The sequence below is a fragment of the Hypanus sabinus genome, chromosome 7 (assembly GCF_030144855.1).
Source record: "Hypanus sabinus isolate sHypSab1 chromosome 7, sHypSab1.hap1, whole genome shotgun sequence".
Taxonomy (NCBI): Eukaryota; Metazoa; Chordata; class Chondrichthyes; order Myliobatiformes; family Dasyatidae; genus Hypanus; species Hypanus sabinus.
This window is the reverse complement of record NC_082712.1, coordinates 88,468,173-88,612,351: the sequence shown is the minus strand read 5'-3', so window position 1 is coordinate 88,612,351 and position 144,179 is coordinate 88,468,173.

The window sequence follows — 144,179 nt, the reverse complement described above, 5'->3', positions numbered from 1 at the left end:
CACTAACCGGTGCCTCTCAGTCCCTCTCTCTCTGGTGATACCTGTACACAGACGAGTGTCTCTCAGTCCCTCTCTCTCAGAGATTATCTGTACACTGACCGGTGTCTCTCAGTCCCTCTCTCTCAGGGGATATCTGTACACTGACCGGTGTCTCACAGTCCCTCTCTCTCAAGGGATATCTGTGCACTGACCGGTGTCTCTCAGTCCCTCTTTCTCAGGGATTATCTGTACACTGACCTGTGTCTCTCAGTCCCTCTATCTCAGGGAATACCTGTACACAGACTAGTGTCTCTCAGTCCCTCTCTCTCAGGGCATTTCTGTACACTGACCTGTGTCTCTCAGTCCCTCTCTCTCAGGGGGATATCTGTACACCTACCAGTGTCTCTCAGTCCCTCTCTCTCAGGGGATATCTGTACACTGACCGGTGTCTCTCAGTTCCTCTCTCTCAGGGGATATCGGTACACTGACCGGTGTCTCTCTGTCCCTCTCTCTCAGGGCATATCTGTACACTGACCGGTGTCTCTCAGTCCCTCTCTCTCAGGGGATATCTGTACACTGATCGGTGTCTCTCAGTTCCTCTCTCTCAGGGGATATCGGTACACTGACCGGTGTCTCTCAGTCCATCTCCCTCAGTGGGATATCTGTACACTGACCGGTGTCTCTCAGTCCCACTCTCTCAGGGGATACCTGTATACAGACTAGTGTCTCTCAGTCCCACACTCTCAGGATATCTGATCACTGCCCGGTTTCTCTCAGACCCTCTCTCTAGGGGATATCTGTACACTGACCGGTGTCTCTCAGTCCCTCTCTCTCAGGGGATGTCTGTACACTGACCGGTGTCTCTCAGTCCCTCTCTCTCAGAGCAGTTCTGTACACTGACCAGTGTCTCTCAGGAGATATCTGTACACTGACCGGTGTGTCTCAGTCCCTCTCTCTCAGGGCATTTCGGTACACTGACAGGTGTCTCTCAGTCCATCTCTGTCAAGCGATGTCTGTACATTGACCTGTATCTCTCAATCCCTCTCTCTCAGGGGATATCTGTACACTGACCGGTGTCTCTCAGTCCCTCTCTCTCAGGGATTATCTGTACACTGACCGGTGTCTCTCAGTCACTCTCTCTCAGGGGATATCTGTACACTGACCGGTGTCTCACAGTCCCTCTCTCTCAAGGGATATCTGTGCACTGACCGGTGTCTCTCAGTCCCTCTCTCTCAAAGGATATTTGTACACTGACCGGTGTCTCTCAGTCCCTGTCTCTCAGGGGATATCTGTTCACTGACTGGTGTCTCTCAGTCCCTCTCTCTCAGGATATCTGTACACTGACTGGTGTCTCTCAGTCCCTCTCTCTCAGGGGATATCTGTACACTGACCTGTGTCTCTCAGTCCCTCTCTCTCAGGGGATATCTGTACACTGACCGGTGTCTCTCAGTCCCTCTCTTTCAGGGATTATCTTACACTAACCGGTGTCTCTCAATCCCTCTCTCTCTGGTGATACCTGTACACAGACGAGTGTCTCTCAGTCCCTCTCTCTCAGGGATTATCTGTACACTGATCGGTGTCTCTCAGTCCCTCTCTCTCAGGGGATATCTGTACACTGACCGGTGTCTCACAGTCCCTCTCTCTCAAGGGATATCTGTGCACTGACCGGTGTCTCTCAGTCCCTCTCTCTCAGGGATTATCTGTACACTGACCTGTGTCTCTCAGTCCCTCTATCTCAGGGAATACCTGTACACAGACTAGTGTCTCTCAGTCCCTCTCTCTCAGGGCATTTCTGTACACTGACCTGTGTCTCTCAGTCCCTCTCTCTCAGGGGGATATCTGTACACTGACCAGTGTCTCACAGTCCCTCTCCCTCAGGGGATATCTGTACACTGACCGGTGTCTCTCAGTTCCTCTCTCTCAGGGGATATCGGTACACTGACCGGTGTCTCTCAGTCCCTCTCACTCAGGGCATATCTGTACACTGACCGGTGTCTCTCAGTCCTCTCTCTCAGGGGATATCTGTACACTGATCGGTGTCTCTCAGTTCCTCTCTCTCAGGGGATATCGGTACACTGACTGGTGTCTCTCAGTCCATCTCCCTCAGTGGGATATCTGTACACTGACCGGTGTCTCTCAGTCCCACTCTCTCAGCTGATACCTGTATACAGACTAGTGTCTCTCAGTCCCACACTCTCAGGATATCTGTACACTGACCGGTGTCTCTCAGTCCCTCTCTCTCAGGGGATATCGGTACACTGACTGGTGTCTCTCAGTCCCAATCGCTCAGGGGATATCTGTACACTTACCGGTGTCTCTCAGTCTTTCTCCCTCAGGAGGATATCTGTACACTGACCGGTGTCTCTCAAACCCTCTCTCTCAGGGGATATCGGTACACCGACCGGTGTCTCTCAGTCTCTCGCTCTCTGGGGATATCTGTACACTGACTGGTGTCTCTCAGTCCCTCTCTCTCAGGGCATTTCTGTACACTGACCGGAGTCTCTCAGTCACTCTCTCTCAGGGGGATATCTGTACACTGACCGGTGTCACTCAGTTCCTCTCTCAGTGGGATATCTGTACACTGACCGGTGTCTCTCAGACCCTCTCTCTCAGGGGAAATCTGTACACTGACTGGTGTCTCTCAGTCCCTCTGTTTCAGGGGATACCTGTACACAGACCAGTGCCTCAGTCCCTCTCTCTCAGGATATCTGAACACTGACCGGTGTCTCTCTGTCCCTCTCTCTCAGGAGATGTCTGTACACTGACCGGTGTGTCTCAGTCCCTCTCTCTCAGGGCATTTCGGTACACTGACAGGTGTCTCTCAGTCCATCTATGTCAAGGGATGTCTGTACATTGACCTGTATCTCTCAATCCCTCTCTCTCAGGGTATATCTGTACACAGTCCGGTGTCTCACTGTCCCTCTCTCTCAGGGGGATATCTGTACACTAATCGGTGTCTCTCAGTCCCTCTCACTCAGGGGATATCTGTACATTGACCGGTGTCTCTCAGTTCCTCTCCCTCATGGGATATCTGTTCCCTGACCGGTGTCTCTCCGTCCCTCTCAGGGCATTTCCGTACACTGACAGGTGTCTCTCAGTCCCTCTCTGTCAAGGGTTGTCTGTACACTGACCGTGTTTCTCAGGTGATATCTGTACAATGACCGGTGTGTCTCAGACCCTCTCCCTTAGGGGATATCTGTACACTGACCGGTGTTTCTCTGTCCCTCTCTGTCAGGATATCTGAACACTGACCTGTATCTCTCAGTCCCTCTCTGTCAGGACAGTTCTGTACACTGACTGGTGGCTCTCAGTCCCTCTCTATCAGGGAAAATCTAGACACTGACCGGTGTCTCTCAGTTCCGCTCTCTCTCAGGGCATTTCAGTACACTGACTGGTGTCTCTCAGTCCCTCTCTATCAGAGGATGTCTGTACCCTGACCGTGTCTCTCACGGGATATCTGTACACTGACCGGTGTCTCTCAGTCCCACTCTCTCAGGGGATATCTGTACAGTGACCGGTGTCTCACAGTCCCTCTCTCTCAGTGGGATTTCTGTACACAGATCGGTGTCTCTCAGTCCCTCTCTCTCAGGGGGATATCTGCACACTGACCGGTGTCTCTCAGTCCCTCTCTCTCAGAATATCTGTACTCTGACCTGTGTATCTCAATCCCTCTCTCGCAGGGCATTTCTGTACACTGACCGGTGTCTCTCAGACCCTCTCTCTCAGGGGTTATCTGTACACTGACCGGTGTCTCTCAGTCCCTCTCTCTCAGGGGATATCTGTACATTGACCAGTCTCTCTCTGTCCCTCTCTCTTAGGATATCTGTACACTGACTGGTGTCTCTCAGTCCATCTCCCTTAGGGGATATCTGTACACTAACCGGTGTCTCACTGTCCCTCTCTCTCAGGGGATATCTGTGCACTAAACGGTGTCTGTCAGTCCCTCTCTCTCAGGGCATATCTGTACACCGACTGGTGTCTCTCAGTCCCTCTCTTTCGTGGGGATATCTGTTCATTGACCTGTGTCTCTCAGGGGATATCTGTACACTGCCCGGTATCTCTCAGTCCCTTTCTCTCAGGGGATATCTGTACACTGACCAGTTTCTCTCAGTCCCTCTCTCTCAGGGGGAATTCTTCACACTGACCGGTGTCTCTCAGTCCATCTCCCTCAAGGGATATCTTTACACTGACCGGTGTCACTCAGACCCTCTCTCTCAGGATATCAGTACACTGACCTGTGTATCTCAGTCCCTCTCTCTCTCAGGGCATTTCTGTACACTGAACGGAGTCTGTCAGTCCCTCTCTCTCCGGAGATACCTGTATACAGACCACAGTCTCTCAGTCCCTCTCTCTGATGGCAGTTCTGTACACTGACCGGTGTGTCTCAGTCCCTCTCTCTCAGGGCATTTCGGTACACTGACAAGTGTCTCTCAGTCCCTCTCTGTCAAGGGATGTCTGTAAACTGACCGTGTTTCTCAGGTGATATCTGTACACTGACCAGTGTGTCTCAGACCCTCTCCCTTAGGGGATATCTGTACACTGACCGGTGTCTCTCTGTCCCTCTCTGTCAGGGGATATCTGTACACAGTCCGGTGTCTCTATGTCCCTCTCTCTCAGGGGGATATATGTACACTGACCGGTGTCTGTCAGTCCCTCTCTCTCAGGGGATATCTGTGCACTGAACGGTGTCTCTCAGTCCCTCTCTCTCAGGGCATATCTGTACACCGACTGGTGTCTCTCAGTCCCTCTCTTTCGTGGGGATATCTGTTCATTGACCTGTCTCTCTCAGGGGATATCAGTACACTGACCGGTGACTCTCAGACCCTTTCTCTCAGGGGATATCGGTATACTGAATGGAGTCTCTCAGTCCCACTCTCTCAGGGGAAATCTGTGCACTAAACGGTGTCTCTCAGTCCCTCTCTCTCAGGGCGTATCTGTACACTTACAGGTGTCACTCAGACACTCTCTCTCAGGGCATATCTGTACACTGACCAGTTTCTCTCAGTCCCTCTCTCTCAGGGGATATCTGTACACTGACCGGTGTCCCTCAGTTCCTCTCCCTCAGAATATATCTGTACACTGACCGGTGTCGCTCAATCCCTCTCACTCAGGGGGATATCTGTACACTGACCAGTTTCTCTCAGTCCCTCTCTCTCAGGGGGATATCTGTACAGTTACCGGTGTCTCTCAGTCCCTCTCTCTCAGGGGATATCTGTACACTGACCGGTGTCTCTCAGTTCCTCTCCCTCAGGATATATCTGTACACAGACCGGTGTCTCTCAGTCCCTCTCCCTCAGGATATATCTGTACACTGATCGGTGTCTCTCAGTCCCTCTATCTCAGAGGATATCTGTACACTGACCGGTGTCTCTCAGTCCCTCTCTCTCTCAGGGGGATTTCTGTACACCGACCGGTGTCTCTCAGTCCATCTCCCTTAGGGGATATCTGTACACTGACCGTTGTCTCTCAGTCCCTGTCTCTCAGAGGGATTTCTGTACACTGATCGGTGTCTCTCAGTCCCTCTCTCTCAGGTGATATCTGTACACTGACAAGTGTCTCTCAGTCCCTGTCGCTCAGGGTGATATCTTTACACGGACAAGTGTCTCTCAGTCCCTCTCTCTCAGGGGATATCTGTACACTGACCGGTGTCTCGCAGGGAATATCTGTACACTGACAACTGTCTCTCAGTCCCTCTCTCTCAGAGTATATCTGTACACTGACCGGTGTCTCTCAGTCCCTCTCTCTCAGGGAATATCTGTACACTGACCAGTGGCTCTCAGTCCTCCGCTCTCAGGGGGTTTTCTGTACACTGACCAGTGTCACTCTGTCCCTCTCTCTCCGGGAATATCTGTGCATTGACCGGTGTCTCTCAGTCCCTCTCTCTCAGGGGGATATCTGTACAGTTACCGGTGTCTCTCAGTCCCTCTCTCTCAGGGGATATCTGTACACTGACCGGTGTCTCTCTGTCCCTCTCTCTCAGGGGGATATCTATACACTGACCGGTGTCTCTCTGTCCCTCTCTCTCAGGGGATATCTGTACACTGACCGGTGTCTCTCTGTCCCTCTCTCTCAGGGGGATATCTATACACTGACCGGTGTCTCTCTGTCCCTCTCTCTCAGGGGATATCTGTACACTGACCGGTGTCTCTCTGTCCCTCTCTCTCAGGGGGATATCTATACACTGACCGGTGTCTCTCTGTCCCTCTCTGTCAAGGGATGTCTGTACACAGACCTGTATCTCTCAGTCCCTCTCTCTCATGGGATATCTGTACACTGACCGGTGTCTCTCAGTCCCTCTCTCTCCGGGGGATATCTGTACACTGACCGGTGTCTCTCAGTCCCTATCTCTCAGGGGATATCTCTACGCATTCCGGTGCCTCTCTGTCCGTCTCTCTCAGGGGGATAACTGTTCACTAATCGGTGTCTCTCAGTCCCTCTCACTCAGGGGATATCTGTACACTGACCGTTGTCTCTCAGTCCCTCTCTCTCAGGGCATTTCTGTACACTGACCAGTGACTCTCAGTCCCTCTCTCTCAGGGGGAATTCTGTATACTGACCGGTGTCTCTCAGTACATCTCCCTCAGGGGGATATCTGTACACAGACCGGTGTCACTCAGACCCTCTCTCTCAGGGGTTATCTGTACACTGAATGGTGTCTCTCAGTCCATCTCCCTTTTGGGATATCTGTACACTGACCTGTGTCTCTCTGTCCCTCTCTGTCAGGGGATGTCTGTTCCCTGACCTGTATCTCTCAGTCCCTCTCTCTCATGGGATATCTGACACTGACAACTGTATCTCAGTCCCTCTCTGTCAAGGGATGTCTGTACACTGACCGTGTTTATCAGGTGATATCTGTACACTGACCAGTGTGTCTCAGACCCTCTCCCTTAGGGGATATCTGTACACTGACCGGTGTCTCTCTGTCCCTCTCTGTCAGGGGATATCTGTACACAGTCCGGTGTCGCTCTGTCCCTCTCTCTCAGGGGGATATCTGTACACTAATCGGTGTCTCTCAGTCCCTCTCTCTCAGGGGATATCTGCACACTGACCGGTGTCTCTCAGTCCCTCTCTCTCAGGGGGATATATGTACACTGACCGGTTTCTGTCAGTCCCTCTCTCTCAGGGGATATCTGTGCACTGAACGGTGTCTCTCAGTCCCTCTCTCTCAGGGCATATCTGTACACCGACTGGTGTCTCTCAGTCCCTCTCTTTCGTGGGGATATCTGTTCATTGACCTGTGTCTCTCAGGGGATATCAGTACACTGACCGGTGACTCTCAGACCCTTTCTCTCAGGGGATATCGGTACACTGAATGGAGACTCAGTCCCACTCTCTCATGGGATATCTGTACACTGACCGGTGTCTCTCAGTCCCTCTCTCTCAGGGGATACCTGTACACAGACCGGTGTCTCTCAGTCCCTCTCTCTCAAAGGATATCTGTACACTGATCGGTGGCTCTCAGTCCCTCACTCTTCGGGCGATATCTGTGCAGTGACCGGTGTCTCTCAGTTCCACTCTCTTAGGGAATATCTGTACACACACCAGTGTCTCTCAGTTCCTCTCCCTCAGGATATATCTATACACTGACCGGTGTCTTTCAGTTCCTCTCTCTTAGGGAATATCTGTACACACACCGGTGTACCTCAGTCCCTCTCTCACAGGGGATATCTGTACACTGACCAGTGTCTCTCAGTTCCTCTCCCTCAGGATATATCTGTACACTGACCGGTGTCTCTCAGTCCCTCTCTCTCAGGGGATATCTGTACACTGACCGGTGTCTCTCAGTCCCTCTCTCTCAGGGGATATCTGTACACTGACCGGTGTCTCTCAGTTCCTCTCCCTCAGGGGGATATCTGTACACTGACCGGTGTCTCTCAGTTCCTCTCCCTCAGGGGGATATCTGTACACTGACCGGTGTCTCTCAGTTCCTCTCTCTCAGGGGATATCGGTACACTGACCGGTGTCTCTCAGTCCCTCTCACTCAGGGCATATCTGTACACTGACCGGTGTCTCTCAGTCCTCTCTCTCAGGGGATATCTGTACACTGATCGGTGTCTCTCAGTTCCTCTCTCTCAGGGGATATCGGTACACTGACTGGTGTCTCTCAGTCCATCTCCCTCAGTGGGATATCTGTACACTGACCGGTGTCTCTCAGTCCCACTCTCTCAGCTGATACCTGTATACAGACTAGTGTCTCTCAGTCCCACACTCTCAGGATATCTGTACACTGACCGGTGTCTCTCAGTCCCTCTCTCTCAGGGGATATCGGTACACTGACTGGTGTCTCTCAGTCCCAATCGCTCAGGGGATATCTGTACACTTACCGGTGTCTCTCAGTCTTTCTCCCTCAGGAGGATATCTGTACACTGACCGGTGTCTCTCAAACCCTCTCTCTCAGGGGATATCGGTACACCGACCGGTGTCTCTCAGTCTCTCGCTCTCTGGGGATATCTGTACACTGACTGGTGTCTCTCAGTCCCTCTCTCTCAGGGCATTTCTGTACACTGACCGGAGTCTCTCAGTCACTCTCTCTCAGGGGGATATCTGTACACTGACCGGTGTCACTCAGTTCCTCTCTCAGTGGGATATCTGTACACTGACCGGTGTCTCTCAGACCCTCTCTCTCAGGGGAAATCTGTACACTGACTGGTGTCTCTCAGTCCCTCTGTTTCAGGGGATACCTGTACACAGACCAGTGCCTCAGTCCCTCTCTCTCAGGATATCTGAACACTGACCGGTGTCTCTCTGTCCCTCTCTCTCAGGAGATGTCTGTACACTGACCGGTGTGTCTCAGTCCCTCTCTCTCAGGGCATTTCGGTACACTGACAGGTGTCTCTCAGTCCATCTATGTCAAGGGATGTCTGTACATTGACCTGTATCTCTCAATCCCTCTCTCTCAGGGTATATCTGTACACAGTCCGGTGTCTCACTGTCCCTCTCTCTCAGGGGGATATCTGTACACTAATCGGTGTCTCTCAGTCCCTCTCACTCAGGGGATATCTGTACATTGACCGGTGTCTCTCAGTTCCTCTCCCTCATGGGATATCTGTTCCCTGACCGGTGTCTCTCCGTCCCTCTCAGGGCATTTCCGTACACTGACAGGTGTCTCTCAGTCCCTCTCTGTCAAGGGCTGTCTGTACACTGACCGTGTTTCTCAGGTGATATCTGTACAATGACCGGTGTGTCTCAGACCCTCTCCCTTAGGGGATATCTGTACACTGACCGGTGTTTCTCTGTCCCTCTCTGTCAGGATATCTGAACACTGACCTGTATCTCTCAGTCCCTCTCTGTCAGGACAGTTCTGTACACTGACTGGTGGCTCTCAGTCCCTCTCTATCAGGGAAAATCTAGACACTGACCGGTGTCTCTCAGTTCCGCTCTCTCTCAGGGCATTTCAGTACACTGACTGGTGTCTCTCAGTCCCTCTCTATCAGAGGATGTCTGTACCCTGACCGTGTCTCTCACGGGATATCTGTACACTGACCGGTGTCTCTCAGTCCCACTCTCTCAGGGGATATCTGTACAGTGACCGGTGTCTCACAGTCCCTCTCTCTCAGTGGGATTTCTGTACACAGATCGGTGTCTCTCAGTCCCTCTCTCTCAGGGGGATATCTGCACACTGACCGGTGTCTCTCAGTCCCTCTCTCTCAGAATATCTGTACTCTGACCTGTGTATCTCAATCCCTCTCTCGCAGGGCATTTCTGTACACTGACCGGTGTCTCTCAGACCCTCTCTCTCAGGGGTTATCTGTACACTGACCGGTGTCTCTCAGTCCCTCTCTCTCAGGGGATATCTGTACATTGACCAGTCTCTCTCTGTCCCTCTCTCTTAGGATATCTGTACACTGACTGGTGTCTCTCAGTCCATCTCCCTTAGGGGATATCTGTACACTAACCGGTGTCTCACTGTCCCTCTCTCTCAGGGGATATCTGTGCACTAAACGGTGTCTGTCAGTCCCTCTCTCTCAGGGCATATCTGTACACCGACTGGTGTCTCTCAGTCCCTCTCTTTCGTGGGGATATCTGTTCATTGACCTGTGTCTCTCAGGGGATATCTGTACACTGCCCGGTATCTCTCAGTCCCTTTCTCTCAGGGGATATCTGTACACTGACCAGTTTCTCTCAGTCCCTCTCTCTCAGGGGGAATTCTTCACACTGACCGGTGTCTCTCAGTCCATCTCCCTCAAGGGATATCTTTACACTGACCGGTGTCACTCAGACCCTCTCTCTCAGGATATCAGTACACTGACCTGTGTATCTCAGTCCCTCTCTCTCTCAGGGCATTTCTGTACACTGAACGGAGTCTGTCAGTCCCTCTCTCTCCGGAGATACCTGTATACAGACCACAGTCTCTCAGTCCCTCTCTCTGATGGCAGTTCTGTACACTGACCGGTGTGTCTCAGTCCCTCTCTCACAGGGCATTTCGGTACACTGACAAGTGTCTCTCAGTCCCTCTCTGTCAAGGGATGTCTGTAAACTGACCGTGTTTCTCAGGTGATATCTGTACACTGACCAGTGTGTCTCAGACCCTCTCCCTTAGGGGATATCTGTACACTGACCGGTGTCTCTCTGTCCCTCTCTGTCAGGGGATATCTGTACACAGTCCGGTGTCTCTATGTCCCTCTCTCTCAGGGGGATATATGTACACTGACCGGTGTCTGTCAGTCCCTCTCTCTCAGGGGATATCTGTGCACTGAACGGTGTCTCTCAGTCCCTCTCTCTCAGGGCATATCTGTACACCGACTGGTGTCTCTCAGTCCCTCTCTTTCGTGGGGATATCTGTTCATTGACCTGTCTCTCTCAGGGGATATCAGTACACTGACCGGTGACTCTCAGACCCTTTCTCTCAGGGGATATCGGTATACTGAATGGAGTCTCTCAGTCCCACTCTCTCAGGGGAAATCTGTGCACTAAACGGTGTCTCTCAGTCCCTCTCTCTCAGGGCGTATCTGTACACTTACAGGTGTCACTCAGACACTCTCTCTCAGGGCATATCTGTACACTGACCAGTTTCTCTCAGTCCCTCTCTCTCAGGGGATATCTGTACACTGACCGGTGTCCCTCAGTTCCTCTCCCTCAGAATATATCTGTACACTGACCGGTGTCGCTCAGTCCCTCTCACTCAGGGGGATATCTGTACACTGACCAGTTTCTCTCAGTCCCTCTCTCTCAGGGGGATATCTGTACAGTTACCGGTGTCTCTCAGTCCCTCTCTCTCAGGGGATATCTGTACACTGACCGGTGTCTCTCAGTTCCTCTCCCTCAGGATCTATCTGTACACAGACCGGTGTCTCTCAGTCCCTCTCCCTCAGGATATATCTGTACACTGATCGGTGTCTCTCAGTCCCTCTATCTCAGAGGATATCTGTACACTGACCGGTGTCTCTCAGTCCCTCTCTCTCTCAGGGGGATTTCTGTACACCGACCGGTGTCTCTCAGTCCATCTCCCTTAGGGGATATCTGTACACTGACCGTTGTCTCTCAGTCCCTGTCTCTCAGAGGGATTTCTGTACACTGATCGGTGTCTCTCAGTCCCTCTCTCTCAGGTGATATCTGTACACTGACAAGTGTCTCTCAGTCCCTGTCGCTCAGGGTGATATCTTTACACGGACAAGTGTCTCTCAGTCCCTCTCTCTCAGGGGATATCTGTACACTGACCGGTGTCTCGCAGGGAATATCTGTACACTGACTGGTGTCTCTCAGTCCCTGTCTCTCAGGGTGATATCTTTACACTGACAACTGTCTCTCAGTCCCTCTCTCTCAGAGTATATCTGTACACTGACCGGTGTCTCTCAGTCCCTCTCTCTCAGGGAATATCTGTACACTGACCAGTGGCTCTCAGTCCTCCGCTCTCAGGGGGTTTTCTGTACACTGACCAGTGTCACTCTGTCCCTCTCTCTCCGGGAATATCTGTGCATTGACCGGTGTCTCTCAGTCCCTCTCTCTCAGGGGGATATCTGTACAGTTACCGGTGTCTCTCAGTCCCTCTCTCTCAGGGGATATCTGTACACTGACCGGTGTCTCTCTGTCCCTCTCTCTCAGGGGGATATCTATACACTGACCGGTGTCTCTCTGTCCCTCTCTCTCAGGGGATATCTGTACACTGACCGGTGTCTCTCTGTCCCTCTCTCTCAGGGGGATATCTATACACTGACCGGTGTCTCTCTGTCCCTCTCTCTCAGGGGATATCTGTACACTGACCGGTGTCTCTCTGTCCCTCTCTCTCAGGGGGATATCTATACACTGACCGGTGTCTCTCTGTCCCTCTCTGTCAAGGGATGTCTGTACACAGACCTGTATCTCTCAGTCCCTCTCTCTCATGGGATATCTGTACACTGACCGGTGTCTCTCAGTCCCTCTCTCTCCGGGGGATATCTGTACACTGACCGGTGTCTCTCAGTCCCTCTCTCTCAGGGGATATCTGTACGCATTCCGGTGCCTCTCTGTCCGTCTCTCTCAGGGGGATAACTGTTCACTAATCGGTGTCTCTCAGTCCCTCTCACTCAGGGGATATCTGTACACTGACCGTTGTCTCTCAGTCCCTCTCTCTCAGGGCATTTCTGTACACTGACCAGTGACTCTCAGTCCCTCTCTCTCAGGGGGAATTCTGTATACTGACCGGTGTCTCTCAGTACATCTCCCTCAGGGGGATATCTGTACACAGACCGGTGTCACTCAGACCCTCTCTCTCAGGGGTTATCTGTACACTGAATGGTGTCTCTCAGTCCATCTCCCTTTTGGGATATCTGTACACTGACCTGTGTCTCTCTGTCCCTCTCTGTCAGGGGATGTCTGTTCCCTGACCTGTATCTCTCAGTCCCTCTCTCTCATGGGATATCTGACACTGACAACTGTATCTCAGTCCCTCTCTGTCAAGGGATGTCTGTACACTGACCGTGTTTATCAGGTGATATCTGTACACTGACCAGTGTGTCTCAGACCCTCTCCCTTAGGGGATATCTGTACACTGACCGGTGTCTCTCTGTCCCTCTCTGTCAGGGGATATCTGTACACAGTCCGGTGTCGCTCTGTCCCTCTCTCTCAGGGGGATATCTGTACACTAATCGGTGTCTCTCAGTCCCTCTCTCTCAGGGGATATCTGCACACTGACCGGTGTCTCTCAGTCCCTCTCTCTCAGGGGGATATATGTACACTGACCGGTTTCTGTCAGTCCCTCTCTCTCAGGGGATATCTGTGCACTGAACGGTGTCTCTCAGTCCCTCTCTCTCAGGGCATATCTGTACACCGACTGGTGTCTCTCAGTCCCTCTCTTTCGTGGGGATATCTGTTCATTGACCTGTGTCTCTCAGGGGATATCAGTACACTGACCGGTGACTCTCAGACCCTTTCTCTCAGGGGATATCGGTACACTGAATGGAGACTCAGTCCCACTCTCTCATGGGATATCTGTACACTGACCGGTGTCTCTCAGTCCCTCTCTCTCAGGGGATACCTGTACACAGACCGGTGTCTCTCAGTCCCTCTCTCTCAAAGGATATCTGTACACTGATCGGTGGCTCTCAGTCCCTCACTCTTCGGGCGATATCTGTGCAGTGACCGGTGTCTCTCAGTTCCACTCTCTTAGGGAATATCTGTACACACACCAGTGTCTCTCAGTTCCTCTCCCTCAGGATATATCTATACACTGACCGGTGTCTCTCAGTCCCTCTCTCACAGGGGATATCTGTACACTGACCAGTGTCTCTCAGTTCCTCTCCCTCAGGATATATCTGTACACTGACCGGTGTCTCTCAGTCCCTCTCTCTCAGGGGATATCTGTACACTGACCGGTGTCTCTCAGTTCCTCTCCCTCAGGATATATCTGTACACTGACCGGTGTCTCTCAGTCCCTCTCTCTCAGGGGATATCTGTACACTGACCGGTGTCTCTCAGTTCCTCTCCCTCAGGGGGATATCTGTACACTGACCGGTGTCTCTCAGTTCCTCTCCCTCAGGGGGATATCTGTACACTGACCGGTGTCTCTCAGTCCCTCTCTCTCAGGGGATATCTGTACACTGACCGGTGTCTCTCAGTTCCTCTCCCTCAGGATATATCTGTACACTGACCAGTGTCTCTCTGTCCCTCTCTCTTAGGATATCTATACACTGACCGGTGTCTCTCAGTCCCTCTGTCTCAGGGGATATCTGCACACTGACCGTTGTCTCTCAGTCCCTCTCTCTCAGTGGGATTTCTGTACACTGATCGGTGTCTCTCAGTCCCTCTCTCTCAGGGGATACCTGTACACTGACAAGTGTCTCTTTGTCCCTGTCGCTCAGGGTGATATCTTTACACGGACAAGTGTCTCTCAGTACATCTCTCTCAGGGGATATCTGTACACTGACCAGTGGCTCTCAGTCCCTGTCTCTCAGGGTGATATCTTTACACTGACAACTGTCTCTCAGTCCCTCTCTCTCAGAGTATATCTGTACACTGACCGGTGTCTCTCAGTCCCTCTCTCTCAGGGAATATCTGTACACTGACCAGTGGCTCTCAGTCCTCCTCTCTCAGGGGGTTTTCTGTACACTGACCAGTGTCACTCTGTCCCTCTCTCTCCGGGAATATCTGTGCACTGACCGGTATCTCTCAGTCCCTCTCTCTCAGGGGGATATCTGTACAGTTACCGGTGTCTCTCAGTCCCTCTCTCTCAGGGGATATCTGTACACTGACCGGTGTCTCTCTGTCTCTCTCTCTCAGGGGGATATCTATACACTGACCGGTGTCTCTCTGTCCCTCTCTCTCAGGGGATATCTGTACACTGACCGTTGTCTCTCTGTCCCTCTCTCTCAGGGGGATATCTATACACTGACCGGTGTCTCTCACCCCCTCTCAATCAGGGGGATATCTGTACCCTGACCGGTGTCTCTCAGTCCCTCTCACTCAGGGGGATATCTGTACACAGACCGTTGTCTCTCTGTCCCTCTCTCTCAGGGGGATATCTATACACTGACCGGTGTCTCTCAGTCCCTCTCAATCAGGGGGATATATGTACACTGACCGGTGTCTCTCAGTCCCTCTCTCTCAGGGGATATCTGTGCACTAAACGGTGTCTCTCAGTCCCTAGCTCTCAGGGCATATCTGTACACCGACTGGTGTCTCTCAATCCCTCTCTTTCATGGGGATATCTGTTCATTGACCTGTGACTCTCAGGGGATATCTGTACACTGACCGGTATCTCTCAGTCCCCCTCTTTCAGGGGATATCGTTACACTGACCGGTGTCTCTCAGTCCCTCTCACTCAGGGGGATATCTGTGCACTAAATGGTGTCTCTCAGTCCCTCTCTCTCAGGGCATATCTATACACCGACTGGTGTCTCTCAATCCCTCTCTTTCGTGGGGATATCTGTTCATTGACCTGTGTCTCTCAGGGGATATATGTACACTAACCGGTGTCTCTCAGTCCCTCTCTCTCAGGGGATATCTGTACACTGACCAGTTTCTGTCAGTCCCTCTCTCTCAGGGGGAATTCTGTACACTATCCGGTGTCTCTCAGTTCCTCTCCCTCAGGATATATCTGTACACTGACCGGTGTCTCTCAGTCCCTCTCTCTCAGGGAATATCTGTACACTGACCAGTGGCTCTCAGTCCTCCTCTCTCAGGGGGTTTTCTGTACACTGACCAGTGTCACTCTGTCCCTCTCTCTCCGGGAATATCTGTGCATTGACCGGTGTCTCTCAGTCCCTCTCTCTCAGGGGATATCTGTACACTGACCGGTGTCTCTCTGTCCCTCTCTCTCAGGGGGATATCTATACACTGACCGGTGTCTCTCTGTCCCTCTCTCTCAGGGGATATCTGTACACTGACCTGTGTCTCTCTGTCCCTCTCTCTCAGGGGGATATCTATACACTGACCGGTGTCTCTCTGTCCCTCTCTCTCAGGGGATATCTGTACACTGACCGGTGTCTCTCAGTCGATCACTCTCAGGGGATACGTGTGAAAAGACCAGTGTCTCTCAGTCCCTCTCTATTTGGATATCTGTACACTGACCTGTGTCTCTCAGTCCAACTCCCTCTGGGGGATATCTGTACACTGACCGGTGTCTCTCAGTCGATCACTCTCAGGGGATACGTGTGAAAAGACCAGTGTCTCTCAGTCCCTCTCTATTTGGATATCTGTACACTGACCTGTGTCTCTCAGTCCAACTCCCTCTGGGGGATATCTGTACACTTACAGGTGTCACTCAGACACTCTCTCTCAGGGCATATCTGTACACTGACCGGTGTCTCTCAGTCCCCCTCTTTCAGGGGATATCGTTACACTGACCGGTGTCTCTCAGTCCCTCTCACTCAGGGGGATATCTGTACACTGACCGGTGTCTCTCAGTCCCTCTCTCTCAGGGGATATCTGTACACATTCCGGTGCCTCTCTGTCCGTCTCTCTCAGGGGGATAACTGTTCACTAATCGGTGTCTGTCAGTCCCTCTCTCTCAGGGCATATCTCTACACCGACTGGTGTCTCTGAGTCCCTCTCTTTCGTGGGGATATCTGTTCATTGACCTGTGTCTCTCAGGGGATATCAGTACACTGACCGGTGACTCTCAGACCCTTTCTCTCAGGGGATATCGGTACACTGAATGGAATCTCTCAGTCCCACTCTCTCAGGGGATATCTGTACACAGACCAGTGTCTCTCAGTCCCTCTCTCTCAGGATATCTGAACACTGACCAGTGTCTCTCAGTCCCTCTCTCTCAGGGCATTTCTGTACACTGACCAGTGACTCTCAGTCCCTCTCTCTCAGGGGGAATTCTGTATACTGACCGGTGTCTCTCAGTACATCTCCCTCAGGGGGATATCTGTACACAGACCGGTGTCACTCAGACCCTCTCTCTCAGGGGATATCCGTATACTGACCGGTGTCTCTCAGTCCCTCTCTCTCAGGGGATATCGGTACACTGAATGGAATCTCTCAGTCCCACTCTCTCAAGGGATATCTGTACACTGACAAGTGTCTCTCAGTCCCTCTCTCTCAGGATATCTGAACACTGACCAGTGACTCTCAGTCCCTCTCTCTCAGGGCATTTCTGTACACTGACCAGTGACTCTCAGTCCCTCTCTCTCAGGGGGAATTCTGTATACTGACCGGTGTCTCTCAGTACATCTCCCTCCGGGGGATATCTGTACACAGACCGGTGTCACTCAGACCCTCTCTCTCAGGGGTTATCTGTACACTGAATGGTGTCTCTCAGTCCATCTCCCTTAGGGGATATCTGTACACTGACCTGTGTCTCTCTGTCCCTCTCTGTCAGGGGATGTCTGTTCCCTGACCTGTATCTCTCAGTCCCTCTCTCTCATGGGATATCTGACACTGACAAGTGTATCTCAGTCCCTCTCTGTCAAGGGATGTCTGTACACTGACCGTGTTTATCAGGGGATATCTGTACACTGACCAGTGTCACTCTGTCCCTCTCTCTCCGGGAATATCTGTGCACTGACCGGTATCTCTCAGTCCCTCTCTCTCAGGGGGATATCTGTACAGTTACCAGTGTCTCTCAGTCCCTCTCTCTCAGGGGATATCTGTACACTGACCGGTGTCTCTCTGTCTCTCTCTCTCAGGGGGATATCTATACACTGACCGGTGTCTCTCTGTCCCTCTCTCTCAGGGGATATCTGTACACTGACCGGTGTCTCTCTGTCCCTCTCACTCAGGGGGATATCTATACACTGACTGGTGTCTCTCTGTCCCTCTCTGTCAAGGGATGTCTGTACACAGACCTGTATCTCTCAGTCCCTCTCTCTCATGGGATATCTGTACACTGACCGGTGTCTCTCAGTCCAACTCCCTCTGGGGGATATCTGTACACTTACAGGTGTCACTCAGACACTCTCTCTCAGGGCATATTTGTACACTGACCGGTGTCTCTCAGTCCCCCTCTTTCAGGGGATATCGTTACACTGACCAGTGTCTCTCAGTCCCTCTCAATCAGGGGATATCTGTACCCTGACCGGTGTCTCTCAGTCCCTCTCACTCAGGGGGATATCTGTACACTGACCGGTGTCTCTCAGTCCCTCTCTCTCAGGGGATATCTGTGCACTAAACGGTGTCTCTCAGTCCCTAGCTCTAAGGGCATATCTGTACACCGACTGGTGTCTCTCAATCCCTCTCTTTCATGGGGATATCTGTTCATTGACCTGTGTCTCTCAGGGGATATCTGTACACTGACCGGTATCTCTCAGTCCCCCTCTTTCAGGGGATATCGTTACACTGACCGGTGTCTCTCAGTCCCTCTCACTCAGGGGGATATCTGTGCACTAAATGGTGTCTCTCAGTCCCTCTCTCTCAGGGCATATCTATACACCGACTGGTGTCTCTCAATCCCTCTCTTTCGTGGGGATATCTGTTCATTGACCTGTGTCTCTCAGGGGATATATGTACACTAACCGGTGTCTCTCAGTCCCTCTCTCTCAGGGGATATCTGTACACTGACCAGTTTCTCTCAGTCCCTCTCTCTCAGGGGGAATTCTGTACACTATCCAGTGTCTCTCAGTTCCTCTCCCTCAGGATATATCTGTAGACTGACCGGTGTCTCTCAGTCCCTCTCTCTCAGGGGATATCTGTACACTGACCGGTGTCTCTCAGTTCCTCTCCCTCAGGATATAACTGTACACAGACCGGTGTCTCTCAGTCCCTCTCTCTCAGGGGATATCTGTACACTAATCGGTGTCTCACAGTCCCTCTCTCTCAGGGGATATCTGCACACTGACCGGTGTCTCTCAGTCCCTCTCACTCAGGGGGATATCTGTACACTGACCAGTGTCTCTCAGTCCCTCTCTCTCAGGGGATATCTGTGCACTAAACGGTGTCTCTCAGTCCCTCTCTCTCAGGGCATATCTGTACACCGACTGGTGTCTCTCAATCCCTCTGTTTCGTGGGGATATCTGTTCATTGACCTGTGTCTCTCAGGGGATATCTGTACACTAACCGGTGTCTCTCAGTCCCTCTCTCTCAGGGGATATGTGTACACTGACCAGTTTCTCTCAGACCCTCTCTCTCAGGGGGAATTCTGTACACTAACCGGTGTCTCTCATTTCCTCTCCCTCAGGATATATCTGTAGACTGACCGGTGTCTCTCAGTCCCTCTCTCTCATGGGATATCTGTACACTGACCGGTGTCTCTCAGTTCCTCTCCCTCAGGATGTATCTGTACACTGACCGGTGTCTGTCAGTCCCTCTCTCTCAGGGGATATCTGTACACTGACCGGTGTCTCTCAGTCCCTCTCTCTCAGGGGATATCTGTGCACTGAACGGTGTCTCTCAGTCCCTCTCTCTCAGGGCATATCTGTACACCGACTGGTGTCTCTCAGTCCCTCTCTTTCGTGGGGATATCTGTTCATTGACCTGTGTCTCTCAGGGGATATCAGTACACTGACCGGTGACTCTCAGACCCTTTCTCTCAGGGGATATCGGTACACTGAATGGAAACTCAGTCCCACTCTCTCATGGGATATCTGTACACTGACCGGTGTCTCTCAGTCCCTCTCTCTCAGGGGATATCTGTACACTGATCGGTGGCTCTCAGTCCCTCACTCTTCGCGCGATATCTGTGCAGTGACCGGTGTCTCTCAGTTCCACACTCTTAGGGAATATCTGTACACACACCGGTGTCTCTCAGTTCCTCTCCCTCAGGATATATCTATACACTGACCGGTGTCTCTCAGTTCCTCTCTCTTAGGGAATATCTGTACACACACCGGTGTACCTCAGTCCCTCTCTCTCAGGGGATATCTGTACACTGACCGGTGTCTCTCAGTCCCTCTCTCTCAGGGGATATCTGTTCACTGACCGGTGTCTGTCAGTCCCTCTCTCTCAGGGGATATCTGTACACTGACCGGTGTCTCTCAGTAACTCTCCCTCAGGATATATCTGTACACTGACCGGTGTCTCTCAGTCCCTCTCTCTCTCAGGGGGATTTCTGTACACCGACCGGTGTCTCTCAGTCCATCTCCCTTAGGGGATATCTGTACACCGACCGGTGTCTCTCTGTCCCCCTCTGTCAAGGGATGTCTGTACACTGACCGGTGTCTCTCAGTCTCTCTCTCTCAGGGAGATTTCTGTACACTGACCGGTGTCTCTCATTCACTCTCACTCAGGGGATATCTGTAAAGTGACCAGTGTCTCTCTGTCCCTCTCTCTTAGGATATCTATACACTGACCGGTGTCTCTCAGTCCCTCTGTCTCAGGGGATATCTGTACACTGACCGTTGTCTCTCAGTCCCTCTCTCTCAGTGGGATTTCTGTACACTGATCGGTGTCTCTCAGACCCTCTCTCTCAGGGGATATCTGTACACTGACAAGTGTCTCTTTGTCCCTGTCGCTCAGGGTGATATCTTTACACGGACAAGTGTCTCTCAGTACCTCTCTCTCAGGGGATATCAGTACACTGACCGGTGACTCTCAGACCCTTTCTCTCAGGGGATATCGGTACACTGAATGGAAACTCAGTCCCACTGTCTCATGGGATATCTGTACACTGACCGGTGTCTCTCAGTCCCTCTCTCTCAGGGGATACCTGTACACTGACCGGTGTCTCTCAGTCCCTCTCTCTCAAAGGATATCTGTACACTGATCGGTGGCTCTCAGTCCCTCACTCTTCGCGCGATATCTGTGCAGTGACCGGATTCTCTCAGTTCCACACTCTTAGGGAATATCTGTACACACACCGGTGTCTCTCAGTTCCTCTCCCTCAGGATATATCTATACACTGACCGGTGTCTCTCAGTTCCTCTCTCTTAGGGAATATCTGTACACACACCGTTGTACCTCAGTCCCTCTCTCTCAGGGGATATCTGTACACTGACCGGTGTCTGTCAGTCCCTCTCTCTCAGGGGATATCTGTACACTGACAGGTGTCTCTCAGTAACTCTCCCTCAGGATATATCTGTACACTGACCGGTGTCTCTCATTCACTCTCACTCAGGGGATATCTGTAAAGTGACCAGAGTCTCTCTGCCCCTCTCTCTTAGGATATCTATTCACTGACCGGTGTCTCTCAGTCCCTCTGTCTCAGGGGATATCTGTACACTGACCGTTGTCTCTCAGTCCCTCTCTCTCAGTGGGATTTCTGTACACTGATCGGTGTCTCTCAGTCCCTCTCTCTCAGGGGATATCTGTACACTGACAAGTGTCTCTTTGTCCCTGTCGCTCAGGGTGATATCTTTACACGGACAAGTGTCTCTCAGTACCTCTCTCTCAGGGGATATCTGTACACTGACCGGTGTCTCGCTGGGAATATCTGTACACTGACTGGTGTCTCTCAGTCCCTGTCTCTCAGGGTGATATCTTTACACTGACAACTGTCTCTCAGTCCCTCTCTCTCAGGGAATATCTGTACACTGACCAGTGGCTCTCAGCCCTCCTCTCTCAGGGGGTTTTCTGTACACTGACCAGTGTCACTCTGTCCCTCTCTCTCCGGGAATATCTGTGCACTGACCGGTATCTCTCAGTCCCTCTCTCTCAGGGGGATATCTGTACAGTTACCGGTGTCTCTCAGTCCCTCTCTCTCAGGGGATATCTGTACACTGACCGGTGTCTCTCTGTCCCTCTCTCTCAGGGGGATATCTATACACTGACCGGTGTCTCTCTGTCCCTCTCTCCCAGGGGATATCTGTACACTGACCAGTGTCTCTCTGTCCCTCTCTCTCAGGGGGATATCTATACACTGACTGGTGTCTCTCTGTCCCTCTCTGTCAAGGGATGTCTGTACACAGACCTGTATCTCTCAGTCCCTCTCTCTCATGGGATATCTGTACACTGACCGGTGTCTCTCAGTCCAACTCCCTCTGGGGGATATCTGTACACTGACCGGTGTCTCTCAGTCCCTCTCTCTCAGGGGATATCTGTGCACTAAACGGTGTCTCTCAGTCCCTCTCTCTCAGGGCATATCTGTACACCGACTGGTGTCTCTCAATCCCTCTCTTTCGTGGGGATATCTGTTCATTGACCTGTGTCTCTCAGGGGATATCTGTACACTGACTGGTATCTCTCAGTCCCCCTCTTTCAGGGGATATCGTTACACTGACCGGTGTCTCTCAGTCCCTCTCACTCAGGGGGATATCTGTGCACTAAACGGTGTCTCTCAGTCCCTCTCTCTCAGGGCATAACTATACACCGACTGGTGTCTCTCAATCCCTCTCTTTCGTGGGGATATCTGTTCATTGACCTGTGTCTCTCAGCGGATATATGTACACTAACCGGTGTCTCTCAGTCCCTCTCTCTCAGGGGATATCTGTACACTGACCAGTTTCTCTCAGTCCCTCTCTCTCAGGGGGAATTCTGTACACTAACCGGTGTCTCTCAGTTCCTCTCCCTCAGGATATATCTGTAGACTGACCGGTGTCTCTCAGTCCCTCTCTCTCAGGGGATATCTGTACACTGACCGGTGTCTCTCAGTTCCTCTCCCTCAGGATATATCTGTACACAGACCGGTGTCTCTCAGTCCCTCTCTCTCAGGGGATATCTGTACACTAATTAGTGTCTCACAGTCCCTCTCTCTCAGGGGATATCTGCACACTGACCGGTGTCTCTCAGTCCCTCTCACTCAGGGGGATATCTGTACACTGACCGGTGTCTGTCAGTCCCTCTCTCTCAGGATATATCTGTACACTGACCGGTGTCTCTCAGTTCCTCTCCCTCAGGATATATCTGTACACTGATCGGTGTCTCTCAGTCCCTCTCTCTCACAGGATATCTGTACACTGACCGGTGTCTCTCAGTCCCTCTCTCTCTCAGGGGGATTTCTGTACACCGACCGGTGTCTCTCAGTACATCTCCCTTAGGGGATATCTGTACACCGACCGGTGTCTCTCTGTCCCCCTCTGTCAGGGGATGTCTGTACCCTGACCTGTATCTCTCAGTCCCTCTCTCTCATGGGATATCTGACACTGACAATTGTCTCTCAGTCCCTCTCTGTCAAGGGATGTCTGTACACTGACCGTGTTTATCAGGTGATATCTGTGCACTGACCAGTGTGTCTCAGACCCTCTCCCTTAGGGGATATCTGTACACTGACCGGTGTCTCTCTGTCCCTCTCTTTCAGGGGATATCTGTACATAGTCCGGTGCCTCTCTGTCCATATCTCTCAGGGGGATGACTGTTCACTAATCGGTGTCTCTCAGTCCCTCTCTCTCAGGGCATATCTGTACACCGACTGGTGTCTCTCAGTCCCTCTCTTTCGTGGGGATATCTGTTCATTGACCTGTGTCTCTCAGGGGATATCAGTACACTGACCGGTGACTCTCAGACCCTTTCTCTCAGGGGATATCGGTACACTGAATGGAGACTCAGTCCCACTCTCTCTTGGGATATCTGTACACTGACCGGTGTCTCTCAGTCCCTCTCTCTCAGGGGATACCTGTACACTGACCGGTGTCTCTCAGTCCCTCTCTCTCAAAGGATATCTGTACATTGATCGGTGGCTCTCAGTCCCTCACTCTTCGGGCGATATCTATACACTGACCGGTGTCTCTCAGTTCCTCTCTCTTAGGGAATATCTGTACACACACCGGTGTCCCTCAGTCCCTCTCTCTCAGGGGATATCTGTACACTGACCAGTGTCTCTCAGTTCCTCTCCCTCAGGATATATCTGTACACTGACCGGTGTCTCTCAGTTCCTCTCCCTCAGGATATATCTGTACACTGACCGGTGTCTGTCAGTCCCTCTCTCTCAGGGGATATCTGTACACTGACCGGTGTCTCTCAGTTCCTCTCCCTCAGGATATATCTGTACACTGATCGGTGTCTCTCAGTCCCTCTCTCTCAGAGGATATCTGTACACTGACCGGTGTCTCTCAGTCCCTCTCTCTCTCAGGGGGATTTCTTTACACCGACCGGTGTCTCTCAGTCCATCTCCCTTAGGGGATATCTGTACACCGACCGGTGTCTCTCTGTCCCCCTCTGTCAGGGGATGTCTGTACACTGACCGGTGTCTCTCAGTCTCTCTCTCTCCGGGGGATTTCTGTACACTGACCGGTGTCTCTCATTCACTCTCACTCAGGGGATATCTGTAAAGTGACCAGTGTCTCTCTGTCCCCCTCTCTTAGGATATCTATACACTGACTGGTGTCTCTCAGTCCCTCTGTCTCAGGGGATATCTGTACACTGACCGTTGTCTCTCAGTCCCTCTCTCTCAGTGGGATTTCTGTACACTGATCGGTGTCTCTCAGTCCGTCTCGCTCAGGGGATATCTGTACACTGACAAGTGTCTCTCAGTACCTCTCTCTCAGGGGATATCTGTACACTGACCGGTGTCTCGCCGGGAATATCTGTACACTGACCGTTGTCTCTCAGTCCCTCTCTCTCAGAGTATATCTGTACACTGACCGGTGTCTCTCAGTCCCTCTCTCTCAGGGAATATCTGTACACTGACCAGTGGCTCTCAGTCCTCCGCTCTCAGGGGGTTTTCTGTACACTGACCAGTGTCACTCTGTCCCTCTCTCTCCGGGAATATCTGTGCACTGACCGGTGTCTCTCAGTCCCTCTCTCTCAGGGGGATATCTGTACAGTTACCGGTGTCTCTCAGTCCCTCTCTCTCAGGGGGATATCTATACACTGACCGGTGTCTCTCTGTCCCTCTCTCTCAGGGGATATCTGTACACTGACCGGTGTCTCTCTGTCCCTCTCTCTCAGGGGGATATCTATACACTGACTGGTGTCTCTCTGTCCCTCTCTGTCAAGGGATGTCTGTACACAGACCTGTATCTCTCAGTCCCTCTCTCTCATGGGATATCTGTACACTGACAGGTGTCTCTCAGTCGATCTCTCTCAGGGGATTCCTGTGCAAAGACCAGTGTCTCTCAGTCCCTCTCTATTTGGATATCTGTTCACTGACCGGTGTCTCTCAGTCCAACTCCCTCTGGGGGATATCTGTACACTTACAGGTGTCACTCAGACACTCTCTCTCAGGGCATATCTGTACACTGACCGGTGTCTCTCAGTCCCCCTCTTTCAGGGGATATCGTTACACTGACCGGTGTCTCTCAGTCCCTCTCACTCAGGGGGATATCTGTACACTGACCGGTGTCTCTCAGTCCCTCTCACTCAGGGGGATATCTGTACTCTGACCAGTGTCTCTCAGTTCCTCTCCCTCAGGATATATCTGTACACTGACCGGTGTCTGTCAGTCCCTCTCTCTCAGGGGATATCTGTACACTGACCGGTGTCTCTCAGTTCCTCTCCCTCAGGATATATCTGGACACTGATCGGTGTCTCTCAGTCCCTCTCTCTCTCAGGGGGATTTCTGTACACCGACCGGTGTCTCTCAGTCTATCTCCTTTAGGGGATATCTGTACACCGACCGGTGTCTCTCTGTCCCCCTCTGTCAGGGGATGTCTGTACACTGACCGGTGTCTCTCAGTCTCTCTCTCTCAGGGGGAGATCTGTACACTGACCGGTGTCTCTCATTCACTCTCATTCAGGGGATATCTGTAAAGTGACCAGTGTCTCTCTGTCCCTCTCTCTTAGGATATCTATACACTGACCGGTGTCTCTCAGTCCCTCTGTTTCAGGGGATATCTGTACACTGACCGTTGTCTCTCAGTCCCTCTCTCTCAGTGGGATTTCAGTACACTGATCGGTGTCTCTCAGTCCCTCTCGCTCAGGGGATACCTTTACACTGACCGGTGTCTCTCAGTCCCTCTCTCTCAAAGGATATCTGTACACTGATCGGTGGCTCTCAGTCCCTCACTCTTCGGGCGATATCTATACACTGACCGGTGTCTCTCAGTTCCTCTCTCTTAGGGAATATCTGTACACACACCGGTGTCCCTCAGTCCCTCTCTCTCAGGGAATATCTGTACACTGACCGGTGTCTCTCAGTTCCTCTCTCTTAGGGAATATCTGTACACACACCGGTGTCTCTCAGTTCCTCTCCCTCAGGATATATCTGTACACTGACCGGTGTCTCTCAGTCCCTCTCTCTCAGGGGATATCTGTACACTGACCGGTGTCTCTCAGTTCCTCTCCCTCAGGATATATCTGTACACTGACCGGTGTCTGTCAGTCCCTCTCTCTCAGGGGATATCTGTACACTGACCGGTGTCTCTCAGTTCCTCTCCCTCAGGATATATCTGTACACTGATCGGTGTCTCTCAGTCCCTCTCTCTCAGAGGATATCTGTACACTGACCGGTGTCTCTCAGTCCCTCTCTCTCTCAGGGGGATTTCTGTACACCGACCGGTGTCTCTCAGTCCATCTCCCTTAGGGGATATCTGTACACCGACCGGTGTCTCTCTGTCCCTCTCTCTTAGGATATCTATACACTGACCGGTGTCTCTCAGTCCCTCTCTCTCAGTGGGATTTCTGTACACTGATCGGTGTCTCTCAGTCCCTCTGGCTCAGGGGATATCTGTACACTGACAAGTGTCTCTTTGTCCCTGTGGCTCAGGGTGATATCTTTACACGGACAAGTGTCTCTCAGTACCTCTCTCTCAGGGGATATCTGTACACTGACCGGTGTCTGGCCGGGAATATCTGTACACTGACTGGTGTCTCTCAGTCCCTGTCTCTCAGGGAATATCTGTACACTGACCAGTGGCTCTCAGTCCTCCTCTCTCAGGGGTTTTTCTGTACACTGACCAGTGTCACTCTGTCCCTCTCTCTCCGGGAATGTCTGTACACTGACCAGTCTCTCTCAGTCCCTCTGTCTCAGGGGATATCTGTACACTGACCGGTGTCTCTCAGTTCCTCTCCATCAGGATATATCTGTACACTGACTGGTGTCTGTCAGTCCCTCTCTCTCAGGGGATATCTGTGCACTAAACGGTGTCTCTCAGTCCCTATCTCTCAGGGCATATCTGTACACCGACTGGTGTCTCTCAGTCCCGCTCTTTCGTGGGGATATCTGTTCATTGACCTGTGTCTCTCAGGGGATATCAGTACACTGACCGGTGACTCTCAGACCCTTTCTCTCAGGGGATATCGGTATACTGAATGGAGTCTCTCAGTCCCACTCTCTCAGGGGATATCTGTGCACTGAACGGTGTCTCTCAGTCCCTCTCTCTCAGGGCATATCTGTACACTTACAGGTGTCACTCAGACACACTCTCTCAGGGCATATCTGTACACTGACCAGTTTCTCTTAGTCCCTCTCTCTCAGGGGATACCTGTACACTGACCGGTATCTCTCAGTCCCTCTCTCTCAAAGGATATCTGTACACAGATCGGTGGCTCTCAGTCCCTCACTCTTCGGGCGATATCTATACACTGACCGGTGTCTCTCAGTTCCTCTCTCTTAGGGAATATCTGTACACACACCGGTGTCCCTCAGTCCCTCTCTCTCAGGGGATATCTGTACACTGACCGGTGTCTCTCAGTTCCTCTCCCTCAGGATATATCTGTACACTGACCGGTGTCTCTCAGTCCCTCTCTCTCAGGGGATATCTGTACACTGACCGGTGTCTCTCGGATCCTCTCCCTCAGGATATATCTGTACACTGACCGGTGTCTCTCAGTTCCTCTCCCTCAGGATATATCTGTACACTGACCGGTGTCTGTCAGTCCCTCTCTCTCAGGATATATCTGTACACTGATCGGTGTCTCTCAGTCCCTCTCTCTCACAGGATATCTGTACACTGACCGGTGTCTCTCAGTCCCTCTCTCTCTCAGGGGGATTTCTGTACACCGACCGGTGTCTCTCAGTACATCTCCCTTAGGGGATATCTGTACACCGACCGGTGCCTCTCTGTCCACCTCTGTCAGGGGATGTCTGTACACTGACCGGTGTCTCTCAGTCTCTCTCTCTCAGGGGGATTTCTGTACACTGGCCGGTGTCTCTCATTCACTCTCACTCAGGGGATATCTGTAAAGTGACCAGTGTCTCTCTGTCCCTCTCTCTTAGGATATCTATACACTGACCGGTGTCTCTCAGTCCCTCTGTCTCAGGGGATATCTGTACACTGATCGTTGTCTCTCAGTCCCTCTCTCTCAGTGGGATTTCTGTACACTGATCGGTGTCTCTCAGTCCCTCTCGCTCAGGGGATATCTGTACACTGACAAGTGTCTCTTTGTCCCTGTCGCTCAGGGTGATATCTTTACACGGACAAGTGTCTCTCAGTACCTCTCTCTCAGGGGATATCTGTACACTGACCGGTGTCTCGCCGGGAATATCTGTACACTGACTGGTGTCTCTTAGTCCCTGTCTCTCAGGGAATATCTGTACACTGACCAGTGGCTCTCAGTCCTCCTCTCTCAGGGGGTTTTCTGTACACTGACCAGTGTCACTCTGTCCCACTCTCTCCGGGAATATCTGTACACTGACCAGTCTCTCTCAGTCCCTGTCTCTCAGAGTATATCTGTACAGTTACCGGTGTCTCTCAGTCCCTCTCTCTCAGGGGATATCTGTACACTGACCGGTGTCTCTCTGTCCCTCTCTCCCAGGGGGAATTCTGTACACTAACCGGTGTCTCTCAGTTCCTCTCCCTCCGGATATATCTGTAGACTGACCGGTGTCTCTCAGTCCCTCTCTCTCAGGGGATATCTGTACACTGACCGGTGTCTCTCAATTCCTCTCCCTCAGGATATATCTGTACACAGACCGGTGTCTCTCAGTCCCTCTCTCTCAGGGGATATCTGTACACTAATTGGTGTCTCTCAGTCCCTCTCACTCAGGGGGATATCTGTACACTGACCGGTGTCTCTCAGTCCCTCTCTCTCAGGGGATATCTGTGCACTAAACGGTGTCTCTCAGTCCCTCTCTCTCAGGGGATATCTGTACACTAACCGGTGTCTCTCAGTTCCTCTCCCTCAGGATATATCTGTAGACTGACCGGTGTATCTCAGTCCCTCTCTCTCAGGGGATATCTGTACACTGACCGGTGTCTCTCAGTTCCTCTCCCTCAGGATATATCTGTACACTGACCGGTGTCTGTCAGTCCCTCTCTCTCAGGGGATATCTGTACACTGACCGGTCTCTCTCAGTTCCTCTCCCTCAGGATATATCTGTAGACTGACCGGTGTATCTCAGTCCCTCTCTCTCAGGGGATATCTGTACACTAACCGGTGTCTCTCAGTTCCTCTCCCTCAGGATATATCTGTAGACTGACCGGTGTATCTCAGTCCCTCTCTCTCAGGGGATATCTGTACACTGACCGGTCTCTCTCAGTCCATCTCCCTTAGGGGATGTCTGTACACTGACCGGTGTCTCTCAGTCCCTCTCTCTCTCAGGGGGATTTCTGTACACTGACCGGTGTCTCTCAGTCCCTCTGTCTCAGGGGATATCTGTACACTGACCGGTGTCTCTCAGTTCCTCTCCATCATGATATATCTGTACACTGACTGGTGGCTGTCAGTCCCTCTCTCTCAGGGGATATCTGTGCACTAAACGGTGTCTCTCAGTCCCTATCTCTCAGGGCATATCTGTACACCGACTGGTGTCTCTCAGTCCCGCTCTTTCGTGGGGATATCTGTTCATTGACCTGTGTCTCTCAGGGGATATCAGTACACTGACCGGTGACTCTCAGACCCTTTCTCTCAGGGGATATCGGTATACTGAATGGAGTCTCTCAGTCCCACTCTCTCAGGGGATATCTGTGCACTGAACGGTGTCTCTCAGTCCCTCTCTCTCAGGGCATATCTGTACACTTACAGGTGTCACTCAGACACACTCTCTCAGGGCATATCTGTACACTGACCAGTTTCTCTTAGTCCCTCTCTCTCAGGGGATACCTGTACACTGACCGGTATCTCTCAGTCCCTCTCTCTCAAAGGATATCTGTACACAGATCGGTGGCTCTCAGTCCCTCACTCTTCGGGCGATATCTATACACTGACCGGTGTCTCTCAGTTCCTCTCTCTTAGGGAATATCTGTACACACACCGGTGTCCCTCAGTCCCTCTCTCTCAGGGGATATCTGTACACTGACCGGTGTCTCTCAGTCCCTCTCTCTCAGGGGATATCTGTACACTGACCGGTGTCTCTCAGTCCCTCTCTCTCACGGGATATCTGTACACTGACCGGTGTCTCTCAGTTCCTCTCCCTCAGGATATATCTGTACACTGACCAGAGTCTCTCAGTCCCTGTCTCTCAGGAAATATCTGTACACTGACCGGTGTCTCTCAATCCTTCTATCTCAGGGGGAATTCTGTACCCTGTGCGGTGTCTCTCAGTCCCTCTCTGTCAGGGGATACCTGTGCAAAGACAAGTGTCTCTCAGTCTCTCTCTCTCAGGGGATATCTGTACACTGACCGGTGTCTCTCAGTTCCTCTCCCTCAGGATATCTGAACACTGATCGGTGTCTCTCAGTCCCTCTCTCTCACAGGATATCTGTACACTGATCGGTGTCTCTCAGTCCCTCTCTCTCACAGGATATCTGTACACTGACCGGTGTCTCTCAGTCCCACTCTCTCTCAGGGGGATTTCTGTACACCGACCGGTGTCTCTCAGTACATCTCCCTTAGGGGATATCTGTACACCGACCGGTGCCTCTCTGTCCACCTCTGTCAGGGGATGTCTGTACACTGACCGGTGTCTCTCAGTCTCTCTCTCTCAGGGGGATTTCTGTACACTGACCGGTGTCTCTCAGTCCCTCTCTCTCTCAGGGGGATTTCTTTACACCGACCGGTGTCTCTCAGTCCATCTCCCTTAGGGGATATCTGTACACCGACCGGTGTCTCTCTGTCCCCCTCTGTCAGGGGATGTCTGTACACTGACCGGTGTCTCTCAGTCTCTCTCTCTCCGGGGGATTTCTGTACACTGACCGGTGTCTCTCATTCACTCTCACTCAGGGGATATCTGTAAAGTGACCAGTGTCTCTCTGTCCCCCTCTCTTAGGATATCTATACACTGACTGGTGTCTCTCAGTCCCTCTGTCTCAGGGGATATCTGTACACTGACCGTTGTCTCTCAGTCCCTCTCTCTCAGTGGGATTTCTGCACACTGATCGGTGTCTCTCAGTCCGTCTCGCTCAGGGGATATCTGTACACTGACAAGTGTCTCTCAGTACCTCTCTCTCAGGGGATATCTGTACACTGACCGGTGTCTCGCCGGGAATATCTGTACACTGACCGTTGTCTCTCAGTCCCTCTCTCTCAGAGTATATCTGTACACTGACCGGTGTCTCTCAGTCCCTCTCTCTCAGGGAATATCTGTACACTGACCAGTGGCTCTCAGTCCTCCGCTCTCAGGGGGTTTTCTGTACACTGACCAGTGTCACTCTGTCCCTCTCTCTCCGGGAATATCTGTGCACTGACCGGTGTCTCTCAGTCCCTCTCTCTCAGGGGGATATCTGTACAGTTACCGGTGTCTCTCAGTCCCTCTCTCTCAGGGGGATATCTATACACTGACCGGTGTCTCTCTGTCCCTCTCTCTCAGGGGATATCTGTACACTGACCGGTGTCTCTCTGTCCCTCTCTCTCAGGGGGATATCTATACACTGACTGGTGTCTCTCTGTCCCTCTCTGTCAAGGGATGTCTGTACACAGACCTGTATCTCTCAGTCCCTCTCTCTCATGGGATATCTGTACACTGACAGGTGTCTCTCAGTCGATCTCTCTCAGGGGATTCCTGTGCAAAGACCAGTGTCTCTCAGTCCCTCTCTATTTGGATATCTGTTCACTGACCGGTGTCTCTCAGTCCAACTCCCTCTGGGGGATATCTGTACACTTACAGGTGTCACTCAGACACTCTCTCTCAGGGCATATCTGTACACTGACCGGTGTCTCTCAGTCCCCCTCTTTCAGGGGATATCGTTACACTGACCGGTGTCTCTCAGTCCCTCTCACTCAGGGGGATATCTGTACACTGACCGGTGTCTCTCAGTCCCTCTCACTCAGGGGGATATCTGTACTCTGACCAGTGTCTCTCAGTTCCTCTCCCTCAGGATATATCTGTACACTGACCGGTGTCTGTCAGTCCCTCTCTCTCAGGGGATATCTGTACACTGACCGGTGTCTCTCAGTTCCTCTCCCTCAGGATATATCTGGACACTGATCGGTGTCTCTCAGTCCCTCTCTCTCTCAGGGGGATTTCTGTACACCGACCGGTGTCTCTCAGTCTATCTCCTTTAGGGGATATCTGTACACCGACCGGTGTCTCTCTGTCCCCCTCTGTCAGGGGATGTCTGTACACTGACCGGTGTCTCTCAGTCTCTCTCTCTCAGGGGGAGATCTGTACACTGACCGGTGTCTCTCATTCACTCTCATTCAGGGGATATCTGTAAAGTGACCAGTGTCTCTCTGTCCCTCTCTCTTAGGATATCTATACACTGACCGGTGTCTCTCAGTCCCTCTGTTTCAGGGGATATCTGTACACTGACCGTTGTCTCTCAGTCCCTCTCTCTCAGTGGGATTTCAGTACACTGATCGGTGTCTCTCAGTCCCTCTCTCTCAGAGGATATCTGTACACTGACCGGTGTCTCTCAGTCCCTCTCTCTCTCAGGGGGATTTCTGTACACCGACCGGTGTCTCTCAGTCCATCTCCCTTAGGGGATATCTGTACACCGACCGGTGTCTCTCAGTCCCTCTCTCTCAAAGGATATCTGTACACTGATCGGTGGCTCTCAGTCCCTCACTCTTCGGGCGATATCTATACACTGACCGGTGTCTCTCAGTTCCTCTCTCTTAGGGAATATCTGTACACACACCGGTGTCCCTCAGTCCCTCTCTCTCAGGGAATATCTGTACACTGACCGGTGTCTCTCAGTTCCTCTCTCTTAGGGAATATCTGTACACACACCGGTGTCTCTCAGTTCCTCTCCCTCAGGATATATCTGTACACTGACCGGTGTCTCTCAGTCCCTCTCTCTCAGGGGATATCTGTACACTGACCGGTGTCTCTCAGTTCCTCTCCCTCAGGATATATCTGTACACTGACCGGTGTCTGTCAGTCCCTCTCTCTCAGGGGATATCTGTACACTGACCGGTGTCTCTCAGTTCCTCTCCCTCAGGATATATCTGTACACTGATCGGTGTCTCTCAGTCCCTCTCTCTCAGAGGATATCTGTACACTGACCGGTGTCTCTCAGTCCCTCTCTCTCTCAGGGGGATTTCTGTACACCGACCGGTGTCTCTCAGTCCATCTCCCTTAGGGGATATCTGTACACCGACCGGTGTCTCTCTGTCCCTCTCTCTTAGGATATCTATACACTGACCGGTGTCTCTCAGTCCCTCTCTCTCAGTGGGATTTCTGTACACTGATCGGTGTCTCTCAGTCCCTCTGGCTCAGGGGATATCTGTACACTGACAAGTGTCTCTTTGTCCCTGTGGCTCAGGGTGATATCTTTACACGGACAAGTGTCTCTCAGTACCTCTCTCTCAGGGGATATCTGTACACTGACCGGTGTCTGGCCGGGAATATCTGTACACTGACTGGTGTCTCTCAGTCCCTGTCTCTCAGGGAATATCTGTACACTGACCAGTGGCTCTCAGTCCTCCTCTCTCAGGGGTTTTTCTGTACACTGACCAGTGTCACTCTGTCCCTCTCTCTCCGGGAATGTCTGTACACTGACCAGTCTCTCTCAGTCCCTCTGTCTCAGGGGATATCTGTACACTGACCGGTGTCTCTCAGTTCCTCTCCATCAGGATATATCTGTACACTGACTGGTGTCTGTCAGTCCCTCTCTCTCAGGGGATATCTGTGCACTAAACGGTGTCTCTCAGTCCCTATCTCTCAGGGCATATCTGTACACCGACTGGTGTCTCTCAGTCCCGCTCTTTCGTGGGGATATCTGTTCATTGACCTGTGTCTCTCAGGGGATATCAGTACACTGACCGGTGACTCTCAGACCCTTTCTCTCAGGGGATATCGGTATACTGAATGGAGTCTCTCAGTCCCACTCTCTCAGGGGATATCTGTGCACTGAACGGTGTCTCTCAGTCCCTCTCTCTCAGGGCATATCTGTACACTTACAGGTGTCACTCAGACACACTCTCTCAGGGCATATCTGTACACTGACCAGTTTCTCTTAGTCCCTCTCTCTCAGGGGATACCTGTACACTGACCGGTATCTCTCAGTCCCTCTCTCTCAAAGGATATCTGTACACAGATCGGTGGCTCTCAGTCCCTCACTCTTCGGGCGATATCTATACACTGACCGGTGTCTCTCAGTTCCTCTCTCTTAGGGAATATCTGTACACACACCGGTGTCCCTCAGTCCCTCTCTCTCAGGGGATATCTGTACACTGACCGGTGTCTCTCAGTTCCTCTCCCTCAGGATATATCTGTACACTGACCGGTGTCTCTCAGTCCCTCTCTCTCAGGGGATATCTGTACACTGACCGGTGTCTCTCGGATCCTCTCCCTCAGGATATATCTGTACACTGACCGGTGTCTCTCAGTTCCTCTCCCTCAGGATATATCTGTACACTGACCGGTGTCTGTCAGTCCCTCTCTCTCAGGATATATCTGTACACTGATCGGTGTCTCTCAGTCCCTCTCTCTCACAGGATATCTGTACACTGACCGGTGTCTCTCAGTCCCTCTCTCTCTCAGGGGGATTTCTGTACACCGACCGGTGTCTCTCAGTACATCTCCCTTAGGGGATATCTGTACACCGACCGGTGCCTCTCTGTCCACCTCTGTCAGGGGATGTCTGTACACTGACCGGTGTCTCTCAGTCTCTCTCTCTCAGGGGGATTTCTGTACACTGGCCGGTGTCTCTCATTCACTCTCACTCAGGGGATATCTGTAAAGTGACCAGTGTCTCTCTGTCCCTCTCTCTTAGGATATCTATACACTGACCGGTGTCTCTCAGTCCCTCTGTCTCAGGGGATATCTGTACACTGATCGTTGTCTCTCAGTCCCTCTCTCTCAGTGGGATTTCTGTACACTGATCGGTGTCTCTCAGTCCCTCTCGCTCAGGGGATATCTGTACACTGACAAGTGTCTCTTTGTCCCTGTCGCTCAGGGTGATATCTTTACACGGACAAGTGTCTCTCAGTACCTCTCTCTCAGGGGATATCTGTACACTGACCGGTGTCTCGCCGGGAATATCTGTACACTGACTGGTGTCTCTTAGTCCCTGTCTCTCAGGGAATATCTGTACACTGACCAGTGGCTCTCAGTCCTCCTCTCTCAGGGGGTTTTCTGTACACTGACCAGTGTCACTCTGTCCCACTCTCTCCGGGAATATCTGTACACTGACCAGTCTCTCTCAGTCCCTGTCTCTCAGAGTATATCTGTACAGTTACCGGTGTCTCTCAGTCCCTCTCTCTCAGGGGATATCTGTACACTGACCGGTGTCTCTCTGTCCCTCTCTCCCAGGGGGAATTCTGTACACTAACCGGTGTCTCTCAGTTCCTCTCCCTCCGGATATATCTGTAGACTGACCGGTGTCTCTCAGTCCCTCTCTCTCAGGGGATATCTGTACACTGACCGGTGTCTCTCAATTCCTCTCCCTCAGGATATATCTGTACACAGACCGGTGTCTCTCAGTCCCTCTCTCTCAGGGGATATCTGTACACTAATTGGTGTCTCTCAGTCCCTCTCACTCAGGGGGATATCTGTACACTGACCGGTGTCTCTCAGTCCCTCTCTCTCAGGGGATATCTGTGCACTAAACGGTGTCTCTCAGTCCCTCTCTCTCAGGGGATATCTGTACACTAACCGGTGTCTCTCAGTTCCTCTCCCTCAGGATATATCTGTAGACTGACCGGTGTATCTCAGTCCCTCTCTCTCAGGGGATATCTGTACACTGACCGGTGTCTCTCAGTTCCTCTCCCTCAGGATATATCTGTACACTGACCGGTGTCTGTCAGTCCCTCTCTCTCAGGGGATATCTGTACACTGACCGGTCTCTCTCAGTTCCTCTCCCTCAGGATATATCTGTAGACTGACCGGTGTATCTCAGTCCCTCTCTCTCAGGGGATATCTGTACACTAACCGGTGTCTCTCAGTTCCTCTCCCTCAGGATATATCTGTAGACTGACCGGTGTATCTCAGTCCCTCTCTCTCAGGGGATATCTGTACACTGACCGGTCTCTCTCAGTCCATCTCCCTTAGGGGATGTCTGTACACTGACCGGTGTCTCTCAGTCCCTCTCTCTCTCAGGGGGATTTCTGTACACTGACCGGTGTCTCTCAGTCCCTCTGTCTCAGGGGATATCTGTACACTGACCGGTGTCTCTCAGTTCCTCTCCATCATGATATATCTGTACACTGACTGGTGGCTGTCAGTCCCTCTCTCTCAGGGGATATCTGTGCACTAAACGGTGTCTCTCAGTCCCTATCTCTCAGGGCATATCTGTACACCGACTGGTGTCTCTCAGTCCCGCTCTTTCGTGGGGATATCTGTTCATTGACCTGTGTCTCTCAGGGGATATCAGTACACTGACCGGTGACTCTCAGACCCTTTCTCTCAGGGGATATCGGTATACTGAATGGAGTCTCTCAGTCCCACTCTCTCAGGGGATATCTGTGCACTGAACGGTGTCTCTCAGTCCCTCTCTCTCAGGGCATATCTGTACACTTACAGGTGTCACTCAGACACACTCTCTCAGGGCATATCTGTACACTGACCAGTTTCTCTTAGTCCCTCTCTCTCAGGGGATACCTGTACACTGACCGGTATCTCTCAGTCCCTCTCTCTCAAAGGATATCTGTACACAGATCGGTGGCTCTCAGTCCCTCACTCTTCGGGCGATATCTATACACTGACCGGTGTCTCTCAGTTCCTCTCTCTTAGGGAATATCTGTACACACACCGGTGTCCCTCAGTCCCTCTCTCTCAGGGGATATCTGTACACTGACCGGTGTCTCTCAGTCCCTCTCTCTCAGGGGATATCTGTACACTGACCGGTGTCTCTCAGTCCCTCTCTCTCACGGGATATCTGTACACTGACCGGTGTCTCTCAGTTCCTCTCCCTCAGGATATATCTGTACACTGACCAGAGTCTCTCAGTCCCTGTCTCTCAGGAAATATCTGTACACTGACCGGTGTCTCTCAATCCTTCTATCTCAGGGGGAATTCTGTACCCTGTGCGGTGTCTCTCAGTCCCTCTCTGTCAGGGGATACCTGTGCAAAGACAAGTGTCTCTCAGTCTCTCTCTCTCAGGGGATATCTGTACACTGACCGGTGTCTCTCAGTTCCTCTCCCTCAGGATATCTGAACACTGATCGGTGTCTCTCAGTCCCTCTCTCTCACAGGATATCTGTACACTGATCGGTGTCTCTCAGTCCCTCTCTCTCACAGGATATCTGTACACTGACCGGTGTCTCTCAGTCCCTCTCTCTCTCAGGGGGATTTCTGTACACCGACCGGTGTCTCTCAGTACATCTCCCTTAGGGGATATCTGTACACCGACCGGTGCCTCTCTGTCCACCTCTGTCAGGGGATGTCTGTACACTGACCGGTGTCTCTCAGTCTCTCTCTCTCAGGGGGATTTCTGTACACTGGCCGGTGTCTCTCATTCACTCTCACTCAGGGGATATCTGTAAAGTGACCAGTGTCTCTCTGTCCCTCTCTCTTAGGATATCTATACACTGACCGGTGTCTCTCAGTCCCTCTCTCTCAGTGGGATTTCTGTACACTGATCGGTGTCTCTCAGTCCCTCTCGCTCAGGGGATATCTGTACACTGACAAGTGTCTCTTTGTCCCTGTCGCTCAGGGTGATATCTTTACACGGACAAGTGTCTCTCAGTACCTCTCTCTCAGGGGATATCTGTACACTGACCGGTGTCTCGCCGGGAATATCTGTACACTGACTGGTGTCTCTTAGTCCCTGTCTCTCAGGGAATATCTGTACACTGACCAGTGGCTCTCAGTCCTCCTCTCTCAGGGGGTTTTCTGTACACTGACCAGTGTCACTCTGTCCCACTCTCTCCGGGAATATCTGTACACTGACCAGTCTCTCTCAGTCCCTGTCTCTCAGAGTATATCTGTACAGTTACCGGTGTCTCTCAGTCCCTCTCTCTCAGGGGATATCTGTACACTGACCGGTGTCTCTCAGTTCCTCTCCCTCAGGATATATCTGTACACTGACCGGTGTCTGTCAGTCCCTCTCTCTCAGGATATATCTGTACACTGATCGGTGTCTCTCAGTCCCTCTCTCTCACAGGATATCTGTACACTGACCGGTGTCTCTCAGTCCCTCTCTCTCTCAGGGGGATTTCTGTACACCGACCGGTGTCTCTCAGTACATCTCCCTTAGGGGATATCTGTACACCGACCGGTGCCTCTCTGTCCACCTCTGTCAGGGGATGTCTGTACACTGACCGGTGTCTCTCAGTCTCTCTCTCTCAGGGGGATTTCTGTACACTGGCCGGTGTCTCTCATTCACTCTCACTCAGGGGATATCTGTAAAGTGACCAGTGTCTCTCTGTCCCTCTCTCTTAGGATATCTATACACTGACCGGTGTCTCTCAGTCCCTCTGTCTCAGGGGATATCTGTACACTGATCGTTGTCTCTCAGTCCCTCTCTCTCAGTGGGATTTCTGTACACTGATCGGTGTCTCTCAGTCCCTCTCGCTCAGGGGATATCTGTACACTGACAAGTGTCTCTTTGTCCCTGTCGCTCAGGGTGATATCTTTACACGGACAAGTGTCTCTCAGTACCTCTCTCTCAGGGGATATCTGTACACTGACCGGTGTCTCGCCGGGAATATCTGTACACTGACTGGTGTCTCTTAGTCCCTGTCTCTCAGGGAATATCTGTACACTGACCAGTGGCTCTCAGTCCTCCTCTCTCAGGGGGTTTTCTGTACACTGACCAGTGTCACTCTGTCCCACTCTCTCCGGGAATATCTGTACACTGACCAGTCTCTCTCAGTCCCTGTCTCTCAGAGTATATCTGTACAGTTACCGGTGTCTCTCAGTCCCTCTCTCTCAGGGGATATCTGTACACTGACCGGTGTCTCTCTGTCCCTCTCTCCCAGGGGGAATTCTGTACACTAACCGGTGTCTCTCAGTTCCTCTCCCTCCGGATATATCTGTAGACTGACCGGTGTCTCTCAGTCCCTCTCTCTCAGGGGATATCTGTACACTGACCGGTGTCTCTCAATTCCTCTCCCTCAGGATATATCTGTACACAGACCGGTGTCTCTCAGTCCCTCTCTCTCAGGGGATATCTGTACACTAATTGGTGTCTCTCAGTCCCTCTCACTCAGGGGGATATCTGTACACTGACCGGTGTCTCTCAGTCCCTCTCTCTCAGGGGATATCTGTGCACTAAACGGTGTCTCTCAGTCCCTCTCTCTCAGGGGATATCTGTACACTAACCGGTGGCTCTCAGTTCCTCTCCCTCAGGATATATCTGTAGACTGACCGGTGTATCTCAGTCCCTCTCTCTCAGGGGATATCTGTACACTGACCGGTGTCTCTCAGTTCCTCTCCCTCAGGATATATCTGTACACTGACCGGTGTCTGTCAGTCCCTCTCTCTCAGGGGATATCTGTACACTGACCGGTCTCTCTCAGTTCCTCTCCCTCAGGATATATCTGTAGACTGACCGGTGTATCTCAGTCCCTCTCTCTCAGGGGATATCTGTACACTAACCGGTGTCTCTCAGTTCCTCTCCCTCAGGATATATCTGTAGACTGACCGGTGTATCTCAGTCCCTCTCTCTCAGGGGATATCTGTACACTGACCGGTCTCTCTCAGTCCATCTCCCTTAGGGGATGTCTGTACACTGACCGGTGTCTCTCAGTCCCTCTCTCTCTCAGGGGGATTTCTGTACACTGACCGGTGTCTCTCAGTCCCTCTGTCTCAGGGGATATCTGTACACTGACCGGTGTCTCTCAGTTCCTCTCCATCATGATATATCTGTACACTGACTGGTGGCTGTCAGTCCCTCTCTCTCAGGGGATATCTGTGCACTAAACGGTGTCTCTCAGTCCCTATCTCTCAGGGCATATCTGTACACCGACTGGTGTCTCTCAGTCCCGCTCTTTCGTGGGGATATCTGTTCATTGACCTGTGTCTCTCAGGGGATATCAGTACACTGACCGGTGACTCTCAGACCCTTTCTCTCAGGGGATATCGGTATACTGAATGGAGTCTCTCAGTCCCACTCTCTCAGGGGATATCTGTGCACTGAACGGTGTCTCTCAGTCCCTCTCTCTCAGGGCATATCTGTACACTTACAGGTGTCACTCAGACACACTCTCTCAGGGCATATCTGTACACTGACCAGTTTCTCTTAGTCCCTCTCTCTCAGGGGATACCTGTACACTGACCGGTATCTCTCAGTCCCTCTCTCTCAAAGGATATCTGTACACAGATCGGTGGCTCTCAGTCCCTCACTCTTCGGGCGATATCTATACACTGACCGGTGTCTCTCAGTTCCTCTCTCTTAGGGAATATCTGTACACACACCGGTGTCCCTCAGTCCCTCTCTCTCAGGGGATATCTGTACACTGACCGGTGTCTCTCAGTCCCTCTCTCTCAGGGGATATCTGTACACTGACCGGTGTCTCTCAGTCCCTCTCTCTCACGGGATATCTGTACACTGACCGGTGTCTCTCAGTTCCTCTCCCTCAGGATATATCTGTACACTGACCAGAGTCTCTCAGTCCCTGTCTCTCAGGAAATATCTGTACACTGACCGGTGTCTCTCAATCCTTCTATCTCAGGGGGAATTCTGTACCCTGTGCGGTGTCTCTCAGTCCCTCTCTGTCAGGGGATACCTGTGCAAAGACAAGTGTCTCTCAGTCTCTCTCTCTCAGGGGATATCTGTACACTGACCGGTGTCTCTCAGTTCCTCTCCCTCAGGATATCTGAACACTGATCGGTGTCTCTCAGTCCCTCTCTCTCACAGGATATCTGTACACTGATCGGTGTCTCTCAGTCCCTCTCTCTCACAGGATATCTGTACACTGACCGGTGTCTCTCAGTCCCACTCTCTCTCAGGGGGATTTCTGTACACCGACCGGTGTCTCTCAGTACATCTCCCTTAGGGGATATCTGTACACCGACCGGTGCCTCTCTGTCCACCTCTGTCAGGGGATGTCTGTACACTGACCGGTGTCTCTCAGTCTCTCTCTCTCAGGGGGATTTCTGTACACTGGCCGGTGTCTCTCATTCACTCTCACTCAGGGGATATCTGTAAAGTGACCAGTGTCTCTCTGTCCCTCTCTCTTAGGATATCTATACACTGACCGGTGTCTCTCAGTCCCTCTCTCTCAGTGGGATTTCTGTACACTGATCGGTGTCTCTCAGTCCCTCTCGCTCAGGGGATATCTGTACACTGACAAGTGTCTCTTTGTCCCTGTCGCTCAGGGTGATATCTTTACACGGACAAGTGTCTCTCAGTACCTCTCTCTCAGGGGATATCTGTACACTGACCGGTGTCTCGCCGGGAATATCTGTACCCTGACTGGTGTCTCTTAGTCCCTGTCTCTCAGGGAATATCTGTACACTGACCAGTGGCTCTCAGTCCTCCTCTCTCAGGGGGTTTTCTGTACACTGACCAGTGTCACTCTGTCCCACTCTCTCCGGGAATATCTGTACACTGACCAGTCTCTCTCAGTCCCTGTCTCTCAGAGTATATCTGTACAGTTACCGGTGTCTCTCAGTCCCTCTCTCTCAGGGGATATCTGTACACTGACCGGTGTCTCTCTGTCCCTCTCTCCCAGGGGGAATTCTGTACACTAACCGGTGTCTCTCAGTTCCTCTCCCTCCGGATATATCTGTAGACTGACCGGTGTCTCTCAGTCCCTCTCTCTCAGGGGATATCTGTACACTGACCGGTGTCTCTCAATTCCTCTCCCTCAGGATATATCTGTACACAGACCGGTGTCTCTCAGTCCCTCTCTCTCAGGGGATATCTGTGCACTAAACGGTGTCTCTCAGTCCCTCTCTCTCAGGGGATATCTGTACACTAACCGGTGTCTCTCAGTTCCTCTCCCTCAGGATATATCTGTAGACTGACCGGTGTATCTCAGTCCCTCTCTCTCAGGGGATATCTGTACACTGACCGGTGTCTCTCAGTTCCTCTCCCTCAGGATATATCTGTACACAGACCGGTGTCTCTCAGTCCCTGTCTCTCAGGGGATATCTGTACACTGACCGGTGTCTCTCAGTTCCTCTCCCTCAGGATATATCTGTACACTGACCGGTGTCTGTCAGTCCCTCTCTCTCAGGGGATATCTGTACACTGACCGGTGTCTCTCAGTCCCTCTCTCTCAGGGGATATCTGTACACTGACCAGTTTCTCTCAGTCCCTCTCTCTCAGGGGATATCTGTACACTAACCGGTGTCTCTCAGTTCCTCTCCCTCAGGATATATCTGTAGACTGACCGGTGTCTCTCAGTCTCTCTCTCTCAGGGGGATATCTGTACACTGACCGGTGTCTCTCATTCACTCTCACTGAGGGGATATCTGTAAACTGACCAGTGTCTCTCTGTCCCTCTCTCTTAGGATATCTGTACACTGACCGGTGTCTCTCAGTCCCTCTCTCTCAGGGGATATCTGTACATTGACAAGTGTCTCTCAGTCCCTGTCGCTCAGGGTGATATCTTTACATGGACAAGTGTCTCTCAGTCCCTCTCTCTCAGGGGATATCTGTACACTGACCGGTGTCTCGCAGTGAATATCTGTACACTGAACGGTCTCTCTCAGTCCCTGTCTCTCAGGGGGATATCTGTACACTGACAACTGTCTCTCAGTCCCTCTCTCTCAGGGGATATCTGCACACTTACCGGTGTCTCTCAGTCCCTCTCACTCAGGGGGATATCTGTACACTGACCGGTGTCTCTCAGTCCCTCTCTCTCAGGGGATATCTGTACACTAAATGGTGTCTCTCAGTTCCTCTCCCTCAGGATATATCTGTACACTGACCGGTGTCTGTCAGTCCCTCTCTCTCAGGGGATATCTGTACACTGACCGGTGTCTCTCAGTCCCTCTCTCTCAGGGGATATCTGTACACTGACCAGTTTCTCTCAGTCCCTCTCTCTCAGGGGGAATTCTGTACACTAACCGGTGTCTCTCAGTTCCTCTCCCTCAGGATATATCTGTAGACTGACCGGTGTCTCTCAGTCTCTCTCTCTCAGGGGGATATCTGTACACTGACCGGTGTCTCTCATTCACTCTCACTCAGGGGATATCTGTAAACTGACCAGTGTCTCTCTGTCCCTCTCTCTTAGGATATCTGTACACTGATCGGTGTCTCTCAGTCCCTCTCTCTCAGGGGATATCTGTACACTGACAAGTGTCTCTCAGTCCCTGTCGCTCAGGGTGATATCTTTACATGGACAAGTGTCTCTCAGTCCCTCTCTCTCAGGGGATATCTGCACACTTACCGGTGTCTCTCAGTCCCTCTCACTCAGGGGGATATCTGTACACTGACCGGTGTCTGTCAGTCCCTCTCTCTCAGGGGATATCTGTACACTGACCGGTGGCGCTCAGTTCCTCTCTCTCAGGGGATATCTGTACACTGAACAGTTTCTCTCAGTCCCTCTCTCTCAGGGGGATATCTGTATACTGACCGGAGTCACTCAGACCCTCTCTCTCAGGGGTTATCTGTACACTGACAAGTGTCTCTCAGTCCCTCTCTGTCAAGGGATGTCTGTACACTGACCGTGTTTCTCAGGTGATATCTGGACACTGACCAGTGTGTCTCAGACCCTCTCCCTTAGGGGATATCTGTACACTGACCGGTGTCGCTCTGTCCCACTCTCTCAGGGGGATATCTGTACACAAATCAGTGTCTCTCAGTCCCTCTCTCTCAGGGCATATCTGTACACGGACTGGTGTCTCTCAGTCCCGCTCTTTCGTGGGGATATCTGTTCATTGACCTGTGTCTCTCAGGGGATATCAGTACACTGACCGGTGACTCTCAGACCCTTTCTCTCAGGGGATATCGGTACACTGAATGGAATCTCTCAGTCCCACTCTCTCAGGGGATATCTGTACACAGACCAGTGTCTCTCAGTCCCTCTCTCTCAGGATATCTGAACACTGACCAGTGTCTCTCAGTCCCTCTCTCTCAGGGCATTTCTGTACACTGACAAGTGTCTCTCAGTCCCTCTCTGTCAAGGGATGTCTGTACACTGACCGTGTTTCTCAGGTGATATCTGTACACTGACCAGTGTGTCTCAGACCCTCTCCCTTAGGGGATATCTGTACACTGACCGGTGTCTCTCTGTCCCTCTCTGTCAGGGGATATCTGTACACAGTCCGGTGTCTCTCTGTCCCTCTCTCTCAGTGGGATATCTGTACACTAATCGGTGTCTTTCAGTCCCTCTCTCTCAGGGGATATCTGCACACTGACCGGTGTCTCTCAGTCCCTCTCTCTCAGGGGGATATCTGTACACTGACCGGTGTCTCTCTGTCCCTCTCTGTCAGGGGATATCTGTACACAGTCCGGTGTCTCTCAGTCCCTCTCTCTCAGGGGATATCTGCACACTGACCGGTGTCTCTCAGTCCCTGTCTCTCAGGGGGATATCTGTACAGTGACCGGTGTCTCTCAGTTCCTCTCCCTCAGGATATATCTGTACACTGACCGGTGTCTCTCAGTCCCTCTCTCTCAGGATATCTGTACACTGACAAGTGTCTCTCAGTTCCTCTCTCTCAGGGCATTTCTGTACACTGACAGGAATCTGTCAGTCCCACTCACTCAGGGGATAACTGTACACAGACCAGTGTCTCACAGTCCCTCTCTGTCAGGATATCTGTACACTGACCAGTCTCTCTCTGTCCCTCTCTCTTAGGATATCTGTACACTGACCAGTGTCTCTCTATCCCTCACTCTCATGGGATATCTGTACACCGACCGGTGTCTCTCAGTCCCTCTCTCTCAGGGGATATCTGTACACTGACCGGTGTCTCTCAGTCCCTCTCTCTCAGGGGATACCTGTACACTGACCGGTGTCTCTCAGTCCCTCTCTCTCAAAGGATATCTGTACACTCATCGGTGGCTCTCAGTCCCTCACTCTTCGGGCGATATCTGTGCACTGACCGGTGTCTCTCAGTTCCTCTCTCTTAGGGAATATCTGTACACACACCGGTGTCCCTCAGTCCCTCTCTCTCAGGGGATATCTGTACACTAACCGGTGTCTCTCAGTTCCTCTCCATCAGGATATATCTGTACACTGACTGGTGTCTGTCAGTCCCTCTCTCTCAGGGGATATCTGTGCACTAAACGGTGTCTCTCAGTCCCTATCTCTCAGGGCATATCTGTACACCGACTGGTGTCTCTCAGTCCCGCTCTTTCGTGGGGATATCTGTTCATTGACCTGTGTCTCTCAGGGGATATCAGTACACTGACCGGTGACTCTCAGACCCTTTCTCTCAGGGGATATCTGTACACTGACTGGTGTCTCTCAGTCCCTCTCTTTCAGGGGATACCTGTACACAGACCAGTGTCTCTCAGTCCCTCTCTCTCAGGAGATCTGAACACTGACCAGTGTCTCTCAGTCCCTCTCTCTCAGGGCATTTCTGTACACTGACCGGTGTCTCTCAGTCCCTGTCTCTCAGGGGATATCGGTACACTAACCGGTGTCTCTCAGTTCCTCTCTCTCAGGGACTATCTGTACACTGACCGGTGTCTCTCAGTCCCTCACTCTCAGGGGATATCTGTACATTGACCGGTGTCTCTCAGTTCCTCTCCCTAAGGGGGATATATGGACACTGAACGGTGTCTGTCAGTCCCTATCTCTCAGGGGATATCCTTACACTGACAACTGTCTCTCAGTCCCTCTCTCTCAGAGAATATCTGTACACTGACTGTTGTCACTCAGTCCTCCTCTCTCAGGGGATATCTGTACACTGACCGGTGTCTCTCTGTCCCTCTCTGTCAGGGGATGTCTGTACACTGACCTGTATCTCTCAGTCCCTCTCTCTCAGGGGATATCTGTACACAGTCCGGTGCCTCTCTGTCCGTCTCTCTCAGGGGGATAACTGTTCACTAATCGGTGTCTCTCAGTCCCTCTCTCTCAGGGGATATCTGTACACTGACCGTTGTCTCTCAGTCCCTCTCTCTCAGGGCATATCTCTACACCGACTGGTGTCTCTCAGTCCCTCTCTTTCGTGGGGATATCTGTTCATTGACCTGTGTCTCTCAGGGGATATCGGTACACTGAATGGAGTCTCTCAGTCCCACTCTCTCAAGGGATATCTGTACACAGACCAGTGTCTCTCAGTACCTCTCTCTCAGGATATCGGAACACTGACCAGTGTCTCTCAGTCCCTCTCTCTCAGGGCATTTCTGTACACTGACAAGTGTCTCTCAGTCCCTCTCTCTCAGGGGATATCTGTACACTGACCAGTTTCTCTCAGTCCCTCTCTCTCAGGGGGAATTCTGTATACTGACCGGTGTCTCTCAGTCCATCTCCCTCAGGGGGATATCTGTACACTGACCGGAGTCACTCAGACCCTCTCTCTCAGGGGTTATCTGTACACTGACCTGCACCTCTCAGTCCCTCTCTCTCATGGGATATCTGACACTGACAAGTGAAACACAGTCCCTCTCTGTCAAGGGATGTCTGTACACTGACCGTGTTTCTCAGGTGATATCTGTACACTGACCAGTGTGTCTCAGACACTCTCCCTTAGGGGATATCTGTACACTGACCGGTGTCTCTCTGTCCCTCTCTGTCAGGGGATATCTGTACATAGTCCGGTGTCGCTCTGTCCCTCTCTCTCAGGGGGATATCTGTACACAAATCGGTGTCTCTCAGTCCCTCTCTCTCAGGGGATATCTGTGCACTAAACGGTGTCTCTCAGTCCCTATCTCTCAGGGCATATCTGTACACCGACTGGTGTCTCTCAGTCCCGCTCTTTCGTGGGGATATCTGTTCATTGACCTGTGTCTCTCAGGGGATATCAGTACACTGACCGGTGACTCTCAGACCCTTTCTCTCAGGGGATATCGGTACACTGACCGGTGGCGCTCAGTTCCTCTCTCTCAGGGGATATCTGTACACTGACAAGTGTCTCTCAGTCCCTCTCTTTCAGGGGATACCTGTACACAGACCAGTGTCTCTCAGTCCCTCTCTCTCAGGAGATCTGAACACTGACCAGTGTCTCTCAGTCCCTCTCTCTCAGGGCATTTCTGTACACTGACCGGTGTCTCTCAGTCCCTCTCTCTCAGGGGATATCTCTACACTGACCAGTTTCTCTCAGTCCCTCTCTCTCAGGGGGAATTCTGTACACTGACCGGTGTCTCTCAGTCCATCTCCCTCAGGGGGATATCTGTACAGTGACCGGTGTCTCTCAGTCCTTCTCTCTCAGAAGATATCTGTACACTGACCAGTGTCTCTCTGTCCCTCTCTCTTAGGATATCTGTACACTGACTGGTGTCTCTCAGTCCATCTCCCTTAGGGAATATCTGTACCCTGACCTGTATCTCTCAGTCCCTCTCTCTCATGGGATATCTGTACACTGACAAGGGTCTCTCAGTCCCTCTCTCTCAGGGGGATATATGTACACTGACCGGTGTCTGTCAGTCCCTCTCTCTGAGGGGATATCTGTGCACTAACCAGTGTCTCTCAGTCCCTCCCTCTCAGGGGGAGATCTGTACACTGACCGGTGTCTCTCAGTCCCTCTCTCTCAGGGAATATCTCTACACTGACAACTGTCTCTCGGTCCCTGGCTCTCAGAGGATATCTGTACACTGACCGGTGTCTCTCAGTCCCTCTCTCTCAGAGGGCTATCTGTTCATTGACCTGTGTCTCTAAGGGGATATCTGTACACTGACCGGTGTCTCTCAGTCCCTCTCTCTCAGGGAATATCTCTACACTGACAACTGTCTCTCGGACCCTGTCTCTCAGAGGATATCTGTACTCTGACCGGTGTCTCTCAGTCCCTCTCTCTCATGGGATATCTGTACACTGACCGGTGTCTCTCAGTTCCTCTCTCTTAGGGAATATCTGTACACACACCGGTGTCCCTCAGTCCCTCTCTCTCAGGGGATATCTGTACACTGACCGGTGTCTCGCAGGGAATATCTGTACACTGACCGGTCTCTCTCAGTCCCTGTCTCTCAGGGTGATATCCTTACACTGACAAGTGTCTCTCAGTCCCTCTCTCTTAGGGAATATCTGTACACACACCGGTATCCCTCAGTCCCTCTCTCTCAGGGGGATTTCTGTACACTGACCGGTGTCTCTCATTCACTCTCACTCAGGGGATATCTGTAAACTGACAAGTGTCTCTCAGTCCCTGTCGCTCAGTGTGATACCTTTACACGGACAAGTGTCTCTCAGTCCCTCTCTCTCAGGGAATATCTGTACACTGACCGGTCTCTCTCAGTCCCTCTCTCTCAGGATATCTGTACACTGACAAGTGTCTCTCAGTTCCTCTCTCTCAGGGCATTTCTGTACACTGACCGGAATCTGACAGTCCCACTCACTCAGGGGATAACTGTACACAGACCAGTGTCTCACAGTCCCTCTCTGTCAGGATATCTGTACACTGACCAGTCTCTCTCTGTCCCTCTCTCTTAGGATATCTGTACACTGACCAGTGTCTCTCTGTCCCTCACTCTCATGGGATATCTGTACACTGACCGGTGTCTCTCAGTCCCTCTCTCTCAGGGGATACCTGTACACTGACCGCTGTCTCTCAGTCCCTCTCTCTCAGAGGATATCTGTACAGTGACCGGTGTCACTCAGTCCCTCTCTGTCAGGGGATGTCTGTACACTGACCTGTATCTCTCAGTACCTCTTTCTCAGGGGATATCTGTACACAGTCCGGTGCCTCTCTGTCCATCTCTCTCAGGGGGATAACTGTTTACTAATCGGTGTCTCTCAGTCCCTCTCTCTCAGGATATCTGTAAACTGACAAGTGTCTCTCAGTTACTCTCTATCAGGGCATTTCTGTACACTGACCGGAATCTGTCAGTCCCACTCACTCAGGGGATACCTGTACACAGACCATTCTCTCACAGTCCCTCTCTGTCAGGATATCTGTACACTGACCAGTCTCTCTCTGTCCCTCTCTCTTAGGATATCTGTACACTGACCAGTGTCTCTCTGTCCCTCACTCTCATGGGATATCTGTACACTGACCGGTGTCTCTCAGTCCCTCTCTCTCAGGGGATACCTGTACACTGACCGGTGTCTCTCAGTCCCTCTCTCTTAAAGGATATCTGTACACTCATCGGTAGCTCTCAGTACCTCACTCTTCGGGCGATATCTGTGCACTGACCGGTGTCTCTCAGTTCCACTCTCTTAGGGAATATCTGTACACACACCGGTGTCTCTCAGTTCCTCTCCCTCAGGATATATCTATACACTGACCGGTGTCTCTCATTCACTCTCACTCAGGGGATATCTGTAAACTGACCAGTGTCTCTCTGTCCCTCTCTCATAGGATATCTGTACACTGACCGGTGTCTCTCAGTCCATCTCCCTTAGGGGATATGTGTACACTGACCGGTGTCTCTCTGTCCCTCTCTGTCAGGGGATGTCTGTACACTGACCTGTATCTCTCAGTCCCTCTCTCTCAGGGGATATCTGTACACAGTCCGGTGCCTCTCTGTCCATCTCTCTCAGGGGGATAACTGTTCACTAATCGGTGTCTCTCAGTCCCTCTCTCTCAGGATATCTGTACACTGACAAGTGTCTCTCAGTTCCTCTCTCTCAGGGCATTTCTGTACACTGACCGGAGTCTGTCAGTCCCTCTCACTCAGGGGATACCTGTACCCAGACCAGTGTCTTACAGTCCCTCTCTGTCAGGATATCTGAACACTGACCGGTGTCTCTCAGTCCCTCTCTCTCAGGGGGATATCTGTACACTGACCAGTGTCTCTCAGTCCATCTCCCTTAGGGGATATCTGTACAGTAACCGGTGTCTCTCTGTCCTTCTCTGTCAGGGGATGTCTGTACACTGACGGGTGTCTCTCAGTCCCTCTCTCTCTCAGGGGGATTTCTGTACACTGACCGGTGTCTCTCAGTCCATCTCCCTTAGGGTATATCTGTTCACTGACCGGTGTCTCTCTGTCCCCCTCTGTCAGGGGATGTCTGTACACTAACCTGTATCTCTCAGTCTGTCTCTCTCATGGGATATCTGTACACTGACCGGTGTCTCTCAGACCCTCTCTCTCAGGGGATACCTGTACACTGACCGGTGTCTCTCAGTCCCTCCCTCTCAGGGGATATCTGTACACTGACTGGTTTCTCTCAGTCCCTCACTCTCAGGGGATGTATGTATACTGACTGGTATCTCTCAGTTCCTCACCCTCAGGATATATCTGAACACTGACTGGTGTCTCTCAGTCCCTCTCTCTCAGAGGATATCTGTACACTGACCGGTGTCTCTCAGTCCCTGTCTCTCAGGGGATATCTGTACACTGACCGGTGTCTCTCAGTTCCTCTCCCTAAGGGGGATTTTTGGACACTGAACGGTGTCTGTCAGTCCCTATCTCTCAGGGGATATCTGTGCACTGTCCAGTGTCTCTCTGTCACTCTCTGTCAGGGGATGTCTGTACACTGACCTATATCTCTCAGTCCCTCTCTCGCAGGGGATATCTGCACACACTCCGGTGTCTCTCAGTCCCTCTCTCTCCGAGGATATCTGTACATTGATCGGAATCTCTCAGTCCTTCTCTCTCAGGGGGAATTCAGTACACTAACCTGTGTCTCTCAGTCCCTCTCTCTCAGGGGATACCTGTACAAATACCAGTGACTCTCTGTCCCTCTCTCTTAGGATATCCGTACACTGACTGGTGTCTCTCAGTCCCCCTCTCTCAGGGGGATATCTGTACACTGACCGGAGACCCTCAGTTCCTCTCCCTCTGGATATATCTGTACACTAACCGGTGTCTCTCAGTTCCTCTCCCTCAGGATATATCTGTACACTGACCGGTTTCTCTCAGTCCCTCTCTCTCAGAGGATATCTGTACACTAACCGGTGTCTCTCAGTCCCTCTCTCTCTCAGGGGGATTTCTGTACACTGACCGGTGTCTCTCAGTCCATCTCCCTTAGGGGATATCTGTACACCGACCGGTGTCTCTCTGTCCCCCTCTGTCAGGGGATGTCTATACGCTGACCGGTGTCTCGCAGTCTCTCTCTCTCAGGGGGATTTCTGTACACTGACCGGTGTCTCTCATTCACTCTCACTCAGGGGATATCTGTAAACTGACCAGTGTCTCTCTGTCCCTCTCTCTTAGGATATCTGTACACTGACCGGTGTCTCTCAGTCCCTCTGTCTCAGGGGATATCTGTACACTGACCGTTGTCTCTCAGTCCCTCTCTCTCAGTGGGATTTCTGTACACTGATCGGTGTTTCTCTGTCCCTCTCTCTCAGGGGATATCTGTACACTGACAAGTGTCTCTCAGTCCCTGTCGCTCAGGGTGATACCTTTACACGGACAAGTGTCTCTCAGTCCCTCTCTCTCAGGGAATATCTGTACACTGAACGGTCTCTCTCAGTCCCTCTCTGTCAGGGGAGATCTGTACGCTGACCATTGTCTCTCAGTCCCTCTCTCTCAGGGGATATCTGTACACTGACCGGTGTCTCTCAGGGAATATCTGTACACTGAATGGTGTCTTTCAGTCCCTCTCTCTCAGGTGGATATCTGTACACTGACCGGTTTCTCTCAGTCCCTCACTCTCAGGGGATATCTGTACACTGACCGGTGTCTCTCAGTCCCTCTCTCTCAGAGGGATATCTGTACACAGTCCGGTGTCTCTCTGTCCCTCTCTCTCAGGGGGATATCTGTACACTAATCAGTGTCTCTCAGTCCCTCTCTCTCAGGGGATATCTGCACACTGACCGGTGTCTCTCAGTCCCTCTCTCTCAGGGGGATATATGTACACTGACCGGTGTCTGTCAGTCCCTCTCTCTGAGGGGATATCTGTGCACTAACCAGTGTCTCTCAGTCCCTCCCTCTCAGGGGGAGATCTGTACACTGACCGGTGTCTCTCAGTCCCTCTCTCTCTGGGAATATCTCTACACTGACAACTGTCTCTCGGTCCCTGGCTCTCAGAGGATATCTGTACACTGACCGGTGTCTCTCAGTCCCTCTGTCTCAGGGGATATCTGTACACTGACCGTTGTCTCTCAGTCCCTCTCTCTCAGTGGGATTTCTGTACACTGATCGGTGTTTCTCTGTCCCTCTCTCTCAGGGGATATCTGTACACTGACAAGTGTCTCTCAGTCCCTGTCGCTCAGGGTGATACCTTTACACGGACAAGTGTCTCTCAGTCCCTCTCTCTCAGGGAATATCTGTACACTGAACGGTCTCTCTCAGTCCCTCTCTGTCAGGGGAGATCTGTACGCTGACCATTGTCTCTCAGTCCCTCTCTCTCAGGGGATATCTGTACACTGACCGGTGTCTCTCAGGGAATATCTGTACACTGAATGGTGTCTTTCAGTCCCTCTCTCTCAGGTGGATATCTGTACACTGACCGGTTTCTCTCAGTCCCTCACTCTCAGGGGATATCTGTACACTGACCGGTGTCTCTCAGTCCCTCTCTCTCAGAGGGATATCTGTACACAGTCCGGTGTCTCTCTGTCCCTCTCTCTCAGGGGGATATCTGTACACTAATCAGTGTCTCTCAGTCCCTCTCTCTCAGGGGATATCTGCACACTGACCGGTGTCTCTCAGTCCCTCTCTCTCAGGGGGATATATGTACACTGACCGGTGTCTGTCAGTCCCTCTCTCTGAGGGGATATCTGTGCACTAACCAGTGTCTCTCAGTCCCTCCCTCACAGGGGGAGATCTGTACACTGACCGGTGTCTCTCAGTCCCTCTCTCTCTGGGAATATCTCTACACTGACAACTGTCTCTCGGTCCCTGGCTCTCAGAGGATATCTGTACACTGACCGGTGTCTCTCAGTCCCTCTCTCTCAGAGGGATATCTGTTCATTGACCTGTGTCTCTAAGGGGATATCTGTACACTGACCGGTGTCTCTCAGTCCCTCTCTCTCAGGGAATATCTCTACACTGACAACTGTCTCTCGGACCCTGTCCCTCAGAGGATATCTGTACTCTGACCGGTGTCACTCAGTCCCTCTCTCTCATAGGATATCTGTACACTGACTGGTGTCTCTCAGTCCCTCTCTCTCAGGGGATACCTGTACACTGACAAGTGTTTCTCAGTCCCTCTCTCTCAGGGGATATCTGTACAGTGACCGGTGTCTCTCTGTCCTTCTCTGTCAGGGGATGTCTGTACACTGACCGGTGTCACTCAGTCCCTCTCAGTCAGGGGATGTCTGTACACTGACCTGTATCTCTCAGTCCCTCTCTCTCAGGATATCTGTACACTGACAAGTGTCTCTCAGTTCCTCTCTCTCAGGGCATTTCTGTACACTGACCGGAATCTGACAGTCCCACTCACTCAGGGGATAACTGTACACAGACCAGTGTCTCACAGTCCCTCTCTGTCAGGATATCTGTACACTGACCAGTCTCTCTCTGTCCCTCTCTCTTAGGATATCTGTACACTGACCAGTGTCTCTCTGTCCCTCACTCTCATGGGATATCTGTACACTGACCGGTGTCTCTCAGTCCCTCTCTCTCAGGGGATACCTGTACACTGACCGCTGTCTCTCAGTCCCTCTCTCTCAGAGGATATCTGTACAGTGACCGGTGTCACTCAGTCCCTCTCTGTCAGGGGATGTCTGTACACTGACCTGTATCTCTCAGTACCTCTTTCTCAGGGGATATCTGTACACAGTCCGGTGCCTCTCTGTCCATCTCTCTCAGGGGGATAACTGTTTACTAATCGGTGTCTCTCAGTCCCTCTCTCTCAGGATATCTGTAAACTGACAAGTGTCTCTCAGTTACTCTCTATCAGGGCATTTCTGTACACTGACCGGAATCTGTCAGTCCCACTCACTCAGGGGATACCTGTACACAGACCATTCTCTCACAGTCCCTCTCTGTCAGGATATCTGTACACTGACCAGTCTCTCTCTGTCCCTCTCTCTTAGGATATCTGTACACTGACCAGTGTCTCTCTGTCCCTCACTCTCATGGGATATCTGTACACTGACCGGTGTCTCTCAGTCCCTCTCTCTCAGGGGATATCTGTGCACTGACCGGTGTCTCTCAGTTCCACTCTCTTAGGGAATATCTGTACACACACCAGTGTCTCTCAGTTCCTCTCCCTCAGGATATATCTATACACTGACCGGTGTCTCTCATTCACTCTCACTCAGGGGATATCTGTAAACTGACCAGTGTCTCTCTGTCCCTCTCTCATAGGATATCTGTACACTGACCGGTCTCTCTCAGTCCCTCTCTCTCAGGGGATACCTGTACACTGACCGGTGTCTCTCAGTCCCTCTCTCTCATAGGATATCTGTACACTGACCGGTGTCTCTCAGTCCCTCTCTCTCAGGGGATATCTGTACACTGACCGGTGTCTCGCAGGGAAAATCTGTACACTGACCGGTCTCTCTCAGTCCCTGTCTCTCAGGGTGATATCCTTACACTGACAACTGTCTCTCAGTCCCTCTCTCTCAGAATATATCTGTAGACTGACTGTTGTCTCTCAGTCCCTGTCTCTCAGGGTGATATCTTTACACTGACAACTGTCTCTCAGTCCCTCTCTCTCAGGGAATATCTGTACACTGACCAGTGTCACTCTGTCCCTCTCTCTCTGGGAATATCTGTGCACTGACCGGTGTCTCTCAGTCCCTCTCTCTCAGGGGGATATCTATACACTGACCGGTGTCTCTCTGTCCCTCTCTCTCAGGGGATATCTGTACACTGACCGGTGTCTCTCTGTCCCTCTCTCTCAGGGGGATATCTATACACTGACCGGTGTCTCTCGGTCCCTCTCTGTCAAGGGATGTCTGCACACAGACCTGTATCTCTCAGTACCTCTCTCTCATGGGATAACTGTACACTGACAGCTGTCTCTCAGTCCCTCTCTCTCAGAGGATATCTGTACAGTGACCGGTGTCACTCAGTCCCTCTCTGTCAGGGGATGTCTGTACACTGATCTGTATCTCTCAGTCCCTCTCTCTCTGGGGATATCTGTACACAGTCCGGTGCCTCTCTGTCCATCTCTCTCAGGGGGATAACTGTTTACTAATCGGTGTCTCTCAGTCCCTCTCTCTCAGGATATCTGTAAACTGACAAGTGTCTCTCAGTTCCTCTCTATCAGGGCATTTCTGTACACTGACCGGAATCTGTCAGTCCCACTCACTCAGGGGATACCTGTACACAGACCAGTGTCTCTCAGTCCCTCTCTGTCAGGATATCTGTACACTGACCAGTCTCTCTCTATCCCTCTCTCTTAGGATATCTGTACACTGACCAGTGTATCTCTGTCCCTCACTCTCTTGGGATATCTGTACACTGACCGGTGTCTCTCAGTCCCGCTCTCTCAAAGGATATCTGTACACTCATCGGTGGCTCTCAGTCCCTCACTCTTCGGGCGATATCTGTGCACTGACCGGTGTCTCTCAGTTCCACTCTCTTAGGGAATATCTGTACACACACCGGTGTCTCTCAGTTCCTCTCCCTCAGGATATATCTATACACTGACCGGTGTCTCTCATTCACTCTCACTCAGGGGATATCTGTAAACTGACCAGTGTCTCTCTGTCCCTCTCTCATAGGATATCTGTACACTGACCGGTGTCTCTCAGTCCCTCTCTCTCAGGGGATACCTGTACACTGACCGGTGTCTCTCAGTCCCTCTCTCTCATAGGATATCTGTACACTGACCGGTGTCTCTCAGTCCCTCTCTCTCAGGGGATATCTGTACACTGACCGGTGTCTCGCAGGGAAAATCTGTACACTAACCGGTCTCTCTCAGTCCCTGTCTCTCAGGGTGATATCCTTACACTGACAACTGTCTCTCAGTCCCTCTCTCTCAGAATATATCTGTAGACTGACTGTTGTCTCTCAGTCCCTGTCTCTCAGGGTGATATCTTTACACTGACAACTGTCTCTCAGTCCCTCTCTCTCAGGGAATATCTGTACTCTGACCAGTGTCACTCTGTCCCTCTCTCTCTGGGAATATCTGTGCACTGACCGGTGTCTCTCAGTCCCTCTCTCTCAGGGGGATATCTATACACTGACCGGTGTCTCTCTGTCCCTCTCTCTCAGGGGATATCTGTACACTGACCGGTGTCTCTCTGTCCCTCTCTCTCAGGGGGATATCTATACACTGAACGGTGTGTCTCGGTCCCTCTCTGTCAAGGGATGTCTGTACACAGACCTGTGTCTCTCAGTACCTCTCTCTCATGGGATAACTGTACACTGACCGCTGTCTCTCAGTCCCTCTCTCTCAGAGGATATCTGTACAGTGACCGGTGTCACTCAGTCCCTCTCTGTCAGGGGATGTCTGTACACTGACCTGTATCTCTCAGTCCCTCTCTCTCAGGGGATATCTGTACACAGTCCGGTGCCTCGCTGTCCATCTCTCTCAGGGGGATAACTGTTTACTAATCGGTGTCTCTCAGTCCCTCTCTCTCAGGATATCTGTAAACTGACAAGTGTCTCTCAGTTCCTCTCTATCAGGGCATTTCTGTACACTGACCGGAATCTGTCAGTCCCACTCACTCAGGGGATACCAGTACACAGACCAGTGTCTCACAGTCCCTCTCTGTCAGGATATCTGTACACTGACCAGTCTCTCTCTATCCCTCTCACTTAGGATATCTGTACACTGACCAGTGTCTCTCTGTCCCTCACTCTCATGGGATATCCGTACACTGACCGGTGTCTCTCAGTCCCTCTCTCTCAGGGGATACCTGTACACTGACCGGTGTCTCTCAGTCCCTCTCTCTCAAAGGATATCTGTACACTCATCGGTGGCTCTCAGTCTCTCACTCTTCGGGCGATATCTGTGCACTGACCGGTGTCTCTCAGTTCCACTCTCTTAGGGAATATCTGTACACACACCGGTGTCTCTCAGTTCCTCTCCCTCAGGATATATCTATACACTGACCGGTGTCTCTCATTCACTCTCACTCAGGGGATATCTGCAAACTGACCAGTGTCTCTCTGTCCCTCTCTCATAGGATATCTGTACACTGACCGGTGTCTCTCAGTCCCTCTCTCTCAGGGGATAACTGTACACTGACCGGTGTCTCTCAGTCCCTCTCTCTCATAGGATATCTGTACACTGACCGGTGTCTCTCAGTCCCTCTCTCTCAGGGGATATCTGTACACTGACCGGTGTCTCGCAGGGAAAATCTGTACACTAACCGGTCTCTCTCAGTCCCTGTCTCTCAGGGTGATATCCTTACACTGACAACTGTCTCTCAGTCCCTCTCTCTCAGAATATATCTGTAGACTGATTGATGTCTCTCAGTCCCTGTCTCTCAGGGTGATATCTTTACACTGACAACTGTCTCTCAGTCCCTCTCTCTCAGGGAATATCTGTACACTGACCCGTGTCTCTCTGTCCCTCTCTCTCAGGGGGATATCTAATCACTGACCGGTGTCTTTCGGTCCCTCTCTGTCAAGGGATGTCTGTACACAGACCTGTATCTCTCAGTACCTCTCTCTCATGGGATAACTGTACACTGATCGGTGTCTCTCAGTCGATCTCTCTCAGGGTATACCTGTGCAAAGACCAGTGTCTCTCAGTCCCCCTCTATTTGGATATATGTACACTGACCGGTGTCTCTCAGTCCAACTCCCTCTGGGGGATATCTGTACACTTACAGGTGTCACTCAGACACTCTCTCTCAGGGCATATCTGTACACTGACCGGTGTCTCTCAGTCCCTCTCTTTCAGGGGATATCGGTACACTGACCGGTGTCTCTCAGTCCCTCTCTCTCAGGGGGATATCTGTACACTGACCGGTGTCTCTCAGTCCCTCTCTCTCAGGGGATATCTGTACTCTGACCATTGTCTCTCAGTCCCTCTCTCTCAGGGGTTATCTGTACACTGACCGGTGTCTCTCAGGGAATATCTGTACACTGAACGGTGTCTCTCAGTCCCTCTCTCTCAGGTGGATGTCTGTACACTGACCGGTGTCTCTCAGTCCCTCACTCTCAGGGGATATCTGTACACTGACCGGTGTCTCTCAGTCCCTCACTCTCAGGGGATATCTGTACACTGACCGGTGTCTCTCAGTCCCTCACTCTCAGGGGATATCTGTTCACTGACCGGTGTATCTCAGTCCCTCACTCTCAGGGGGAGATCTGTGCACTGTCCGGTGTCTCTCTGTCACTCTCTGTCAGGGGATGTCTGTACACTGACCTGTATCTCTCAGTCCCTCTCTCGCAGGGGATATCTGTACACAGTCCGGTGTCTCTCTGACCCTCTCTCTCAGGGAGATAACTGTTCACTAATCGGTGTCTCTCAGTCCCTCCCTCTCAGGGGATATCTGTACACTGACCGGTGTCTCTCAGTTCCTCTCCCTCAGGATATATCTGTACACTGACCGGTGTCTCTCAGTCCCTCTCTCTCAGGGAATATCTGTACACTGACAAGTGTCTCTCAGTCCCTCTCTCTCAGAGGATGTCTTTACACTGACTGTGTTTCTCAGGTGATATCTGTACTCTGATCGGTGTGTCTCAGACCCTCTCCCTCAGGATATATCTGTCCACTGACCGGTGTCTCTCAAACCCTCTCTTTCAGGGGATATCGGAACACTGACCGGTGTCTCTCAGTCCCTCTCTCTCAGGGGATATCTGTACACTGACCGGTGTCTCTCAGTCCCTCTCTCTCAGGGGATATCTGTACATTGACCAGTCTCTCTCTGTCCCTCTCTCTTAGGATATCTGTGCACTGACCAGTGTCTCTCAGTCCATCTCCATTAGGGGATATCTGTACAGTGACCAGTGTCTCTCTGTCCTTCTCTGTCAGGGGAAGTCTGTACACTGACCGGTGTCTCTCAGTCACTCTCTCTCTCAGGGGGATTTCTGTACACTGACCGGTGTCTCTCAGTCCATCTCCCTTAGGGGATATCTGTACACCGACCGGTGTCTCTCTGTCCCTCTCTGTCAGGGGATGTCGGTACACTAACCTGTATCTCTCAGTCTGACTCTCTCGTGGGATATGTGTACACTGACCGGTGTCTCTCTGTCCCTCTCTGTCAGGGGATGTCGGTACACTAACCTGTATCTCTCAGTCTGTCTCTCTCGTGGGATATGTGAACACTGACCGGTGTCTCTCAGTCCCTCTCTCTCAGGGGATATCTGTACACAGTCCAGTGTCTCTCAGTCCCTCTCTCTTTCAGGGGGATTTCTGTACACTGACCGGTGTCTCTCAGTCCATCCCCCTTAGCGGATATCTGTACACCGACCGGTGTCTCTCTGTCCCCCTATGTCAGGGGATGTCTGTACACTAACCTGTATCTCTCAGTGTGTCTCCCACATGGGATATCTGTACACTGACCGGTGTCTCTCAGACCCTCTCTCTCAGGGGATACCTGTACACTGACAAGTGTTTCTCAGTCCCTCTCTCTCAGGGGATATCTGTACACTGACTGGTATCTCTCAGTTCCTCACCCTCAGGATATATTTGTACACTGACCGGTGTCTCTCAGTCCCTCTCTCTCAGGGAATATCTGTACACTGACAAGTGTCTCTCAGTCCCTCTCTCTCAGAGGATGTCTGTACACTGACTGTGTTTCTCAGGTGATATCTGTACTCTGATCGGTGTGTCTCAGACCCTCTCCCTCAGGATATATCTGTACACTGACCGGTGTCTCTCAGTCCCTCTCGTTCAGGGGATATCGGAACACTGACCGGTGTCTCTCAGTCCCTCTCTCTCAAGGGATATCTGTACACTGACTGGTGTCTCTCAGTCCATCTCCCTTAGGGGATATCTGTACCGTGACCTGTATCTCTCAGTCCCTCTCTCTCATGGGATATCTGTACACAGCCAAGTGTCTCTCAGTCCCTCTCTGTACACTGACCGTGTTTCTCAGGTGATATCTGTACACTGACCAGTGTGTCTCAGACCCTCTCCCTTAGGGGATATCTGTACACTGACTGGTGTCTCTCTGTCCCTCTCTGTCAGGGGATATCTGTACACAGTCCGGTGTCTCTCAGTCCCTCTCTCTCAGGGTGATATATGTACACTGACCGGTGTCTGTCAGTCCCTCTCTCTCAGGGCATATCTGTACACCGACTGGTGTCTCTCAGTCCCTCTCTTTCGTGGGGATATCTGTTCATTGACCTGCGTCTCTCAGGGGATATCTGTACACTGACCGGTGTCTCTCATTTCCTCTCCATCAGGATATATCTGTACACTGACCGGTGTCTCTCAGTCCCTCTCTCTCAGAGGATATCTGTACACTGACCCTGTGTCTCTCAGTCCCTCTCTCTCTCAGGGGGATTTCTGTACACTGACCGGTGTCTCTCTGTCCCTCTGTCTCAGGGGATATCTGTACACTGACCGTTGTCTCTCAGTCCCTCTCTCTCAGTGGGATTTCTGTACACTGATCGGTGTCTCTCAGTCCCTCTCTCTCAGGGGATATCTGTACACTGACAAGTGTCTCTCTGTCCCTGTCGCTCAGGGTGATATCTTTACACGGACAAGTGTCTCTCAGTCCCTCTCTCTCAGGGGATATCTGTACACTGACCGGTGTCTCGCAGGGAATATCTGTACACTGACCGGTCTCTCTCAGTCCCTGTCTCTCAGGGTGATATCCTTACACTGACAACTGTCTCTCAATCCCTCTCTCTCAGAGTATATCTGTACACTGACTGTTGTCTCTCAGTCCCTCTCTCTCTCAGGGGGATTTCTGTACACTGACCGGTGTCTCTCAGTCCCTCTGTCTCAGGGAATATCTGTACACTGACCGGTCTCTCTCAGTCCCTGTCTCTCAGGGTGATATCCTTACACTGACAACTGTCTCTCAATCCCTCTCTCTCAGAGTATATCTGTACACTGACTGGTGTCTCTCAGTCCCTCTCTCACAGGGGGATATCTGTACACAGACCGGTGTCTCTCAGTCCATCTCCCTTAGGGGATATGTGTACACTGACCAGTGTCTCTCTGTCCCTCTCTGTCAGGGGATGTCGGTACACTGACCTGTATCTCTCAGTCCCTCTCTCTCAGGGGATATCTGTACACAGTCCGGTGCCTCTCTGTCCATCTCTCTCAGGATATCTGTACACTGACAAGTGTCTCTCAGTTCCTCTCTCTCAGGGCATTTCTGTACACTGACCGGAGTCTGTCAGTTCCTCTCACTCAGGGGATACCTGTACCCAGACCAGTGTCTCACAGTCCCTCTCTGTCAGGATATCTGAACACTGACCGGTGTCTCTCATTCACTCTCACTCAGGGGATATCTGTACACTGACCAGTCTCTCTCTGTCCCTCTCTTTTAGGATATCTGTACACTGACTGGTGTCTCTCAGTCCCTCTCTCTCAGGGGGATATCTGTACACTGACCGGTGTCTCTCAGTCCATCTCCCTTAGGGGATATCTGTACAGTGACCGGTGTCTCTCAGTCCCTCTCTCTCTCAGGGGGATTTCTGTACACTGACCGGTGTCTCTCAGTCCCTCTGTCTCAGGGGATATCTGTACACTGACCGGTGTCTCTCATTTCCTCTCCATCAGGATATATCTGTACACTGACCGGTGTCTCTCAGTCCCTCTCTCTCAGAGGATATCTGTACACTGACCCTGAGTCTCTCAGTCCCTCTCTCTCTCAGGGGGATTTCTGTACACTGACCGGTGTCTCTCAGTCCCTCTGTCTCAGGGGATATCTGTACACTGACCGTTGTCTCTCAGTCCCTCTTTCTCAGTGGGATTTCTGTACACTGATCGGTGTCTCTCAGTCCCTCTCTCTCAGGGGATATCTGTACACTGACAAGTGTCTCTCAGTCCCTGTCGCTCAGGGTGATATCTTTACACGGACAAGTGTCTCTCAGTCCCTCTCTCTCAGGGGATATCTGTACACTGACCGGTGTCTCGCAGGGAATATCTGTACACTGACCAGTCTCTCTCAGTCCCTGTCTCTCTCAGTCCCTGTCTCTCAGGGTGATATCCTTACACTGACAACTGTCTCTCAATCCCTCTCTCTCAGAGTATATCTGTACACTGACTGTTGTCTCTCAGTCCCTCTCTCTCAGGGGGATATCTGTACACTGACCGGTGTCTCTCAGTCCATCTCCCTTAGGGGATATGTGTACACTGACCAGTGTCTCTCGGTCCCTCTCTCTCAGGGGATGTCGGTACACTGACCTGTATCTCTCAGTCCCTCTCTCTCAGGGGATATCTGTACACAGTCCGGTGCCTCTCTGTCCATCTCTCTCAGGGGGATAACTGTTCACTAATCGGTGTCTCTCAGTCCCTCTCTCTCAGGATATCTGTACACTGACAAGTGTCTCTCAGTTCCTCTCTCTCAGGGCATTTCTGTACACTGACCGGAGTCTGTCAGTTCCTCTCACTCAGGGGATACCTGTACCCAGACCAGTGTCTCACAGTCCCTCTCTGTCAGGATATCTGTACACTGACCCTGTGTCTCTCAGTCCCTCTCTCTCTCAGGGGGATTTCTGTACACTGACCGGTGTCTCTCAGTCCCTCTGTCTCAGGGGATATCTGTACCCTGACCAGTCTCTCTCAGACCCTCTCTCTCAGGGGATACCTGTACACTGACAAGTGTTTCTCAGTCCCTCTCCCTCAGGGGATATCTGTGCACTAACCGGTGTCTCTCAGTCCCTCTCTCTCAGGGAATATCTGTACACTGACAAGTGTCTCTCAGTCCCTCTCTCTCAGAGGATGTCTGTACACTGACTGTGTTTCTCAGGTGATATCTGTACTCTGATCGGTGTGTCTCAGACCCTCTCCCTCAGGATATATCTGTACACTGACCGGTGTCTCTCAGTCCCTCTCGTTCAGGGGATATCGGAACACTGACCGGTGTCTCTCAGTCCCTCTCTCTCAAGGGATATCTGTACACTGACTGGTGTCTCTCAGTCCATCTCCCTTAGGGGATATCTGTACCGTGACCTGTATCTCTCAGTCCCTCTCTCTCATGGGATATCTGTACACAGCCAAGTGTCTCTCAGTCCCTCTCTGTACACTGACCGTGTTTCTCAGGTGATATCTGTACACTGACCAGTGTGTCTCAGACCCTCTCCCTTAGGGGATATCTGTACACTGACTGGTGTCTCTCTGTCCCTCTCTGTCAGGGGATATCTGTACACAGTCCGGTGTCTCTCAGTCCCTCTCTGTCAGGGTGATATATGTACACTGACCGGTGTCTGTCAGTCCCTCTCTCTCAGGGCATATCTGTACACCGACTGGTGTCTCTCAGTCCCTCTCTTTCGTGGGGATATCTGTTCATTGACCTGCGTCTCTCAGGGGATATCTGTACACTGACCGGTGTCTCTCATTTCCTCTCCATCAGGATATATCTGTACACTGACCGGTGTCTCTCAGTCCCTCTGTCTCAGGGGATATCTGTACACTGACCGTTGTCTCTCAGTCCCTCTCTCTCAGTGGGATTTCTGTACACTGATCGGTGTCTCTCAGTCCCTCTCTCTCAGGGGATATCTGTACACTGACAAGTGTCTCTCTGTCCCTGTCGCTCAGGGTGATATCTTTACACGGACAAGTGTCTCTCAGTCCCTCTCTCTCAGGGGATATCTGTACACTGACCGGTGTCTCGCAGGGAATATCTGTACACTGACCGGTCTCTCTCAGTCCCTGTCTCTCAGGGTGATATCCTTACACTGACAACTGTCTCTCAATCCCTCTCTCTCAGAGTATATCTGTACACTGACTGTTGTCTCTCAGTCCCTCTCACTCAGGGGGATATCTGTACACAGACCGGTGTCTCTCAGTCCATCTCCCTTAGGGGATATGTGTACACTGACCAGTGTCTCTCTGTCCCTCTCTGTCAGGGGATGTCGGTACACTGACCTGTATCTCTCAGTCCCTCTCTCTCAGGGGATATCTGTACACAGTCCGGTGCCTCTCTGTCCATCTCTCTCAGGATATCTGTACACTGACAAGTGTCTCTCAGTTCCTCTCTCTCAGGGCATTTCTGTACACTGACCGGAGTCTGTCAGTTCCTCTCACTCAGGGGATACCTGTACCCAGACCAGTGTCTCACAGTCCCTCTCTGTCAGGATATCTGAACACTGACCGGTGTCTCTCATTCACTCTCACTCAGGGGATATCTGTACACTGACCAGTCTCTCTCTGTCCCTCTCTTTTAGGATATCTGTACACTGACTGGTGTCCCTCAGTCCCTCTCTCTCAGGGGATAGCTGTACACTGACCGGTGTCTCTCAGTTCCTCTCCCTCAGGATATATCTGTACACTGACCGGTGTCTCTCAGTCCCTCTCTCTCAGAGGATATCTGTACACTGACCCTGAGTCTCTCAGTCCCTCTCTCTCTCAGGGGGATTTCTGTACACTGATCGGTGTCTCTCAGTCCCTCTCTCTCAGGGGATATCTGTACACGGACAAGTGTCTCTCAGTCCCTCTCTCTCAGGGGATATCTGTACACTGACCGGTGTCTCGCAGGGAATATCTGTACACTGACCAGTCTCTCTCAGTCCCTGTCTCTCAGGGTGATATCCTTACACTGACAACTGTCTCTCAATCCCTCTCTCTCAGAGTATATCTGTACACTGACTGTTGTCTCTCAGTCCCTCTCTCTCAGGGGGATATCTGTACACTGACCGGTGTATCTCAGTCCATCTCCCTTAGGGGATATGTGTACACTGACCAGTGTCTCTCTGTCCCTCTCTGTCAGGGGATGTCGGTACACTGACCTGTATCTCTCAGTCCCTTTCTCTCAGGGGATATCTGTACACAGTCCGGTGCCTCTCTGTCCATCTCTCTCAGGGGGATAACTGTTCACTAATCGGTGTCTCTCAGTCCCTCTCTCTCAGGATATCTGTACACTGACAAGTGTCTCTCAGTTCCTCTCTCTCAGGGCATTTCTGTACACTGACCGGAGTCTGTCAGTTCCTCTCACTCAGGGGATACCTGTACCCAGACCAGTGTCTCACAGTCCCTCTCTGTCAGGATATCTGAACACTGACCGGTGTCTCTCATTCACTCTCACTCAGGGGATATCTGTACACACACCGGTGTCCCTCAGTCCCTCTCTCTCTCAGGGGATATCTGTACACTGACCGGTGTCTCTCAGTTCCTCTCCCTCAGGATATATCTGTACACTGACCGGTGTCTCTCAGTCCCTCTGTCTCAGGGGATATCTGTACACTGACCGGTGTCTCTCATTTCCTCTCCATCAGGATATATCTGTACACTGACCGGTGTCTCTCAGTCCCTCTCTCTCAGAGGATATCTGTACACTGACCGGTGTCTCTCAGTCCCTCTCTCTCAGAGGATATCTGTACACTGACCCTGTGTCTCTCAGTCCCTCTCTCTCTCAGGGGGATTTCTGTACACTGACCGGTGTCTCTCAGTCCCTCTGTCTCAGGGGATATCTGTACACTGACCGTTGTCTCTCAGTCCCTCTCTCTCAGTGGGATTTCTGTACACTGATCGGTGTCTCTCAGTCCCTCTCTCTCAGGGGATATCTGTACACTGACAAGTGTCTCTCAGTCCCTGACGCTCAGGGTGATATCTTTACACGGACAAGTGTCTCTCAGTCCCTCTCTCTCAGGGGATATCTGTACACTGACCGGTGTCTCGCAGGGAATATCTGTACACTGACCGGTCTCTCTCAGTCCCTGTCTCTCAGGGTGATATCCTTACACTGACAACTGTCTCTCAATCCCTCTCTCTCAGAGTATATCTGTACACTGACTGTTGTCTCTCAGTCCCTCTCTCTCAGGGGGATATCTGTACACTGACCGGTGTCTCTCAGTCCATCTCCCTTAGGGGATATGTGTACACTGACCAGTGTCTCTCTGTCCCTCTCTCTCAGGGGATGTCGGTACACTGACCTGTATCTCTCAGTCCCTCTCTCTCAGGGGATATCTGTACACAGTCCGGTGCCTCTCTGTCCATCTCTCTCAGGGGGATAACTGTTCACTAATCGGTGTCTCTCAGTCCCTCTCTCTCAGGATATCTGTACACTGACAAGTGTCTCTCAGTTCCTCTCTCTCAGGGCATTTCTGTACACTGACCAGAGTCTGTCAGTTCCTCTCACTCAGGGGATACCTGTACCCAGACCACTGTCTCACAGTCCCTCTCTGTCAGGATATCTGAACACTGACCGGTGTCTCTCATTCACTCTCACTCAGGGGATATCTGTACACAGACCGGTGTCTCTCAGGCCCTCTCTCTCTCAGGGGATATCTGTACACTGACCGGTGTCTCTCAGTCCCTCACTCTCAGGGGGATTTCTGTACACTGACTGGTGTCTCTCAGTCCCTCTCTCTCAGGGGGATATCTGTACACTGACCGGTGTCTCTCAGTCCATCTCCCTTAGGGGATGTCTGTACACTGACCGGTGTCTCTCAGTCCCTCTCTCTCTCAGGGGGATTTCTGTACACTGACCGGTGTCTCTCATTCACTCTCACTCAGAGGATATCTGTAAACTGACCAGTGTCTCTCTGTCCCTCTCTCTTAGGATATCTGAACACTGACAGGTGTCTCTCATTCACTCCCACTCAGGGGATATCTGTACACTGACCAGTCTCTCTCAGACCCTCTCTCTCAGGGGATACCTGTACACTGACAAGTGTTTCTCAGTCCCTCTCCCTCAGGGGATATCTGTACACTGACCGGTGTCTCTCAGTCCCTCCCTCTCATGGGATATCTGTACACTGACCGGTGTCTCTCAGTTCCTCTCCCTCAGGGAATATCTGTACACTGACAAGTGTCTCTCAGTCCCTCTCTCTCAGAGGATGTCTGTACACTGACTGTGTCTCTCAGGTGATATCTGTACTCTGATCGGTGTGTCTCAGACCCTCTCCTCAGGATATATCTGTACACTGACCGGTGTCTCTCAGTCCCTCTCGTTCAGGGGATATCGGAACACTGACCGGTGTCTCTCAGTCCCTCTCTCTCAGGGGATATCTGTACACTGACCGGAGTCTCTCAGGGGATATCTGTACACTGACCAGTCTCTCTCTGTCCCTCTCTCTTAGGATATCTGTACACTGACTGGTGTCTCTCAGTCCCTCTCTCTCAGTGGGATATCTGTACCCTGACCGGTGTCTCTCAGTCCATCTCCCTTAGGGGATATCTGTACAGTGAGCGGTGTCTCTCTGTCCTTCTCTGTCAGGGGATGTCTGTACACTGACCGGTGTCTCTCAGTCCCTCCCTCTCTCAGGGGGATTTCTGTACACTGACCGGTGTCTCTCAGTCCATCTCCCTTAGGGGATATCTGTACACCGACCGGTGTCTCTCTGTCCCTCTCTGTCAGGTGATGTCTGTACACTGACCTGTATCTCTCAGTCCATCTCCCTTAGCGGATATCTGTACACCGACCGGTGTCTCTCTGTCCCCCTCTGTCAGGGGATGTCTGTACACTAACCTGTATCTCTCAGTCTGTCTCTCTCATGGGATATCTGTACACTGACCGGTGTCTCTCAGACCCTCTCTTTCAGGGGATACCTGTACACTGACAAGTGTTTCTCAGTCCCTCTCTCTCAGGGGATATCTGTACACTGACTGGTGTCTCTCAGTTCCTCACCCTCAGGATATATCTGTACACTGACCGGTGTCTCTCAGTCCCTGTCTCTCAGGGAATATCTGTACACTGACCGGTGTCTCTCAGTCACTCTCTCTCAGGGCATGTCTGTACACTGACCGGTGTCTCTCAGTCCCTACCTCTCAGGGGATGTCTGTACACTGACTGGTGTCTCTCAGTCCCTACCTCTCAGGGGGATAACTGTACACTGACTGGTGTCTCTCAGTCCATCTCCCTTAGGGGATATCTGTACCGTGACCTGTATCTCTCAGTCCCTCTCTCTCATGGGATATCTGTACACAGCCAAGTGTCTCACAGTCCCTCTCTGTACACTGACCGTGTTTCTCAGGTGATATCTGTACACTGACCAGTGTGTCTCAGACCCTCTCCCTTAGGGGATATCTGTACACTGACTGGTGTCTCTCTGTCCCTCTCTGTCAGGGGATATCTGTACACAGTCCGGTGTCTCTCAGTCCCTCTCTCTCAGGGTGATATATGTACACTGACCGGTGTCTGTCTGTCCCTCTCTCTCAGGGCATATCTGTACACCGACTGGTGTCTCTCAGTCCCTCTCTTTCGTGGGGATATCTGTTCATTGACCTGCGTCTCTCAGGGGATATCTGTACACTGACCGGTGTCTCTCATTTCCTCTCCATCAGGATATATCTGTACACTGACCGGTGTCTCTCAGTCCCTCTCTCTCAGAGGATATCTGTACACTGACCCTGTGTCTCTCAGTCCCTCTCTCTCTCAGGGGGATTTCTGTACACTGACCGGTGTCTCTCAGTCCCTCTGTCTCAGGGGATATCTGTACACTGACCGTTGTCTCTCAGTCCCTCTCTCTCAGTGGGATTTCTGTACACTGATCGGTGTCTCTCAGTCCCTCTCTCTCAGGGGATATCTGTACACTGACTATTGTCTCTCAGTCCCTGTCGCTCAGGGTGATATCTTTACACGGACAAGTGTCTCTCAGTCCCTCTCTCTCAGGGGATATCTGTACACTGACCGGTGTCTCGCAGGGAATATCTGTACACTGACCGGTCTCTCTCAGTCCATCTCCCTTAGGGGATATGTGTACACTGACCAGTGTCTCTCTGTCCCTCTCTGTCAGGGGATGTCGGTACACTGACCTGTATCTCTCAGTCCCTCTCTCTCAGGGGATATCTGTACACAGTCCGGTGCCTCTCTGTCCATCTCTCTCAGGATATCTGTACACTGACAAGTGTCTCTCAGTTCCTCTCTCTCAGGGCATTTCTGTACACTGACCGGAGTCTGTCAGTTCCTCTCACTCAGGGGATACCTGTACCCAGACCAGTGTCTCACAGTCCCTCTCTGTCAGGATATCTGAACACTGACCGGTGTCTCTCATTCACTCTCACTCAGGGGATATCTGTACACTGACCAGTCTCTCTCTGTCCCTCTCTTTTAGGATATCTGTACACTGACTGGTGTCTCTCAGTCCCTCTCTCTCAGGGGGATATCTCTACACTGACCGGTGTCTCTCAGTCCATCTCCCTTAGGGGATATCTGTACAGTGACCGGTGTCTCTCTGTCCTTCTCTGTCAGGGGATGTCTGTACACTGACCGGTGTCTCTCAGTCCCTCTCTCTCTCAGGGGGATTTCTGTACACTGACCGGTGTCTCTCAGTCCCTCTGTCTCAGGGGATATCTGTGCACTGACCGGTGTCTCTCAGTTCCACTCTCTTAGGGAATATCTGTACACACACTGGTGTCTCTCAGTTCCTCTCCCTCAGGATATATCTGTACACTGACCGGTGTCTCTCAGTCCCTCTCTCTCAGAGGATATCTGTACACTGACCCTGAGTCTCTCAGTCCCTCTCTCTCTCAGGGGGATTTCTGTACACTGACCGGTGTCTCTCAGTCCCTCTGTCTCAGGGGATATCTGTACACTGACCGTTGTCTCTCAGTCCCTCTCTCTCAGTGGGATTTCTGTACACTGATCGGTGTCTCTCAGTCCCTCTCTCTCAGTGGATATCTGTACACTGACAAGTGTCTCTCAGTCCCTCTCTCTCAGGGGATATCTGTACACTGACCGGTGTCTCGCAGGGAATATCTGTACACTGACCGGTCTCTCTCAGTCCCTGTCTCTCAGGGTGATATCCTTACACTGACAACTGTCTCTCAATCCCTCTCTCTCAGAGTATATCTGTACACTGACTGTTGTCTCTCAGTCCCTCTCTCTCAGGGGGATATCTGTACACTGACCGGTGTCTCTCAGTCCATCTCCCTTAGGGGATATGTGTACACTGACCAGTGTCTCTCTGTCCCTCTCTCTCAGGGGATGTCGGTACACTGACCTGTATCTCTCAGTCCCTCTCTCTCAGGGGATACCTGTACACTGACAAGTGTTTCTCAGTCCCTCTCCCTCAGGGGATATCTGTACACTGACCGGTGTCTCTCAGTCCCTCCCTCTCATGGGATATCTGTTCACTGACTGGTGTCTCTCAGTTCCTCACCCTCAGGATATATCTGTGCACTAACCGGTGTCTCTCAGTCCCTCTCTCTCAGGGAATATCTGTACACTGACAAGTGTCTCTCAGTCCCTCTCTCTCAGAGGATGTCTGTACACTGACTGTGTTTCTCAGGTGATATCTGTACTCTGATCGGTGTGTCTCAGACCCTCTCCCTCAGGATATATCTGTACACTGACCGGTGTCTCTCAGTCCCTCTCGTTCAGGGGATATCGGAACACTGACCGGTGTCTCTCAGTCCCTCTCTCTCAGGGGATATCTGTACACTGACCGGAGTCTCTCAGTCCCTCTCTCTCAGGGGATGTCTGTACACTGACCAGTCTCTCTCTGTCCCTCTCTCTTAGGATATCTGTACACTGACTGGTGTCTCTCAGTCCCTCTCTCTCAGGGGGATATCTGTACCCTGACCGGTGTCTCTCAGTCCATCTCCCTTAGGGGATATCTGTACAGTGAGCGGTGTCTCTCTGTCCTTCTCTGTCAGGGGATGTCTGTACACTGACCGGTGTCTCTCAGTCCCTCCCTCTCTCAGGGGGATTTCTGTACACTGACCGGTGTCTCTCAGTCCATCTCCCTTAGGGGATATCTGTACACCGACCGGTGTCTCTCTGTCCCTCTCTGTCAGGGGATGTCTGTACACTAACCTGTATCTCTCAGTCTGTCTCTGTCGTGGGATATGTGTACACTGACCGGTGTCTCTCTGTCCCTCTCTGTCAGGGGATGTCTGTACACTGACCTGTATCTCTCAGTCCATCTCCCTTAGGGGATATCTGTACACCGACCGGTGTCTCTCTGTCCCCCTCTGTCAGGGGATGTCTGTACACTAACCTGTATCTCTCAGTCTGTCTCTCTCATGGGATATCTGTACACTGACCGGTGTCTATCAGACCCTCTCTCTCAGGGGATACCTGTACACTGACAAGTGTTTCTCAGTCCCTCTCTCTCATGGGATATCTGTACACTGACTGGTGTCTCTCAGTTCCTCACCCTCAGGATATATCTGTACACTGACCGGTGTCTCTCAGTCCCTGTCTCTCAGGGAATATCTGTACACTGACTGGTGTCTCTCAGTCACTCTCTCTCAGGGCATGTCTGTACACTGACCGGTGTCTCTCAGTCCCTATCTCTCAGGGGATGTCTGTACACTGACCAGTGTCTCTCAGTCCCTGTCTCTCAGGGAATATCTGTACACTGACTGGTGTCTCTCAGTCACTCTCTCTCAGGGCATGTCTGTACACTGACCGGTGTCTCTCAGTCCCTGTCTCTCAGGGAATATCTGTACACTGACTGGTGTCTCTCAGTCCATCTCCCTTAGGGGATATCTGTACCGTGACCTGTATCTCTCAGTCCCTCTCTCTCATGGGATATCTGTACACAGCCAAGTGTCTCTCAGTCCCTCTCTGTACACTGACCGTGTTTCTCAGGTGATATCTGTACACTGACCAGTGTGTCTCAGACCCTCTCCCTTAGGGGATATCTGTACACTGACTGGTGTCTCTCTGTCCCTCTCTGTCAGGGGATATCTGTACACAGTCCGGTGTCTCTCTGTCCCTCTCTCTCAGGGTGATATATGTACACTGACCGGTGTCTGTCAGTCCCTCTCTCTCAGGGCATATCTGTACACCGACTGGTGTCTCTCAGTCCCTCTCTTTCGTGGGGATATCTGTTCATTGACCTGCGTCTCTCAGGGGATATCTGTACACTGACCGGTATCTCTCAGTCCCACTCTCTCAGGGGATATCTGTACACTGCCCGGTGTCTCTCAGTCCCTCTCTCTCAGGGGATATCTGTTCACTGACCAGTTTCTCTCAGTCCCTCTCTCTCAGGGGGAATTCTGTACACTGACCGTTGTCTCTCAGTCCATCTCCCTCAGGGGGATATCTGTACACTGACCGGTGTCACTCAGACCCTCTCTCTCAGGGGGATTTCTGTACTCTGACCGGTGTCTCTCATTCACTCTCACTCAGGGGATATCTGTAAACTGACCAGTGTCTCTCTGTCCCTCTCTCTTAGGGATATCAGTACACTGACCGGTGTCTCTCAGTCCCTCTGTCTCAGGGGATATCTGTACACTGACCGTTGTCTCTCAGTCCCTCTCTCTCAGTGGGATTTCTGTACACTGATCGGTGTCTCTCAGTCCCTCTCTCTCAGGGGATATCTGTACACTGACAAGTGTCTCTCAGTTCCTGTCGCTCAGGGTGATATCTTTACACGGACAAGTGTCTCTCAGTCCGTCTCTCTCAGGGGATATCTGTACACTGACCGGTGTCTCGCAGGGAATATCTGTACACTGACTGGTCTCTCTCAGTCCCTGTCTCTCAGGGTGATATCCTTACACTGACAACTGTCTCTCATTCCCTCTCTCTCAGAGTATATCTGTACACTGACTGTTGTCTCTCAGTCCCTGTCTCTCAGGGTGATATCTTTACACTGACAACTGTCTCTCAGTCCCTCTCTCTGAGGGAATATCTGTACACTGACCAGTGGCTCTCAGTCCTCCTCTCTCAGGGGGTTTTCTGTACACTGACCAGTGTCACTCTGTCCCTCTCTCTCCGGGAATATCTGTGCACTGACCGGTGTCTCTCAGTCCCTCTCTCTCAGGGGGATATCTATCCACTGACCGGTGTCTCTCAGTCCCTCTCTCTCAGGGGGATATCTATCCACTGACCGGTGTCTCTCTGTCCCTCTCTCTCAGGGGATATCTGTACACTGACCGGTGTCTCTCTGTCCCTCTCTCTCATGGGATATCTGTACACTGACCGGTGTCTCTCAGTCGATCTCTCTCAGGCAATACCTGTGCAAAGACCAGTGTCTCTCAGTCCCTCTCTATTTGGATATCTGTACACTGACCTGTGTCTCTCAGTCCAAATCCCTCTGGGGGATATCTGTACACTTACAGGTGTCACTCAGACACTCTCTCTCAGGGCATATCTGTACACTGACCGGTGTCTCTCAGTCCCTCTCTTTCAAGGGATATCTGTACACTGACCGTTGTTTCTCTGTCACTCTCTGTCAGGATATCTGAACACTGACCTGTATCTCTAAGTCCCGCTCTGTCAGGACAGTTCTGTACACTGACTGGCGGCTCTCAGTCCCTCTCTATCAGGGGATATCTGTACACTGACCGGTGTCTCTCAGACCCGCTCTCTCTCAGGGCATTTCGCTACACTGACTGGAGTCTCTCAGTCCCTCTCTGTCAGGGGATGTCTGTACCCTGACCGTGTCTCTCACGGGATATCTGTACACTGATCGGTGGCTCTCAGTCCCTCACTCTGCGGGCGATATCTGTGCAGTGACCGGTGTCTCTCAGTCCCTCTCTCTCCGGGGATATCTGTACACTGACCGGAGTCTCTCAGTCCCTCTCTCTCAGGAAATATCTGTACACTGACCGGTGTCTCTCAATCCTTCTCTCTCAGGGGGAATTCTGTACCCTGTGCGGTGTCTCTCAGTCCCTCTCTGTCAGGGGATACCTGTGCAAAGACAAGTGTCTCTCAGTCTCTCTCTCTCAGGGGATATCTGTACACTGACCGGTGTCTCTCAGTCCCTCTCTCTCAGGATATCTGTACACTGACCAGTGTCTCTCAGTCCCTCTCTCTCAGGACATTTCTGTACACTTACCGGAGTCTGTCAGTCCCTCTCTCTCAGGGGATACCTGTACACTGCCCGTGTCTCTCAGTTCCTCTCCCTCAGGATATATCTGTACACTGACCGGTGTCTCTCAGTCCCTCTCTCTCAGGGAATATCTGTACACTGACAAGTGTCTCTCAGTCCCTCTCTCTCAGAGGATGTCTGTACACTGACTGTGTTTCTCAGGTGATATCTGTACTCTGATCGGTGTGTCTCAGACCCTCTCCCTCAGGATATATCTGTACACTGACCGGTGTCTCTCAGTCCCTCTCTCTGAGGGGATATCTGTGCACTAACCAGTGTCTCTCAGTCCCTCCCTCTCAGGGGGAGATCTGTACACTGACCGGTGTCTCTCAGTCCCTCTCTCTCAGGGAATATCTCTACACTGACAACTGTCTCTCGGTCCCTGGCTCTCAGAGGATATCTGTACACTGACCGGTGTCTCTCAGTCCCTCTCTCTCAGAGGGATATCTGTTCATTGACCTGTGTCTCTAAGGGGATATCTGTACACTGACCGGTGTCTCTCAGTCCCTCTCTCTCAGGGAATATCTCTACACTGACAACTGTCTCTCGGACCCTGTCCCTCAGAGGATATCTGTACTCTGACCGGTGTCACTCAGTCCCTCTCTCTCATAGGATATCTGTACACTGACTGGTGTCTCTCAGTCCCTCTCTCTCAGGGGATACCTGTACACTGACAAGTGTTTCTCAGTCCCTCTCTCTCAGGGGATATCTGTACAGTGACCGGTGTCTCTCTGTCCTTCTCTGTCAGGGGATGTCTGTACACTGACCGGTGTCACTCAGTCCCTCTCAGTCAGGGGATGTCTGTACACTGACCTGTATCTCTCAGTCCCTCTCTCTCAGGATATCTGTACACTGACAAGTGTCTCTCAGTTCCTCTCTCTCAGGGCATTTCTGTACACTGACCGGAATCTGACAGTCCCACTCACTCAGGGGATAACTGTACACAGACCAGTGTCTCACAGTCCCTCTCTGTCAGGATATCTGTACACTGACCAGTCTCTCTCTGTCCCTCTCTCTTAGGATATCTGTACACTGACCAGTGTCTCTCTGTCCCTCACTCTCATGGGATATCTGTACACTGACCGGTGTCTCTCAGTCCCTCTCTCTCAGGGGATACCTGTACACTGACCGCTGTCTCTCAGTCCCTCTCTCTCAGAGGATATCTGTACAGTGACCGGTGTCACTCAGTCCCTCTCTGTCAGGGGATGTCTGTACACTGACCTGTATCTCTCAGTACCTCTTTCTCAGGGGATATCTGTACACAGTCCGGTGCCTCTCTGTCCATCTCTCTCAGGGGGATAACTGTTTACTAATCGGTGTCTCTCAGTCCCTCTCTCTCAGGATATCTGTAAACTGACAAGTGTCTCTCAGTTACTCTCTATCAGGGCATTTCTGTACACTGACCGGAATCTGTCAGTCCCACTCACTCAGGGGATACCTGTACACAGACCATTCTCTCACAGTCCCTCTCTGTCAGGATATCTGTACACTGACCAGTCTCTCTCTGTCCCTCTCTCTTAGGATATCTGTACACTGACCAGTGTCTCTCTGTCCCTCACTCTCATGGGATATCTGTACACTGACCGGTGTCTCTCAGTCCCTCTCTCTCAGGGGATATCTGTGCACTGACCGGTGTCTCTCAGTTCCACTCTCTTAGGGAATATCTGTACACACACCGGTGTCTCTCAGTTCCTCTCCCTCAGGATATATCTATACACTGACCGGTGTCTCTCATTCACTCTCACTCAGGGGATATCTGTAAACTGACCAGTGTCTCTCTGTCCCTCTCTCATAGGATATCTGTACACTGACCGGTCTCTCTCAGTCCCTCTCTCTCAGGGGATACCTGTACACTGACCGGTGTCTCTCAGTCCCTCTCTCTCATAGGATATCTGTACACTGACCGGTGTCTCTCAGTCCCTCTCTCTCAGGGGATATCTGTACACTGACCGGTGTCTCGCAGGGAAAATCTGTACACTGACCGGTCTCTCTCAGTCCCTGTCTCTCAGGGTGATATCCTTACACTGACAACTGTCTCTCAGTCCCTCTCTCTCAGAATATATCTGTAGACTGACTGTTGTCTCTCAGTCCCTGTCTCTCAGGGTGATATCTTTACACTGACAACTGTCTCTCAGTCCCTCTCTCTCAGGGAATATCTGTACACTGACCAGTGTCACTCTGTCCCTCTCTCTCTGGGAATATCTGTGCACTGACCGGTGTCTCTCAGTCCCTCTCTCTCAGGGGGATATCTATACACTGACCGGTGTCTCTCTGTCCCTCTCTCTCAGGGGATATCTGTACACTGACCGGTGTCTCTCTGTCCCTCTCTCTCAGGGGGATATCTATACACTGACCGGTGTCTCTCGGTCCCTCTCTGTCAAGGGATGTCTGCACACAGACCTGTATCTCTCAGTACCTCTCTCTCATGGGATAACTGTACACTGACAGCTGTCTCTCAGTCCCTCTCTCTCAGAGGATATCTGTACAGTGACCGGTGTCACTCAGTCCCTCTCTGTCAGGGGATGTCTGTACACTGATCTGTATCTCTCAGTCCCTCTCTCTCTGGGGATATCTGTACACAGTCCGGTGCCTCTCTGTCCATCTCTCTCAGGGGGATAACTGTTTACTAATCGGTGTCTCTCAGTCCCTCTCTCTCAGGATATCTGTAAACTGACAAGTGTCTCTCAGTTCCTCTCTATCAGGGCATTTCTGTACACTGACCGGAATCTGTCAGTCCCACTCACTCAGGGGATACCTGTACACAGACCAGTGTCTCTCAGTCCCTCTCTGTCAGGATATCTGTACACTGACCAGTCTCTCTCTATCCCTCTCTCTTAGGATATCTGTACACTGACCAGTGTCTCTCTGTCCCTCACTCTCATGGGATATCTGTACACTGACCGGTGTCTCTCAGTCCCGCTCTCTCAAAGGATATCTGTACACTCATCGGTGGCTCTCAGTCCCTCACTCTTCGGGCGATATCTGTGCACTGACCGGTGTCTCTCAGTTCCACTCTCTTAGGGAATATCTGTACACACACCGGTGTCTCTCAGTTCCTCTCCCTCAGGATATATCTATACACTGACCGGTGTCTCTCATTCACTCTCACTCAGGGGATATCTGTAAACTGACCAGTGTCTCTCTGTCCCTCTCTCATAGGATATCTGTACACTGACCGGTGTCTCTCAGTCCCTCTCTCTCAGGGGATACCTGTACACTGACCGGTGTCTCTCAGTCCCTCTCTCTCATAGGATATCTGTACACTGACCGGTGTCTCTCAGTCCCTCTCTCTCAGGGGATATCTGTACACTGACCGGTGTCTCGCAGGGAAAATCTGTACACTAACCGGTCTCTCTCAGTCCCTGTCTCTCAGGGTGATATCCTTACACTGACAACTGTCTCTCAGTCCCTCTCTCTCAGAATATATCTGTAGACTGACTGTTGTCTCTCAGTCCCTGTCTCTCAGGGTGATATCTTTACACTGACAACTGTCTCTCAGTCCCTCTCTCTCAGGGAATATCTGTACTCTGACCAGTGTCACTCTGTCCCTCTCTCTCTGGGAATATCTGTGCACTGACCGGTGTCTCTCAGTCCCTCTCTCTCAGGGGGATATCTATACACTGACCGGTGTCTCTCTGTCCCTCTCTCTCAGGGGATATCTGTACACTGACCGGTGTCTCTCTGTCCCTCTCTCTCAGGGGGATATCTATACACTGAACGGTGTGTCTCGGTCCCTCTCTGTCAAGGGATGTCTGTTCACAGACCTGTGTCTCTCAGTACCTCTCTCTCATGGGATAACTGTACACTGACCGCTGTCTCTCAGTCCCTCTCTCTCAGAGGATATCTGTACAGTGACCGGTGTCACTCAGTCCCTCTCTGTCAGGGGATGTCTGTACACTGACCTGTATCTCTCAGTCCCTCTCTCTCAGGGGATATCTGTACACAGTCCGGTGCCTCGCTGTCCATCTCTCTCAGGTGGATAACTGTTTACTAATCGGTGTCTCTCAGTCCCTCTCTCTCAGGATATCTGTAAACTGACAAGTGTCTCTCAGTTCCTCTCTATCAGGGCATTTCTGTACACTGACCGGAATCTGTCAGTCCCACTCACTCAGGGGATACCAGTACACAGACCAGTGTCTCACAGTCCCTCTCTGTCAGGATATCTGTACACTGACCAGTCTCTCTCTATCCCTCTCACTTAGGATATCTGTACACTGACCAGTGTCTCTCTGTCCCTCACTCTCATGGGATATCCGTACACTGACCGGTGTCTCTCAGTCCCTCTCTCTCAGGGGATACCTGTACACTGACCGGTGTCTCTCAGTCCCTCTCTCTCAAAGGATATCTGTACACTCATCGGTGGCTCTCAGTCTCTCACTCTTCGGGCGATATCTGTGCACTGACCGGTGTCTCTCAGTTCCACTCTCTTAGGGAATATCTGTACACACACCGGTGTCTCTCAGTTCCTCTCCCTCAGGATATATCTATACACTGACCGGTGTCTCTCATTCACTCTCACTCAGGGGATATCTGCAAACTGACCAGTGTCTCTCTGTCCCTCTCTCATAGGATATCTGTACACTGACCGGTGTCTCTCAGTCCCTCTCTCTCAGGGGATAACTGTACACTGACCGGTGTCTCTCAGTCCCTCTCTCTCATAGGATATCTGTACACTGACCGGTGTCTCTCAGTCCCTCTCTCTCAGGGGATATCTGTACACTGACCGGTGTCTCGCAGGGAAAATCTGTACACTAACCGGTCTCTCTCAGTCCCTGTCTCTCAGGGTGATATCCTTACACTGACAACTGTCTCTCAGTCCCTCTCTCTCAGAATATATCTGTAGACTGACTGATGTCTCTCAGTCCCTGTCTCTCAGGGTGATATCTTTACACTGACAACTGTCTCTCAGTCCCTCTCTCTCAGGGAATATCTGTACACTGACCCGTGTCTCTCTGTCCCTCTCTCTCAGGGGGATATCTAATCACTGACCGGTGTCTTTCGGTCCCTCTCTGTCAAGGGATGTCTGTACACAGACCTGTATCTCTCAGTACCTCTCTCTCATGGGATAACTGTACACTGATCGGTGTCTCTCAGTCGATCTCTCTCAGGGTATACCTGTGCAAAGACCAGTGTCTCTCAGTCCCCCTCTATTTGGATATATGTACACTGACCGGTGTCTCTCAGTCCAACTCCCTCTGGGGGATATCTGTACACTTACAGGTGTCACTCAGACACTCTCTCTCAGGGCATATCTGTACACTGACCGGTGTCTCTCAGTCCCTCTCTTTCAGGGGATATCGGTACACTGACCGGTGTCTCTCAGTCCCTCTCTCTCAGGGGGATATCTGTACACTGACCGGTGTCTCTCAGTCCCTCTCTCTCAGGGGATATCTGTACTCTGACCATTGTCTCTCAGTCCCTCTCTCTCAGGGGTTATCTGTACACTGACCGGTGTCTCTCAGGGAATATCTGTACACTGAACGGTGTCTCTCAGTCCCTCTCTCTCAGGTGGATGTCTGTACACTGACCGGTGTCTCTCAGTCCCTCACTCTCAGGGGATATCTGTACACTGACCGGTGTCTCTCAGTCCCTCACTCTCAGGGGATATCTGTTCACTGACCGGTGTATCTCAGTCCCTCACTCTCAGGGGGAGATCTGTACACTGACCGGTGTCTCTCAGTTCCTCTCCCTCAGGGGGATATATGTACACTGAACGGTGTCTGTCAGTCCCTATCTCTCAAGGGATATCTGTGCACTGTCCGGTGTCTCTCTGTCACTCTCTGTCAGGGGATGTCTGTACACTGACCTGTATCTCTCAGTCCCTCTCTCGCAGGGGATATCTGTACACAGTCCGGTGTCTCTCTGACCCTCTCTCTCAGGGAGATAACTGTTCACTAATCGGTGTCTCTCAGTCCCTCCCTCTCAGGGGATATCTGTACACTGACCGGTGTCTCTCAGTTCCTCTCCCTCAGGATATATCTGTACACTGACCGGTGTCTCTCAGTCCCTCTCTCTCAGGGAATATCTGTACACTGACAAGTGTCTCTCAGTCCCTCTCTCTCAGAGGATGTCTTTACACTGACTGTGTTTCTCAGGTGATATCTGTACTCTGATCGGTGTGTCTCAGACCCTCTCCCTCAGGATATATCTGTCCACTGACCGGTGTCTCTCAAACCCTCTCTTTCAGGGGATATCGGAACACTGACCGGTGTCTCTCAGTCCCTCTCTCTCAGGGGATATCTGTACACTGACCGGTGTCTCTCAGTCCCTCTCTCTCAGGGGATATCTGTACATTGACCAGTCTCTCTCTGTCCCTCTCTCTTAGGATATCTGTACACTGACCAGTGTCTCTCAGTCCATCTCCATTAGGGGATATCTGTACAGTGACCAGTGTCTCTCTGTCCTTCTCTGTCAGGGGAAGTCTGTACACTGACCGGTGTCTCTCAGTCACTCTCTCTCTCAGGGGGATTTCTGTACACTGACCGGTGTCTCTCAGTCCATCTCCCTTAGGGGATATCTGTACACCGACCGGTGTCTCTCTGTCCCTCTCTGTCAGGGGATGTCGGTACACTAACCTGTATCTCTCAGTCTGTCTCTCTCGTGGGATATGTGTACACTGACCGGTGTCTCTCTGTCCCTCTCTGTCAGGGGATGTCGGTACACTAACCTGTATCTCTCAGTCTGTCTCTCTCGTGGGATATGTGAACACTGACCGGTGTCTCTCAGTCCCTCTCTCTCAGGGGATATCTGTACACAGTCCAGTGTCTCTCAGTCCCTCTCTCTTTCAGGGGGATTTCTGTACACTGACCGGTGTCTCTCAGTCCATCCCCCTTAGCGGATATCTGTACACCGACCGGTGTCTCTCTGTCCCCCTATGTCAGGGGATGTCTGTACACTAACCTGTATCTCTCAGTGTGTCTCCCACATGGGATATCTGTACACTGACCGGTGTCTCTCAGACCCTCTCTCTCAGGGGATACCTGTACACTGACAAGTGTTTCTCAGTCCCTCTCTCTCAGGGGATATCTGTACACTGACTGGTATCTCTCAGTTCCTCACCCTCAGGATATATTTGTACACTGACCGGTGTCTCTCAGTCCCTCTCTCTCAGGGAATATCTGTACACTGACAAGTGTCTCTCAGTCCCTCTCTCTCAGAGGATGTCTGTACACTGACTGTGTTTCTCAGGTGATATCTGTACTCTGATCGGTGTGTCTCAGACCCTCTCCCTCAGGATATATCTGTACACTGACCGGTGTCTCTCAGTCCCTCTCGTTCAGGGGATATCGGAACACTGACCGGTGTCTCTCAGTCCCTCTCTCTCAAGGGATATCTGTACACTGACTGGTGTCTCTCAGTCCATCTCCCTTAGGGGATATCTGTACCGTGACCTGTATCTCTCAGTCCCTCTCTCTCATGGGATATCTGTACACAGCCAAGTGTCTCTCAGTCCCTCTCTGTACACTGACCGTGTTTCTCAGGTGATATCTGTACACTGACCAGTGTGTCTCAGACCCTCTCCCTTAGGGGATATCTGTACACTGACTGGTGTCTCTCTGTCCCTCTCTGTCAGGGGATATCTGTACACAGTCCGGTGTCTCTCAGTCCCTCTCTCTCAGGGTGATATATGTACACTGACCGGTGTCTGTCAGTCCCTCTCTCTCAGGGCATATCTGTACACCGACTGGTGTCTCTCAGTCCCTCTCTTTCGTGGGGATATCTGTTCATTGACCTGCGTCTCTCAGGGGATATCTGTACACTGACCGGTGTCTCTCATTTCCTCTCCATCAGGATATATCTGTACACTGACCGGTGTCTCTCAGTCCCTCTCTCTCAGAGGATATCTGTACACTGACCCTGTGTCTCTCAGTCCCTCTCTCTCTCAGGGGGATTTCTGTACACTGACCGGTGTCTCTCTGTCCCTCTGTCTCAGGGGATATCTGTACACTGACCGTTGTCTCTCAGTCCCTCTCTCTCAGTGGGATTTCTGTACACTGATCGGTGTCTCTCAGTCCCTCTCTCTCAGGGGATATCTGTACACTGACAAGTGTCTCTCTGTCCCTGTCGCTCAGGGTGATATCTTTACACGGACAAGTGTCTCTCAGTCCCTCTCTCTCAGGGGATATCTGTACACTGACCGGTGTCTCGCAGGGAATATCTGTACACTGACCGGTCTCTCTCAGTCCCTGTCTCTCAGGGTGATATCCTTACACTGACAACTGTCTCTCAATCCCTCTCTCTCAGAGTATATCTGTACACTGACTGTTGTCTCTCAGTCCCTCTCTCTCTCAGGGGGATTTCTGTACACTGACCGGTGTCTCTCAGTCCCTCTGTCTCAGGGAATATCTGTACACTGACCGGTCTCTCTCAGTCCCTGTCTCTCAGGGTGATATCCTTACACTGACAACTGTCTCTCAATCCCTCTCTCTCAGAGTATATCTGTACACTGACTGGTGTCTCTCAGTCCCTCTCTCACAGGGGGATATCTGTACACAGACCGGTGTCTCTCAGTCCATCTCCCTTAGGGGATATGTGTACACTGACCAGTGTCTCTCTGTCCCTCTCTGTCAGGGGATGTCGGTACACTGACCTGTATCTCTCAGTCCCTCTCTCTCAGGGGATATCTGTACACAGTCCGGTGCCTCTCTGTCCATCTCTCTCAGGATATCTGTACACTGACAAGTGTCTCTCAGTTCCTCTCTCTCAGGGCATTTCTGTACACTGACCGGAGTCTGTCAGTTCCTCTCACTCAGGGGATACCTGTACCCAGACCAGTGTCTCACAGTCCCTCTCTGTCAGGATATCTGAACACTGACCGGTGTCTCTCATTCACTCTCACTCAGGGGATATCTGTACACTGACCAGTCTCTCTCTGTCCCTCTCTTTTAGGATATCTGTACACTGACTGGTGTCTCTCAGTCCCTCTCTCTCAGGGGGATATCTGTACACTGACCGGTGTCTCTCAGTCCATCTCCCTTAGGGGATATCTGTACAGTGACCGGTGTCTCTCAGTCCCTCTCTCTCTCAGGGGGATTTCTGTACACTGACCGGTGTCTCTCAGTCCCTCTGTCTCAGGGGATATCTGTACACTGACCGGTGTCTCTCATTTCCTCTCCATCAGGATATATCTGTACACTGACCGGTGTCTCTCAGTCCCTCTCTCTCAGAGGATATCTGTACACTGACCCTGAGTCTCTCAGTCCCTCTCTCTCTCAGGGGGATTTCTGTACACTGACCGGTGTCTCTCAGTCCCTCTGTCTCAGGGGATATCTGTACACTGACCGTTGTCTCTCAGTCCCTCTTTCTCAGTGGGATTTCTGTACACTGATCGGTGTCTCTCAGTCCCTCTCTCTCAGGGGATATCTGTACACTGACAAGTGTCTCTCAGTCCCTGTCGCTCAGGGTGATATCTTTACACGGACAAGTGTCTCTCAGTCCCTCTCTCTCAGGGGATATCTGTACACTGACCGGTGTCTCGCAGGGAATATCTGTACACTGACCAGTCTCTCTCAGTCCCTGTCTCTCAGGGTGATATCCTTACACTGACAACTGTCTCTCAATCCCTCTCTCTCAGAGTATATCTGTACACTGACTGTTGTCTCTCAGTCCCTCTCTCTCAGGGGGATATCTGTACACTGACCGGTGTCTCTCAGTCCATCTCCCTTAGGGGATATGTGTACACTGACCAGTGTCTCTCGGTCCCTCTCTCTCAGGGGATGTCGGTACACTGACCTGTATCTCTCAGTCCCTCTCTCTCAGGGGATATCTGTACACAGTCCGGTGCCTCTCTGTCCATCTCTCTCAGGGGGATAACTGTTCACTAATCGGTGTCTCTCAGTCCCTCTCTCTCAGGATATCTGTACACTGACAAGTGTCTCTCAGTTCCTCTCTCTCAGGGCATTTCTGTACACTGACCGGAGTCTGTCAGTTCCTCTCACTCAGGGGATACCTGTACCCAGACCAGTGTCTCACAGTCCCTCTCTGTCAGGATATCTGTACACTGACCCTGTGTCTCTCAGTCCCTCTCTCTCTCAGGGGGATTTCTGTACACTGACCGGTGTCTCTCAGTCCCTCTGTCTCAGGGGATATCTGTACCCTGACCAGTCTCTCTCAGACCCTCTCTCTCAGGGGATACCTGTACACTGACAAGTGTTTCTCAGTCCCTCTCCCTCAGGGGATATCTGTGCACTAACCGGTGTCTCTCAGTCCCTCTCTCTCAGGGAATATCTGTACACTGACAAGTGTCTCTCAGTCCCTCTCTCTCAGAGGATGTCTGTACACTGACTGTGTTTCTCAGGTGATATCTGTACTCTGATCGGTGTGTCTCAGACCCTCTCCCTCAGGATATATCTGTACACTGACCGGTGTCTCTCAGTCCCTCTCGTTCAGGGGATATCGGAACACTGACCGGTGTCTCTCAGTCCCTCTCTCTCAAGGGATATCTGTACACTGACTGGTGTCTCTCAGTCCATCTCCCTTAGGGGATATCTGTACCGTGACCTGTATCTCTCAGTCCCTCTCTCTCATGGGATATCTGTACACAGCCAAGTGTCTCTCAGTCCCTCTCTGTACACTGACCGTGTTTCTCAGGTGATATCTGTACACTGACCAGTGTGTCTCAGACCCTCTCCCTTAGGGGATATCTGTACACTGACTGGTGTCTCTCTGTCCCTCTCTGTCAGGGGATATCTGTACACAGTCCGGTGTCTCTCAGTCCCTCTCTGTCAGGGTGATATATGTACACTGACCGGTGTCTGTCAGTCCCTCTCTCTCAGGGCATATCTGTACACCGACTGGTGTCTCTCAGTCCCTCTCTTTCGTGGGGATATCTGTTCATTGACCTGCGTCTCTCAGGGGATATCTGTACACTGACCGGTGTCTCTCATTTCCTCTCCATCAGGATATATCTGTACACTGACCGGTGTCTCTCAGTCCCTCTGTCTCAGGGGATATCTGTACACTGACCGTTGTCTCTCAGTCCCTCTCTCTCAGTGGGATTTCTGTACACTGATCGGTGTCTCTCAGTCCCTCTCTCTCAGGGGATATCTGTACACTGACAAGTGTCTCTCTGTCCCTGTCGCTCAGGGTGATATCTTTACACGGACAAGTGTCTCTCAGTCCCTCTCTCTCAGGGGATATCTGTACACTGACCGGTGTCTCGCAGGGAATATCTGTACACTGACCGGTCTCTCTCAGTCCCTGTCTCTCAGGGTGATATCCTTACACTGACAACTGTCTCTCAATCCCTCTCTCTCAGAGTATATCTGTACACTGACTGTTGTCTCTCAGTCCCTCTCACTCAGGGGGATATCTGTACACAGACCGGTGTCTCTCAGTCCATCTCCCTTAGGGGATATGTGTACACTGACCAGTGTCTCTCTGTCCCTCTCTGTCAGGGGATGTCGGTACACTGACCTGTATCTCTCAGTCCCTCTCTCTCAGGGGATATCTGTACACAGTCCGGTGCCTCTCTGTCCATCTCTCTCAGGATATCTGTACACTGACAAGTGTCTCTCAGTTCCTCTCTCTCAGGGCATTTCTGTACACTGACCGGAGTCTGTCAGTTCCTCTCACTCAGGGGATACCTGTACCCAGACCAGTGTCTCACAGTCCCTCTCTGTCAGGATATCTGAACACTGACCGGTGTCTCTCATTCACTCTCACTCAGGGGATATCTGTACACTGACCAGTCTCTCTCTGTCCCTCTCTTTTAGGATATCTGTACACTGACTGGTGTCCCTCAGTCCCTCTCTCTCAGGGGATAGCTGTACACTGACCGGTGTCTCTCAGTTCCTCTCCCTCAGGATATATCTGTACACTGACCGGTGTCTCTCAGTCCCTCTCTCTCAGAGGATATCTGTACACTGACCCTGAGTCTCTCAGTCCCTCTCTCTCTCAGGGGGATTTCTGTACACTGATCGGTGTCTCTCAGTCCCTCTCTCTCAGGGGATATCTGTACACGGACAAGTGTCTCTCAGTCCCTCTCTCTCAGGGGATATCTGTACACTGACCGGTGTCTCGCAGGGAATATCTGTACACTGACCAGTCTCTCTCAGTCCCTGTCTCTCAGGGTGATATCCTTACACTGACAACTGTCTCTCAATCCCTCTCTCTCAGAGTATATCTGTACACTGACTGTTGTCTCTCAGTCCCTCTCTCTCAGGGGGATATCTGTACACTGACCGGTGTATCTCAGTCCATCTCCCTTAGGGGATATGTGTACACTGACCAGTGTCTCTCTGTCCCTCTCTGTCAGGGGATGTCGGTACACTGACCTGTATCTCTCAGTCCCTTTCTCTCAGGGGATATCTGTACACAGTCCGGTGCCTCTCTGTCCATCTCTCTCAGGGGGATAACTGTTCACTAATCGGTGTCTCTCAGTCCCTCTCTCTCAGGATATCTGTACACTGACAAGTGTCTCTCAGTTCCTCTCTCTCAGGGCATTTCTGTACACTGACCGGAGTCTGTCAGTTCCTCTCACTCAGGGGATACCTGTACCCAGACCAGTGTCTCACAGTCCCTCTCTGTCAGGATATCTGAACACTGACCGGTGTCTCTCATTCACTCTCACTCAGGGGATATCTGTACACACACCGGTGTCCCTCAGTCCCTCTCTCTCTCAGGGGATATCTGTACACTGACCGGTGTCTCTCAGTTCCTCTCCCTCAGGATATATCTGTACACTGACCGGTGTCTCTCAGTCCCTCTGTCTCAGGGGATATCTGTACACTGACCGGTGTCTCTCATTTCCTCTCCATCAGGATATATCTGTACACTGACCGGTGTCTCTCAGTCCCTCTCTCTCAGAGGATATCTGTACACTGACCGGTGTCTCTCAGTCCCTCTCTCTCAGAGGATATCTGTACACTGACCCTGTGTCTCTCAGTCCCTCTCTCTCTCAGGGGGATTTCTGTACACTGACCGGTGTCTCTCAGTCCCTCTGTCTCAGGGGATATCTGTACACTGACCGTTGTCTCTCAGTCCCTCTCTCTCAGTGGGATTTCTGTACACTGATCGGTGTCTCTCAGTCCCTCTCTCTCAGGGGATATCTGTACACTGACAAGTGTCTCTCAGTCCCTGTCGCTCAGGGTGATATCTTTACACGGACAAGTGTCTCTCAGTCCCTCTCTCTCAGGGGATATCTGTACACTGACCGGTGTCTCGCAGGGAATATCTGTACACTGACCGGTCTCTCTCAGTCCCTGTCTCTCAGGGTGATATCCTTACACTGACAACTGTCTCTCAATCCCTCTCTCTCAGAGTATATCTGTACACTGACTGTTGTCTCTCAGTCCCTCTCTCTCAGGGGGATATCTGTACACTGACCGGTGTCTCTCAGTCCATCTCCCTTAGGGGATATGTGTACACTGACCAGTGTCTCTCTGTCCCTCTCTCTCAGGGGATGTCGGTACACTGACCTGTATCTCTCAGTCCCTCTCTCTCAGGGGATATCTGTACACAGTCCGGTGCCTCTCTGTCCATCTCTCTCAGGGGGATAACTGTTCACTAATCGGTGTCTCTCAGTCCCTCTCTCTCAGGATATCTGTACACTGACAAGTGTCTCTCAGTTCCTCTCTCTCAGGGCATTTCTGTACACTGACCAGAGTCTGTCAGTTCCTCTCACTCAGGGGATACCTGTACCCAGACCACTGTCTCACAGTCCCTCTCTGTCAGGATATCTGAACACTGACCGGTGTCTCTCATTCACTCTCACTCAGGGGATATCTGTACACAGACCGGTGTCTCTCAGGCCCTCTCTCTCTCAGGGGATATCTGTACACTGACCGGTGTCTCTCAGTCCCTCACTCTCAGGGGGATTTCTGTACACTGACTGGTGTCTCTCAGTCCCTCTCTCTCAGGGGGATATCTGTACACTGACCGGTGTCTCTCAGTCCATCTCCCTTAGGGGATGTCTGTACACTGACCGGTGTCTCTCAGTCCCTCTCTCTCTCAGGGGGATTTCTGTACACTGACCGGTGTCTCTCATTCACTCTCACTCAGAGGATATCTGTAAACTGACCAGTGTCTCTCTGTCCCTCTCTCTTAGGATATCTGAACACTGACAGGTGTCTCTCATTCACTCCCACTCAGGGGATATCTGTACACTGACCAGTCTCTCTCAGACCCTCTCTCTCAGGGGATACCTGTACACTGACAAGTGTTTCTCAGTCCCTCTCGTTCAGGGGATATCGGAACACTGACCGGTGTCTCTCAGTCCCTCTCTCTCAGGGGATATCTGTACACTGACCGGAGTCTCTCAGTCCCTCTCTCTCAGGGGATATCTGTACACTGACCAGTCTCTCTCTGTCCCTCTCTCTTAGGATATCTGTACACTGACTGGTGTCTCTCAGTCCCTCTCTCTCAGTGGGATATCTGTACCCTGACCGGTGTCTCTCAGTCCATCTCCCTTAGGGGATATCTGTACAGTGAGCGGTGTCTCTCTGTCCTTCTCTGTCAGGGGATGTCTGTACACTGACCGGTGTCTCTCAGTCCCTCCCTCTCTCAGGGGGATTTCTGTACACTGACCGGTGTCTCTCAGTCCATCTCCCTTAGGGGATATCTGTACACCGACCGGTGTCTCTCTGTCCCTCTCTGTCAGGTGATGTCTGTACACTGACCTGTATCTCTCAGTCCATCTCCCTTAGCGGATATCTGTACACCGACCGGTGTCTCTCTGTCCCCCTCTGTCAGGGGATGTCTGTACACTAACCTGTATCTCTCAGTCTGTCTCTCTCATGGGATATCTGTACACTGACCGGTGTCTCTCAGACCCTCTCTTTCAGGGGATACCTGTACACTGACAAGTGTTTCTCAGTCCCTCTCTCTCAGGGGATATCTGTACACTGACTGGTGTCTCTCAGTTCCTCACCCTCAGGATATATCTGTACACTGACCGGTGTCTCTCAGTCCCTGTCTCTCAGGGAATATCTGTACACTGACCGGTGTCTCTCAGTCCCTACCTCTCAGGGGATGTCTGTACACTGACTGGTGTCTCTCAGTCCCTACCTCTCAGGGGGATAACTGTACACTGACTGGTGTCTCTCAGTCCATCTCCCTTAGGGGATATCTGTACCGTGACCTGTATCTCTCAGTCCCTCTCTCTCATGGGATATCTGTACACAGCCAAGTGTCTCACAGTCCCTCTCTGTACACTGACCGTGTTTCTCAGGTGATATCTGTACACTGACCAGTGTGTCTCAGACCCTCTCCCTTAGGGGATATCTGTACACTGACTGGTGTCTCTCTGTCCCTCTCTGTCAGGGGATATCTGTACACAGTCCGGTGTCTCTCAGTCCCTCTCTCTCAGGGTGATATATGTACACTGACCGGTGTCTGTCTGTCCCTCTCTCTCAGGGCATATCTGTACACCGACTGGTGTCTCTCAGTCCCTCTCTTTCGTGGGGATATCTGTTCATTGACCTGCGTCTCTCAGGGGATATCTGTACACTGACCGGTGTCTCTCAGTTCCTCTCCCTCAGGATATATCTGTACACTGACCGGTGTCTCTCAGTCCCTCTCTCTCAGGGAATATCTGTACACTGACAAGTGTCTCTCAGTCCCTCTCTCTCAGAGGATGTCTGTACACTGACTGTGTTTCTCAGGTGATATCTGTACTCTGATCGGTGTGTCTCAGACCCTCTCCCTCAGGATATATCTGTACACTGACCGGTGTCTCTCAGTCCCTCTCTCTCAGGGGATATCTGTACACTGACCGGTGTCTCTCAGTCCCTCTCTCTCAGGGAATATCTCTACACTGACAACTGTCTCTCGGTCCCTGGCTCTCAGAGGATATCTGTACACTGACCGGTGTCTCTCCGTCCCTCTCTCTCAAGGGATATCTGTACACTGACTGGTGTCTATCAGACCCTCTCTCTCAGGGGATACCTGTACACTGACTGGTATCTCTCAGTTCCTCACCCTCAGGATATATCTGTACACTGACCGGTCTCTCTCAGTCCCTCTCTCTCAGGGAATATCTGCACACTGACCGGTGTCTCTCAGTCCCTCTCTCTCAGGGGGATATATGTACACTAACCAGTGTCTCTCTGTCCCTCCCTCTCAGGGGGATATCTGTACACTGACAACTGTCTCTCGGTCCCTCTCTCTCATGGGATATCTGTACACTGACCGGTGTCTCTCAGTCACTCTCTCCCTCAGGGGGATTTCTGTACACTGACCGGTGTCTCTCAGTCCATCTCCCTTAGGGGATATCTGTACACCGACCGGTGTCTCTCTGTCCCTCTCTGTCAGGGGATGTCGGTACACTAACCTGTATCTCTCAGTCTGTCTCTCCCGTGGGATATGTGTACACTGACCGGTGTCTCTCTGTCCCTCTCTGTCAGGGGATGTCGGTACACTAACCTGTATCTCTCAGTCTGTCTCTCTCGTGGGATATGTGAACACTGACCGGTGTCTCTCAGTCCCTCTCTCTCAGGGGATATCTGTACACAGTCCGGTGTCTCTCAGTCCCTCTCTCTCTCAGGGGGATTTCTGTACACTGACCGGTGTCTCTCAGTTCTTCTCCCTCAGGATATATCTGTACACTGACCGGTGTCTCTCAGTCCCTCTCTCTCAGGACATTTCTGTACACTGACAAGTGTCTCTCAGTCCCTCTCTCTCAGAGGATGTCTGTACACTGACTGTGTTTCTCAGGTAATATCTGTACTCTGATCGGTGTGTCTCAGACCCTCTCCCTCAGGATATATCTGTACACTGACCGGTGTCTCTCAGTCCCTCTCTTTCAGGGGATATCGGAACACTGACCGGTGTCTCTCAGTCCCTCTCTCTCAGGGGATATCTGTACACTGACCGGTGTCTCTCAGTCCCTCTCTCTCAGGGGATATCTGTACACTGACCAGTCTCTCTCTGTCCCTCTCTCTTAGGATATCTGTACCCTGACCGGTGTCTCTCAGTCCCTCTCTCTCAGGAAATATCTGTACACTGACCGGTGTCTCTCAATCCTTCTCTCTCAGGGGGAATTCTGTACCCTGTGCTGTGTCTCTCAGACCCTCTCTGTCAGGGGATACCTGTGCAAAGACAAGTGTCTCTCAGTCTCTCTCTCTCAGGGGATATCTGTACACTGACCGGTGTCTCTCAGTCCCTCTCTCTCAGGATATCTGTACACTGACCAGTGTCTCTCAGTCCCTCTCTCTCAGGACATTTCTGTACACTTACCGGAGTCTGTCAGTCCCTCTCTCTCAGGGGATTCCTGTACACTGCCCGTGTCTCTCAGTTCCTCTCCCTCAGGATATATCTGTACACTGACCGGTGTCTCTCAGTCCCTCTCTCTCAGGGAATATCTGTACACTGACAAGTGTCTCTCAGTCCCTCTCTCTCAGAGGATGTCTGTACACTGACTGTGTTTCTCAGGTGATATCTGTACTCTGATCGGTGTGTCTCAGACCCTCTCCCTCAGGATATATCTGTACACTGACCGGTGTCTCTCAGTCCCTCTCTTTCAGGGGATATCGGAACACTGACCGGTGTCTCTCAGTCCCTCTCTCTCAGGGGATATCTGTACACTGACCGGTGTCTCTCAGTCCCTCTCTCTCAGGGGATATCTGTACACTGACCAGTCCCTCTCTGTCCCTCTCTCTTAGGATATCTGTACCCTGACCGGTGTCTCTCAGTCCATCTCCCTTAGGGGATATCTGTACAGTGACCGGTGTCTCTCTGTCCTTCTCTGTCAGGGGATGTCTGTACACTGACCGGTGTCTCTCAGTCCATCTCCCTTAGGGGATATCTGTACACCGACCGGTGTCTCTCTGTCCCCCTCTGTCAGGGGATGTCTGTACACTAACCTGTATCTCTCTGTCTGTCTCTCTCGTGCGATATGTGTACACTGACCGGTGTCTCTCTGTCCCTCTCTGTCAGGGGCTGTCTGTACACTGACCTGTATCTCTCAGTCCCTCTCTCTCAGGGGATATCTGTACACAGTCCGGTGTCTCTCAGTCCCTCTCTCTCTCAGGGGGATTTCTATACACTGACCGGTGTCTCTCAGTCCATCTCCCTTAGGGGATATCTGTACACCGACCGGTGTCTCTCTGTCCCACTCTGTCAGGGGATGTCTGTACACAAACCTGTATCTCTCAGTCTGTCTCCCACATGGGATATCTGTACACTGACCGGTGTCTCTCAGACCCTCTCTCTCAGGGGATACCTGTACACTGACAAGCGTTTCTCAGTCCCTCTCTCTCAGGGGATATCTGTACACTGACAGGTGTCTCTCAGTCCGTCCCTCTAAGGGGATATCTGTACACTGACTGGTATCTCTCAGTTCCTCACCCTCAGGATATATCTGTACACTGCCGGTCTCTCTCAGTCCCTGTCTCTCAGGGAATATCTGTACACTGACCGGTGTCTCTCAGTCCCTCTCTCTGAGGGCATTTCTGTACACTAATCGGTGTCTTTCAGTCCCTCTCTCTCAGGGGATATCTGCACACTGACCGGTGTCTCTCAGTCCCACTCTCTCAGGGGGATATATGTACACTAACCAGTGTCTCTCTGTCCCTCCCTCTCAGGGGGATATCTGTACACTGACCGGTGTCTCTCAGTCCCTCTCTCTCAGGGAATATCTCTACACTGACAACTGTCTCTCGGTCCCTGGCTCTCAGAGGATATCTGTACACTGACCGGTGTCTCTCAGTCCCTCTCTCTCAGGGGGATATCTGTTCATTGACCTGTTTCTCTAAGGGGATATCTGTACACTGACCGGTGTCTCTCAGTCCCTCTCTCTCAGGGAATATCTCTACACTGACCGCTGTCTCTCAGTCCCTCTCTCTCAGGGGGATATCTGTTCATTGACCTGTTTCTCTAAGGGGATACCTGTACACTGACAAGTATTTCTCAGTCCCTCTCTCTCAGGGGATATCTGTACACTGAACAGTGTCTCTCAGTCCCTCTCTCTCAGGGGACATCTGTACACTGATCGGTGGCTCTCAGTCCCTCACTCTTCGGGCGATATCTGTACACTGACCGGTGTCTCTCAGTTCCTCTCTCTTAGGGAATATCTGTACACACACCGGTCTCCCTCAGTCCCTCTCTCTCAGGGGATAGCTGTACACTGACCGGTATCTCTCAGTTCCTCTCCCTCAGGATATATCTGTACACTGACCGGTGTCTCTCAGTCCCTGTCTCTCAGGGGATATCTGTACACTGACCGGTGTCTCTCATTTCCTCACCCTCAGGATATATCTGTACAATGACCGGTGTCTCTCAGTCCCTCTCTCTCTCAGGGGGATTTCTGTACACTGACCCGTGTCTCTCAGTCCATCTCCCTTAGGGGATATCTATACACCGACCGGTGTCTCTCTATCCCCCTCTGTCAGGGGATGTCTGAACACTGACGGGTGTCTCTCAGTCTCTCTCACTCAGGGGGATTTCTGTACACTGACCGGTGTCTCTCATTCACTCTCACTCAGGGTATATCTGTAAACTGACCAGTGTCTCTCTGTCCCTCTCTCTCAGGGAATATCTGTACACTGACAAGTGTCTCTCAGTCCCTCTCTCTCAGAGGATGTCTGTACACTGACTGTGTTTCTCAGGTGGTATCTGTACTCTGATCGGTGTCTCTCAGACCCTCTCCCTCAGGATATATCTGTCCACTGACAGGTGTCTCTCAGACCCTCTCTTTCAGGGGATATCGGAACACTGACCGGTGTCTCTCAGTCCCTCTCTCTCAGGGGATATCTGTACACTGACCGGTGTCTCTCAGTCCCTCTCTCTCAGGGGATATCTGTACATTGACCAGTCTCTCTCTGTCCCTCTCTCTTAGGATATCTGTACACTGACCAGTGTCTCTCAGTCCATCTCCATTAGGGGATATCTGTACAGTGACCAGTGTCTCTCTGTCCTTCTCTGTCAGGGGAAGTCTGTACACTGACCGGTGTCTCTCAGTCACTCTCTCTCTCAGGGGGATTTCTGTACACTGACCGGTGTCTCTCAGTCCATCTCCCTTAGGGGACATCTGTACACCGACCGGTGTCTCTCTGTCCCTCTCTGTCAGGGGAAGTCGGTACACTAACCTGTATCTCTCAGTCTGTCTCTCTCGTGGGATATGTGTACACTGACCGGTGTCTCTCAGTCCCTCTCTCTCAGGGGATATCTGTACACAGTCCGGTGTCTCTCAGTCCCTCTCTCTTTCAGGGGGATTTCTGTACACTGACCGGTGTCTCTCAGTCCATCTCCCTTAGCGGATATCTGTACACCGACCGGTGTCTCTCTGTCCCCCTATGTCAGGGGATGTCTGTACACTAACCTGTATCTCTCAGTGTGTCTCCCACATGGGATATCTGTACACTGACTGGTGTCTCTCAGTCCCTCTCTCTTAGGGGATATCTGTACACTGACTGGTATCTCTCAGGTCCTCACCCTCAGGATATATCTGTACACTGACCGGTCTCTCTCAGTCCCTGTCTCTCAGGGAATATCTGTACACTGACCGGTGTCTCTCAGTCCCTCTCTCTCGGGGATATCTGTACACTGACCAGTTTCTCTCAGTCCCTCTCTCTCAGGGGGAATTCTGTACACTGACCGGTGTCTCTCAGTCCATCTCCCTTAGGGGATATCTGTATCCTGACCTGTATCTCTCAGTCCCTCTCTCACATGGGATATCTGTACACTGACCAGTTTCTCTCAGTCCCTCTCTCTCAGGGGGAATTCTGTACACTGACCGGTGTCTCGCAGTCCATCTCCCTCAGGGGGATATCTGTACACTGACCGGTGTCACTCAGACCCTCTCTCTCAGGGGTTATCTGTACACTGAATGGTGTCTCTCAGTCCCTCACTCTCAGGGGATATCTGTACACTGACCGGTGTCTCTCAGTCCCTCACTCTCAGGGGATATCTGTACACTGACTGGTGTCTCTCCGTCCCTCTCTCTCAGGGGGATATCTGTACACCGACCGGTGTCTCTCAGTCCCTCTCTCTCTCAGCGGGATTTCTGTACACTGACCGGTGTCTCTCAGTCCATCTCTCTCAGGGGATACCTGTACACTGACAAGTGTTTCTCAGTCCCTCTCCCTCAGGGGATATCTGTACACTGACCGGTGTGTCTCAGTCCCTCCCTCTCATGGGATATCTGTACACTGACAAGTGTCTCTCAGTACCTCTCTCTCAGAGGATGTCTGTACACTGACTGTGTTTCTCAGGTGATATCTGTACTCTGATCGGTGTGTCTCAGACCCTCTCCCTCAGGATATATCTGTACACTGACCGGTGTCTCTCAGTCCCTCTCGTTCAGGGGATATCGGAACACTGACCGGTGTCTCTCAGTCCCTCTCTCTCAGGGGATATCTGTACACTGACCGGAGTCTCTCAGTCCCTCTCTCTCAGGGGATATCTGTACACTGACCAGTCTCTCTCTGTCCCTCTCTCTTAGGATATCTGTACACTGACTGGTGTCTCTCAGTCCCTCTCTCTCAGGGGGATATCTGTACCCTGACCGGTGTCTCTCAGTCCATCTCCCTTAGGGGATATCTGTACAGTCAGCGGTGTCTCTCTGTCCTTCTCTGTCAGGGGATGTCTGTACACTGACCGGTGTCTCTCAGTCCCTCCCTCTCTCAGGGGGATTTCTGTACACTGACCGGTGTCTCTCAGTCCATCTCCCTTAGGGGATATCTATACACCGACCGGTGTCTCTCTGTCCCACTCTGTCAGGGGATGTCTGTACACTAACCTGTATCTCTCAGTCTGTCTCTCTCGTGGGATATGTGTACACTGACCGGTGTCTCTCTGTCCCTCTCTCTCAGGGGATATCTGTACACAGTCCGGTGTCTCTCAGTCCCTCTCTCTCTCAGGGGGATTTCTGTACACTGACCGGTGTCTCTCAGTCCATCTCCCTTAGCGGATATCTGTACACCGACCGGTGTCTCTCTGTCCCCCTATGTCAGGGGATGTCTGTACACTAACCTGTATCTCTCAGTGTGTCTCCCACATGGGATATCTGTACACTGACCGGTGTCTCTCAGACCCTCTCTCTGAGGGGATACCTGTACACTGACTGGTGTCTCTCAGTCCCTCACCCTCAGGATATATCTGTACACTGACCGGTGTCTCTCAGTCCCTGTCTCTCAGGGAATATCTGTACACTGACCGGTGTCTCTCAGTCCCTCTCTCTGAGGGCATTTCTGTACACTGACCGGTGTCTCTCAGTCCCTCTCTCTCATGGGATATCTGTACACTGACCAGTTTCTCTCAGTCCCTCTCTCTCAGGGGGAATTCTGTACACTGACCGGTGTCTCTCAGTCCATCTCCCTCAGGGGGATATCTGTACACTGACCGGTGTCACTCAGACCCTCTCTCTCAGGGGTTATCTGTACACTGAATGGTGTCTCTCAGTCCCTCACTCTCGGGGGTTATCTGTACACTGACAAGCATTTCTCAGTCCCTCTCTCTCAGGGGATATCTGTACACTGACCGGTGTCTCTCCGTCCCTCTCTCTCAGGGGATATCTGTACACTGACCGGTGTCACTCAGACCCTCTCTCTCAGGGGTTATCTGTACACTGACAGGTGTCTCTCAGTCCCTCCCTCTCAGGGGATATCTGTACACTGACTGGTATCTCTCAGTTCCTCACCCTCAGGATATATCTGTACACTGACCGGTGTCTCTCAGTCCCTGTCTCTCAGGGAATATCTGTACACTGACCGGTGTCTCTCAGTCCCTCTCTCTGAGGGCATTTCTGTACACTAATCGGAGTCTTTCAGTCCCTCTCTCTCAGGGGATATCTGCACACTGACCGGTGTCTATCAGTCCCTCTCTCTCAGGGGGATATATGTACACTGACCTGTGTCTGTCAGTCCCTCTCTCTGAGGGGATATCTGTGCACTAACCAGTGTCTCTCAGTCCCTCCCTCTCAGGGGGATATCTGTACACTGACCGGTGTCTCTCAGACACTCTCTCTCAGGGAATATCTCTACACTGACAACTGTCTCTCGGTCCCTGGCTCTCAGAGGATATCTGTACACTGACCGGTGTCTCTCAGTCCCTCTCTCTCAGGGGGATATCTGTTCATTGACCTGTTTCTCTAAGGGGATATCTGAACACTGACCGGTGTCTCTCAGTCCCTCTCTCTCAGGGAATATCTCTACACTGACAACTGTCTCTCGGTCCCTGTCTCAGAGGATATCTGTACACTGACCGGTGTCTCTCAGTCCCTCTCTCTCATGGGATATCTGTACACTGACCACTGTCTCTCAGTCCCTCTCTCTCAGGGGATACCTGTACACTGACAAGTGTTTCTCAGTCCCTCTCTCTCAGGGGATATCTGTACACTGACCGGTGTCTCTCAGTCCCTCTCTCTCATGGGATATCTGTACACTGACCGCTGTCTCTCAGTCCCTCTCTCTCAGGGGATACCTGTACACTGACAAGTGTTTCTCAGTCCCTCTCTCTCAGGGGATATCTGTACACTGAACGGTGTCTCTCAGTCCCTCTCTCTCAGGGCAGTTCTGTTCACGGACTGGTGTCTCTCGGTCCCTCTCTGTCAGGGGACATCTGTACACTGATCGGTGGCTCTCAGTCCCTCACTCTTCGGGGGATAACTGTGCACTGACCGGTGTCTCTCAGTTCCACTCCCTCAGGATATATCTATACAATGACCGGTGTCTCTCAGTTCCTCTCTCTTAGGGAATATCTGTACACACACCGGTGTCCCTCAGTCCATCTCTCTCAGGGGATTTCTGTACACTGACCGGTGTCTCTCAGACCATCTCCCTTAGGGGATATCTGTACACCGACCGGTGTCTCTCTGTCCCCCTCTGTCAGGGGATGTCTGTACACTAACCTGTATCTCTCAGTCTGTCTCTCTCATGGGATATCTGTACACTGACCGGTGTCTCTCAGACCCTCTCTCTCAGGGGATACCTGTACACTGACAAGTGTTTCTCAGTCCCTCTCTCTCAGGGGATATCTGTACACTAACTGGTGTCTCTCAGTCCTTCACTCTCAAGGGATATCTGTACACTGACTGGTGTCTCTCAGTTCCTCACCCTCAGGATATATCTGTACACTGACCGGTGTCTCTCAGTCCCTGTCTCTCAGGGAATATCTGTACACTGACCGGTGTCTCTCAGTCCCTCTCTCTCAGGGCATGTCTGTACACTGACCGGTGTCTCTCAGTCCCTATCTCTCAGGGGATGTCTGTACACTGACCAGTGTCTCTCTGTCCCTCTCTCTTAGGATATCTGTACACTGACTGGTGTCTCTCAGTCCATCTCCCTTAGGGGATATCTGTACCGTGACCTGTATCTCTCAGTCCCTCTCTCTCATGGGATATCTGTACACAGCCAAGTGTCTCTCAGTCCCTCTCTGTACACTGACCGTGTTTCTCAGGTGATATCTGTACACTGACCAGTGTGTCTCAGACCCTCTCCCTTAGGGGATATCTGTACACTGACTGGTGTCACTCTGTCCCTCTCTCTCAGGGGATATCTGTACACTGACCGGTGTCTTTCTGTCCCTCTCTCTCAGGGGGATATCTGTACACTGACCGGTGTCTCTCAGTCCATCTCCCTTAGGGGATATGTGTACACTGACCGGTGACTCTCTGTCCCCCTCTGTCAGGGGATGTCTGTACACTAACCTGTATCTCTCAGTCTGCCTCTCTCATGGGATATCTGTACACTGACCGGTGTCTCTCAGACCCTCTCTCTCAGGGGATATCTGTACACTGACCGTTGTCTCTCAGTCCATCTCCCTCAGGGGATATCTGTACACTGACCAGTCTCTCTCTGTCCCTCTCTCTTAGGATATCTGTACCCTGACCGGTGTCTCTCAGTCCATCTCCCTTAGGGGATATCTGTACAGTGACCGGTGTCTCTCTGTCCTTCTCTGTCAGGGGATGTCTGTACACTGACCGGTGTCTCTCAGTCCATCTCCCTTAGGGGATATCTGTACACCGACCGGTGTCTCTCTGTCCCCCTCTGTCAGGGGATGTCTGTACACTAACCTGTATCTCTCTGTCTGTCTCTCTCGTGCGATATGTGTACACTGACCGGTGTCTCTCTGTCCCTCTCTGTCAGGGGATGTCTGTACACTGACCTGTATCTCTCAGTCCCTCTCTCTCAGGGGATATCTGTACACTGACCGTTGTCTCTCAGTCCATCTCCCTCAGGGGATATCTGTACACTGACCAGTCTCTCTCTGTCCCTCTCTCTTAGGATATCTGTACCCTGACCGGTGTCTCTCAGTCCATCTCCCTTAGGGGATATCTGTACACCGACCGGTGTCTCTCTGTCACACTCTGTCAGGGGATGTCTGTACACAAACCTGTATCTCTCAGTCTGTCTCCCACATGGGATATCAGTACACTGACCGGTGTCTCTCAGACCCTCTCTCTCAGGGGATACCTGTACACTGACAAGCATTTCTCAGTCCCTCTCTCTCAGGGGATATCCGTATACTGACCGGTGTCTCTCAGTCCCTCTCTCTCAGGGGATATCTGTATACTGACTGATGTCTCTCCGTCCCTCTCTCTCAAGGGATATCTGTACACTGACCGGTGTCTCTCAGTCCCTCTCTCTCAGGGGATATCTGTACACTGACCGGTGTCTCTCAGTCCCTCTCCCTCAGGGGATATCTGTACACTGACTGGTGTCTCTCCGTCCCTCTCTCTCATGGGATATCTGTACACTGACAGGTGTCTCTCAGTCCCTCTCTCTCAGGGGATATCTGTACACTGACTGGTGTCTCTCCGTCCCTCTCTCTCAAGGGATATCTCTAAACTGACCAATGTCTCTCAGTCCCTCTCTCTCAGGATATCTGTACACTGACCGGTGTCTATCAGTCCCTCTCTCTCAGGGGATACCTGTACATTGACCGGTGTCTCTCAGTCCCTCTCTCTCAGGGGGAGATCTTTACACTGATTGGTGTCTCTCAGTCCTTCTCTCTCAGGGGGATTTCTGTAAACTAACCAGTGTCACTCTGTCCCTCTCTCTCCAGGGATATCTGTGCACTGACTGGTGTTTCTCAGTCCCTCTCTCTCAGGGGAATATCTGTACACTGACCGGTGTCTCTCAGTCCCTCTCTCTCAGGGGATATCTGTACACTGACTGGTGTCTCTCCGTCCCTCTCTCTCATGGGATATCTGTACACTGACCGGTGTCTCTCAGTCCCTCTCTCTCGGGGGATATCTGTACACTGACTGGTGTCTCTCAGTCCCTCTCTCTCAGAGGGAGATCTGTACACTGACCGGTGTCTCTCAGTCCCTCTCTCTCAGGGGGAGATCTTTACACTGATTGGTGTCTCTCAGGCCCTCTCTCTCTCAGGGGATATCTGTACACTGACCGGTGTCTCTCAGTCCCTCGCTCTCAGGGGGATTTCTGTACACTGACTGGTGGCTCTCAGTCCCTCTCTATAAGGGGATATCTGTACACTGACCGGTGTCTCTCAGTCCCTCTCTGTCAGGGGGTGTCTGTACCCTGACCGTGTCTCTCACGGGATATCTGTACACTGATCGGTGGCTCTCAGTCCCTCTCTCTCAGGGGATATCCGTATACTGACCGGTGTTTCTCAGTCCCTCTCTCTCAGGGGATATCTGAACACTGACTGGTTTCTCTCAGTCCCTCTCTCTCAGGGGATACCTGTACACTGACCGGTGTCTCTCAGTCCCTCTCTCTCAGGGGATATCTGTACTCTGACTGGTGTCACTCCGTCCCTCTCTCTCAAGGGATATCTGTACACTGACCGGTGTCTCTCCGTCCCTCTCTCTCAAGGGATATCTGTACACTGACTGGTGTCTCTCCGTCCCTCTCTCTCAATGGATATCTGTACACTGACCGGTGTCTCTCCGTCCCTCTCTCTCAAGGGAATTCTGTACACTGACTGGTGTCTCTCCGTCCCTCTCTCTCAGGATATCTGTACACTGACCGGTGTCTCTCAGTCCCTCTCTCTCAGGGGATATCTGTACACTGACAGGTGTCTCTCAGTCCCTCTGCCTCAGGGGATATCTGTACACAGACCGGTGTCTCTCAGTCCCTCGCTCTCAGGGGGATTTCTGTACACTGACTGGTGGCTCTCAGTCCCTCTCTATAAGGGGATATCTGTACACTGACCGGTGTCTCTCAGTCCCTCTCTGTCAGGGGGTGTCTGTACCCTGACCGTGTCTCTCACGGGATATCTATACACTGATCGGTGGCTCTCAGTCCCTCTCTCTCAGGGGATATCCGTATACTGACCGGTGTTTCTCAGTCCCTCTCTCTCAGGGGATATCTGACCACTGACTGGTTTCTCTCAGTCCCTCTCCCTCAGGGGATATCTGTACACTGACTTGTGTCTCTCCGTCCCTCTCTCTCATGGGATATCTGTACACTGACCGGTGTCTCTCAGTCCCTCTCTCTCAGGGGATATCTGTACACTGACTGGTGTCTCTCCGTCCCTCTCTCTCAAGGGATATCTGTAAACTGACCAATATCTCTCAGTCCCTCTCTCTCAGGATATCTGTACACTGACCGGTGTCTATCAGTCCCTCTCTCTCAGGGGATACCTGTACATTGACCGGTGTCTCTCAGTCCCTCTCTCTCAGGGGGAGATCTTTACACTGATTGGTGTCTCTCAGTCCTTCTCTCTCAGGGGGATTTCTGTAAACAAACCAGTGTCACTCTGTCCCTCTCTCCCCAGGGATATCTGTGCACTGACTGGTGTTTCTCAGTCCCTCTCTCTCAGGGGAATATCTGTACACTGACCGGTGTCTCTCAGTCCCTCTGCCTCAGGGGATATCTGTACACAGACCGGTGTCTCTCAGTCCCTCTCTCTCAGAGGGAGATCTGTACACTGACCGGTGTCTCTCAGTCCCTCTCTCTCAGGGGGAGATCTTTACACTGATTGGTGTCTCTCAGGCCCTCTCTCTCTCAGGGGATATCTGTACACTGACCGGTGTCTCTCAGTCCCTCGCTCTCAGGGGGATTTCTGTACACTGACTGGTGGCTCTCAGTCCCTCTCTATAAGGGGATATCTGTACACTGACCGGTGTCTCTCAGTCCCTCTCTGTCAGGGGGTGTCTGTACCCTGACCGTGTCTCTCACGGGATATCTGTACACTGATCGGTGGCTCTCAGTCCCTCTCTCTCAGGGGATATCCGTATACTGACCGGTGTTTCTCAGTCCCTCTCTCTCAGGGGATATCTGAACACTGACTGGTTTCTCTCAGTCCCTCTCTCTCAGGGGATACCTGTACACTGACCGGTGTCTCTCAGTCCCTCTCTCTCATGGGATATCTGTACACTGACCGGTGTCTCTCAGTCCCTCTCTCTCAGGGGATATCTGTACACTGACTGGTGTCACTCCGTCCCTCTCTCTCAAGGGATATCTGTACACTGACCGGTGTCTCTCCGTCCCTCTCTCTCAAGGGATATCTGTACACTGACTGGTGTCTCTCCGTCCCTCTCTCTCAATGGATATCTGTACACTGACCGGTGTCTCTCCGTCCCTCTCTCTCAAGGGAATTCTGTACACTGACTGGTGTCTCTCCGTCCCTCTCTCTCAGGATATCTGTACACTGACCGGTGTCTCTCAGTCCCTCTCTCTCAGGGGATATCTGTACACTGACAGGTGTCTCTCAGTCCCTCTCTCTCAGGATATATCTGTACACTGACCGGTATATCTCAGTCCCTCTCTCTCAGGGGGATATCTTTACACTGACAAGTGTCTCTCAGTCCCTCTCTCTCAGAGTATATCTGTACACTGTCCGGTGTCTCTCAGTCCTTCTCTCTCAGGGGGATTTCTGTACACTAACCAGTGTCACTCTGTCCCTCTCTCTCCGGGGATATCTGTGCACTGACTGGTGTTTCTCAGTCCCTCTCTCTCAGGGGAATATCTGTACACTGACCGGTGTCTCTCAGTCCCTCTGCCTCAGGGGATATCTGTACACTGACCGGTGTCTCTCAGTCCCTCTCTCTCGGGGGATATCTGTACACTGACTGGTGTCTCTCAGTCCCTCTCTCTCAGAGGGAGATCTGTACACTAACCGGTGTCTCTCAGTCCCTCTCTCTCAGGGGCAGATCTTTACACTGACCGGTGTCTCTCAGTCCCTCTCTCTCAGGGGGAGATCTTTACACTGATTGGTGTCTCTCAGGCCCTCTCTCTCTCAGGGGATATCTGTACACTGACCGGTGTCTCTCAGTCCCTCGCTCTCAGGGGGATTTCTGTACACTGACTGGTGGCTCTCAGTCCCTCTCTCTCAGGATATCTGTACACTGACCGGTGTCTATCAGTCCCTCTCTATAAGGGGATATCGGTACACTGACCGGTGTCTCTCAGTCCCTCTCTGTCAGGGGGTGTCTGTACCCTGACCGTGTCTCTCACGGGATATCTATACACTGATCGGTGGCTCTCAGTCCCTCTCTCTCAGGGGATACCTGTACACTGACCGGTGTCACTCAGTCCCTCTCCCTCAGGGGATATCTGTACACAGACTGGTGTCTCTCCGTCCCTCTCTCTCATGGGATATCTGTACACTGACCGGTGTCTCTCAGTCCCTCTCTCTCAGGGGATATCTGTACACTGACTGGTGTCTCTCCGTCCCTCTCTCTCAAGGGATATCTGTAAACTGACCAATGTCTCTCAGTCCCTCTCTCTCAGGATATCTGTACACTGACCGGTGTCTATCAGTCCCTCTCTCTCAGGGGATACCTGTACATTGACCGGTGTCTCTCAGTCCCTCTCTCTCAGGGGGAGATCTTTACACTGATTGGTGTCTCTCAGTCCTTCTCTCTCAGGGGGATTTCTGTAAACTAACCAGTGTCACTCTGTCCCTCTCTCTCCAGGGATATCTGTGCACTGACTGGTGTTTCTCAGTCCCTCTCTCTCAGGGGAATATCTGTACACTGACCGGTGTCTCTCAGTCCCTCTGCCTCAGGGGATATCTGTACACAGACCGGTGTCTCTCAGTCCCTCTCTCTCAGAGGGAGATCTGTACACTGACCGGTGTCTCTCAGTCCCTCTCTCTCAGGGGGAGATCTTTACACTGATTGGTGTCTCTCAGGCCCTCTCTCTCTCAGGGGATATCTGTACACTGACCGGTGTCTCTCAGTCCCTCGCTCTCAGGGGGATTTCTGTACACTGACTGGTGGCTCTCAGTCCCTCTCTATAAGGGGATATCTGTACACTGACCGGTGTCTCTCAGTCCCTCTCTGTCAGGGGGTGTCTGTACCCTGACCGTGTCTCTCACGGGATATCTGTACACTGATCGGTGGCTCTCAGTCCCTCTCTCTCAGGGGATATCCGTATACTGACCGGTGTTTCTCAGTCCCTCTCTCTCAGGGGATATCTGAACACTGACTGGTTTCTCTCAGTCCCTCTCTCTCAGGGGATACCTGTACACTGACCGGTGTCTCTCAGTCCCTCTCTCTCATGGGATATCTGTACACTGACCGGTGTCTCTCAGTCCCTCTCTCTCAGGGGATATCTGTACACTGACTGGTGTCACTCCGTCCCTCTCTCTCAATGGATATCTGTACACTGACCGGTGTCTCTCCGTCCCTCTCTCTCAAGGGATATCTGTACACTGACTGGTGTCTCTCCGTCCCTCTCTCTCAATGGATATCTGTACACTGACCGGTGTCTCTCCGTCCCTCTCTCTCAAGGGAATTCTGTACACTGACTGGTGTCTCTCCGTCCCTCTCTCTCAGGATATCTGTACACTGACCGGTGTCTCTCAGTCCCTCTCTCTCAGGGGATATCTGTACACTGACAGGTGTCTCTCAGTCCCTCTGCCTCAGGGGATATCTGTACACAGACCGGTGTCTCTCAGTCCCTCTCTCTCAGAGGGAGATCTGTACACTGACCGGTGTCTCTCAGTCCCTCTCTCTCAGGGGGAGATCTTTACACTGATTGGTGTCTCTCAGGCCCTCTCTCTCTCAGGGGATATCTGTACACTGACCGGTGTCTCTCAGTCCCTCGCTCTCAGGGGGATTTCTGTACACTGACTGGTGGCTCTCAGTCCCTCTCTATAAGGGGATATCTGTACACTGACCGGTGTCTCTCAGTCCCTCTCTGTCAGGGGGTGTCTGTACCCTGACCGTGTCTCTCACGGGATATCTATACACTGATCGGTGGCTCTCAGTCCCTCTCTCTCAGGGGATATCCGTATACTGACCGGTGTTTCTCAGTCCCACTCTCTCAGGGGATATCTGAACACTGACTGGTTTCTCTCAGTCCCTCTCCCTCAGGGGATATCTGTACACTGACTGGTGTCTCTCCGTCCCTCTCTCTCATGGGATATCTGTACACTGACCGGTGTCTCTCAGTCCCTCTCTCTCAGGGGATATCTGTACACTGACTGGTGTCTCTCCGTCCCTCTCTCTCAAGGGATATCTGTAAACTGACCAATGTCTCTCAGTCCCTCTCTCTCAGGATATCTGTACACTGACCGGTGTCTATCAGTCCCTCTCTCTCAGGGGATACCTGTACACTGACTGGTGTCTCTCCGTCCCTCTCTCTCAATGGATATCTGTACACTGACCGGTGTCTCTCCGTCCCTCTCTCTCAAGGGAATTCTGTACACTGACTGGTGTCTCTCCGTCCCTCTCTCTCAGGATATCTGTACACTGACCGGTGTCTCTCAGTCCCTCTCTCTCAGGGGATATCTGTACACTGACAGGTGTCTCTCAGTCCCTCTCTCTCAGGATATATCTGTACACTGACCGGTATATCTCAGTCCCGCTCTCTCAGGGGGATATCTTTACACTGACAAGTGTCTCTCAGTCCCTCTCTCTCAGAGTATATCTGTACACTGTCCGGTGTCTCTCAGTCCTTCTCTCTCAGGGGGATTTCTGTACACTAACCAGTGTCACTCTGTCCCTCTCTCTCCGGGGATATCTGTGCACTGACTGGTGTTTCTCAGTCCCTCTCTCTCAGGGGAATATCTGTACACTGACTGGTTTCTCTCAGTCCCTCTCTCTCAGGGGATACCTGTACATTGACCGGTGTCTCTCAGTCCCTCTGCCTCAGGGGATATCTGTACACAGACCGGTGTCTCTCAGTCCCTCTCTCTCAGAGGGAGATCTGTACACTGACCGGTGTCTCTCAGTCCCTCTCTCTCAGGGGGAGATCTTTACACTGATTGGTGTCTCTCAGGCCCTCTCTCTCTCAGGGGATATCTGTACACTGACCGGTGTCTCTCAGTCCCTCGCTCTCAGGGGGATTTCTGTACACTGACTTGTGGCTCTCAGTCCCTCTCTATAAGGGGATATCTGTACACTGACCGGTGTCTCTCAGTCCCTCTCTGTCAGGGGGTGTCTGTACCCTGACCGTGTCTCTCACGGGATATCTGTACACTGATCGGTGGCTCTCAGTCCCTCTCTCTCAGGGGATATCCGTATACTGACCGGTGTTTCTCAGTCCCTCTCTCTCAGGGGATATCTGAACACTGACTGGTTTCTCTCAGTCCCTCTCTCTCAGGGGATACCTGTACACTGACCGGTGTCTCTCAGTCCCTCTCACTCATGGGATATCTGTACACTGACCGGTGTCTCTCAGTCCCTCTCTCTCAGGGGATATCTGTACTCTGACTGGTGTCACTCCGTCCCTCTCTCTCAAGGGATATCTGTACACTGACCGGTGTCTCTCCGTCCCTCTCTCTCAAGGGATATCTGTACACTGACTGGTGTCTCTCCGTCCCTCTCTCTCAATGGATATCTGTACACTGACCGGTGTCTCTCCGTCCCTCTCTCTCAAGGGAATTCTGTACACTGACTGGTGTCTCTCCGTCCCTCTCTCTCAGGATATCTGTACACTGACCGGTGTCTCTCAGTCCCTCTCTCTCAGGGGATATCTGTACACTGACAGGTGTCTCTCAGTCCCTCTGCCTCAGGGGATATCTGTACACAGACCGGTGTCTCTCAGTCCCTCTCTCTCAGAGGGAGATCTGTACACTGACCGGTGTCTCTCAGTCCCTCTCTCTCAGGGGGAGATCTTTACACTGATTGGTGTCTCTCAGGCCCTCTCTCTCTCAGGGGATATCTGTACACTGACCAGTGTCTCTCAGTCCCTCGCTCTCAGGGGGATTTCTGTACACTGACTGGTGGCTCTCAGTCCCTCTCTATAAGGGGATATCTGTACACTGACCGGTGTCTCTCAGTCCCTCTCTGTCAGGGGGTGTCTGTACCCTGACCGTGTCTCTCACGGGATATCTATACACTGATCGGTGGCTCTCAGTCCCTCTCTCTCAGGGGATATCCGTATACTGACCGGTGTTTCTCAGTCCCTCTCTCTCAGGGGATATCTGAACACTGACTGGTTTCTCTCAGTCCCTCTCCCTCAGGGGATATCTGTACACTGACTGGTGTCTCTCCGTCCCTCTCTCTCATGGGATATCTGTACACTGACCGGTGTCTCTCAGTCCCTCTCTCTCAGGGGATATCTGTACACTGACTGGTGTCTCTCCGTCCCTCTCTCTCAAGGGATATCTGTAAACTGACCAATGTCTCTCAGTCCCTCTCTCTCAGGATATCTGTACACTGACCGGTGTCTATCAGTCCCTCTCTCTCAGGGGATACCTGTACATTGACCGGTGTCTCTCAGTCCCTCTCTCTCAGGGGGAGATCTTTACACTGATTGGTGTCTCTCAGTCCTTCTCTCTCAGGGGGATTTCTGTAAACAAACCAGTGTCACTCTGTCCCTCTCTCCCCAGGGATATCTGTGCACTGACTGGTGTTTCTCAGTCCCTCTCTCTCAGGGGAATATCTGTACACTGACCGGTGTCTCTCAGTCCCTCTGCCTCAGGGGATATCTGTACACAGACCGGTGTCTCTCAGTCCCTCTCTCTCAGAGGGAGATCTGTACACTGACCGGTGTCTCTCAGTCCCTCTCTCTCAGGGGGAGATATTTACACTGATTGGTGTCTCTCAGGCCCTCTCTCTCTCAGGGGATATCTGTACACTGACCGGTGTCTCTCAGTCCCTCGCTCTCAGGGGGATTTCTGTACACTGACTGGTGGCTCTCAGTCCCTCTCTATAAGGGGATATCTGTACACTGACCGGTGTCTCTCAGTCCCTCTCTGTCAGGGGGTGTCTGTACCCTGACCGTGTCTCTCACGGGATATCTGTACACTGATCGGTGGCTCTCAGTCCCTCTCTCTCAGGGGATATCCGTATACTGACCGGTGTTTCTCAGTCCCTCTCTCTCAGGGGATATCTGAACACTGACTGGTTTCTCTCAGTCCCTCTCTCTCAGGGGATACCTGTACACTGACCGGTGTCTCTCAGTCCCTCTCTCTCATGGGATATCTGTACACTGACCGGTGTCTCTCAGTCCCTCTCTCTCAGGGGATATCTGTACACTGACTGGTGTCACTCCGTCCCTCTCTCTCAAGGGATATCTGTACACTGACCGGTGTCTCTCCGTCCCTCTCTCTCAAGGGATATCTGTACACTGACTGGTGTCTCTCCGTCCCTCTCTCTCAATGGATATCTGTACACTGACCGGTGTCTCTCCGTCCCTCTCTCTCAAGGGAATTCTGTACACTGACTGGTGTCTCTCCGTCCCTCTCTCTCAGGATATCTGTACACTGACCGGTGTCTCTCAGTCCCTCTCTCTCAGGGGATATCTGTACACTGACAGGTGTCTCTCAGTCCCTCTCTCTCAGGATATATCTGTACACTGACCGGTATATCTCAGTCCCTCTCTCTCAGGGGGATATCTTTACACTGACAAGTGTCTCTCAGTCCCTCTCTCTCAGAGTATATCTGTACACTGTCCGGTGTCTCTCAGTCCTTCTCTCTCAGGGGGATTTCTGTACACTAACCAGTGTCACTCTGTCCCTCTCTCTCCGGGGATATCTGTGCACTGACTGGTGTTTCTCAGTCCCTCTCTCTCAGGGGAATATCTGTACACTGACCGGTGTCTCTCAGTCCCTCTGCCTCAGGGGATATCTGTACACTGACCGGTGTCTCTCAGTCCCTCTCTCTCGGGGGATATCTGTACACTGACTGGTGTCTCTCAGTCCCTCTCTCTCAGAGGGAGATCTGTACACTAACCGGTGTCTCTCAGTCCCTCTCTCTCAGGGGCAGATCTTTACACTGACCGGTGTCTCTCAGTCCCTCTCTCTCAGGGGGAGATCTTTACACTGATTGGTGTCTCTCAGGCCCTCTCTCTCTCAGGGGATATCTGTACACTGACCGGTGTCTCTCAGTCCCTCGCTCTCAGGGGGATTTCTGTACACTGACTGGTGGCTCTCAGTCCCTCTCTCTCAGGATATCTGTACACTGACCGGTGTCTATCAGTCCCTCTCTATAAGGGGATATCTGTACACTGACCGGTGTCTCTCAGTCCCTCTCTGTCAGGGGGTGTCTGTACCCTGACCGTGTCTCTCACGGGATATCTATACACTGATCGGTGGCTCTCAGTCCCTCTCTCTCAGGGGATATCCGTATACTGACCGGTGTTTCTCAGTCCCTCTCTCTCAGGGGATATCTGAACACTGACTGGTTTCTCTCAGTCCCTCTCCCTCAGGGGATATCTGTACACAGACTGGTGTCTCTCCGTCCCTCTCTCTCATGGGATATCTGTACACTGACCGGTGTCTCTCAGTCCCTCTCTCTCAGGGGATATCTGTACACTGACTGGTGTCTCTCCGTCCCTCTCTCTCAAGGGATATCTGTAAACTGACCAATGTCTCTCAGTCCCTCTCTCTCAGGATATCTGTACACTGACCGGTGTCTATCAGTCCCTCTCTCTCAGGGGGAGATCTTTACACTGATTGGTGTCTCTCAGTCCTTCTCTCTCAGGGGGATTTCTGTAAACTAACCAGTGTCACTCTGTCCCTCTCTCTCCAGGGATATCTGTGCACTGACTGGTGTTTCTCAGTCCCTCTCTCTCAGGGGAATATCTGTACACTGACCGGTGTCTCTCAGTCCCTCTGCCTCAGGGGATATCTGTACACAGACCGGTGTCTCTCAGTCCCTCTCTCTCAGAGGGAGATCTGTACACTGACCGGTGTCTCTCAGTCCCTCTCTCTCAGGGGGAGATCTTTACACTGATTGGTGTCTCTCAGTCCCTCTCTGTCAGGGGGTGTCTGTACCCTGACCGTGTCTCTCACGGGATATCTGTACACTGATCGGTGGCTCTCAGTCCCTCTCTCTCAGGGGATATCCGTATACTGACCGGTGTTTCTCAGTCCCTCTCTCTCAGGGGATATCTGAACACTGACTGGTTTCTCTCAGTCCCTCTCTCTCAGGGGATACCTGTACACTGACCGGTGTCTCTCAGTCCCTCTCTCTCATGGGATATCTGTACACTGACCGGTGTCTCTCAGTCCCTCTCTCTCAGGGGATATCTGTACACTGACTGGTGTCACTCCGTCCCTCTCTCTCAAGGGATATCTGTACACTGACCGGTGTCTCTCCGTCCCTCTCTCTCAAGGGATATCTGTACACTGACTGGTGTCTCTCCGTCCCTCTCTCTCAATGGATATCTGTACACTGACCGGTGTCTCTCCGTCCCTCTCTCTCAAGGGAATTCTGTACACTGACTGGTGTCTCTCCGTCCCTCTCTCTCAGGGGATATCTGTACACTGACAGGTGTCTCTCAGTCCCTCTGCCTCAGGGGATATCTGTACACAGACCGGTGTCTCTCAGTCCCTCTCTCTCAGAGGGAGATCTGTACACTGACCGGTGTCTCTCAGTCCCTCTCTCTCAGGGGGAGATCTTTACACTGATTGGTGTCTCTCAGGCCCTCTCTCTCTCAGGGGATATCTGTACACTGACCGGTGTCTCTCAGTCCCTCGCTCTCAGGGGGATTTCTGTACACTGACTGGTGGCTCTCAGTCCCTCTCTATAAGGGGATATCTGTACACTGACCGGTGTCTCTCAGTCCCTCTCTGTCAGGGGGTGTCTGTACCCTGACCGTGTCTCTCACGGGATATCTATACACTGATCGGTGGCTCTCAGTCCCTCTCTCTCAGGGGATATCCGTATACTGACCGGTGTTTCTCAGTCCCACTCTCTCAGGGGATATCTGAACACTGACTGGTTTCTCTCAGTCCCTCTCCCTCAGGGGATATCTGTACACTGACTGGTGTCTCTCCGTCCCTCTCTCTCATGGGATATCTGTACACTGACCGGTGTCTCTCAGTCCCTCTCTCTCAGGGGATATCTGTACACTGACTGGTGTCTCTCCGTCCCTCTCTCTCAAGGGATATCTGTAAACTGACCAATGTCTCTCAGTCCCTCTCTCTCAGGATATCTGTACACTGACCGGTGTCTATCAGTCCCTCTCTCTCAGGGGATATCTGTACACTGACCGGTGTCTCTCAGTCCCTCTCTATCAGGGGGAGATCTTTACACTGATTGGTGTCTCTCAGGCCCTCTCTCTCTCAGGGGATATCGGTACACTGACCGGTGTCTCTCAGTCCCTCGCTCTCAGGGGGATTTCTGTACACTGACAGGTGTCTCTCAGTCCCTCTCTCTCAGGATATATCTGTACACTGACCGGTATATCTCAGTCCCGCTCTCTCAGGGGGATATCTTTACACTGACAAGTGTCTCTCAGTCCCTCTCTCTCAGAGTATATCTGTACACTGTCCGGTGTCTCTCAGTCCTTCTCTCTCAGGGGGATTTCTGTACACTAACTGGTGTCTCTCAGTCCCTCTCTCTCGGGGGATATCTGTACACTGACCGGTGTCTCTCAGTCCCTCTCTCTCAGAGGGAGATCTGTACACTGACCGGTGTCTCTCAGTCCCTCTCTCTCAGGGGCAGATCTTTACACTGACCGGTGTCTCTCAGTCCCTCTCTCTCAGGGGGAGATCTTTACACTGATTGGTGTCTCTCAGGCCCTCTCTCTCTCAGGGGATATCTGTACACTGACCGGTGTCTCTCAGTCCCTCGCTCTCAGGGGGATTTCTGTACACTGACTGGTGGCTCTCAGTCCCTCGCTATAAGGGGATATCTGTACACTGACCGGTGTCTCTCAGTCCCTCTCTGTCAGGGGGTGTCTGTACCCTGACCGTGTCTCTCACGGGATATCTGTACACTGACCGGTGTCTCTCAGTCCCTCTCTGTCAGGGGGTGTCTGTACCCTGACCGTGTCACTCACGGGATATCTGTACACTCACCGGTGTCTCTCAGTCCCTCTCTCTCAGGGGATATCCGTATACTGACCGGTGTCTCTCAGTCCCTCTCTCTCAGGGGATATCTGTACACTGACTGGTTTCTCTCAGTCCCTCTCTCTCAGGGGATACCTGTACACTGACCGGTGTCTCTCGGTCCCTCTCTCTCATGGGATATCTGTTCACTGACCGGTGTCTCTCAGTCCCTCTCTCTCAGGGGATATCTGTACACTGACTGGTGTCTCTCCGTCCCTCTCTCTCAATGGATATCTGTACACTGACCGGTGTCTCTCCGTCCCTCTCTCTCAAGGGAATTCTGTACACTGACTGGTGTCTCTCCGTCCCTCTCTCTCAGGATATCTGTACACTGAACGGTGTCTCTCAGTCCCTCTCTCTCAGGGGATATCTTTACACTGACAAGTGTCTCTCAGTCCCTCTCTCTCAGAGTATATCTGTACACTGTCCGGTGTCTCTCAGTCCTTCTCTCTCAGGGGGATTTCAGTACACTAACCAGTGTAACTCTGTCCCTCTCTCTCCAGGGATATCTGTGCACTGACTGGTGTTTCTCAGTCCCTCTCTCTCAGGGGAATATCTGTACACTGACCGGTGTCTCTCAGTCCCTCTGCCTCAGGGGATATCTGTACACTGACCGGTGTCTCTCAGTCCCTCTCTCACAAGGGCATATCTGTACACTGACAAGTGTCTCTCAGTCCCTCCCTCTCAGGGGATATCTGTTCACTGACCAGTGTCTCTCAGTCCCTCTCTCTCGGGGGATATCTGTACACTGACTGGTGTCTCTCAGTCCCTCTCTCTCAGAGGGAGATCTGTACACTGACCGGTGTCTCTCAGTCCCTCCCTCTCAGGGGGAGATCTTTACACTGATTGGTGTCTCTCAGGCCCTCTCTCTCTCAGGGGATATCTGTACACTGACCGGTGTCTCTCAGTCCCTCGCTCTCAGGGGGATTTCTGTACACTGACTGGTGGCTCTCAGTCCCTCTCTATAAGGGGATATCTGTACACTGACCGGTGTCTTTCAGACCCTCTCTGTCAGGGGGTGTCTGTACCCTGACCGTGTCTCTCACGGGATATCTGTACACTGATCGGTGGCTCTCAGTCCCTCACTCTTCGGGCGATATCTGTGCACTGACCGGTGTCTCTCAGTCCCTCTCTCTCAGGGGATACCTGTACACAGACCGGTGTCTCTCAGTCCCTCTCTCTCATGGGATATCTGTTCACTGACCGGTGTCTCTCAGTCCCTCTCTCTCAGGGGATATCTGTACACTGACTGGTGTCTCTCCGTCCCTCTCTCTCAATGGATATCTGTACACTGACCGGTGTCTCTCCGTCCCTCTCTCTCAAGGGAATTCTGTACACTGACTGGTGTCTCTCCGTCCCTCTCTCTCAGGATATCTGTACACTGAACGGTGTCTCTCAGTCCCTCTCTCTCAGGGGATATCTTTACACTGACAAGTGTCTCTCAGTCCCTCTCTCTCAGAGTATATCTGTACACTGTCCGGTGTCTCTCAGTCCTTCTCTCTCAGGGGGATTTCAGTACACTAACCAGTGTAACTCTGTCCCTCTCTCTCCAGGGATATCTGTGCACTGACTGGTGTTTCTCAGTCCCTCTCTCTCAGGGGAATATCTGTACACTGACCGGTGTCTCTCAGTCCCTCTGCCTCAGGGGATATCTGTACACTGACCGGTGTCTCTCAGTCCCTCTCTCACAAGGGCATATCTGTACACTGACAAGTGTCTCTCAGTCCCTCCCTCTCAGGGGATATCTGTTCACTGACCAGTGTCTCTCAGTCCCTCTCTCTCGGGGGATATCTGTACACTGACTGGTGTCTCTCAGTCCCTCTCTCTCAGAGGGAGATCTGTACACTGACCGGTGTCTCTCAGTCCCTCCCTCTCAGGGGGAGATCTTTACACTGATTGGTGTCTCTCAGGCCCTCTCTCTCTCAGGGGATATCTGTACACTGACCGGTGTCTCTCAGTCCCTCGCTCTCAGGGGGATTTCTGTACACTGACTGGTGGCTCTCAGTCCCTCTCTATAAGGGGATATCTGTACACTGACCGGTGTCTTTCAGACCCTCTCTGTCAGGGGGTGTCTGTACCCTGACCGTGTCTCTCACGGGATATCTGTACACTGATCGGTGGCTCTCAGTCCCTCACTCTTCGGGCGATATCTGTGCACTGACCGGTGTCTCTCAGTCCCTCTCTCTCAGGGGATACCTGTACACAGACCGGTGTCTCTCAGTCCCTCTCTCTCATGGGATATCTGTTCACTAACCGGTGTCTCTCAGTCCCTCTCTCTCAGGGGATATCTGTACACTGACTTGTGTCTCTACGTCTCTCTCTCTCAATGGATATCTGTACACTGACCGGTGTCTCTCCGTCCCTCTCTCTCAAGGGAATTCTGTACACTGACTGGTGTCTCTCCGTCCCTCTCTCTCAGGATATCTGTACACTGACCGGTGTCTCTCAGTCCCTCTCTCTCAGGGGATATCTGTGCACTGACTGGTGTTTCTCAGTCCCTCTCTCTCAGGGGAATATCTGTACACTGACCGGTGTCTCTCAGTCCCTCTGCCTCAGGGGATATCTGTACACTGACCGGTGTCTCTCAGTCCCTCTCTCTCGGGGGATATCTGTACACTGACTGGTGTCTCTCAGTCCCTCTCTCTCAGAGGGAGATCTGTACACTGACCGGTGTCTATCAGTCCCTCTCTCTCAGGGGCAGATCTTTACACTGACCGGTGTCTCTCAGTCCCTCTCTCTCAGGGGGAGATCTTTACACTGATTGGTGTCTCTCAGGCCCTCTCTCTCTCAGGGGATATCTGTACACTGACCGGTGTCTCTCAGTCCCTCGCTCTCAGGGGGATTTCTGTACACTGACTGGTGGCTCTCAGTCCCTCTCTATAAGGGGATATCTGTACACTGACCGGTGTCTTTCAGACCCTCTCTGTCAGGGGGTGTCTGTACCCTGACCGTGTCTCTCACGGGATATCTGTACACTGATCGGTGGCTCTCAGTCCCTCACTCTTCGGGCGATATCTGTGCACTGACCGGTGTCTCTCAGTCCCTCTCTCTCAGGGGATACCTGTACACAGACCGGTGTCTCTCAGTCCCTCTCTCTCATGGGATATCTGTTCACTAACCGGTGTCTCTCAGTCCCTCTCTCTCAGGGGATATCTGTACACTGACTTGTGTCTCTACGTCTCTCTCTCTCAATGGATATCTGTACACTGACCGGTGTCTCTCCGTCCCTCTCTCTCAAGGGAATTCTGTACACTGACTGGTGTCTCTCCGTCCCTCTCTCTCAGGATATCTGTACACTGACCGGTGTCTCTCAGTCCCTCTCTCTCAGGGGATATCTGTGCACTGACTGGTGTTTCTCAGTCCCTCTCTCTCAGGGGAATATCTGTACACTGACCGGTGTCTCTCAGTCCCTCTGCCTCAGGGGATATCTGTACACTGACCGGTGTCTCTCAGTCCCTCTCTCTCGGGGGATATCTGTACACTGACTGGTGTCTCTCAGTCCCTCTCTCTCAGAGGGAGATCTGTACACTGACCGGTGTCTCTCAGTCCCTCCCTCTCTGGGGGAGATCTTTACACTGATTGGTGTCTCTCAGGCCCTCTCTCTCTCAGGGGATATCTGTACACTGACCGGTGTCTCTCAGTCCCTCGCTCTCAGGGGGATTTCTGTACACTGACTGGTGGCTCTCAGTCCCTCTCTATAAGGGGATATCTGTACACTGACCGGTGTCTTTCAGACCCTCTCTGTCAGGGGGTGTCTGTACCCTGACCGTGTCTCTCACGGGATATCTGTACACTGATCGGTGGCTCTCAGTCCCTCACTCTTCGGGCGATATCTGTGCACTGACCGGTGTCTCTCAGTCCCTCTCTCTCAGGGAATATCCGTACACTGACCGGTGTCTCTCAGTCCCTCTCTCCCAGGGTGAGATCTGTAAACTGACCGGAGTCACTCTGTCCCTCTCTCTCAGTGGATATCTGTAAACTGACCAGTGTCACTCAGTTATTCTCTCTCGGGGGATATCTGTACACTGACCGGTGTCTCTCAGTCCCTCTCTCTCAGGGGATATCTGTATACTGACTGATGTCTCTCCGTCCCTCTATCTCAAGGGATATCTGTACACTTACCAGTGTCTCTCAGTCCCTCTCTCTCAGGGGATATCTGTACACTGACCTGTGTCTCTCAGTCCCTCTCCCTCAGGGGATATCTGTACACTGACTGGTGTCTCTCCGTCCCTCTCTCTCATGGGATATCTGTACACTGACCGGTGTCTCTCAGTCCCTCTCTCTCAGGGGATATCTGTACACTGACTGGTGTCTCTCCGTCCCTCTCTCTCAAGGGATATCTGTAAACTGACCAATGTCTCTCAGTCCCTCTCTCTCAGGGGGAGATCTTTACACTGATTGGTGTCTCTCAGGCCCTCTCTCTCTCAGGGGATATCTGTACACTGACCGGTGTCTCTCAGTCCCTCGCTCTCAGGGGGATTTCTGTACACTGACCGGTGTCTCTCAGTCCCTCGCTCTCAGGGGGATGTCTGTACCCTGACCGTGTCTCTCACGGGATATCTGTACACTGATCGGTGGCTCTCAGTCCCTCTCTCTCAGGGGATATCCGTATACTGACCGGTGTCTCTCAGTCCCTCTCTCTCAGGGGATATCTGAACACTGACTGGTTTCTCTCAGTCCCTCTCTCTCAGGGGATACCTGTACACTGACCGGTGTCTCTCAGTCCCTCTCTCTCATGGGATATCTGTACACTGACCGGTGTCTCTCAGTCCCTCTCTCTCAGGGGGATATCTGTACTCTGACTGGTGTCACTCCGTCCCTCTCCCTCAAGGGATATCTGTACACTGACTGGTGTCTCTCCGTCCCTCTCTCTCAAGGGATATCTGTACACTGACCGGTGTCTCTCAGTCCCTCTCTCTCAGGGGATATCTGTACAATGACAGGTGTCTCTCAGTCCCTCTCTCTCAGGATATATCTGTACACTGACCGGTATATCTCAGTCCCTCTCTCTCAGGGGGATATCTTTACATTGACAAGTGTTTCTCAGTCCCTCTCTCTCAGAGTATATCTGTACACTGACAGGTGTCTCTCAGTCCCTCTCTCTCAGGATATATCTGTACACTGACCGGTATATCTCAGTCCCTCTCTCTCAGGGGGATATCTTTACACTGACAAGTGTCTCTCAGTCCTTCTCTCTCAGGGGGATTTCTGTAAACTAACCAGTGTCACTCTGTCCCTCTCTCTCCAGGGATATCTGTGCACTGACTGGTGTTTCTCAGTCCCTCTCTCTCAGGGGAATATCTGTACACTGACTGGTGTCTCTCAGTCCCTCTGCCTCAGGGGATATCTGTACACTGACCGGTGTCTCTCAGTCCCTCTCTCTCAGGGGATATCTGTACACTGACTGGTGTCTCTCAGTCCCTCTCTCTCAGAGGGAGATCTGTACACTGACCGGTGTCTCTCAGTCCCTCTCTCTCAGGGGGAGATCTTTACACTGACCGTTGTCTCTCAGTCCCTCTCTCTCAGGGGGAGATCTTTACACTGATTGGTGTCTCTCAGGCCCTCTCTCTCTCAGGGGATATCTGTACACTGACCGTTGTCTCTCAGTCCCTCGCTCTCAGGGGGATTTCTGTACACTGACTGGTGGCTCTAAGTCCCTCTCTATAAGGGGATATCTGTACACTGACCGGTGTCTCTCAGTCCCTCTCTGTCAGGGGGTGTCTGTACCCTGACCGTGTCTCTCACGGGATATCTGTACACTGATCGGTGGCTCTCAGTCCCTCACTCTTCGGGCGATATCTGTGCACTGACCGGTGTCTCTCAGTCCCTCTCTCCCAGGGTGAGATCTGTAAACTGACCGGAGTCACTCAGTCCCTCTCTCTCAGGGGATATCTGTAAGCTGACCGGTGTCACTCAGTTATTCTCTCTCGGGGGATATCTGTACATTGACCGGTGTCTCTCAGTCCCTCGCTCTCAGGGGATATCTGTATACTGACTGATGGCTCTCCGTCCCTCTATCTCAAGGGATATCTGTACACTGACCGGTGTCTCTCAGTCCCTCTCTCTCAGGGGATAACTGTAAACTGTCCGGTGTCTCTCAGTCCCTCTCTCTCGGGGGATATCTCTACACTGACCGGTGTCTCTCAGTCCCTCTCTCTCAGGGGATATCTTTACACTGACCGGTGTCTCTCAGTCCCTCTCCCTCAGGGGATATCTGTACACTGACTGTTGTCTCTCCGTCCCTCTCTCTCATGGGATATCTGTACACTGACCGGTGTCTCTCAGTCCCTCTCTCTCAGGGGTTATCTGTACACTGACTGGTGTCTCTCCGTCCCTCTCTCTCAAGGGATATCTGTAAACTGACCAATGTCTCTCAGTCCCTCTCTCTCAGGATATCTGTACCCTGACCGGTGTCTATCAGTCCCTCTCTCTCAGGGGATATCCGTATACTGACCGGTGTCTCTCAGTCCCTCTCTCTCAGGGGATATCTGAACACTGACTGGTTTCTCTCAGTCCCTCTCTCTCAGGGGATACCTGTACACTGACCGGTGTCTCTCAGTCCCTCTCTCTCATGGGATATCTGTACACTGACCGGTGTCTCTCAGTCCCTCTCTCTCAGGGGATATCTGTACACTGACTGGTGTCTCTCTGTCCCTCTCTCTCAGAGGGAGATCTGTACACTGACCGGTGTCTCTCAGTCCCTCTCTCTCAGGGGGAGATCTTTACACTGACCGGTGTCTCTCAGTCCCTCTCTCTCAGGGGGAGATCTTTACACTGATTGGTGTCTCTCAGGCCCTCTCTCTCTCAGGGGATATCTGTACACTGACCGTTGTCTCTCAGTCCCTCGCTCTCAGGGGGATTTCTGTACACTGACTGGTGGCTCTAAGTCCCTCTCTATAAGGGGATATCTGTACACTGACCGGTGTCTCTCAGTCCCTCTCTGTCAGGGGGTGTCTGTACCCTGACCGTGTCTCTCACGGGATATCTGTACACTGATCGGTGGCTCTCAGTCCCTCACTCTTCGGGCGATATCTGTGCACTGACCGGTGTCTCTCAGTCCCTCTCTCCCAGGGTGAGATCTGTAAACTGACCGGAGTCACTCAGTCCCTCTCTCTCAGGGGATATCTGTAAACTGACCGGTGTCACTCAGTTATTCTCTCTCGGGGGATATCTGTACATTGACCGGTGTCTCTCAGTCCCTCGCTCTCAGGGGATATCGGTATACTGACTGATGGCTCTCCGTCCCTCTATCTCAAGGGATATCTGTACACTGACCGGTGTCTCTCAGTCCCTCTCTCTCAGGGGATAACTGTAAACTGACCGGTGTCTCTCAGTCCCTCTCTCTCGGGGGATATCTCTACACTGACCGGTGTCTCTCAGTCCCTCTCTCTCAGGGGATATCTGTACACTGACCGGTGTCTCTCAGTCCCTCTCCCTCAGGGGATATCTGTACACTGACTGGTGTCTCTCAGTCCCTCTCTCTCATGGGATATCTGTACACTGACCGGTGTCTCTCAGTCCCTCTCTCTCAGGGGATATCTGTACACTGACTGGTGTCTCTCCGTCCCTCTCTCTCATGGGATATCTGTACACTGACCGGTGTCTCTCAGTCCCTCTCTCTCAGGGGGATATCTGTACACTGACCGGTGTCTCTCCGTCCCTCTCTCTCATGGGATATCTGAACACTGACCGGTGTCTCTCAGTCCCTCTCTCTCAGGGGATATCTGTACACTGACTGGTGTCTCTCCGTCCCTCTCTCTCAAGGGATATCTGTAAACTGACCAATGTCTCTCAGTCCCTCTCTCTCAGGATATCTGTACCCTGACCGGTGTCTATCAGTCCCTCTCTCACAGGGGATATCCGTATACTGACCGGTGTCTCTCAGTCCCTCTCTCTCAGGGGATATCTGAACACTGACTGGTTTCTCTCAGTCCCTCTCTCTCAGGGGATACCTGTACACTGACCGGTGTCTCTCAGTCCCTCTCTCTCATGGGATATCTGTACACTGACCGGTGTCTCTCAGTCCCTCTCTCTCAGGGGATATCTGTACACTGACTGGTGTCTCTCCGTCCCTCTCTCTCAAGGGGTATCTGTACACTGACCGGTGTCTCTCAGTCCCTCCCTCTCATGGGATATCTGTTCACTGACCAGTGTCTCTCAGTCCCTCTCTCTCGGGGGATATCTGTACACTGACTGGTGTCTCTCAGTCCCTCTCTCTCAGAGGGAGATCTGTACACTGACCGGTGTCTCTCAGTCCCTCCCTCTCAGGGGGAGATCTTTACACTGATTGGTGTCTCTCAGGCCCTCTCTCTCTCAGGGGATATCTGTACACTGACCGGTGTCTCTCAGTCCCTCGCTCTCAGGGGGATTTCTGTACACTGACTGGTGGCTCTCAGTCCCTCTCTATAAGGGGATATCTGTACACTGACCGGTGTCTTTCAGACCCTCTCTGTCAGGGGGTGTCTGTACCCTGACCGTGTCTCTCACGGGATATCTGTACACTGATCGGTGGCTCTCAGTCCCTCACTCTTCGGGCGATATCTGTGCACTGACCGGTGTCTCTCAGTCCCTCTCTCTCAGGGAATATCCGTACACTGACCGGTGTCTCTCAGTCCCTCTCTCCCAGGGTGAGATCTGTAAACTGACCGGAGTCACTCTGTCCCTCTCTCTCAGGGGATATCTGTAAACTGACCAGTGTCACTCAGTTATTCTCTCTCGGGGGATATCTGTACACAGACCGGTGTCTCTCAGTCCCTCTCTCTCAGGGGATATCTGTATACTGACTGATGTCTCTCCGTCCCTCTCTCTCAAGGGATATCTGTACACTTACCAGTGTCTCTCAGTCCCTCTCTCTCAAGGGATATCTGTACACTGACCTGTGTCTCTCAGTCCCTCTCCCTCAGGGGATATCTGTACACTGACTGGTGTCTCTCCGTCCCTCTCTCTCATGGGATATCTGTACACTGACCGGTGTCTCTCAGTCCCTCTCTCTCAGGGGATATCTGTACACTGACTGGTGTCTCTCCGTCCCTCTCTCTCAAGGGATATCTGTAAACTGACCAATGTCTCTCAGTCCCTCTCTCTCAGGATATCTGTACACTGACCGGTGTCTATCAGTCCCTCTCTCTCAGGGGATACCTGTACATTGACCGGTGTCTCTCAGTCCCTCTCTCTCAGGGGGAGATCTTTACACTGATTGGTGTCTCTCAGGCCATCTCTCTCTCAGGGGATATCTGTACACTGACCGGTGTCTCTCAGTCCCTCGCTCTCAGGGGGATTTCTGTACACTGACTGGTGGCTCTCAGTCCCTCTCTATAAGGGGATATCTGTACACTGACCGGTGTCTCTCAGTCCCTCGCTCTCAGGGGGATGTCTGTACCCTGACCGTGTCTCTCACGGGATATCTGTACACTGATCGGTGGCTCTCAGTCCCTCTCTCTCAGGGGATATCCGTATACTGACCGGTGTCTCTCAGTCCCTCTCTCTCAGGGGATATCTGAACACTGACTGGTTTCTCTCAGTCCCTCTCTCTCAGGGGATACCTGTACACTGACCGGTGTCTCTCAGTCCCTCTCTCTCATGGGATATCTGTACACTGACCGGTGTCTCTCAGTCCCTCTCTCTCAGGGGGATATCTGTACTCTGACTGGTGTCACTCCGTCCCTCTCCCTCAAGGGATATCTGTACACTGACTGGTGTCTCTCCGTCCCTCTCTCTCAGGATATCTGTACACTGACCGGTGTCTCTCAGTCCCTCTCTCTCAGGGGATATCTGTACACTGACAGGTGTCTCTCAGTCCCTCTCTCTCAGGATATATCTGTACACTGACCGGTATATCTCAGTCCCTCTCTCTCAGGGGGATATCTTTACACTGACAAGTGTTTCTCAGTCCCTCTCTCTCAGAGTATATCTGTACACTGACAGGTGTCTCTCAGTCCCTCTCTCTCAGGATATATCTGTACACTGACCGATATATCTCAGTCCCTCTCTCTCAGGGGATAACTGTAAACTGACCGGTGTCTCTCAGTCCCTCTCTCTCGGGGGATATCTCTACACTGACCGGTGTCTCTCAGTCCCTCTCTCTCAGGGGATATCTGTACACTGACCGGTGTCTCTCAGTCCCTCTCTCTCATGGGATATCTGTACACTGACCGGTGTCTCTCAGTCCCTCTCTCTCAGGGGATATCTGTACACTGACTGGTGTCTCTCCGTCCCTCTCTCTCATGGGATATCTGTACACTGACCGGTGTCTCTCAGTCCCTCTCTCTCAGGGGGATATCTGTACACTGACCGGTGTCTCTCCGTCCCTCTCTCTCATGGGATATCTGTACACTGACCGGTGTCTCTCAGTCCCTCTCTCTCAGGGGATATCTGTACACTGACTGGTGTCTCTCCGTCCCTCTCTCTCAAGGGATATCTGTAAACTGACCAATGTCTCTCAGTCCCTCTCTCTCAGGATATCTGTACCCTGACCGGTGTCTATCAGTCCCTCTCTCACAGGGGATATCCGTATACTGACCGGTGTCTCTCAGTCCCTCTCTCTCAGGGGATATCTGAACACTGACTGGTTTCTCTCAGTCCCTCTCTCTCAGGGGATACCTGTACACTGACCGGTGTCTCTCAGTCCCTCTCTCTCATGGGATATCTGTACACTGACCGGTGTCTCTCAGTCCCTCTCTCTCAGGGGATATCTGTACACTGACTGGTGTCTCTCCGTCCCTCTCTCTCAAGGGGTATCTGTACACTGACCGGTGTCTCTCAGTCCCTCCCTCTCATGGGATATCTGTTCACTGACCAGTGTCTCTCAGTCCCTCTCTCTCGGGGGATATCTGTACACTGACTGGTGTCTCTCAGTCCCTCTCTCTCAGAGGGAGATCTGTACACTGACCGGTGTCTCTCAGTCCCTCCCTCTCAGGGGGAGATCTTTACACTGATTGGTGTCTCTCAGGCCCTCTCTCTCTCAGGGGATATCTGTACACTGACCGGTGTCTCTCAGTCCCTCGCTCTCAGGGGGATTTCTGTACACTGACTGGTGGCTCTCAGTCCCTCTCTATAAGGGGATATCTGTACACTGACCGGTGTCTTTCAGACCCTCTCTGTCAGGGGGTGTCTGTACCCTGACCGTGTCTCTCACGGGATATCTGTACACTGATCGGTGGCTCTCAGTCCCTCACTCTTCGGGCGATATCTGTGCACTGACCGGTGTCTCTCAGTCCCTCTCTCTCAGGGAATATCCGTACACTGACCGGTGTCTCTCAGTCCCTCTCTCCCAGGGTGAGATCTGTAAACTGACCGGAGTCACTCTGTCCCTCTCTCTCAGGGGATATCTGTAAACTGACCAGTGTCACTCAGTTATTCTCTCTCGGGGGATATCTGTACACAGACCGGTGTCTCTCAGTCCCTCTCTCTCAGGGGATATCTGTATACTGACTGATGTCTCTCCGTCCCTCTCTCTCAAGGGATATCTGTACACTTACCAGTGTCTCTCAGTCCCTCTCTCTCAAGGGATATCTGTACACTGACCTGTGTCTCTCAGTCCCTCTCCCTCAGGGGATATCTGTACACTGACTGGTGTCTCTCCGTCCCTCTCTCTCATGGGATATCTGTACACTGACCGGTGTCTCTCAGTCCCTCTCTCTCAGGGGATATCTGTACACTGACTGGTGTCTCTCCGTCCCTCTCTCTCAAGGGATATCTGTAAACTGACCAATGTCTCTCAGTCCCTCTCTCTCAGGATATCTGTACACTGACCGGTGTCTATCAGTCCCTCTCTCTCAGGGGATACCTGTACATTGACCGGTGTCTCTCAGTCCCTCTCTCTCAGGGGGAGATCTTTACACTGATTGGTGTCTCTCAGGCCATCTCTCTCTCAGGGGATATCTGTACACTGACCGGTGTCTCTCAGTCCCTCGCTCTCAGGGGGATTTCTGTACACTGACTGGTGGCTCTCAGTCCCTCTCTATAAGGGGATATCTGTACACTGACCGGTGTCTCTCAGTCCCTCGCTCTCAGGGGGATGTCTGTACCCTGACCGTGTCTCTCACGGGATATCTGTACACTGATCGGTGGCTCTCAGTCCCTCTCTCTCAGGGGATATCCGTATACTGACCGGTGTCTCTCAGTCCCTCTCTCTCAGGGGATATCTGAACACTGACTGGTTTCTCTCAGTCCCTCTCTCTCAGGGGATACCTGTACACTGACCGGTTTCTCTCAGTCCCTCTCTCTCATGGGATATCTGTACACTGACCGGTGTCTCTCAGTCCCTCTCTCTCAGGGGGATATCTGTACTCTGACTGGTGTCACTCCGTCCCTCTCCCTCAAGGGATATCTGTACACTGACTGGTGTCTCTCCGTCCCTCTCTCTCAGGATATCTGTACACTGACCGGTGTCTCTCAGTCCCTCTCTCTCAGGGGATATCTGTACACTGACAGGTGTCTCTCAGTCCCTCTCTCTCAGGATATATCTGTACACTGACCGGTATATCTCAGTCCCTCTCTCTCAGGGGGATATCTTTACACTGACAAGTGTTTCTCAGTCCCTCTCTCTCAGAGTATATCTGTACACTGACAGGTGTCTCTCAGTCCCTCTCTCTCAGGATATATCTGTACACTGACCGATATATCTCAGTCCCTCTCTCTCAGGGGGATATCTTTACACTGACAAGTGTCTCTCAGTCCTTCTCTCTCAGGGGGATTTCTGTAAACTAACCAGTGTCACTCTGTCCCTCTCTCTCCAGGGATATCAGTGCACTGACTGGTGTTTCTCAGTCCCTCTCTCTCAGGGGAATATCTGTACACTGACTGGTGTCTCTCAGTCCCTCTGCCTCAGTGGATATCTGTACACTGACCGGTGTCTCTCAGTCCCTCCCTCTCGGGGGATATCTGTACACTGACTGGTGTCTCTCAGTCCCTCTCTCTCAGAGGGAGATCTGTACACTGACCGGTGTCTCTCAGTCCCTCTCTCTCAGGGGGAGATCTTTACACTGACCGGTGTCTCTCAGTCCCTCTCTCTCAGGGGGAGATCTTTACACTGATTGGTGTCTCTCAGGCCCTCTCTCTCTCAGGGGATATCTGTACACTGACCGTTGTCTCTCAGTCCCTCGCTCTCAGGGGGATTTCTGTACACTGACTGGTGGCTCTAAGTCCCTCTCTATAAGGGGATATCTGTACACTGACCGGTGTCTCTCAGTCCCTCTCTGTCAGGGGGTGTCTGTACCCTGACCGTGTCTCTCACGGGATATCTGTACACTGATCGGTGGCTCTCAGTCCCTCACTCTTCGGGCGATATCTGTGCACTGACCGGTGTCTCTCAGTCCCTCTCTCCCAGGGTGAGATCTGTAAACTGACCGGAGTCACTCAGTCCCTCTCTCTCAGGGGATATCTGTAAACTGACCGGTGTCACTCAGTTATTCTCTCTCGGGGGATATCTGTACATTGACCGGTGTCTCTCAGTCCCTCGCTCTCAGGGGATATCTGTATACTGACTGATGGCTCTCCGTCCCTCTATCTCAAGGGATATCTGTACACTGACCGGTGTCTCTCAGTCCCTCTCTCTCAGGGGATATCTTTACACTGACCGGTGTCTCTCAGTCCCTCTCCCTCAGGGGATATCTGTACACTGACTGGTGTCTCTCCGTCCCTCTCTCTCATGGGATATCTGTACACTGACCGGTGTCTCTCAGTCCCTCTCTCTCAGGGGATATCTGTACACTGACTGGTGTCTCTCCGTCCCTCTCTCTCAAGGGATATCTGTAAACTGACCAATGTCTCTCAGTCCCTCTCTCTCAGGATATCTGTACCCTGACCGGTGTCTATCAGTCCCTCTCTCTCAGGGGATATCCGTATACTGACCGGTGTCTCTCAGTCCCTCTCTCTCAGGGGATATCTGAACACTGACTGGTTTCTCTCAGTCCCTCTCTCTCAGGGGATACCTGTACACTGACCGGTGTCTCTCAGTCCCTCTCTCTCATGGGACATCTGTACACTGACCGGTGTCTCTCAGTCCCTCTCTCTCAGGGGATATCTGTACACTGACTGGTGTCTCTCCGTCCCTCTCTCTCAAGGGGTATCTGTACACTGACCGGTGTCTCTCCGTCCCTCTCTCTCAAGGGATATCTGTACACTGACTGGTGTCTCTCTGTCCCGCTCTCTCAGAGGGAGATCTGTACACTGACCGGTGTCTCTCAGTCCCTCTCTCTCAGGGGGAGATCTTTACACTGATTGGTGTCTCTCAGGCCCTCTCTCTCTCAGGGGATATCTGTACACTGACCGTTGTCTCTCAGTCCCTCGCTCTCAGGGGGATTTCTGTACACTGACTGGTGGCTCTAAGTCCCTCTCTATAAGGGGATATCTGTACACTGACCGGTGTCTCTCAGTCCCTCTCTGTCAGGGGGTGTCTGTACCCTGACCGTGTCTCTCACGGGATATCTGTACACTGACCGGTGTCTCTCAGTCCCTCTCTCTCAGGGGATATCTGTACACTGACTGGTGTCTCTCCGTCCCTCTCTCTCAAGGGATATCTGTAAACTGACCAATGTCTCTCAGTCCCTCTCTCTCAGGATATCTGTACCCTAACCGGTCTCTATCAGTCCCTCTCTCTCAGGGGATATCCGTATACTGACCGGTGTCTCTCAGTCCCTCTCTCTCAGGGGATATCTGAACACTGACTGGTTTCTCTCAGTCCCTCTCTCTCAGGGGATACCTGTACACTGACCGGTGTCTCTCAGTCCCTCTCTCTCATGGGACATCTGTACACTGACCGGTGTCTCTCAGTCCCTCTCTCTCAGGGGATATCTGTACACTGACTGGTGTCTCTCCGTCCCTCTCTCTCAAGGTGTATCTGTACACTGACCGGTGTCTCTCCGTCCCTCTCTCTCAAGGGATATCTGTACACTGACTGGTGTCTCTCTGTCCCGCTCTCTCAGAGGGAGATCTGTACACTGACCGGTGTCTCTCAGTCCCTCTCTCTCAGGGGGAGATCTTTACACTGACCGGTGTCTCTCAGTCCCTCTCTCTCAGGGGGAGATCTTTACACTGATTGGTGTCTCTCAGGCCCTCTCTCTCTCAGGGGATATCTGTACACTGACCGTTGTCTCTCAGTCCCTCGCTCTCAGGGGGATTTCTGTACACTGACTGGTGGCTCTAAGTCCCTCTCTATAAGGGGATATCTGTACACTGACCGGTGTCTCTCAGTCCCTCTCTGTCAGGGGGTGTCTGTACCCTGACCGTGTCTCTCACGGGATATCTGTACACTGATCGGTGGCTCTCAGTCCCTCACTCTTCGGGCGATATCTGTGCACTGACCGGTGTCTCTCAGTCCCTCTCTCCCAGGGTGAGATCTGTAAACTGACCGGAGTCACTCAGTCCCTCTCTCTCAGGGGATATCTGTAAACTGATCGGTGGCTCTCAGTACCTCTCTCTCAGGGGATATCTGTACACTGACCGGTGTCTCTCAGTCCCTCTCCCTCAGGGGATATCTGTACACTGACTGGTGTCTCTCCGTCCCTCTCTCTCATGGGATATCTGTACACTGACCGGTGTCTCGCACTCCCTCTCTCTCAGGGGATATCTGAACACTGACTGGTTTCTCTCAGTCCCTCTCTCTCAGGGGATACCTGTACACTGACCGGTGTCTCTCAGTCCCTCTCTCCCAGGGGATATCTGTAAACTGACCGGTGTCACTCAGTTATTCTCTCTCGGGGGATATCTGTACATTGACCGGTGTCTCTCAGTCCCTCGCTCTCAGGGGATATCGGTACACTGACTGATGGCTCTCCTTCCCTCTATCTCAAGGGATATCTGTACACTGACCGTGGTCTCTCAGTCCCTCTCTCTCAGGGGATAACTGTAAACTGACCGGTGTCTCTCAGTCCCTCTCTCTCGGGGGATATCTCTACACTGACCGGTGTCTCTCAGTCCCTCTCTCTCAGGGGATATCCGTATACTGACCGGTGTCTCTCAGTCCCTCTCTCTCAGGGGATATCTGAACACTGACTGGTTTCTCTCAGTCCCTCTCTCTCAGGGGATACCTGTACACTGACCGGTGTCTCTCAGTCCCTCTCTCTCATGGGATATCTGTACACTGACCGGTGTCTCTCAGTCCCTCTCTCTCAGGGGATATCTGTACACTGACTGGTGTCTCTCCGTCCCTCTCTCTCAAGGGGTATCTGTACACTGACCGGTGTCTCTCCGTCCCTCTCTCTCAAGGGATATCTGTACACTGACAGGTGTCTCTCTGTCCCTCTCTCTCAGAGGGAAATCTGTACACTGACCGGTGTCTCTCAGTCCCTCTCTCTCAGGGGGAGATCTTTACACTGACCGGTGTCTCTCAGTCCCTCTCTCTCGGGGGAGATCTTTACACTGATTGGTGTCTCTCAGGCCCTCTCTCTCTCAGGGGATATCTGTACACTGACCGTTGTCTCTCAGTCCCTCGCTCTCAGGGGGATTTCTGTACACTGACTGGTGGCTCTAAGTCCCTCTCTATAAGGGGATATCTGTACACTGACCGGTGTCTCTCAGTCCCTCACTGTCAGGGGGTGTCTGTACCCTGACCGTGTCTCTCACGGGATATCTGGGCACTGACCGGTGTCTCTCAGTCCCTCTCTCCCAGGGTGAGATCTGTAAACTGACCGGTGTCACTCAGTTATTCTCTCTCGGGGGATATCTGTACATTGACCGGTGTCTCTCAGTCCCTCACTCTCAGGGGATATCTGTATACTGACTGATGGCTCTCCGTCCCTCTATCTCAAGGGATATCTGTACACTGACCGGTGTCTCTCAGTCCCTCTCTCTCAGGGGATAACTGTAAACTGACCGGTGTCTCTCAGTCCCTCTCTCTCGGGGAATATCTCTACACTGACCGGTGTCTCTCAGTCCCTCTCTCTCAGGGGATATCTGTACACTGACCGGTGTCTCTCAGTCCCTCTCTCTCAGGGGATATCTGTACACTGACTGGTGTCTCTCCGTCCCTCTCTCTCAAGGGATATCTGTAAACTGACCAATGTCTCTCAGTCCCTCTCTCTCAGGATATCTGTACCCTGACCGGTGTCTATCAGTCCCTCTCCTCAGGGGATATCCGTATACTGACCGGTGTCTCTCAGTCCCTCTCTCTCAGGGGATATCTGAACACTGACTGGTTTCTCTCAGTCCCTCTCTCTCAGGGGATACCTGTACACTGACCGGTGTCTCTCAGTCCCTCTCTCTCATGGGATATCTGTACACTGACCGGTGTCTCTCAGTCCCTCTCTCTCAGAGGATATCTGTACACTGACTGGTGTCTCTCCGTCCCTCTCTCTCAAGGGGTATCTGTACACTGACCGGTGTCTCTCCGTCCCTCTCTCTCAAGGGATATCTGTACACTGACTGGTGTCTCTCTGTCCCTCTCTCTCAGAGGGAGATCTGTACACTGACCGGTGTCTCTCAGTCCCTCTCTCTCAGGATATATCTGTACACTGACCGGTATATCTCAGTCCCTCTCTCTCAGGGGGATATCTTTACACTGACAAGTGTCTCTCAGTCCTTCTCTCTCAGGGGGATTTCTGTAAACTAAGCAGTGTCACTCTGTCCCTCTCTCTCCAGGGATATCTGTGCACTGACTGGTGTTTCTCAGTCCCTCTCTCTCAGGGGAATATCTGTACACTGACTGGTGTCTCTCAGTCCCTCTGCCTCAGGGGATATCTGTACACTGACCGGTGTCTCTCAGTCCCTCTCTCTCGGGGGATATCTCTACACTGACCGGTGTCTCTCAGTCCCTCTCTCTCAGGGGATATCTGTACACTGACCGGTGTCTCTAAGTCCCTCTCCCTCAGGGGATATCTGTACACTGACTGGTGTCTCTCCGTCCCTCTCTCTCATGGGATATCTGTACACTGACCGGTGTCTCTCAGTCCCTCTCTCTCAGGATATCTGTACCCTGACCGGTGTCTATCAGTCCCTCTCTCTCAGGGGATATCCGTATACTGACCGGTGTCTCTCAGTCCCTCTCTCTCAGGGGATATCTGAACACTGACTGGTTTCTCTCAGTCCCTCTCTCTCAGGGGATACCTGTACACTGACCGGTGTCTCTCAGTCCCTCTCTCTCATGGGATATCTGTACACTGACCGGTGTCTCTCAGTCCCTCTCTCTCAGGGGATATCTGTACACTGACTGGTGTCTCTCCGTCCCTCTCTCTCAAGGGGTATCTGTACACTGACCGGTGTCTCTCCGTCCCTCTCTCTCAAGGGATATCTGTACACTGACTGGTGTCTCTCTGTCACTCTCTCTCAGGATATCTGTACACTGACCGGTGTCTCTCAGTCCCTCTCTCTCAGGGGATATCTGTACACTGACTGGTGTCTCTCAGTCCCTCTCTCTCAGGATATATCTGTACACTGACCGGTATATCTCAGTCCCTCTCTCTCAGGGGGATATCTTTACACTGACAAGTGTCTCTCAGTCCCTCTCTCTCAGAGTATATCTGTACACTGTCCGGTGTCTCTCAGTCCTTCTCTCTCAGGGGGATTTCTGTACACTAACCAGTGTCACTCTGTCCCTCTCTCTCCGGGGATATCTGTGCACTGACTCGTGTTTCTCAGTCCCTCTCTCTCAGGGGAATATCTGTACACTGACCGGTGTCTCTCAGTCCCTCTGCCTCAGGGGATATCTGTACACTGACCGGTGTCTCTCAGTCCCTCTCTCACAAGGGGATATCTGTACACTGACAAGTGTCTCTCATTCCCTCCCTCTCAGGGGATATCTGTTCACTGACCAGTGTCTCTCAGTCCCTCTCTCTCGGGGGATATCTGTACACTGACCGGTGCCTCTCAGTCCCTCTCTCTCAGGGGGAGATCTTTACACTGATTGGTGGCTCTCAGTCCCTCTCTATAAGGGGATATCTGTACACTGACCGGTGTCTCTCAGTCCCTCTCTGTCAGGGGATGTCTGTACCCTGACCGTGTCTCTCACGGGATATCTGTACACTGATCGGTGGCTCTCAGTCCCTCTCTCTCAGGGGATATCTGTACACTGACCGGTGTCTCTCAGTCCCTCTCCCTCAGGGGATATCTGTACACTGACTGGTGTCTCTCCGTCCCTCTCTCTCATGGGATATCTGTACACTGACCGGTGTCTCGCACTCCCTCTCTCTCAGGGGATATCTGAACACTGACTGGTTTCTCTCAGTCCCTCTCTCTCAGGGGATACCTGTACACTGACCGGTGTCTCTCAGTCCCTCTCTCCCAGGGTGAGATCTGTAAACTGACCGGAGTCACTCAGTCCCTCTCTCTCAGGGGATATCTGTAAACTGACCGGTGTCACTCAGTTATTCTCTCTCGGGGGATATCTGTACATTGACCGGTGTCTCTCAGTCCCTCGCTCTCAGGGGATATCGGTACACTGACTGATGGCTCTCCTTCCCTCTATCTCAAGGGATATCTGTACACTGACCGGTGTCTCTCAGTCCCTCTCTCTCAGGGGATAACTGTAAACTGACCGGTGTCTCTCAGTCCCTCTCTCTCGGGGGATATCTCTACACTGACCGGTGTCTCTCAGTCCCTCTCTCTCAGGGGATATCCGTATACTGACCGGTGTCTCTCAGTCCCTCTCTCTCAGGGGATATCTGAACACTGACTGGTTTCTCTCAGTCCCTCTCTCTCAGGGGATACCTGTACACTGACCGGTGTCTCTCAGTCCCTCTCTCTCATGGGATATCTGTACACTGACCGGTGTCTCTCAGTCCCTCTCTCTCAGGGGATATCTGTACACTGACTGGTGTCTCTCCGTCCCTCTCTCTCAAGGGGTATCTGTACACTGACCGGTGTCTCTCCGTCCCTCTCTCTCAAGGGATATCTGTACACTGACAGGTGTCTCTCTGTCCCTCTCTCTCAGAGGGAGATCTGTACACTGACCGGTGTCTCTCAGTCCCTCTCTCTCAGGGGGAGATCTTTACACTGACCGGTGTCTCTCAGTCCCTCTCTCTCGGGGGAGATCTTTACACTGATTGGTGTCTCTCAGGCCCTCTCTCTCTCAGGGGATATCTGTACACTGACCGTTGTCTCTCAGTCCCTCGCTCTCAGGGGGATTTCTGTACACTGACTGGTGGCTCTAAGTCCCTCTCTATAAGGGGATATCTGTACACTGACCGGTGTCTCTCAGTCCCTCACTGTCAGGGGGTGTCTGTACCCTGACCGTGTCTCTCACGGGATATCTGGGCACTGACCGGTGTCTCTCAGTCCCTCTCTCCCAGGGTGAGATCTGTAAACTGACCGGTGTCACTCAGTTATTCTCTCTCGGGGGATATCTGTACATTGACCGGTGTCTCTCAGTCCCTCACTCTCAGGGGATATCTGTATACTGACTGATGGCTCTCCGTCCCTCTATCTCAAGGGATATCTGTACACTGACCGGTGTCTCTCAGTCCCTCTCTCTCAGGGGATAACTGTAAACTGACCGGTGTCTCTCAGTCCCTCTCTCTCGGGGAATATCTCTACACTGACCGGTGTCTCTCAGTCCCTCTCTCTCAGGGGATATCTGTACACTGACCGGTGTCTCTCAGTCCCTCTCTCTCAGGGGATATCTGTACACTGACTGGTGTCTCTCCGTCCCTCTCTCTCAAGGGATATCTGTAAACTGACCAATGTCTCTCAGTCCCTCTCTCTCAGGATATCTGTACCCTGACCGGTGTCTATCAGTCCCTCTCCTCAGGGGATATCCGTATACTGACCGGTGTCTCTCAGTCCCTCTCTCTCAGGGGATATCTGAACACTGACTGGTTTCTCTCAGTCCCTCTCTCTCAGGGGATACCTGTACACTGACCGGTGTCTCTCAGTCCCTCTCTCTCATGGGATATCTGTACACTGACCGGTGTCTCTCAGTCCCTCTCTCTCAGGGGATATCTGTACACTGACTGGTGTCTCTCCGTCCCTCTCTCTCAAGGGGTATCTGTACACTGACCGGTGTCTCTCCGTCCCTCTCTCTCAAGGGATATCTGTACACTGACTGGTGTCTCTCTGTCCCTCTCTCTCAGAGGGAGATCTGTACACTGACCGGTGTCTCTCAGTCCCTCTCTCTCAGGATATATCTGTACACTGACCGGTATATCTCAGTCCCTCTCTCTCAGGGGGATATCTTTACACTGACAAGTGTCTCTCAGTCCTTCTCTCTCAGGGGGATTTCTGTAAACTAAGCAGTGTCACTCTGTCCCTCTCTCTCCAGGGATATCTGTGCACTGACTGGTGTTTCTCCGTCCCTCTCTCTCAGGGGAATATCTGTACACTGACTGGTGTCTCTCAGTCCCTCTGCCTCAGGGGATATCTGTACACTGACCGGTGTCTCTCAGTCCCTCTCTCTCGGGGGATATCTGTACACTGACTGGTGTCTCTCAGTCCCTCTCTCTCAGAGGGAGATCTGTACACTGACCGGTGTCTCTCAGTCCCTCTCTCTCAGGGGGAGATCTTTACACTGACCGGTGTCTCTCAGTCCCTCTCTCTCAGGGGAGATCTTTACACTGATTGGTGTCTCTCAGGCCCTCTCTCTCTCAGGGGATATCTGTACACTGACCGTTGTCTCTCAGTCCCTCGCTCTCAGGGGGATTTCTGTACACTGACTGGTGGCTCTAAGTCCCTCTCTATAAGGGGATATCTGTACACTGACCGGTGTCTCTCAGTCCCTCTCTGTCAGGGGGTGTCTGTACCCTGACCGTGTCTCTCACGGGATATCTGTACACTGATAGGTGGCTCTCAGTCCCTGACTCTTCGGGCGATATCTGTGCACTGACAAGTGTCTCTCAGTCACTCTCTCCCAGGGTGAGATCTGTAAACTGACCGGAGTCACTCAGTCCCTCTCTCTCAGGGGATATCTGTAAACTGACCGGTGTCACTCAGTTATTCTCTCTCGGGGGATATCTGTACATTGACCGGTGTCTCTCATTCCCTCGCTCTCAGGGGATAACTGTAAACTGACCGGTGTCTCTCAGTCCCTCTCTCTCAGGGGATAACTGTAAACTGACCGGTGTCTCTCAGTCCCTCTCTCTCGGGGGATATCTCTACACTGACCGGTGTCTCTCAGTCCCTCTCTCTCAGGGGATATCTGTACACTGACCGGTGTCTCTCAGTCCCTCTCTCTCAGGGGATAACTGTAAACTGACCGGTGTCTCTCAGTCCCTCTCTCTCGGGGGATATCTCTACACTGACCGGTGTCTCTCAGTCCCTCTCTCTCAGGGGATATCTGTACACTGACCGGTGTCTCTCAGTCCCTCTCCCTCAGGGGATATCTGTACACTGACTGGTGTCTCTCCGTCCCTCTCTCTCATGGGATATCTGTACACTGACCGGTGTCTCTCAGTCCCTCTCTCTCAGGGGATATCTGTACACTGACTGGTGTCTCTCCGTCCCTCTCTCTCATGGGATATCTGTACACTGACCGGTGTCTCTCAGTCCCTCTCTCTCGGGGGATATCTGTACACTGACTGGTGTCTCTCAGTCCCTCTCTCTCAGAGGGAGATCTGTACACTGACCGGTGTCTCTCAGTCCCTCTCTCTCAGGGGGAGATCTTTACACTGACCGGTGTCTCTCAGTCCCTCTCTCTCAGAGGGAGATCTTTACACTGATTGGTGTCTCTCAGGCCCTCTCTCTCTCAGGGGATATCTGTACACTGACCGTTGTCTCTCAGTCCCTCGCTCTCAGGGGGATTTTTGTACACTGACTGGTGGCTCTAAGTCCCTCTCTATAAGGGGATATCTGTACACTGACCGGTGTCTCTCAGTCCCTCACTGTCAGGGGGTGTCTGTACCCTGACCGTGTCTCTCACGGGATATCTGTACACTGATCGGTGGCTCTCAGTCCCTCACTCTTCGGGCGATATCTGTGCACTGACCGGTGTCTCTCAGTCCCTCTCTCCCAGGGTGAGATCTGTAAACTGACCGGAGTCACTCAGTCCCTCTCTCTCAGGGGATATCTGTAAACTGACCGGTGTCACTCAGTTATTCTCTCTCGGGGGATATCTGTATATTGACCGGTGTCTCTCAGTCCCTCGCTCTCAGGGGATATCGGTACACTGACTGATGGCTCTCCTTCCCTCTATCTCAAGGGATATCTGTACACTGACCGGTGTCTCTCAGTCCCTCTCTCTCAGGGGATAACTGTAAACTGACCGGTGTCTCTCAGTCCCTCTCTCTCGGGGGATATCTCTACACTGACCGGTGTCTCTCAGTCCCTCTCTCTCAGGGGATATCTGTACACTGACCGGTGTCTCTCAGTCCCTCTGCCTCAGGGGATATCTGTACACTGACTGGTGTCTCTCCGTCCCTCTCTCTCATGGGATATCTGTACACTGACCGGTGTCTCTCAGTCCCTCTCTCTCAGGGGATATCTGTACACTGACTGGTGTCTCTCCGTCCCTCTCTCTCAAGGGATATCTGTAAACTGACCAATGTCTCTCAGTCCCTCTCTCTCAGGATATCTGTACCCTGACCGGTGTCTATCAGTCCCTCTCTCTCAGGGGATATCCGTATACTGACCGGTGTCTCTCAGTCCCTCTCTCTCAGGGGATATCTGAACACTGACTGGTTTCTCTCAGTCCCTCTCTCTCAGGGGATACCTGTACACTGACCGGTGTCTCTCAGTCCCTCTCTCTCATGGGATATCTGTACACTGACCGGTGTCTCTCAGTCCCTCTCTCTCAGGGGATATCTGTACACTGACTGGTGTCTCTCCGTCCCTCTCTCTCAAGGGGTATCTTTACACTGACCGGTGTCTCTCCGTCCCTCTCTCTCAAGGGATATATGTACACTGACTGGTGTCTCTCTGTCCCTCTCTCTCAGGATATCTGTACACTGACCGGTGTCTCTCAGTCCCTCTCTCTCAGGGGATATCTCTACACTGACTGGTGTCTCTCAGTCCCTCTCTCTCAGGATATATCTGTACACTGACCGGTATATCTCAGTCCCTCTCTCTCAGGGGGATATCTTTACACTGACAAGTGTCTCTCAGTCCCTCTCTCTCACAGTATATCTGTACACTGTCCGGTGTCTCTCCGTCCCTCTCTCTCATGGGATATCTGTACACTGACCGGTGTCTCTCAGTCCCTCTCTCTCAGGGGATATCTGTACACTGACTGGTGTCTCTCCGTCCCTCTCTCTCATGGGATATCTGTACACTGACCGGTGTCTCTCAGTCCCTCTCTCTCGGGGGATATCTGTACACTGACTGGTGTCTCTCAGTCCCTCTCTCTCAGAGGGAGATCTGTACACTGACCGGTGTCTCTCAGTCCCTCTCTCTCAGGGGGAGATCTTTACACTGACCGGTGTCTCTCAGTCCCTCTCTCTCAGAGGGAGATCTTTACACTGATTGGTGTCTCTCAGGCCCTCTCTCTCTCAGGGGATATCTGTACACTGACCGTTGTCTCTCAGTCCCTCGCTCTCAGGGGGATTTTTGTACACTGACTGGTGGCTCTAAGTCCCTCTCTATAAGGGGATATCTGTACACTGACCGGTGTCTCTCAGTCCCTCTCTGTCAGGGGGTGTCTGTACCCTGACCGTGTCTCTCACGGGATATCTGTACACTGATCGGTGGCTCTCAGTCCCTCACTCTTCGGGCGATATCTGTGCACTGACCGGTGTCTCTCAGTCCCTCTCTCCCAGGGTGAGATCTGTAAACTGACCGGAGTCACTCAGTCCCTCTCTCTCAGGGGATATCTGTAAACTGACCGGTGTCACACAGTTATTCTCTCTCGGGGGATATCTGTATATTGACCGGTGTCTCTCAGTCCCTCGCTCTCAGGGGATATCGGTACACTGACTGATGGCTCTCCTTCCCTCTATCTCAAGGGATATCTGTACACTGACCGGTGTCTCTCAGTCCCTCTCTCTCAGGGGATAACTGTAAACTGACCGGTGTCTCTCAGTCCCTCTCTCTCGGGGGATATCTCTACACTGACCGGTGTCTCTCAGTCCCTCTCACTCAGGGGATATCTGTACACTGACCGGTGTCTCTCAGTCCCTCTCCCTCAGGGGATATCTGTACACTGACTGGTGTCTCTCCGTCCCTCTCTCTCATGGGATATCTGTACACTGACCGGTGTCTCTCAGTCCCTCTCTCTCAGGGGATATCTGTACACTGACTGGTGTCTCTCCGTCCCTCTCTCTCAAGGGATATCTGTAAACTGACCAATGTCTCTCAGTCCCTCTCTCTCAGGATATCTGTACCCTGACCGGTGTCTATCAGTCCCTCTCTCTCAGGGGATATCCGTATACTGACCGGTGTCTCTCAGTCCCTCTCTCTCAGGGGATATCTGAACACTGACTGGTTTCTCTCAGTCCCTCTCTCTCAGGGGATACCTGTACACTGACCGGTGTCTCTCAGTCCCTCTCTCTCATGGGATATCTGTACACTGACCGGTGTCTCTCAGTCCCTCTCTCTCAGGGGATATCTGTACACTGACTGGTGTCTCTCCGTCCCTCTCTCTCAAGGGGTATCTTTACACTGACCGGTGTCTCTCCGTCCCTCTCTCTCAAGGGATATATGTACACTGACTGGTGTCTCTCTGTCCCTCTCTCTCAGGATATCTGTACACTGACCGGTGTCTCTCAGTCCCTCTCTCTCAGGGGATATCTCTACACTGACTGGTGTCTCTCAGTCCCTCTCTCTCAGGATATATCTGTACACTGACCGGTATATCTCAGTCCCTCTCTCTCAGGGGGATATCTTTACACTGACAAGTGTCTCTCAGTCCCTCTCTCTCACAGTATATCTGTACACTGTCCGGTGTCTCTCAGTCCTTCTCTCTCAGGGGGATTTCTGTACACTAACCAGTGTCACTCTGTCCCTCTCTCTCCGGGGATATCTGTGCACTGACCGGTGTCTCTCAGTCCCTCTGCCTCAGGGGATATCTGTACACTGACCGGTGTCTCTCAGTCCCTCTCTCACAAGGGGATATCTGTACACTGACAAGTGTCTCTCATTCCCTCCCTCTCAGGGGATATCTGTTCACTGACCAGTGTCTCTCAGTCCCTCTCTCTCGGGGGATATCTGTACACTGACCGGTGCCTCTCAGTCACTCTCTCTCAGGGGGAGATCTTTACACTGATTGGTGGCTCTCAGTCCCTCTCTATAAGGGGATATCTGTACACTGACCGGTGTCTCTCAGTCCCTCTCTGTCAGGGGATGTCTGTACCCTGACCGTGTCTCTCACGGGATATCTGTAGACTGATCGGTGGCTCTCAGTCCCTCTCTCTCAGGGGATATCTGTACACTGACCGGTGTCTCTCAGTCCCTCTCCCTCAGGGGATATCTGTACACTGACTGGTGTCCCTCCATCCCTCTCTCTCATGGGATATCTGTACACTGACCGGTGTCTCTCAGTCCCTCTCTCTCAGGGGATATCTGTACACTGACTGGTGTCTCTCCGTCCCTCTCTCTCAAGGGATATCTGTAAACTGATCAATGTCTCTCAGTCCCTCTCTCTCAGGATATCTGTACCCTGACCGGTGTCTATCAGTCCCTCTCTCTCAGGGGATATCCGTATACTGACCGGTGTCTCTCAGTCCCTCTCTCTCAGGGGATATCTGAACACTGACTGGTTTCTCTCAGTCCCTCTCTCTCAGGGGATACCTGTACACTGACCGGTGTCTCTCAGTCCCTCTCTCTCATGGGATATCTGTACACTGACCGGTGTCTCTCAGTCCCTCTCTCTCAGGGGATATCTGTACACTGACTGGTGTCTCTCCGTCCCTCTCTCTCAAGGGGTATCTGTACACTGACCGGTGTCTCTCCGTCACTCTCTCTCAAGGGATATCTGTACACTGACAGGTGTCTCTCTGTCCCTCTCTCTCAGAGGGAGATCTGTACACTGACCGGTGTCTCTCAGTCCCTCTCTCTCAGGGGGAGATCTTTACACTGACCGGTGTCTCTCAGTCCCTCTCTCTCGGGGGAGATCTTTACACTGATTGGTGTCTCTCAGGCCCTCTCTCTCTCAGGGGATATCTGTACACTGACCGTTGTCTCTCAGTCCCTCGCTCTCAGGGGGATTTCTGTACACTGACTGGTGGCTCTAAGTCCCTCTCTATAAGGGGATATCTGTACACTGACCGGTGTCTCTCAGTCCCTCACTGTCAGGGGGTGTCTGTACCCTGACCGTGTCTCTCACGGGATATCTGTACACTGATCGGTGGCTCTCAGTCCCTCACTCTTCGGGCGATATCTGTGCACTGACCGGTGTCTCTCAGTCCCTCTCTCCCAGGGTGAGATCTGTAAACTGACCGGAGTCACTCAGTCCCTCTCTCTCAGGGGATATCTGTAAACTGACCGGTGTCACTCAGTTATTCTCTCTCGGGGGATATCTGTACATTGACCGGTGTCTCTCAGTCCCTCGCTCTCAGGGGATATCTGTATACTGACTGATGGCTCTCCGTCCCTCTATCTCAAGGGATATCTGTACACTGACCGGTGTCTCTCAGTCCCTCTCTCTCAGGATATCTGTACCCTGACCGGTGTCTCTCAGTCCCTCTCTCTCAGGGGATATCTGAACACTGACTGGTTTCTCTCAGTCCCTCTCTCTCAGGGGATACCTGTACACTGACCGGTGTCTCTCAGTCCCTCTCTCTCAGGGGATATCTGTACACTGACTGGTGTCTCTCCGTCCCTCTCTCTCAAGGGGTATCTGTACACTGACCGGTGTCTCTCCGTCCCTCTCTCTCAAGGGATATCTGTACACTGACTGGTGTCTCTCTGTCCCTCTCTCTCAGGATATCTGTACACTGACCGGTGTCTCTCAGTCTCTCTCTCTCAGGGGATATCTGTACACTGACTGGTGTCTCTCAGTCCCTCTCTCTCAGGATATATCTGTACACTGACCGGTATATCTCAGTCCCTCTCTCTCAGGGGGATATCTTTACACTGACAAGTGTCTCTCAGTCCCTCTCTCTCAGAGTATATCTGTACACTGTCCGGTGTCTCTCAGTCCTTCTCTCTCAGGGGGATTTCTGTACACTAACCAGTGTCACTCTGTCCCTCTCTCTCCGGGGATATCTGTGCACTGACTCGTGTTTCTCAGTCCCTCTCTCTCAGGGGAATATCTGTACACTGACCGGTGTCTCTCAGTCCCTCTGCCTCAGGGGATATCTGTACACTGACCGGTGTCTCTCAGTCCCTCTCTCACAAGGGGATATCTGTACACTGACAAGTGTCTCTCATTCCCTCCCTCTCAGGGGATATCTTTTCACTGACCAGTGTCTCTCAATCCCTCTCTCTCGGGGGATATCTGTACACTGACCGGTGCCTCTCAGTCCCTCTCTCTCAGGGAGAGATCTTTACACTGATTGGTGGCTCTCAGTCCCTTTCTATAAGGGGATATCTGTACACTGACCGGTGTCTCTCAGTCCCTCTCTGTCAGGGGATGTCTGTACCCTGACCGTGTCTCTCACGGGATATCTGTACACTGATCGGTGGCTCTCAGTCCCTCTCTCTCAGGGGATATCTGTACACTGACCGGTGTCTCTCAGTCCCTCTCCCTCAGGGGATATCTGTACACTGACTGGTGTCTCTCCGTCCCTCTCTCTCATGGGATATCTGTACACTGACCGGTGTCTCTCAGTCCCTCTCTCTCAGGGGATATCTGTACACTGACTGGTGTCTCTCCGTCCCTCTCTCTCAAGGGATATCTGTAAACTGACCAATGTCTCTCAGTCCCTCTCTCTCAGGATATCTGTACCCTGACCGGTGTCTATCAGTCCCTCTCTCTCAGGGGATATCCGTATACTGACCGGTGTCTCTCAGTCCCTCTCTCTCAGGGGATATCTGAACACTGACTGGTTTCTCTCAGTCCCTCTCTCTCAGGGGATACCTGTACACTGACCGGTGTCTCTCAGTCCCTCTCTCTCATGGGATATCTGTACACTGACCGGTGTCTCTCAGTCCCTCTCTCTCAGGGGATATCTGTACACTGACTGGTGTCTCTCCGTCCCTCTCTCTCAAGGGGTATCTGTACACTGACCGGTGTCTCTCCGTCCCTCTCTCTCAAGGGATATCTGTACACTGACAGGTGTCTCTCTGTCACTCTCTCTCAGAGGGAGATCTGTACACTGACCGGTGTCTCTCAGTCCCTCTCTCTCAGGGGGAGATCTTTACACTGACCGGTGTCTCTCAGTCCCTCTCTCTCGGGGGAGATCTTTACACTGATTGGTGTCTCTCAGGCCCTCTCTCTCTCAGGGGATATCTGTACACTGACCGTTGTCTCTCAGTCCCTCGCTCTCAGGGGGATTTCTGTACACTGACTGGTGGCTCTAAGTCCCTCTCTATAAGGGGATATCTGTACACTGACCGGTGTCTCTCAGTCCCTCTCTGTCAGGGGGTGTCTGTACCCTGACCGTGTCTCTCACGGGATATCTGTACACTGATCGGTGGCTCTCAGTCCCTCACTCTTCGGGCGATATCTGTGCACTGACCGGTGTCTCTCAGTCCCTCTCTCCCAGGGTGAGATCTGTAAACTGACCGGAGTCACTCAGTCCCTCTCTCTCAGGGGATATCTGTAAACTGACCGGTGTCACTCAGTTATTCTCTCTCGGGGGATATCTGTACATTGACCGGTGTCTCTCAGTCCCTCGCTCTCAGGGGATATCTGTATACTGACTGATGGCTCTCCGTCCCTCTATCTCAAGGGATATCTGTACACTGACCGGTGTCTCTCAGTCCCTCTCTCTCAGGGGATTACTGTAAACTGACCGGTGTCTCTCAGTCCCTCTCTCTCAGGATATCTGTACCCTGACCGGTGTCTCTCAGTCCCTCTCTCTCAGGGGATATCTGAACACTGACTGGTTTCTCTCAGTCCCTCTCTCTCAGGGGATACCTGTACACTGACCGGTGTCTCTCAGTCCCTCTCTCTCATGGGATATCTGTACACTGACCGTTGTCTCTCAGTCCCTCTCTCTCAGGGGATATCTGTACACTGACTGGTGTCTCTCCGTCCCTCTCTCTCAAGGGGTATCTGTACACTGACCGGTGTCTCTCCGTCCCTCTCTCTCAAGGGATATCTGTACACTGACTGGTGTCTCTCTGTCCCTCTCTCTCAGGATATCGGTACACTGACCGGTGTCTCTCAGTCCCTCTCTCTCAGGGGATATCTGTACACTGACTGGTGTCTCTCAGTCCCTCTCTCTCAGGATATATCTGTACACTGACCGGTATATCTCAGTCCCTCTCTCTCAGGGGGATATCTTTACACTGACAAGTGTCTCTCAGTCCCTCTCTCTCAGAGTATATCTGTACACTGTCCGGTGTCTCTCAGTCCTTCTCTCTCAGGGGGATTTCTGTACACTAACCAGTGTCACCCTGTCCCTCTCTCTCAGGGGATATCTGTGCACTGACTCGTGTTTCTCAGTCCCTCTCTCTCAGGGGAATATCTGTACACTGACCGGTGTCACTCAGTCCCTCTCTCTCAGGGGAATATCTGTACACTGACCGGTGTCTCTCAGTCCCTCTCTCACAAGGGGATATCTGTACACTGACAAGTGTCTCTCATTCCCTCCCTCTCAGGGGATATCTGTTCACTGACCAGTGTCTCTCAGTCCCTCTCTCTCGGGGGATATCTGTACACTGACCGGTGCCTCTCAGTCCCTCTCTCTCAGGGGGAGATCTTTACACTGATTGGTGGCTCTCAGTCCCTCTCTATAAGGGGATATCTGTACACTGACCGGTGTCTCTCAGTCCCTCTCTGTCAGGGGATGTCTGTACCCTGACCGTGTCTCTCACGGGATATCTGTACACTGATCGGTGGCTCTCAGTCCCTCACCCTTCGGGCGATATCTGTGCACTGACCGGTGTCTCTCAGTCCCTCTCTCTCAGGGGATATCCGTATACTGACCGGTGTCTCTCAGTCCCTCTCTCTCAGGGGATGTCTGTACCCTGACCGGTATCTCTCAGTCCCTCTCTCCCAGGGTGAGATCTGTAAACTGACCGGAGTCACTCAGTCCCTCTCTCTCAGGGGATATCTGTAAACTGACCGGTGTCACTCAGTTATTCTCTCTCGGGGGATATCTGTACATTGACCGGTGTCTCTCAGTCCCTCGCTCTCAGGGGATATCTGTATACTGACTGATGGCTCTCCGTCCCTCTATCTCAAGGGATATCTGTACACTGACCGGTGTCTCTCAGTCCCTCTCTCTCAGGGGATAACTGTAAACTGACCGGTGTCTCTCAGTCCCTCTCTCTCGGGGGATATCTCTACACTGACCGGTGTCTCTCAGTCCCTCTCTCTCAGGGGATATCTGTACACTGACCGGTGTCTCTCAGTCCCTCTCCCTCAGGGGATATCTGTACACTGACTGGTGTCTCTCCGTCCCTCTCTCTCATGGGATATCTTTACACTGACCGGTGTCTCTCAGTCCCTCTCTCTCAGGGGATATCTGTACACTGACTGGTGTCTCTCCGTCCCTCTCTCTCAAGGGATATCTGTAAACTGACCAATGTCTCTCAGTCCCTCTCTCTCAGGATATCTGTACCCTGACCGGTGTCTATCAGTCCCTCTCTCTCAGGGGATATCCGTATACTGACCGGTGTCTCTCAGTCCCTCTCTCTCAGGGGATATCTGAACACTGACTGGGTTCTCTCAGTCCCTCTCTCTCAGGGGAATATCTGTACACTGACCGGTGTCACTCAGTCCCTCTGCCTCAGGGGATATCTGTACACTGACCGGTGTCTCTCAGTCCCTCTCTCACAAGGGGATATCTGTACACTGACAAGTGTCTCTCATTCCCTCCCTCTCAGGGGATATCTGTTCACTGACCAGTGTCTCTCAGTCCCTCTCTCTCGGGGGATATCTGTACACTGACCGGTGCCTCTCAGTCCCTCTCTCTCAGGGGGAGATCTTTACACTGATTGGTGGCTCTCAGTCCCTCTCTATAAGGGGATATCTGTACACTGACCGGTGTCTCTCAGTCCCTCTCTCTCAGGGGATATCTGAACACTGACTGGTTTCTCTCAGTCCCTCTCTCTCAGGGGATACCTGTACACTGACCGGTGTCTCTCAGTCCCTCTCTCTCATGGGATATCTTTACACTGACCGTTGTCTCTCAGTCCCTCTCTCTCAGGGGATATCTGTACACTGACTGGTGTCTCTCCGTCCCTCTCTCTCAAGGGGTATCTGTACACTGACCGGTGTCTCTCCGTCCCTCTATCTCAAGGGATATCTGTACACTGACTGGTGTCTCTCTGTCCCTCTCTCTCACGATATCGGTACATTGACCGGTGTCTCTCAGTCTCTCTCCCTCAGTGGATATCTACACACTTACCGGTGTCTCTCAGTCCCTCTCTCTCAGGATATATCTGTACACTGACCGGTATATCTCAGTCCCTCTCTCTCAGGGGGATATCTTTACACTGACAAGTGTCTCTCAGTCCCTCTCTCTCAGAGTATATCTGTACACTTTCCGGTGTCTCTCAGTCCTTCTCTCTCAGGGGGATTTCTGTACACTAACCAGTGTCACCCTGTCCCTCTGTCTCCGGGGATATCTGTGCACTGACTCGTGTTTCTCAGTCCCTCTCTCTCAGGGGAATAACTGTACACTGACCGGTGTCACTCAGTCCCTCTGCCTCAGGGGATATCTGTACACTGACCGGTGTCTCTCAGTCCCTCTCTCACAAGGGGATATCTGTACACTGACAAGTGTCTCTCATTCCCTCCCTCTCAGGGGATATCTGTTCACTGACCAGTGTCTCTCAGTCCCT